The sequence below is a fragment of the Perissodus microlepis genome, chromosome 6 (genome assembly GCF_051167445.1).
Source record: "Perissodus microlepis isolate ML-2025 ecotype Zambia chromosome 6, ASM5116744v1, whole genome shotgun sequence".
Lineage (NCBI taxonomy): Eukaryota > Metazoa > Chordata > Actinopteri > Cichliformes > Cichlidae > Perissodus > Perissodus microlepis.
Window position 1 is genome coordinate 36,820,369 of NC_140466.1, and position 144,179 is coordinate 36,964,547.

Genomic DNA, 144,179 nt, shown 5'->3' on the forward strand with positions numbered 1-144,179 from the left:
CATCATTTATTTATTTATAGATTACTTTTAAAATGGGACAAATCCCTGTGGCACGAATTTGTCCAGTGAGATGGGCTTATTTAGACTACAAAGACTATAGACTTATTATCACTCGTCACAGGTTTATTATCTTCTTTCTTATGGTATAATTGTAGTTTTTTCTACAAGATATTTCTCCGCTCTCATTGGCTACTTGACAGGCTGCGTCAGTTTTCTGCTCCTTCCTATTGGTAGCTGAACTGATGCCTATTTCTTGCGTCCTGGTCCAGTTTGAGTGAAGGTGAACCCGGTTTGTCTCTAGAAATACCCATTCCTCATTTGCTCCTCTTGCACAACACCGGGATCATCGTCTACTTCATCCCGAGCCATGTCCCTGTTTAGCGACGTCCCCCAGGCTCCCCCGGTAGCCGTATTCAAACTGACCGCTGACTTCAGAGAGGACACCCATCCACAGAAGGTGAATCTGGGCGTCGGAGGTAAGAGATGCTAGATGTCAGCAAATGCTAAAGTTAGGTTGGCTTGCTCTCTCTTGTAGTGGCACTGTAAAGCATAAACATATCGCATCAGCTGTGTTTCCTGTCTTTTTGTAGCTTACATTGTTTGGTACATTCGGGCGATGGCGGTGGTATCATGTTCGCACACGTAAGCAGCTTTTGATATATGACCTTCGCTGCAAGTTGCTAGCGGCAAAGCTAGCATTAGCTTCTTCTCATGTTGACAAGTAAATTGCCCGAATTTTTTTCATTGTTAGTGCAAATGTTACACCTCTCACTGAAAGAATTGACAATTCCAGGAAGTAGGGCTTCATGTCGTACCACAAAACACTTCTCATTTAAAGACTTTAAAATCATAATGTTAAAACGCATAGCGGCTGTGACTTGTTTTACTTGTCCATCTGTCCTTGAACTCATCATTCTCCACTTAAACACTGACATCCTGTCAAAGCAGGAACTTACAGGCTGAAGTTTTCTTACGTAGTACCATCAAAGTAGTTTACTGTTTTTTAATATGTAATCTTACGAGTCCTGTTTGTTGCAACGTTGTCAATCATTGTGTGATACATAATTGGTAAGTCCTTGAAACTGTCATTAGTTTGCTTGGTTGGTTAGGAAAGTTTTGTAAGAAAATGCGTTCAGTTTTTAGAATGAATGCTAAAGCCGTGTCTCATTTGGAAGGTTTTGTGCTAGTTTGTGTCCCTTACTTAACGTGCACTGTAGAATATCTCTTTAGTGTTATTTTATCCTCATTCTGACTATTTATGCTAAACTGTAATAAACCAGCAGACAATCTTTAGTCATCTGTAATAGGTTAACAGGTTGACACTTGTATCCCAACAGTTTCAACATTAACCCCAATGTGCCAGAGCCTAGTCTATCCTGCTCCTAGCCCAATGCTTCTGGCTAAAGTGAACTAATACTTAGTTACTTCAGGTCAGCCAGAATAAGGCAAAACTCTGATGTAGCTGCTGTAGAATCTATTAACATATTCTGCCTTTAGGATGTAATGTAGAGCTAGCAGTTTGTCACCTTTTCATGTGCACAACCTGCATGTACACTTTATGGCAAGAGTCAAAATGCAAAATATGAGCAAAAGCTAATGGGCAGAATATGCTTTAACGATCAAAGTGCTCCCTACAGGATTATTAAAATTCACTTTCTCTGATGATTCATCGTGGACTGAGACAGTAGTTGCACTTTTTCCGGTCGTTGCCAAAACAAACCTGAGCACATAAAACCAGTTTGGCCTGGAGAAACCATCCCAGTAGTTTTATATTAACTCTATAATTTAGTGTCTCTCTCTGTGTGAAAATGGATCAGTTAATAATAATAATATGGATTGGATTTATATAGCGCTTTTCAAGGCACCCAAAGTGCTTTACAATGCCACTATTCATTCACTCTCACATTCACACACTGGTGGAGGCAAGCTACGGTTGTAGCTACAGCTGCCCTGGGGCAGACTGACAGAAGCGAGGCTGCCATATCGCGCCATCGGCCCCTCTGGCCAACACCAGTAGGCGGTAGGGTACAGTGTCTTGCCCAAGGACACAACGACCAGGATCGAACCGGCGAGCTTCCGGTTACAGATACACTTCCCAACCCCCTGAGCCACGGTCGCCCTAATATGTTAAATTATGTTGAAAGCGAGTCCACAAAAGCAACAGGAAGAGTTTTTTAGGTTCCAGATTTCTCCAGGCCTGTTTGCCACTTGATCTGCGTCTCAGGTAAAGTGATGTCAGATTGGGCTCTATTCAGATTTTGTACTGGCCACACACAGAATTATTTTGCATACCCCAAAGCCACCATAAGCATGTTTGACCTTTTAAGTGTGCTCGCCTTTGGGCCCTGAGTGACTATGTACCACTGCTGCCAAACCCTGATATGTGATACTGCTCTGCCCATGCTCCAGACCAGTATGAGGGAGCACAAGTTCCTAAGGAGTCAGATATGTGCTACACACATGTTTGCCGGTGACCTTCAAAGTTTATATGGCATCATATGAAGTTAAATGGCAGTTTATTCTTTCCTGTGTGCAATTTCTTCTATTCACTTTACTATTTGCAGACTGCAGTGCTGTGTTATTACCATTTTTATCTTTGAAGTATTATCTATAATTTTGTAATACTCGGTGATATGGCGCTATACACAGTGACACAAGCAGCAGAAACAAAGTGTTTGTATTTAGTTATCTAGTATATCAGTTGTAAATATTTATCAATGTCATACTAACCATAAAAAAGCTTTTTTGTGAAGTGCAGGCACGAGTAATAGTCTACACAACCTGCCCCTAAGAAGCAATACCTGTGCCGTCTGGATTAACATTTGCTTTGCTTTGTGTCCCCTCCAGCTTACCGTACTGATGACTGCCAGCCCTGGGTGCTGCCGGTGGTGAAAAAGGTGGAGCGGCTCATCGTGGAGGACGAGAGCCTGAACCACGAGTACCTGCCCATCCTCGGTTTGCCAGAGTTCCGCTCCGCTGCCTCAAAGGTCGCCCTGGGAGACGATAGCCCAGCCATCAAGGAGAACAGGGTGGGACATGCACACTGACACATGGAGGTTTTTGATCAGTTGGAGCAAATGTAATAAATGTTGTTTATTTTTGCAGTGAAATAAAAAGGAAATAAAAGCACATTGATTAAAAGTTGTTTCAATTTTAATCTGTACCTCAGCTTTCCATTGATTAATGGACATAACTGGATGAGTATCAGCTGATCAGGTTTGCCTGCGTCTTTAATCTCTTTTAAACATCCTTAGAAACCCTAATTTAAAGCTCCATGTTTTTATTTCTCAGACTCCAATAGTGGTGGTGTATTAGTTCTGAATACACTGAACCCCTCAGTTTATCGTCTTTCACACCCGAGCACCTTTATTTCCCCTCCTTTTAAGGCAGATTTCTTCTGATTGGCTGCCCCTTGCAAAGTTTGAACAGTAGGTGGGTGGAGCTGTTGTGCTTACGACCATAGCTGTGTGAAGGAGATGGCCTCTCATCTACATGCGGTCAAGGAAGAGTTGAACAAGCAATCTGAAGCCTGAGATTTTGACTCACAGGGAATTCTTGTCCCTGCAACCTCATTATTTAAAACTTAATTTATATTAAATATGAGCATTTACCACTGCAACAGTTTAGGTAGAACAGGGAAAAAAGTGAAAAACAAGACAATAAGGGCAGGAAAACCTGTGAAGGCAAGGTCTGAAAGACCAACAAGTCTTGGTGTATTAAGTTAGTGCATATTAACAGCAGTGTTCAGAAGCAGGCATGACCTGCAGCCTTATCACAAAATTCTCTGGCCGAACTGTGAAAAGCAACATGTATTTAATATCATACTTATATTTCTCTGATTGCGTTTCCCACTGCCCGCTTCCTCTCACAGGTTGGAGGAGTCCAGGCTCTGGGTGGGACAGGTGCGCTGAGGATTGGGGCAGAGTTCCTGCGGCGGTGGTACAACGGCGTCAACAACGCAGCCACGCCCATCTACGTCTCAGCACCCACCTGGGGTTAGTGAAAAGTTTTAGGATGCAGGAAATTGTAGTTGAGAAAGTTTGACTGTTTTTCGATAATGAAGTGAACGTCTCAGTGGGTATCAGAGCGGATTTAAGTGGTAAACACCTGCTGAACGTTTCCTCTTCCAGAGAACCACAACGGTGTATTTGCTGATGCTGGCTTCAAAGATATCCGCCCCTACCACTACTGGGATGCTGCCAACAGGGGCCTGGACCTCACTGGGTTCCTGGATGATTTAGAGGTGAGGATGGAACGATGACTCCTGTTTAGTTACAAGAACCCAACAGACAGTGACATGAAAACAAGAAGACTGGGAGCATTTCTTTTTTCATTTATTTTAAATATTTTTACTCATTATTTGTCTTCTCTGAGCAGAAAGCTCCAGAGTACTCCATCTTTGTCCTCCATGCCTGCGCACACAACCCCACTGGCACCGACCCGACCCAGGAGGAATGGAAGCAGATTGCAGAAGTGATGAAGGTACAAAGACATTATTTTACCATCATCTGATGGCCTTGGTGGTGTCTAACTCACCATAAATATCTTCTTCTTTTTTAAAATTGCTTTAATGTGTAATTAAAAAAGAAATGAACTGAATTTTAATGTATGTATTTCGCCTTTTCCTTCTCCAGAGGAGGAAGCTGTATGTGTTCTTTGACTCCGCCTACCAGGGCTTCGCCTCAGGCTCTCTGGAAAAAGACGCCTGGGCCATCCGCTTCTTTGTCTCCGAGGGCTTTGAGCTTTTTATAGCTCAGTCCTTCTCCAAAAACTTTGGCCTGTACAGTGAGTACTCACGGTCCACGTACATTCATGCATACTGTCTTGTGTGTTTTAGCCAAAAATAAGTTTATACTGTTTATACCTCTACTTACCCTCGATTAGTTTTATGTGAAGCCATATTTTATCTGTCTCTACTTACAGATGAGAGAGTGGGGAACCTGACAGTGGTTTCCAAGGACAACGAGAACCTAACCCGCGTTCTGTCCCAGATGGAGAAGATTGTCAGGACGACCTGGTCCAACCCACCTTCTCAGGGAGCACGCATTGTCAGCAAGACCCTCAACAGCCCTGAGCTGTTTGAAGAATGGTACGCTCCATCAGTCAGCGCTTTAATATTAGCATACTAGCTCCTGCTAACCCTTCATCTTTTACCTGATTATTCAAATAATATTAATAACTTACCTTCCTCGTCGGTGCATGCACATGCATGCTTGTTACCAAATGTGCATGCTAGCATGGTTTTGAAATTTTGGAAACACTTGGCCTTTCTCTCATGTGCTATTACTTTTAGAGGTTTATGGTCTTTGTCAGCTGACTTTTACTCTCATTTCCTGTCTTATGTCCTTTTTTAAATATCCCCACTTGTCTCCATCCCGCCTCCCCACTTTAGGAAGGGTAATGTGAAGACCATGGCAGACCGAGTTCTGTTGATGAGGGATCAGCTGAAGGCCAAGCTGCAAGCTCTGGGCACCCCGGGGACCTGGGACCACATCACTCAGCAGATTGGCATGTTCAGCTTCACCGGCCTAACTCGTGAGTGAAAACACACATACACGCACTAATGTAGAAGCACATCCTGCTTTTAACATACTGGGATTATCAGAGATAAGCATCACAATGGTGGAGGGACCTGCAAGATACCCAACACATCCTTAAAGGAGACCTATTAAACTTGATATTTCTGTTCTTGGACTCTGCTCTTCACAGTTAAAGTATCTTTATATGTCTTATACTTGGCTTCTGTGCAGCCCCTCAATTCATATTCTGTTTGAAACAAGCGGTCTTGGCTCACTTTATCTTCACATCATTTATGAAGTTCACTCACTCTGTTGCAATTTGTGCTACAGCCAAACAGGTGGAGTACATGATCAAAGAGAAGCACGTGTACCTGATGGCCAGCGGTCGCATCAACATGTGCGGCCTGACCAGCAAGAATATCGACTACGTCGCTCAGTCCATCCACGAGGCCGTCACCAAAGTCCAGTAAAGGCCATTTGTGCCCATCCACTTCCTGCCTCCTGTACGCCACAGGACGTTTCATCGTGTCTGTGCCCCTCTCTTTGCTTCCTGCGTCCTCACAATTTGCAGTTGAACCAACGGGAGGAAGGATGTGTTTTTGTTCTCACATGACGGCGTCATTTTATGGGAGGTACAGTGGTTTTTGGAAGAGCCAGGTATGATCGAACACGCAGACGTGACAACCCCATCATTTGTTTGAATTGTTGCCGCAAGCTTCTGTGCAGTCCAAATCATTCCACTCAAACTGGACACCAGAATGTGGACTGGGAAGATTTGCGATGAAATTATGCTTCCTACACAACAGTAGTACTGAACAAACTGCAGCACAGGAAAAGTCGTGTAAATAGATGTAATTACTGTTAGAGTCCTGCCATTTCATTTATAAGCACTGAGACCACAACAAATCACTTTCCTGTTTTTAGCCATTAGAATATAAAAGCTGGTACTGTAATCTTGATTTTATTTTGTTGTGTTAAAGTTCAACGGTCATCATCCCCATCATCATCATCTCAAAGGTAAAGCACATGCCTGATGCTGCGTTGCCTTGTTTTAGTCATACAGCAGAAGATAATTTGTTTAGCCACTAAGTCAACAAAATCACCCTCTGTGCCATCATTGAACAAAAGTCACCTTTTTCCTCTCTCTGTTACTTTGTTTCCACCCTGCAGTGCCCTTATGTTGTTACACAAAGCCGCTGTAAGAAGCCACTGATCAGACCTCAGAACCTGTTCTATGCCGCAGTCACATGTTAACTGGTGTTTGTAATGGCGTTCACACTAAATTAAATTATGAACTCTGTGTATGTGTTTTGTTTTTTCCCATATCTATCTTCTTGTGAGACAGTGCATTTAAAATATCTTCATATTTAAAAGCAAAAACAGACATCCAGATATGATATAATCAGCAGTTTAACACTGTACATTGTGTAGAAAGTGTGGAGATGTTGACGGTAGTGATGTGCGATACCACTGATTTCCTTTCCGATCTGATACCAAGTAAAATTCAGGGTGGTGTCAACGATATTGATCCCATACCGATACAAAAACTTAATGTTTCATTATATTTCATAATATAATATATAATTGCATTATGTAATTGTAACTGTAATAATAATATAGCTTCATAATAATTACAGGACAGAGTACTTGTTCTTATTACTTAATGATGCAGAATAATCATATAGAAATAAAAAAAGTTGTGCGCTATTTGACATGTTGCCTGCCTGCTCGCCCCAGCAGCACCTGTCCCTCTCTTCCTCTTCAGTTCGCCTCAACATACGCTCGTCATATTCTGTGATATGACTTACTCTGAGGTGTTTGAGGAGGTCAGTGGTGTTGCCACAACGCCTCACCGTCTTGCCACATGTATCACAAACCGCGTCTTGGCATTTCGTAGAGTAAAATACGTCCACACGTGACTCCGTTCATGCTCAGCCATTGTTGTGAGTGTGCACGCCATGGGCTGCGCCACATTTATACAGCTGTATTTCGCATATGACTATGAAAGGCGTACGAGAAAGTCGTTCCTTCCAATTTAGACGATCCGAATGATATAGTTTCTTTACAATGTGTTCCTGTTAATGCAAAACTACAAATTTATCCCAAAGTACTAAAATATCGATATTTTAATATGAGAATCGATTCTAGAACATAAATTACTGGTATCGGAAGAATTGATATTTCAATATCGATCCGCACACCGCCAGTTGACGGCACTGAGTGTGAAGTGAAGTCATCAGCTGTCACAAGTAATAGCTGTGCTGAACAGAGCAGGTGACTAAAGTGACTTTAAGCAGACTATTTCACAAACTGCTGATTTACAGATATCTCTATGGTTCATAAAAGAGAACTGTCCAGTGAGTGACTGCTTTAAGTTGATCTAAACTTGTCAATAAGGTCATGTTGGTTGGTTTGGTCTTGTGGGAAATGTTTAAAGCAAGAAAAATAAACCATAATATATCATCACCAGATTTGTCTTTAATATAAAATAAAGACATCAGACTGTTAAAATTTAATATTTTGTGGAACTCTGTATTTTTGTATATTCTGATACAAAAAACATCACATAGTTGCTTTTCTATTTTACAAGTATTAAACTCTCATATTTCCAAGGAAATGCTGTCTGTACATGTCTGCAGCTCGGCTCCTTCTGTTAGAAAATACAGTGAAAACAGCTGAAAACAAATTTGCACTGATCAGCTGACATTACCTTGTCTCATAGCAGAAATAGTGAATATACAGAACTGATCTCAGACATGTTATGAGCGCATCCTGATCTCCGAAGCTCAAATAGATGTACAGCAGGAAGCATGAACCGACCTAACAAATCAACAACGTCCTGCAGCAGAATCTGTTATTGTCTGGATTTGACCTCAAAGGATGCTGCTGATTGGCTGAGGCTGGTGCCCCAATGCAGCAAAATGACTCAGCAGGTTTCATGTATTGTACTCAGGAGGGATGTTTCTCTCTGCCTGGCCTCCTGTTACATTAACCAATGAGCAGAGTTGAAAAGCACCCCTCCCACTTGTTCCTAAATATGTGTTTGTACTGCTGGGCGAGGCTGTTTGATGCTAATGCTTCTCACTAATTTGTTGACTGTCTTTCAAAATTCACTTTAAACAAATCAAGGTCTTTAATCCTCCCCTCCAACCAATTATGCGAGTAGAGTTTTTAAGTGCAGATGACGCAGCACGATAACATTTTACAAAGTAATGCAGCAAAGTGGCTTCAGTCAGGAAACAAAACTGCATCGGTGAGTCAAATTTTAGGCCTTTAAGTGCATTTTCCTTCTTTTCACATTTCCTTCCTCCTCCTCCTCCTCCTGCTCCAGGTCTGTGCTGCAGTGGCACAAATCTGATCCTGAACCTCAGTGACAGTGCCACACCCTTCCATCCCATCCCTGCTGCACCATGCAGACAAACAGAAAGCGCAGGTTCAGAGGCAGCTCTTCACAGATCACCAAAAACCTGAATGATTTGGGCCTTCAGACAGTCAGCGGTAAACCTCCAGAGCCTCCATGCTATTATTACTGAATCATTTTCCTACACAATAAGAGTGGCAGGATATTATACTTCACAAAAGTGATCAAAAAAGTGACATGTCTCAACTATCAAAACCGAGAAGGAGCATGATTTCAAGCGATGATGTCATCCACAAACAGTTTGGAACTGGGAGTTTTCAGCACTGCTGTCATATAAACTGTAGGTGGATACATGAAGGAAAAAGAAAAACAAACAGAGCCCTTTAAAGACTGCACCACCACCTCCGCTAACAACGTTTAAGGAGAGTTATATAATCATTACATCCTCTTTGGCTCTGTGGCTCAGCAGCCACAGTTTCTCATACACTCAGCACTGCCTGCAGCACATGTAGCAAACATCAGAGCAGAACAATATTTCAATGCTGGATTATTTCCAAAAAACACTTTCCTGATATTCTCAGCCATGAGTTTAAAACATGACATCCATGAAACCCGCATAACCCCCAACAATGAGACTTCTCTAACAAATAGATGACATCATGGTGGCCATTTTTTGGCCATAGTGTCTACCAACTTTTTGAGTCTAAATGCTCACTAGCCCTTTGCTAACACCTCTGCGTGGGATGTTTTATTGTTACCACAACAAAACACAGATTTTAGCCGCTTAAAGCAAATTGCGCCAGACTCCAGGATTTAGGCCAAGCTAAGCTAATCGCTCTCAGCAAGACAGGGAATGACTTTGTGTTTGACATTCAACAGGAGATTTGTCTCCAGCCCACGTTTTACAGACACTTAAATGATTCTCAGACTCAGTGATGAATAAAATGAACAGGAGGTTTAGAGCTCCAATCGTAATACCCACATGCAGTTGAAAAATATGTTATCATAACCATATATTTGTCTTCATCTACTGATTCGATTCACCGCATGGGTAGAAACACGTGGGCATATCGAAAGGTTTACATTATATTCGTACATGGCATTCATCCCTATGGATGTGAATTCACTGCTGTAGTAGCCTACACCACACAAGCATCATTTCTTTCTTTCTTTCTTTCTTTCTTTCCTTCTTTGTGTTGGCACTTCTGGGCCTCCATACCATCAGGAATCGCTGTATGCTATTTCACTATTTCTCAGTGTGACCACATTTTGTGAGCGACTGGTGGAAAATGTGTGCATATTTCATATGCAGTATATAAAATGCAAGTGTTAACAAATAGAATGCAAATAGATAGTATTTCTGCACTGTAGGCTGAAACCCTAATTATTATTTAAAGGGTGCTAATCAGGCAGCCTTTAAAAGAACCTTTACTATAATTTCACTTGTGCATTTGGAGCAGTACGTACAAAACAGCAACATCTTTGGTGTCTTCCCTCTGTTTCCCGTGCAACATCAGTGTCTTTAGCTCCATTGAAGAAGTGGTCTTACATGAGTAAAAAAACCCTATTTTTCTATAAATCTTTTACATTCACAGTTTTTTCTTTACACATGTGCATCCACACAAGAACCTGGAGATGAGAAGCCATGGCATAGTGCTGAAGCTTGTGTTCTTTGATACAGTGAATCAAAGAGCGGAGGGTTTGGTGCATGTTGCTAAAGCTGCACCCCCGCTTTTTGTTAGGATGGTGTCTTCCACCCACAGGTTCTGTGCATTCCTGGAAACTGGCCCACTTTACGGTCTCCAACAGTGCGGGCTTTTGGAGTGTGTTTTCAGATAAAACTCTGAGAGCTGTAATTCAGCAGCCACATTTGTCTTTACAAACAGCTTAAAGAACCATCACATGATGGAATGTATTCAGGGCTGTTTCACACACACTCTGCTAGGTTTTCACCAGCGGCTGCTCTGAAATGTCCTCTGGTGTTTTTTCCCCTTCACGAGATTTTTTCCTCTTCTTGTGGCCTGAGGAAACAAAACACATTAACAGTTAAATGCAGAAGGACCGGTGTACCTGTCATACACCTACAAGAAACTACCATAGTGTTGTTAGATTTAAATTTATAGATAGCATTTATTTTGGCTTCTAACTAAGGTCACATCATATTATTGCCAGTTACTGGCATTGTAAGGCTTTGGATCTTAATTTAATGTATAATTTTTACTAGAAATACATTGAAATGTTTCTGTTTATCAGTCGCCTGTGTATGTCCAGACTTTCTGATAAATCAACATGGCTGAGGCTTTTGTTGTTGTTGTTTAAAATAAAATTCTTTTCTTTTCTTTTGGGTTTTTAAAATTGTTTTTAGTTTCTGGTAAAAAAGATAAAAACACATCATTGCGCTTGAGGATGAAGTATCATAAAGTAACAGGTCTCTATGAACCAAAAAGTAATTTTCTCAACAAAAAGAAGGAAACACTTTGATCTAAACAATCAGTGGAAACCAAAAACATCAATTCTTTGCAAACTGGAATAAAAATCAGTCAAATTTGTTTTATACACCAGATGGAGATTGTAGTTTTCACTCATATTAAGCATACATATGTGGAGCATTACATTTAGTTCTATTTTACAGTATCACTTTAAAAGTCCTTTACAGGCTTCTGTAAGCATGTGTTAAGCTGTATCCACACAGGCAGCAATCTGCTCATGGTGTATTGCTGTGAATGGTGAGTTCCAGGCTCCAGTTACTTAGGTAACAATCTAATGTATTTACTGCCCTGTGTCATGTCAATTACCCGTATCCTGTGATCTCATTGGAAATCGCCTCAATCGGTTGCCTTGAAGTTGAGAAAGGTTTATCTCAGGACTGATTCACTTCTCATTAACAGTGATTTTTCCACCTGTATTCACTTTAAATATTCACCTGAAGTTGTTGATTGTCTTTGACTTTGTATTGTCTCTAATTTCTGCAACGCTTTTAATCCTGCGTGCGCAAAGCTTTATTTCTTTGAGGTTTTCATTTCAGTTTGAAATGAAGAGAAGTACACAATTTGCATAGAAATACCCAAATCAACAAAACTCAAATGTCAAATGTCGCTGTTTGTGTATAGTTTTACTTTCATGAAGATTTGGTTTTCAAATTCAGCAGCAGCAGCAGCCTCCTGCACATCGATCTGACACAAAGAGCTGGAATCATCGTCCAGAAACAGCACGAGAATACAGAGCAGGCAAGTTCAAAGCACTAATGTATGTTTAAGTGTGTGTGTGTGTGTGCGTGTGTGTTTGAGTTTGCATGTGAATCAAATCCAAGTAGGAAGTGAGTGAAATGAATAGAAAGGGTTGGTGAATAGGTGGCTTGTGTGTGACTGACTTAGTTTGAGCAGCAGTTTCTTGCCCAGTGTGTCCTCTGAACCACTCAGCGACAGGCTGCTGATGAAAGGGGATGTGTCCGTTTCTATGGGAACAGAGGCCATGTCTGAGAGGGAGAGACAGAGAGAGAAAGAGAGAGAGAGAGATTATGACCTGTCAGTGATAAATAGCTTTGGTCTCTGCTAGAGGACAGACTAAAGTCCTGTGTGACTCTGTGCTAAGTTTGAGAGCCATGTGCTAAAAATATCTGTTATATTATGTTTGTGTTTGGAGTTTTCAAGCTTTTTTCAAGGATTCAAGCTGGTGGTAAACCTGCCTTACATGCATTAATGCAGAAAAAGATTTTCCGTGATGATGTGTACTGTGACGAGCGTGTTCTTTTGGAATATTTTAGTGTAGTATACGTTTCATGTCTGCTGTCACCGTTAAAGACATGGACGTGACTTCCTCTCTGTACCCGTGTCTATATTTTGTGTGGAAGCGTTTATTTTTTAACATAAACCGTTAGACTAACCAGGCTCACATCTGTCCTCTCTGATGTAGGGGATCTCATCCATCCTCAGAAACACCGAATCACTCGGACTCTTCTGGCCATCAGACTTGCTACCTGCAGCAGACGCAGCCACAGAAACATGTACATCAAAAAACACATGATGTAGTTTCTTTTACTGGATTTTTTACTGGATTTACTGGACATTTAAAAGATGTGAAATCTTTTACTGATTAGTGAATAAAACTGTTTTTCTTTTTTCTTTTTTTTAAAGCAGAAATAGCATGTTTTTCTTGGTTTGGGGTTTTGAAATGTTTGAATCCCATGTTAGACTCTGAGGAAATCACCTTTAAAAAACTGGATAACTTTACAGAGTAGATAATTTAATATACCAAATGTTGAACAATAAACTATACAACATAATTGTTTAGTATAATAATTATGAATGAAAATAAAATAGCAACCACTCACTGAAACTCTAGATTAGATAGTGACAATGGCTCTAACCTTTCAGTTTCCTGGTACAAAGTCTCTCCAATTTCCTGTTTGCTATATGCTAGTAGAGTTGATAAAGGTCACCAGTTAGCAAGTGAGTGAATCCTACAGACTTTAGGATTCACTAATCCTAAAGCTTTTTGAAGTATTTGAAGTAGTTTCCAGGGAAATACTTCAACCAAACTGAGTATTTCCAGCAATGACAGCAGGTCTGCAGTGGGTTAACTGTGGCTTTGTCCTACATGTGGAACAATGTCCTGATCCCCCAAACATTGACTAGAGTCCACTGGCGGCTCTATCACTACAGGTAGGTACCATCTACTCCTTGGGCAAGATACTAACACCATGTCTCTGATGCATCCATCGGACTATGAGTGTATGTGAAAGCACTGATGTAGAAAAAGCAGAGAAAAAGCACGTGTATCAATGGGTGAACGAGCCAAGATGTATAAAGTGCTTTGAGTGCTCAGGTAAAGTAGAAAAGCACTATATAAGAACCAGTCCATTTACCCATTCTAAAAAAAGCTTAGGTTAACTATCCTAATATTGGTTTTAACATGACTTCTTAATGGCTCAGTCACACTAGAGGAAAAAAATCAGTGGCTGATGTTTGCATTGAATGTTTTCACATTTGGAGCAAATTTAAAGTAGATGCAGTCACAACTTCAGTGCCCAGAAGTTCAGGGTGCAACGCCCCAAACTGCTGTGGTCTGAGCTGCACTGACAGCAATCGCCCTCAGGCAGTTTGGCAAAGGTAGGCTAATTTATAAATGCAGACAGATTTCCAACAGGCTTCAATCTGTCTAAGTCAGCATGCACCAAGGCATCTGTTTGCAGTAGGACACTCAACTCAGCTGGTTGTAATGTGGTTATATTCCTGTAAACCGCTGCAGAGCACCTGTGTCATTTTGCAGTTAAATTGTTATCCTGCAGCAACAGAATTTCTGTTGCTGTCCTACCAGGTGGGTAGCCTCTGAACGTAAGTAGTTAGTTTAATGTTCAAGTAGTTTAATATGAATTTCTGTGATTGAAGAATGCAGCACATCTGTACTTTTCACCAATTTATCTCAGTTATACTATCACAGCTCGCATGTAACTGTCAACCCATTCAATCTCAAACTGATAGCAGACTGATGACGTCCTATTGTTGTTTTATTGCTGTCTCGATGCACTAAAATCACTTTGAAGATGGCAGCTGACTGTGAGTGACTGCAGATCTGGTCCCAGCCTTCAAACTGACCATTTCAAAGGCAAAGAAAGTTCATTTTGGTCGAGCTGCAGTCTCCAACCAAGACTGTAGAGACTCGGTGTCAAAAACATTTGTCGCGACATGTCAACATACATTAAATAATAAGTCAAAAGAAGCGTTTACTTGAATAATAATGAAATTAAAAATTAGAACTGGAATAGTAAATGTGGCCAGTACATGTTTACCTTAATGTTTTACCTCATCTAACCAGAAATCCTTTAAACTTTGATTTGCCATCTAATGTTTAATTTTAATCCAAAAACCAGAAATTAATTACTTAAGGAAACTAATACTAACACAGCTCTCAGGGCTGACCCTACACTTAAACTTTTTCTCAAGTAGAAAAAACGAAGAAACCCACACATCTCATGTCATTAATATTGTCTTTATCATTTCACTCTGTGGTTTTATCTCTCACTCACTTGTTTTTAAACATGCTGTTTTAGGGAGTTCAGGGTATTAATATTACATTAATATTACACCCTTATCGATTTAGGAAAAAACTCATTTGCAGGAGTGGCATGGCTTTCTACCTCTGATGGCTCAAATAATCTCTTACTGACATCACTGTGACATGAAATCTGCTTCAAGTCATCCCTGTTGTCACGGCATGACTCCATGTCTCTGGAGTCGAGGATACTTACGGACAATGCGGTTCTTCTCATTCAGCAGGGAGGTGCTGTGCGGCACACTGGACTGCTGTCCCCGGGTTCGGGCTGAACTGGGCCGACTTGGCTCCCTGGGTGGGGGCATAAGGGTGGCAGTAGTGTGGTCTGGGGGCATCAGTGTGGTGGTGGTGGGCTCTGGTGCTGGAGGCCCGGGGGTCGGGGAGTTGCTTTCTGTCAGACGGGTGTCAGCATCAGGGGTCTGAGGGGAGCTGTCCATCCGGGTAGCTGTTACGGCATTCTGGTAGTGACTCCGGGTGATCTGATACATAGAAGCAGAGGATTATGGGTATTATTAAGAGTTGAACGTGAACCTATTCTTTTCTAAAAGATTTTTTGTAATTAGTTTTTATTACACCCTGTTATATCTAATAATTAATAGTGTAAAAATCTCTTATTTTTGTCCATTTTTGACTAAATGTTTTTTCCTTATTCAGTGTGATGTAAGAGCCCATCATATCAGACGTGTCTTTACTTGTCATGGTCAACTTTCTATTTGTCTTTTGCTACAAGTGAGATGAAATCAAGGACAATGTTAATGAGGACGGTAACGTGTGCTGCTTAGTTCAAGAGATCTCATTAAATATTCATTGTCTCAAGATCATTTGTGTCATTGTTAATGATTCTCAGGCCTTTTGTGTTGCACTATCGTCACAGTATAGCTTCCTTTCAACACTGCGAGAAGTCGTCTGCAACACTGAAATTCATCACTAGTACCCCGTCCACTCAGACACCGATGCCCTCTAACCACGGCCAGGAAAGGCAATCATTAAGTTACTGTTTAAAAAAAACTGAAGCTTTAAGGACAAGCTCGCTTTAGCACTCAGTGGTGATGTTAAATTTAGGAGTAAGTGATTTGGTTATACAATAATGTCAGTGAATGTTCTCCATCTGATATTTGATATCCAAACAAATATGGCTGTGAGTGTGTGTGTACACTGTAATATCACTGTACTCCTGCCGAGGTTGAAGGCGACTGGATGATTGTGATGATTGAGATATGTCCCTGAGTCTGTCCCAGTAACATTTGTTGTATACTGTGGGAGTGGATTTAATTTTTGTTTTTTGCGGGCAATCTTGTGTTACACTTTCCCCCGTCTGTCTTTTATCTGATTTCATTTTGTTCTGATAGCTGACGCCTAAGTGACCAGAGTTTTTTCAGTCCGAATTTCAGTCAGGGAAACATTTCTTCCAAGGAACTATGAGCAAAAGATTTTGGGAATGTCAGACTTCCTCCAAACATGCTCGTCATTACTACAGTTCTTCAGCAAACTCAGAGCAGTCACAAAAGCCTAAGAACAAACCAGAAAACTAAATATTTGTTCCTTGTCTAATGTGATGCAAGAGCCCATCATACCAGAATGTATTAATCTAATGTTATATTATGAATGCGATGGATCACAGATGCTGGCAGCACAGTTTTTATTTACTTATGTATTATGGTAGATCTACAATAAGCTTTCAGACATTTCAGTAATTCTGTAATTTTATATAATAATCCCGTTATGAAGTTCAGTCTCTGGTTTGGTGCCGATAATGGTCCTTCAACGAAATCCCCAAATTAAATGAAGTAAGAAAAATCCAGCATGTAGCCTCATATTTAGTCTCAGCAAAAAGTTGCTAAATGTAATGAACTTTTTTCAGTCATGGTTATACCGTCTCCCTCTCCATTCAAGTCAGAGTACATGTGCATTTTAAAGCATGTCGTCTTTCCAAATGAAAAGAACGCTTTCAGACACCATGTGAGTTTCAGGTTTTACCTTGATGAGCTGAAGGTGAGTGAGCTGCCTTACAGAGTAGTCTGGCAGGTAGACATTCCCCCCTCCATTCAGCTGGCTCATACTTCCCCCATAGAGCATCGACTCAGAGCGGTCCAAACTGCTGCTACGAGAGGGCGATCTGTGGACTGCAAAGGACGATATGATATCAAATATGTATCTTTTAACAAGGACAGAAAAATGGTAGAGGAGTGTCAGTCAAATCATGAAAGATCTCAAGGATGTCACTGCAGCTGAAAGGAGTGCTGCATTCAAGTGCATGGCAGTTAAAAGACTCAGAAGTGTTCACATTACGCCCTGTTATATCTACTATTTAATACTGTTAGACCTCCTTACCACACGAATCTTACAATAATATTTAAATATTTAAATGCTGCCACTCAGAGCATTTTCACAAATACACTATGTGTTTGCACAATTTCACTCAAGCAGTATATTATGCATGTTTAGGGAACTAGTGTTCATTCACTACACAGTGTTTGCTTCATGGTGGAGTCACTAGGGGACACATGCAAATGGCAGATCTCACATTTTACATTTAACCTGATATTTAAATACAACGCTTTCCAAATTATTATGCAAATTATATTTTTCTCTGATTTTTCTAAATAGTTGGTCAAGTGACAGTCAGCATAATTTTCGAGTCATCAACCATTAGAGTATAATTCAAATGTTACTCAACAAAACTGCCAATAAAAACAGTATGTTTTTCAAAAATAAAAAAGTTAAAATGCACTGTTCCAAATTATTACGCACACAGAGTTTCAAAACATTTTATAGGTTGTAGAGAATTGAAAATGGTCATTTGTTGAATTTGCAGCATTAGGAGATCAATTTTACTGAAATCAAAAGCTATTTCAATCAAAAACATCTTAACAGGTCAAGTTACATATGAACATAGGACCCTTATTTGATAGCAGTTTTACAATTCTTGCATCCATGGAACTTGTGAGTTTTCGGAAAGTTTCTACTTGAATGTCTTTGCAGGATGTCAGAATAGCCTCGCAGAGCTGCTGTTTGGATCTGAACTGCCTCCCACCCTCATATTTTTTTTTGCTTGAGGATGCTCCAAAGGTTCCCAATAGGATTGAGGCCAGGGAAGAATGAGGACCACACCCTGAGTTTCTCTCCTTTTATGCCGATAGCAGCCAATGATGCCGAGGTATTCCTTGCAGGAGATGGTTCATTGTCTTGCATGAAGATGGTTTTGTTGCAGAAGGCACAATTCTTCTCTTTTTACCATGGAAGAAAGTGGTCAGTCAGAAAGTCCACATACTTTGCAGATGTCATTTTCACACCTTCAGGGACCCTAAAGAGGCCAACCAGCTCTCTCCCCGTGATTCCGGCTCAAAACATGACTCCACCACCTTCTTGCTGACGTTGCAGCCTTGTTGAGACATGGTGGCTGTCCACCAACCATCCACCACTGCATCCATCTGGACCATCCAGGGTTGCAATGCACTCATCAGGGAACATGACTGTTTGAAAATTAGTCTTCTTGTAGTTCTGGGCCGACTGCAGGCATTTCTGCTTGTCAGCATTGGTTAGGGGTGGCCGAATAGAAAGTTTATGCACAACTGCGAGTCTCTGGAGGATCCTACACCTTGATGTTCGCAGGGCTCCAGAGGCACCAGCAGCTTCAAATATCCGTTTGCTGCTTTGCTTTGGCCTTTTAGCAGCTGCTCTCTTAATCTCATGTATTTGTCTGGCATTGTGCCTTTATCTGAACGAACCTGTGTGTGCTCTGATTCAGCCACAAATATCTTTAAATTATGATGGTCACGCTTAAGTTTTCGTGAAATATCAAAGGTTTTCATTACGTGTCCAAGGCATTCAACTATTTCACGCTTTTCAGCAGCAGAGAGATGATTTTTCCTTCCTATATTGCTTGAAAATGATGGTCTGCTTAATAATGTGGAACATTCTTCTTTAGTGGTTTTCCTTTAATTGGGCTCATCTAGCAAACTAATTATCACAGGTGTGATAATTAGCCCTGAGACACAATTCCATCCATGGGTTTAATTGGAAAAACAACTTATTTAATCTTTATGACACAATTTGCATAATAATTTGGAACAAGGTGTATGTTTTATTCATTTAAAATGAAACAAAAATCTGTGCCTTTAACTTTATGTGTGCAAGCAACTGCACAACTGAAAACATTCTGTCATAATCTTTAATGAATAAACTGTGAATTATCACTATACTCTTCAAAGCAGACAAATACAATAAAATACAAATTTTCTTATTATCAGTCTTCTTGTTGCTTTTTAAAAAACATTCATCAGCAAACTACTTAAAAACATGCCAAGATGTTTAGAGTTTCAACTAGAACGAAATCTTTCAAATTTTTTGATTTTAAAATACATCCTTTTTAAAATCCTCTCACTGATCAAGGAAAGGTTTGATATCTGGCGACTCATTTGTTTATTTCTGATAGAAAGTGCGTTACAGTCTAGGGTGGAGGTTTTACAGCTTCTGTATACTCTTTTTGGTGTGTCATGATGAATTTGCAGTACCATATATAATGAGTAAGATGTGCAGCTTCTTTTATTGTTTTCTTTGGATCTGGTGTGAATCTGTATTCACTTTGATGGATGCACTTTATAAATGGTGAAGCTGTTTCATAGAGTATGTGGAGTTCTGGCTTCATGCTCGTTGGTTTATAAACTCATTTTTAGTTATTCTGTGAATTTGTGATGGTTTTTGCTTCTGTCATTTTGACAGCAGATACTAAAGGTTAATAATCAGGCCACAAACAGTGCTTAACAAGTTTATTAAATCACCTGTGATACAAAAAACAAACCAAACAAGACAAATGTTTTAGAAACTTAAAAATGAAGTTTCTTAAATTGATTTGACTGAATTCATATTTTATACCCATAATTTTATGTTATTATGAGGGTAAGTAAGTCATGTAAGACATGATAATAAAAAAGTGCTTTACTATTTTATTTCTGCTTTTTCTAAAATAGTAAGTTTAATAGACACTAACTATGTTTTAGCATTAAAGAGCGTGGGCATACTAGTATATTAACCATTATAGAAACATAAAAAATGATGTTGCAAATTAACAATAATGTTAATCTAAGACTGCTGTGGTATAAACCTTACATTTGGTGGTGGTCTAATATATTTGTAAGTTCAATGATGTTTGGGAAAGTCTTTTGTACCTGCTGGCATGATGGCCGGGACCCCGAAATAAGAAAACGCTCCATTCTCGAACTTCAGTGCCTCCTTACCAAACTCTACTTCAACTCGACCCTGCAAAATAATATTGGAGAAATATAACGTGATCTGACTGCACACAGGATATCATAGCCATAGCTAATTACTGCCATGGCGGAAGGTCAAATTCTTACAGGTACCTGTAGCACTAGGATGAAATAGTCCACTGGTTTGTTGCGCTGGAACAGGAAGTGCTGAGAGGCTCGTTTGTTCTTCTCATCAAACTTGAGTTCTTGAACCACACTGGGGTGTTTGATGAGCCTCAATAAGATCTTCTCTGAGATGTGTGTTGGTTTGAAGGGCTCCACCTCTGAAAAAAAGCAAAAAGATACAGGATTGGGTGAAGACAAACGCTGCAAATATTCTTGTTACAGTTGCTAAAACACTGATGTTCTTGTTGCATATTATGCAGAAATGTAAGCGCTCTGAGAGACAGAGAGGCGATTTGATTGGCTGCTACCTGTGGAGAGGAAACGATGTGTTGCCAGGAGAAGCTGCGGGGAAATCTTCACTTTCATCTCATTTTCTGACAGTTTGAAGATGGAGAAGTCCTGCTGCTTTCGCTCATGATGAGAAACACGACGCTTTGTGCGATTATCAGCTTAGACACATAAAAACAGCCTGATTAACTCTTACATTTCCATGTATTTTGACCACGTACGTACATTTGAGCTTATGTACGTGTGTTTGCACACATACTGTAGAGATCTGTCTCATCCAAGATCTCTGACTTGATGATTTCCTCAATGACATCCTCCAGGGTCACGATGCCCATCACCTCGTAGAAAGGGTCACCCTCACCCTCGTTGTTAACACGCTGCACGATGGCGAGGTGGGACTTCCCTGCATGCACAGTGAGTTTCTCATCAGTGTCACTTTTCACTCAAAGCCATTTACAGTATGTAGATAGGAGGGATAAATACAAGGAAATCTATTCAGATTACCCAGCTGTAAATATAACCATTTTTAATATTTAAAACAATATGCAATATGGTCCTGTTTAACTTTTACACAGCTTCACAAATATCACTAATGGAAAAGAAATTTCAACAGCAGCGTGCAAAGTCATTAACTTTGACTGAACTATTATCAGAGTGATAGTAGCTTCTATCCCCAGTGTTTCGTTTTTTATATGGATGTTCTCCAGTAAGATCCATGACTGGTTGTCACAGTAAACTGTGTGGAGTGTGGTGATTGTTAGTGGACCCAAATGCAGAACACAGGTGGAATTTAACATATGCATTTAATGCTGGAGCATTCAAAAAAAGCACAGTCTAAAAACAAAAAATAAAATCCAAGAGCTATGAGGAATTACTACACTGGGGTACACAGCAATGTGGGACAACTCGATAAAGGCAAGGGGAGACTGAGACAATAAATACCAAAGGTACTGAGGCTTGAAAAAGCAGGTGGGAAACACAGCAGAAACAAATCATGGACAACAAGACAAGGGAAGCAGAACTCAATGTAAAGCACCAGTGACAAAAGACTACCAAAGTAAAAGAGGAAATACACAATCAGTTGACAACAGACTCAAACATATAAACTTTACACAGCGGGGCACAAGGGGGAGATGAAGAAAATAACAGTAGAATATAACAAAATAAACCTAAGGCAGAAAGTTCATGAAAATAACTAGAAAAAAAGGGAAACACAGAACTAGAAGTCAGTGAAGTCAAATGTGACAAACAAGAATACACAATAATGAACAAACAGAGAACCAACAGAACATTAAAGAGCACTTCCCCCTCAAGGGCAACAACTTACAACTTTGCTTTGTTTTTATTACATTTTCTTTTTATTACAACATGCTGACGTCAGTCTTTTTTTAAAAATGACGATACGATGAAGTCAGCCTGTTATGGCTCCATACATCGTGGAGTGTCGGATTGAAAAAATAAAAAGCATGTTATATATGGTATAATCCTTGATATGGTTTCTTGAAATTTGTTTTCAGGTTTAATTTTGACCTTGATGCCAGTTATGAAGGTCAAGGTCAAATGCTTAGCCAAACTAGGTGTTCATGCAGCCAAAGGCTTTGTGAACTGTTGGACAATTGTTCAGACAAATCAGCTGAAAATTTGTTGGTAATAGTTTTCAGTGTCTTTGTTGTGACCTTGACCTGATTTTCGCCTAAATTTAATCAGCTAAAGCTGTCAATGTTATCTTCCATCACACAAAATTTGAAAATGATTTCTTGAAAACTGTGGACACTAGACAAACAAACAAACACAACTTCATAATATGGTCATCTCATTCACACTTCTCTGCCTCTAAGCACAGAAGCCCCGTCCACCTGCCGATTAACTCTGTAATGTTTATGAGGAACAGCCAATCAGAACAAAGTAAAGGCAGAAGGAGAGGGGAAGCTCCTAAAAACCCATAGTGAAGGGAATTATGGGATGCACAAAGACTCAGTATAAGATAAATAAGGATTATTTTGAAGTACAAGTCATGCAAAGCTACCCTAGTACAGACCCTTAAAATTGAGGCAATCGATTGCTGGAAACAATTTTATAAAATGGTGATTGAGTTTGTTTAACTTGACTTACTAACAGTAGCCCTTTTGATTCTTGAGATGTGAAACTTGGAATACAGTTATCCTGTAAAGTGTTGGTGTGTCAAATAAGATGATTAGATTTCATATTTAGCCTCTGGATTAGATTTAAGTAATGCTCCTTCCCTTTCCACTGCACAGTATGAGACATAATGACTGAGTGGAGCTGTGCTGTCTGATGTTCAGTAAGTGGAGCGCCAGTGGGAGCTGAATGGAGTGGGTGTAACAGCAGATGGGATTTAATACAAAGGGCGCTCTGGATGCAAAAACACAATCCATCATATGAAAGTCTGCCGTGCTCCTGCTGTGTTTACTTCCAGGCTGATGAGTGTGCGCTTTTGGAGGTAACATCTTGTGGCGTTCCCAAAGATAAATGGCATAATTAATAATCCATGCACTGCTGGATGAAAATCTTGTTTGGGAGCATATTTTACAAAGGAGAAAAACAAAACAAAATGATGAAGTGCTTAGTCAGGCTGACAGGATTGTCTTTTGATCTTATTTCATTTGAGATGTGTAGGAAACATAATGGAAGAGCGAGTTCACCGAGTAAAGAGTGAGCCCTTGTTTGTAGCCCCTCCTATTCTCAGCAGCCTGGCTTCAAATCAACTTCCTCGCTCTCTGCTCTTACACTCTTTGCCTGCCAAATACTACCTCGCACACACTGATGCACAAACACAGACTAACACAAATGCACACGATTCTGGATTCTGGCAGTGTTTCTTGTAGCTAAATAGGTCAGGCGTACATCCAAAGTGGACTGAGAGAGGCTCATGTGCAGTGCGCTCTCTCACAGTATTCTGTTTTTTAAAGATTCTTTTAAGATTTAACAACGGCAGCTATGTCTCAGTGTCTTTCCTTGCACAATTACATCTTTCATTTATTCAAGTATTTTGGAATTTAACATTTATATTCTTGACTTTTAACAGCTATATTGTAAAGGCATCAATCATATCATTAAAAACGAGCAAAGTGTTATTTCAGGCCAGCCTCAAAACAAAGCTCAACTGCCATCCTGGTGAATAAAAAAAAGAACGAAAGAAAATGGCTGCCTTCATTTCACTTGGGGAGATGGCACGCGTTGGGTTAGCTTCCTCCGTAAGGTCTCAGGGCAAACTAAAGTAGCTTTAACTGGTCTACATAAGTCAAAATATAGACATATAAAGCATCTTTATACCATATAAAGCATCATAAAAGATAAAACAATAATTTATTGACAATAGAACAGAAACACAGTTGACCTGCAATTATTGTGTTCTTCTTTTGTCTTTTCTTTTCTTCCTCCTATTATTATTATTATTATTATTATTATTATTATTATTATTATTATTATTATTATTAGTTGTTGGGTTTTAGTTGTAATAGTAGTAGTAGTAGAAGTGTATGTGATAATTAAGTACATTTTAAATAAATCAATTTTTAAACATACTTTACTAATTAATTTATTAATTATTTATTTATTTATTTATTGTCTATAGCCTTGCAACTTTTTTTAAACAAACTAATCTTATCAAAAGTTTAGGATTCCTTTAAACTTTCAACTCCTGGAAACAATGTCTCCTAGCACCAGCTGTTTTAAACTATGTCTTCTTATGGCAGCTGCCATGTCTGAACTGAGCTCATCCTACAGGTTTCATTCCTGTAAAGAGGGACTGGACTACAAAACCAAGACACAAGAAACGATGCTTTCATAGGATTCATAAGGTTCAATTCTTCAGATCTGAAGAAGCCTCATGGATGACAGGTGAAATGTCCTCATGTAACTTAAAGTCCAGTTGCTTTTCTTCCCAAGCCACTTATGGGGAAGTTCAACATAAGATCAAAATTACAAGTTTTACATCTGGCTCCTAGCGTTATTTATGTTAGATTTCCCCCGTTTGGAGATATTGGCTGTAGAGATGTCTGCCTAACAAAAAGGCACTCCCCTTGAGAGGATCAAATTGCCAAAAATATGTATTTATTAAACATCTAAGGCTCTTTCCTGAAACCATTACTCTGTTGTTATTTTTTTTAAATCCACAAATGTGGCTGAACAGATTTATGTAGGCACTATTTTCTTTCTGTTTAACTACATTTTCAATCCGAAAAAAAACAAAACAAAACCCTGTGCTGCTAGCTAATGTTACAGTTCAGCCATATCAATAACATGAGCCTCTCCTCACAGAAAGATGCACTCGTCTCTCTGCACAGTTTATGGTTGGAGCATTATAGCGCTGTGAATAAATATTTATCCCCTTCCTGATTTTGTAGCTGTTTTTGCATCTTTGTCACCATCAAATCTTTCAAATCACCAAAGAAATGTCCAGTTTTATTATGCTGTTTTTAAATATAGCTTACTTTTAAAAAAAAAATAGCAAAAAGCAGAGAAAGGGAAGAATTATATAGTTAATTTCCTCCTATTAAAGTTGATTTATAAACGTGAGCCTCACTCAGAGGTGGACGTTGCTATTGTGTTTCACATGATCGTCCTGCCACATAACTCAAGCACTCTTGAGCTTCAACTCACTAACTGACGTCCGGACGTTTTCCATTAGGATTTTCTGGTAGACAGCAGAATTCATGATTCCATCAATTACAGCAAGTCATCCAGCAACAAAGTCCCAGGCTACCTACCACCGCCATGCTTGACTTTTGGTATGAAGTTCTTTTTATGAAGCACTGAACTAGTTTTATACTCGATGTAACAATACAATACAATACAATACAACTTTATTTGTATAGCACATTTAAAAGACCAGTGGTACACCAAAGTGCTTTACAATAAAAACAGGAAAATTAAGACAATAAATAAAAGACTATTAACAAAGTACCACATATGTCATCAGGTTAAGGGCACTAATTATACAGCAATAAAAGGGAATATAAGAACAAAGTTACTAAGAACAGATATAGCTAAAAGATAAAGTACATAAATAAGAAATTGAACCAAATATAAAATAGGGACACTAACTAGATGGAAAAGCTATGTTGAATAAATGAGTTTTTAAATGGGATGTAAGCCTTTCACAAAGGTCTGCTTTTGTCTCGTCAGTCCATAAAATATTCTCCCAAAAGACTTGGAGGGCGTCAAGATGTTTTTTTGGCAAATCTAAGATGAGCCTCTGTTTTCTCTTGGTCGACAGTGGTTTTCTCTCCCACGGATGCCATTTTTGTTCACTCACGTTCTCACTGTTGAATTGTAAGCACTGACCTTAACTGAGGCGAGTGTTCTTTTGAGTTCTCTGAGTTCTCGATGTGCTCTTAGAGTAGTGTTGGTAGGCCAGCCACTGTTCCAGATTTTCTCCATTTATGTATAGTTCACTGTAGTCCACAGCTAGTCAATGAAAGTAATGAAATCTGACTTTCATTGACAAACTCCTTTCCTAGTTTCAGTTCTCTGTTAAACACACTTTGATCAAGCTTTCTGTGCAGGGCTCTTATTCAGCTTCCCACCTGTTTAAAAAACCCTATGCCTGGCAAACTAAAGGTCCCCTGTACTGGTGCTGCCGTTGTACACAACAGGAAATGTGTTACTTGGCTGCTTTCATTTGTGCCAGACACACTGCTTAGCATTCAGGCCAAAGAATCCCTGTGCAGTCTCACCAGACCAGCAGACTCTCTGCTGCAGCTCTGACCTGCCTTCAGATGCAGTCACATCAATGTTTTACTTACTTTCAATCAATTATCACCTCTGCTAACCAGCCCTCCTGTTACTCTGTTCTGCACTGCAGCTAATGTGCTGCAGTTCTGCACTGCAGCTAATGCGTTCTCTCTCATTAAGCACTGGTTAACTATTTTCCCTGTTATAGTCAGAATTTAGGTCTGAAGTGTCATTTTAGCAATAATTACAATGTTTTAAATGCACTCGAAAGAAAAGGTTGGATGTAAACTGACCTTTCAGCCAGAGCTGAGGTTTAATGTCAACATCTTTTTCGACCAGGCTCTAGCTCCGCTCATATTCATCTTTGGTAACTTCAGTACTTCTACTACTCCTCACAACTGAAAACACAAAAGTAACCGTGAGTGTGTATCTAGAGCTTTATGGCATCTCCTGCTAAAACATTAGAATTACCCAATGATATAATGTATATACCTCTGAAAATGGTCACTGCAAGCATATTAGATACTTTAAGTATATTTTGGTACTAAAACTACTAAAACAGTGCCTTTTACTTCTTTTTTAAAAGAATACATAATACTCAAAAAAGCCAACATAAATCTGGCTCTTATGAAATCCTGCTCTACATATGATACCATCTGCATGACGACAAGGCGGCAAATAAGCAAGAAAATTGTACAAAAGGTTTTCTACACCAGATTTCAACACTGACCTTATTGCTTTGTACTTATTGCTGAACAAATATGCCTGTGGCCTGCAGACTGCTCTGTTTAATCATCTAAATGCTATGCAAATAAATATGGTATGATCATGCTTTAAGGCTAAAGTGCAAAACTGTGTTTGCATAAAAGATAATCAGCCCTTTATTTGTAGTTATTCCTCAGAATTTCATTTCCCTAGTTTTATGTTCCTTTTTCTTGATGATTCAAAGAGCTGTGGCTCAAATCAACCCACAAAGCCAGCAGGCATATGTGGAGCAACCACTGATGCATTATACAGTACTGTGCAAAAAGACTTGAGGCACTGCTTATTTCTTAGTATTTTGTATTTTTCACTCATTTTCAGTTCGGTCTTTGTACCTAACCGTTTTCAGAGGGATGTTTTTGTTTTTTCCAAGGATGAACCAGGGTGGTGTCTACACAGAACAAATCAATTAATAAAGAACCAGTTTTGAGTTGTACCTTTAGACACTTTGTTACTACCAACCTGCCACAAAAACACATCATTTTCTCCCATGTTTTAATGGGATCGATAGAAATGCCAAAAACAGCACAGTTTAACAGCCATAAAATAGTATATTTAAATCAACAAGTTGATTCCCAAAGAGTTATTAGCCAAACACACGTCATATCTCATATCCATAGATCACCCTGCAGCTGTGTGTTTCCTGCAGCTCTCTTTGTGAGCACCAGCTACTGCAGGAGTCTCACTGAAATGAATAAAAGGGCCTGAGTTTTTCTGCTGCAGTGCCTACACAGAGACATGGAGGCACAGGGAGACACACACGCGTGCGCACACACACACACACACACACACACACACACACACACACACACACACACACACACACACACCGAGGACAGACCTTGTTTATAATCCTTTGACTGTGTAGATTATCTCATCCAGATCCCTTTGTTGCAGAGCGACACAAGAATTATATTTGTGTTCATCCTGCAGCTCTGGTGGCATCTGGCTTCATACAGTACAAGCTACTACATAATCCAAATATATGCAGCTCCTTTTAAATCCACACACAGGTCTTGCTTGTCTGTTACAGGATGTGTAAGACAAGACAAACTTTTTGTGCTTAAAGCTAAAGAGTCAAACAGCTTACATTTCTGGAAAATTCTACCATTACCAAGTTTATAAAATGTTTCCAAAAGCATTTCACTACAACACGCTAAAAAAGATGTTCAGAATAAATAGAAACCCCTCTGTGACATTTGGCAGTGAAAGCTTTTCTCTGTTTTGTGCCAAAACAGACAGAAATACAAACGTCTCCAGCAAAACAGAGTCTGCCTGGGCCAAGGTGTCCTCTATTTATCTTCCTCTCCTCACCACAAACACAGCAGAAAAAAGTGCTGACTATGCAGGGTCCCTGAGAATGCAGGAAGGCAGTGATAAGCAGCAAGGTCTGTGATTGGCCAATTCGAACCCCACCCATTTAAAACTCTAGAGTAAGATGGAACAGCCTCCTGCTTGCATGCAGGGTGGAAGACTGCTTCGAATCTGCAGGGGAAGCTGTGCACACTGCAAAAACAAAAGAGAGGGGGAAAGAACAGCTCCTTTCAGCTTCAGATTGCAACAGTGCATATTTGCATTCCCTGGAGTGTCACAACTGTTTAATGCTGAGAAGACCATCTGGAGATGAAAGAGGTTTAAGCACTGCTGCTAAAAGATAGGTCAGCTGTCTCAGCTGCAACTTTCAGGGCCCATATCATTCTCGTATTTAAAGGTGGCAGAAAACAAATTATGTCAGTACACAAGTTGTTAAGTTCATACATTAAATACTAGTTTATTAGAGGGTTTGATTTCCCTGTGTGCATGCCACAAGTGCCGCTATATGCCCCACAGTGAGACATTGAGTCCTTCCTGCTCCCTTTCTCAACTGTAGCACTTCAAAGCGCCGGAAAACATCTGCAAAGTATCACAAGTATGATGAACTGCAGAAAAAACGTTCTTGTTAAAAACACGACTCATGAGTGCAAAGATAAATCAAGTTCAAGTACACAACAGGAATGTTTCGGGGTTGTTTTTTTGTTGTTGTTGTTGTTTGTTTTTTTGTTTGTTTTTTGTTTGTTTGTTTGTTTGTTTGTTTGTTTGTTTGTTTGTTTGTTTGTTTGTTTGTTTGTTTGTTTGTTTGTTTGTTTGTTTGTTTGTTTGCCACCTCTCACCTGCTTTTCTCACCCAGGTTACTTACAGAGTCTGTTACAGCTTAAGTTATAAACTTGAAGCATGCCACACCCACTCCCTTCTAACACCCTTCTCACCTTTCTTGAACTCCTCCAGCATGGCGTCCAGTTTAGTGTCGTTAAAGACGCAGTGCAACGGGTGTTTGTAGAACTGGGTGATGGTCTTCAGGGGGGTGCAGTCGTCCGGGTCCACAAACGCCAGGTCCTTCACAAACAGAATGTCCACGATATTGGATCTCTCGTTCTCAAATACCGGAATCCTCGTGTATCCGCTCTGCATGATCTCGGACATGGTGTTGAAGTCCAGCACCGCGTCCGAGGCCAGCATGAAGCAGTCGGTCAGCGGAGTCAGGACGTCCTCCACAGTTTTGGTGCGCAGTTCTAGTGCTCCCTGTATGATGTTGAGCTCTTCTTTTACCAAGTCATGGTACGGGTCGGTGACTCGCAACATTTCCAAGAGTTTCTCTCTGGTGTAGAAGTTGGAGATCTCCTGGTTTAAGATGAGGTCCAGCAGCTTGCTGATGGGGTATGAGATGGGGAAGGAGAGCACCATGAGCAGCCGTGTCACCCAGATGGTTTTGGATGCGATGGCCAGGCCGTGGCGCGATGCGACCGAGTGTGGAAGAATCTCCCCGATGAAGAAGATCCCGAAGGCGCAAATGACCGTGGAGAGCCAGGTCATGCCCAGGATCTGGCACATCCACACGGCGAGCGAGGCGTTGATGATCGCGTTCCCCAGCAGTAGAGTGCACAGGACGTAGTTACCATGCCGACGCACAGACTCGATTTTCCGCGCGTAGTTCTGTTCGGTGTCGGTGCCGCTGTTCTGGAGGACCTGTAGCTCCACTGGATCGAGCGCCAGCAGGCTCAAGTTCAGCCCGCTGAACAGAGCTGACAGCCCGAGCAGGAGGATGGAGACCAGCACTTGCAGCCAGAGCTCCGGCACTGCTGAGCGCTCCTTCACGGCCACCCAAAAATCTTTAGTCCGGTAGTGTTCCCATTTGGATCCGTCAAAGGCGCACATGGAATAATATTTAATCTTCTCCCCTCTCCGCAGGTCTTTGGCCAGCAGCTCCACCAGCACCGAGTTCTGACTGGAAGCAGACTTGAAAGAGCCCAAAACCTCGATGTCGGAGGTGCTGGCGTTCTTGTCCATGCACATGTTTCGCTTCGGGTGAACTTGCCCCTCTCTACCGGGAGTTGGCTCTTCGATGAAGGCGATCCAGGGCGCGGCGTTGTTGGCACGAGCACGATTGAGCTTCTGCGAGGAGGTGGAATAGTAGACCCGAAGTATGAAGCGAGTCCCCTCGGTGGCTTTCAGCACCCCGTCCTCCACGGACAGCTCCGCCCCGGTCTCCTCTGGTCGAAAGCCGAGCAAGCCGAGCGCCGGGGCTGGCAGCAGCGAGCAGGCGCAGAGGAGCAGAAGCAGCCGGCTCAGAGAGAGCGGAGCCCCGTAGCAGAGCAGGGAGACGGCTCGGTATCGCGCGGCCGCATTGGATGCAGCCATGATGCGGTGTGAGAAGCTCTCTCAGTCCACGGTCTCCGGGTCACGTGCCGCGCGGTTCCGGTCCATGTGGAAGAAGGAGGGACCATCAGCGCTCCGCTGACTGCGGTGCTGATAATGATGTTCGCCTGCACACACACACACAGAGGCGGGGGGGGGGGGGGCTCGCCACCTTGCCCTGACGCAACTTTCTAATAATAGCGTCGTGGATTTCACTGTGGAGTTTACATTACATATGTTGCGCTCAGCAAGAATGGGTGAATGGGTGGATGACTGGTTGTATAAAGCGCTTTGGGGTCCTTAGGGACTAGTAAAGCGCTATACAAATACAGGCCATTTTACCATTTATTATCCTCAGCAACATCACTGGGTATAAAACGAGCATCTCAGACAGGAAGAGTTTCTCAGAAGTCAAAATGGGTCGAGATTCACCAATAAGTAAAAGAACAAAAAAAAGAAAGAAGGAAAAAACACATTAACAAATTGTGGAACAATTCAAAAACAATATTCATGTAAAAATGTGTAAAACTGCAAACACTTTGAATATCTCATATTACCAGAAGATTCAGAGAAATCTCAAGAGATCTCTGTGCAAAGGAAAAGACTGAAAATCAGTATTCATTGGCTGTGATCTTCGGGTCATAAGACAGCACTGCTTTAAAAATGGACATGGTTCTGTCATGGAAGTCGCTGAAATGACTCTCTGTGGACACAGTTCGTTGTGCTATTCACAAATGCAGCCTAAAGCTCCAAGAAGCCATATGTGGACATGATTCAGAAACCCAGAAACTCAGTGATTCCAAAAAGACTGAGCTAAATTGTAAAACTGTTCTGTGGTCTGACATATTGAAATTTGAAATTCCTTTTGTTTGGAAAACATGGATACTCTGCAAGCAGAGAGGGACCATTTCTGATACTATGGGAATGCATTCATGTCTGGAAATGGCTGGAATTCACAGCTTGCACACCTGGAGATGACTGCTAAAAGACTTCAACAAGTTGTAGAGCAACATTTTCTCCAATCCGGATGATGTCATTTGCAGGTGAGGCCGTACATATTTCAGCAAGACAATATTGAACCTTCTGTAATGAAATGAAAAATATAAAGAATACTCAGGACTGTTGAGCAAGCAGAAGCCCATATCATGCACCTTGACTCTGTGTTAGCTAGTTCCCTGATTCCTGAAATAATAAAGATTACTCCCTAAATTCCTGCCTTAAAACAAGCCCATTGTCTGCACTATCACTGCGTGCTGTAGAATCACCTGAAAATAATAATTTTCAGTGAAAATAATGGGATCAAACAGCAAAACAGAACATCACAGCAAAAGAACAAGAACACACCCAAGTTTCAGTGTTTAGTCTATTATAAAACAAACAACCTTTTTAGTTTGTTTGTTTTGGGTGAGCGTTAGAGTAATGATCAGCAGTGATGATGACAGACCTCACGGGCTAAAAGGTGCTAACAAAAGTTGGTTCAACAGCTTTCAGCGTGGGCCGATTTTGGGGCACTGCTATTATTGCTTATTATTTTATTAATTGTAGTTTCTACATGGAAATAAAAACAACAATAGATGACAAAAAAATACCAAAAGTAATCAGATTTTATCAGTCTGTCACATTACTGTGGGGGAATTTAGGCCCACTCGAGGTTTGGACTTTGACTAGTCCATTGCAACAGCTTGATTCTTTCCTTTTTTTGCCTGTTCTGTTGTAGATTTGCTGCTGTGCTTGAGATCATTGTCCTGTTGTAGACCAAATTTGGGCCAAGCCTTAGCTTTTGGTGTCATGTTGAGCCGTGTGGCAGGCAGAGGTTGGACCCAAACACAGGACTCCAAGACAAAAACTTGACTGAAAGCAGCAGCTTTATTTGGAAAAACAAACTAACAACAAAGTACACAAACATAAGAAGAAACAAACAAAAGAACAAACAGACGAAGACTGAAGACTTAAATACACAAGCAGGACAAGCAGGGGATGGGAAACAGGCGGGGACTAATTAGACATAACAAGACAGAGAGGATGCAAAACTGAATACCCTGAATACAGGACAAATGACTATCAAAATAAAACAGGAAACAAGAGACATGACAGGGAAACAGATGAATGGACACGTGAGGTTGAAGGCAAACAGAAACACACTAAACATGATGAAAGAACGACTAAGAAGCTAACAGAAACTAAATGATCAAATGAGAACACAAAAGTACAAGAAAACCAAACATAAACCACTCAGAGAGTATAACCCAACTTAGAATATAATCCCACCTGATAAAAACAGTCCATAACATAAACCCTGAGTCAGAGACGCAGAGCCATGACAGTTGGACAGATGGCCTCACATATGACTCTAGAATACTTTGACATAAGGAGGAGTTCATAGTCAACTCAGTGACTGCAAGGTCCCCACGTCCTGTGGCTTCAAAACAAGCCAAATCATCAACCTTCCTCCATTGTGCTTGACTGTAGATATGTTGTGTGTGTTTGTGCCTTATAGTGAAAAATCTCCATTTTAGTCTCAGTGGTCCAAAAGCACATTGTTCCACTAGTCTAGTGGTTTGTTCAAACCTAAACTGAGTGATGTTCTATTTAGAGAGACAAGACCTCTCTTTCAAACAAGCCAAACTAATTCAGTCTCTTTACGTGTAATGTCATGAACTTTAATATTAAACATGATAAGTGAGAAATCCAGAGTAAACAATGCAGTTATTTTGTTGTTGTTGTAATTTCTCTGACCACTGCATGGTCTGACACTGGGGTCAGTTTGCAGGCACATCCCATCCTGTTTTTAGTGTTTGAATAACCTCTCTCACTATAGAATGATGGACTTCAAATTGGTTGGATGACCTTCTGAGATTGAATGGCGGCAACAACTGGTTGTCTAATCATTGCTAATGTCTTTCCTCCCAGACATCACGTTAACACATAGCTGAATGAACCTTCTGCACCTGGCTGATACTTATTCTCTTTCTTTCCATGGAAGCAGTAAGGGCTTACACAGATTTTCTCGCACTGTGTCTGCATTTTGGCTTCATTTTTTCTTTCTTTTTCATTTTAAAGGGGGTCCTTTTTGTCCACTCCAAGATTCACTCTGTAGTTTCAGTTAACTGGGAGCATCTATACAGCATGTTTATACCATCTGGTATAAATCAAAGGTAATTAATGGAAAGAACCGCAGAGAATGTTATGATTTGGTCAATTTTGTAAATTGAACGTAATAAGTTGTTTTTTCCACAAGGTGGCAGAAGTGTAAAGGCTATCAGAATCTGGGGGTATTCGTCACATCCACCAGCACAGACAGTAACGTGTCGGATCTGCGTCGCTCAAAGCTGAATCAGACCACTTTGAGTGGCATGTCATATAAGCTTTGCTATAGCGATTAATATACAGTCCATAAAAATGCCCCAATGGTTCCTCTTGTTACTTCTTATTTGTCTGTTGTGTGACGTTTGCTGACTGAAAATGTTCAACAATAGAAGAGCCAATGTCAGGATCAGTCTTATTACAGTTTTGTATTTCCGCTTCTCTTTATTATTTCATTTCGACTTTTTGTTTTTAATTCTGTTTAGTTTCAGTTCGTTTCCAGAGTGGATTTCCCTTTATGTTTTCATGTGTTTCATTTTCATTGTAGTTCGTTTTTTATTACATACATCGGTGGCAATAATTGTGAAAATCAGTACAGGTATTACAATAAAAACAAATAACTTGCTGAAGGCAGCTGACTCACAGAGTCTCGTAGAAACCCGGAATCTCAATAAGCACGCCCACCAAAGCGTCTTGAGGCAAGTTCTAAATAAACCAAATTTAACTGACAGATTGCAACGAAGAATATTTCCTCTGTATTTTGATTTTATTTTAGTTAGTTTTCCTTTTAATTGTTTTTAGGAGTTTTTTTAAATGATTTTTTTTATTGTTTTTTTATTTTGTTTTTTTCCACTTCCAGTTTTAGTTTTGAATTTAGTTTTAGTGAACTATAATGACCTCAGTCGAGATGTGCTTATTTTTATGATTGCTTAATTAATACATCAAGCAGTGATTTTGGAGAGAGGAGAAACTGGATTTGAGTCTATTGTGCTTTTTTGTTCATTTATGATTATTAAACGATTGTCAGTTTTAACCAGTTAATGTTTGACAAAAACATCTAAATCCCAGTTTCGGTAAAAGTATCAAATAAGCATCTTTCTGTAAGCATGTTTATGTTTTCCCTCTTATGCATCATACTAAAGGGATTACACAGGCCACAACTGTCTCAGCCTTCCACAAGAAATATTGAAATAAAAGTTTAAAAGACTAGTATTATTATTATTTTTTTTAAATTTACTTTAATTTATTTGTTTATTTATTTTCTTGGCCACAACATGATCGGTCGTAATAACCCTTTTGCGTTTATTTCAAAACTTGCTTGTGGTTGATGATCCCTTATTGATCCTGGGCTGAGCTGTGGGTCAGTGGCTGTGTATTGAACTTCCGCGAGAGTCCATGTAAATCGTGTTACCATTCTTTTAAAACTGATTCTAAAGTAGTTAATAGTTTCAGTTATGTGGACGTTGTTGTAAAATTATCACAAAACCGTTTTACGCAATTTAGGTGTCCCACTGTTGTGAGATAGAGGTTAAACACCTCTATCTCACAACAGTGGGACACCTAAATTGCGTAAGCTTCTCCTCTGTTGAGATTGAGGATTTAGAAATTACGTATTTGTGGTCAATATTTGAAGAAGCAGGTTAGTGATTAACTGTTCTCGGTTGCAGCAGCTGCACAGAGTCCCAGCACACCGCCAGCGAGCACCCCAGTCACTCTGTGTCCGAATTACAATGCAGTGCGTCCGGGCTTGGAGAAGTCTGAACTACCTGTTCAGGGTAGCTCACCACAGAGCGTGGAAACGATCCCAGAGCCACACAGCAGCTGCCAGGCTGGACCTCAGCGGGATTTATCCGCCTATTGCCACCCCGTTCACCGCCAAGGAGGACTTAGACTATCAGAAACTGGAGGAAAACCTGCAGAAATACGCCAAGATCCCATTTAAAGGTCAGGCCCGAGGCACGCAAAAGTCAAAGTTATCAAAAACAGTTGTGTGAATAACAAAGAGGTCATTGATGCGCATAAGGTCGATTTTATTTACACAGCTCAGAACATTATGAAGCTATAGTTGAGCTTGGAGCGTAAAACACCAGCAGCATACTGTTTGCACTGCTGCATGCGCGCAGTCTGACGTCCATGGATAATGTCTGTATTTGCTTAGGGACGAGACACACGGGACAAAGTTCAGCACTGAGGCAAAAACGTAAAGTAACGGTAGGGCCTGATTTGGATTTGTCGCCCCCTGGTGCTCGTTACCTGCTCCTGAGTTTTACTTTCCGTCCACAGCAGGAAATATTTGCACTTCTGCTTCCACAACATGTTACTGTTGTTCACTAAACGATCGTTCTACATGATTATTCTTCATTGACCAGAACATTTCTTTTATCAATAATTAAATGATAATTAATTATAATAAAATTGGCAAATAGCAAACCTACACATAATACTGATATTATGTTTTTTATATAATATAATATATAATATAATATAATACTGATATTATGTCTGACAGACAGAAGCCGAGAGCTTCTCTATCTGCCCTACATGTCAGTTATTACTTGGGCAGTAAGAGAAGAGGCTGCTCGCTCTAATGTTGGCACAGAGGAAAGAGAGGATACAACCCTAATTCCAGAAAAAAGTTGGAATAGTTTGTAAAATGTAAATAATAGCTGAATGATTTTCTTAATAAAATAAATAAACTTATATTTTATTGACATACAACACAGAAAACAAAGTGTTTAAACTGAGAAAATATACAATTTTAAGAAAAATATGAACTCATCTTGAATTTGATGGCAGCAACACATCTAAAAAAAGTGGGCACGTGGCCATGTTTACCGCTGCGTAGCATCCACTCTGCTTTTAACTACTGTCTGTAGATGTCGGCCAGCTGAGGAGAGCAGCTGCTCAACTTTTGCAGGTGAATGTTGTCACATTCTTGGCTGATAGAAGATTCTGGCAGAACAACAGTCCGGGGTCTTCTTGCATGACATGCCAAATGTTTTCAATCGGTGGAAAGTGTGGACTGCAGGCAGGGCACTTCAGCACCCAGACTGCTCTTTCGGCTCCGAACCGTCTCTTCGGGTTGTTTTGTTGCTTTAATTAATTTATTATTAACAACAATATAAAATTATGCACAAAAGGAATTACTAATGTAAAAAAAGTGGTTTCATTTATATATGTTTATATATAAATATATGCTGTGGCCCCTTGAGACAAAACACGTACAAAAGCATATGTGTATTGTTTGTGTATTTATACACAAGCACTCATATATATATATATATATATATATATATATAATTATTTATTTTTTTTCAAATAATTAAAAAAAAAAGAAAGTTCATTTACCTGTTATTACCACACACCAAATCCGGTCGTTGGTACTTGCTGGCTTGTGTAGCCACTAAGTAACAAAAGCTCAACACTGCGCCCTAGCATCCTGGAGCACTTCTGTTGTCTTTTGTACGTGCTTTGTCTGTAGGGGCCACCATAAATATACTTTTATTTATTCACTCCACATAAAATGTAATAAATAAATCATATAATACAAAAAAACAACTATTCACATTTCAACTTTTAACTATTTAAATTTTCAGCTTTTTCCTTTTAAACAAATTTAAAATGAAACAACACAAAACACTGCAAACCACAACAATTAAATATAAATTATTTGAAAACAAAAAGAACATGCACATTCTCTGTCATATAGGCCTGCATGAATAAACTTTCTGTATCCTTTATCATCCACAACTGAAAATAGTTGTGGATGATTACTATACCTTTCTAATGTGACGTTGTTGTCCCTGGCTCCCTTTCTCTGTCTCTCCCTCCCTCCCGCTCTGTTCCTGTGCTACTGCCAGTGTAACTACCGTCCCTCCCCCCTCTGCCCAGCGCAAAGCACAAGGCTCGTGTGCGGAGTGAAGCGGAAAAAAAGTGGAGAGAGAGGGTGAGAGAAAGGAGGGAAAAAAAACAAAACCCACGGCTCGCATCGTTCACGTCAAAGATTCGGCTCTAAGAGCCATTTCGTTCACGACCGACACATCACTATCACATATGGGTTCTTCTTTGCATGATTGAGCTTTAATCTCCATTTGTGGATGGAACAGCAAACTGTGCACGCGTGATTTCTGGAAGTGTTCCTGGGCCCGTGCAGTGACTTCTATGACAGAATGTTTTTAATGCAGTGCCGCCTGAGGCCCCAGAGATCACGGGGTCTAGTATTCATTTTCAGTGTTGTCCCAGACATTTCTCAACATTCCCGAAGTGTTTTTATAATAATATGTTTGGAGATGACGAGGTACTCAAAATTGTCCCAGTTTTACATCAGGGAACATAATTCTGAAACTGTTTAAAAACACAGTTCTGTGTGGATTAGTGAACTTAGGAGAAAAGAGGAACTTTTCTGTTATTTAAAGGAATATTAACAACAGTTTATTTTTTATTTTTTTACTTTGTTGAAGTATGCAAGATTTCAAATGTCTTTGTAAATGAGAAGGGTGTAAAATCTGACAAAAACAGTTAAAAGTCTGACATTTTTAGGGGTTTTTAGGGAGCTGTGGGTCATCTAGAAATGGCTGATACATTTTGAGATCATATAAGCTTCTTTACAGAGCTAACCCCTTCCCCCAAAAAACACCTCAAGTATAAAAAAATCATGTGTTTTATTGTTACAGGCCTGGTGGTTCAGGGCTCCAATGGTGAGTATCCTTATCTGACGGTGGAGGAGCGGGTGGAGGTGGTGAGGATGGTCAAACAATCACTGCCGGCGGGAAGGCTGCTGATAGCCGGATCAGGCTGTGAATGTAAGTCTCTCAGCTCCTTTGAGCTCAGGCTTTAACTTTACAGTGGAGGGTTCAGTGATAAACAATATTAAGTAAAGACAATAATTAGCCAGCTTCATGTTTTGTTAAAATAATTCACAATTCAGTTAAAAGAAGTTTCATTTTTAGAAAACAATTAGTGACACTGAACTGAAGCTCATTACAGAGAATCATCACACTGTGTTGTTTTCTTCTCCAAACTTTGCTTATACGGTGAACAAAGCCCCTCAAATGCATCGCGACCACTGAAATGGAAAATTGTAGCATTTATAATGGAAACCATTAAAAAATTAGTTAAACTAGTTAAACTCTGACCTCTTCTAAGTGAACATTTAATTATTTTTGCAGAAAACGCTCTTTGTGAAAGGCACAAAATGATAAAAAAAACATTTTGAAAATTTTTTTTGTTAATCAAGTGTAATTTCATTCTGATCTGCGCACGTTCGGGGAGAAAAAACGGTACAAGTGAAATATTTTGTGAATAATACAGAGTTTTGTACGAGTGCTAAAACTTTAAATTGACTCATTATGTTTTCCATTCTGGATTTTAATGACTGCGATTCGAAGCTTATTATAGAGGCAGCAGTGTCACCGGTCTTGATGGACTGATAATTGGAGTCAAATGGAGTCTGTAACAGTTTGATAGGCTGTTCATTCTGTAACGTATAATAAACACTCAGAGAGACGAGAGTCTGCATTAACTTCTACTTCCATAGCCTTCCTCCGTTCACCGCTTGTGTAAAAACTTCCTGGTTTCTTTTTTCCATCACTTACTTCACATGTGATCAGCCACAACATTAAACAATGTAACATGCAAACATAACAACATTAAAGCTGGGGTTACTGTACGATGGGCTGGGATAGTTTGCTCAGGAGTGACTCAAGGAACCCTGCAACCCACAGGACCCAAAGCATGCGCAGGATCCAAGTGCCTCGGGACATCCTCAGAGATCTCACGTTCATACCTTCACTGGTTTGGTGCCAAGAGGGGTAAACTAAACGATATTTGGCAGGTGGTTTGTCAGCTGTGGCTAATCAGTGTTTACATCAGATGTTACAGTTACACTCTGCAGGCACATTTACTACATGAACTGTCCCAGTCAAGCTTCTATAAAATACTGCAAACAAAGACAAAAATGCGTTATTCCAGTGCTCCCCAAGCTTTTTGTGTCATGGACCAGTTTTGTGCCAGACAATTATTCTGTGGACTGAGGGGTGGGGTAATATAATGTAAATTTAACTATTGCAGAGCACAGAGGAGGTTCATGAATCTAGCGATTCTGCTTGATTAAATTAGTCAAAAGTGAAAGTCTGTGTTGAAGTTGTTTCCTTTCCTCCTTTTCCTGTTCAGCCACCAGAGCCACGATCCAGCTCACGCAGAAGATGGCAGCAGCCGGAGCCGACGCTGTGCTTGTGGTAACACCCTGCTTCTACAAGGGGAAGATGGACAGCCGGGCACTGATCCGTCACTTCACAAAGGTTAGCGCAAACGCACGAAAACAGAGTGCCACGCAAATTTGGGGTTAGGCCTTGATTTGGTGTTTAAAAAAAAAAAAAAAAAAAGGATGAACAATCAGTGCTTCCCAAAGCGAGGTGCTGCAGCACTCTCAGAGGAGGGTAAAAGATGCAACAGAAATGAATACAAAAACAAAAATTCATTATATTTCCATGTGATCATGTGTGTCAAAACAACTATATAAATGTGTGTGCTTATTAATTCTGAAAATTATGCAGATTTCCATTGAAGAGTTACTCTAAGAATTCTCTATGAGGAGCTTCTGTGTTTAAAAAAATCTATTAGAATAATATTTCTCCACTTCTCAAGTAAAGCATGTCTGTTTATTACAACAAAGCAGTACGGCCCTTTGGGTTTAAATATTGCATTATATATATATTATCTACGCTTTGCTGAGCTCGACGTCAGTTCAATTTACGAGTACAAAGTGTTTTTAGAAGATAATGAAAGAAGAAGATTAAATGAGCACCACGTGGGAGGAAGTTTTAGTGTGAGTGTTCTTTCATTTTTCTGCTAGTCCAACCGGAGTTTGATAACAAGGAATAAAGTGTCTTTGTTTTTCACCTGGCTCACCCTCAGACTTGTGATCGGACCTGTGCTGATTATCATAGAATAATTAGAGCCAGCTGTTTTAATTTTCAGGAATCTTTCCATGCATGCAAACATGGCAGAAGCTGTATCAACGCTGCACTCCAGACAATGTTTAATTGATTATGTGTGTTGATGGTCTGCAGTTCTGACTGCAGTACCTGCTCACTGTTGCTTCCACGATTCGCGATCATTATTTGCCCATCGCAGTTTTAATAGTCGCACATAGTTGAATGTCAGCCGGCCAGGCCACCAGGAATTGTCTTCTTATAGTCTGAGCCTGATCCGAGTTAGTAAATTCACTGTAAATGAAGAAAAGACAGGGAAAGTTTGGGAACCTTCAACAGGTGTTTTATTTGAGGTCTCACCTCTGTTTTTTCTCTATTGCAGCTGGCGGACAGCAGCCCGGTGCCGGTGGTTCTCTACAGCGTGCCGGCAAACACGGGACTGGAGCTGCCACTGGACGCTGTGGTGGAGCTTTCTCAGCACCCAAACATCCTAGGTGTTAAAGACAGTGGGGGAGATGTAAGAAACACTTAAACTTAAGCTTTTCTTCTTTTTTTCTCTCAATGTAGTCTGTGAGTCATGAAGAAATCGATCAGCGCAATGCAAGTGAAACAGTATCTCTGCGTTTGTCAAGCAGCCACTCCAACGCTGCTTGATCTAGCAGAGCCACAGATCTCCATGTAATTTGATTTGAATTCCTTTTACAAGATTATACTTGATAATAAACTGACGGATCCAGACAACATCTCATGAGATGAGATTCTGAAAAGTCGGGAATAAAATTGATTTAGCCAGGCCACGTTTTACCTGGCCAGGAAAGTGAGTGAAACCGACGAGGAGAAAAGCTTCTTTCAAGAACTAGCGTCGTGATTTCCAGTCGAAAAGGATGTAAGCCACACCACCTAAACCCCAGTGACCTCACCAGCACTAATCTGACTTTTGTTTTTCTTTTCCGTCCTCTGCATTTTATCTGGACAGAAAAATCAAACAAAGCGGAAAAAAGTTTGCATTTTGTGCAGCTATGCAATCAGACAGCGCACAGTGTTCCTGTTGTTTTTCAGTAATCTAACTGCTGCAAAGAGAAGAGAAAAGAGTGGAGACTCCTGAAGAACCTAAAACTAAAGCGTGTGTAGTTTTATCCTGCAGGGTTGATTGCAGGGTTAGGCGTCTGGGAAAAAAAAAGGACAGTTTGCTCTTGTCGAGCTCTTAATACCGTTTTGTCTGTGTGGGAAGTGTTTGCAAGAAGTTGCAAATGGATTTCTGATTTGGGAAATAACATGTTTGTCCACTCGCTGGGAGACTGGAGTGTGGGTGTAGTTCAAGTACAGAGCAGCCCTGCTCAGTTGTAGGCGTGATGAGGACAAACACAGAAAACAAGGGGTGATGGGTCAGATTCAGGGAAGCAGACAAGTTGGAGAAAGATTTTTTAGAACTTGAGAGACAAACACATTTGCTGGCATGAGCCAGCTCTTGTTATTTGGCACAGATTGTTTCAGATCATTAAACCTCTGTATTTTGTGTTCAAAGAGAATTTGACCAGGGTTTACGGGGAGGGGACAGTTTCTCCCAACCCCCCCTTAAAAGGTGTGTCCACTTGACTGATATGGAGGGATTTACAATGGAAATTTGAGTCACTGCACAATCATCTCTGATGGGTCTAAAATTGCCCGTATATAATTCTGTCATTACCTGCCTTAAAACTTATGCAGGACAATATCTGGCTGAAACATTTTTACCCACCTAAATGTTAAGTTGTGTGCAATCTAACTTTATCATTGCATAAGACGCCTGCAAGTAAATTGCAACATTTACGTCGTAGCTGCACTGAAAAAGGTCAAGTCAACATCCAAGATGAGATGCTGCTATAAATAAATTATTAAATAAAATATATATATTTGTCTAAAAAGCCACAGTAAGTGTCATAAGTCAGTTTTCAGAAGCTACATCTGACAAATTTTTTGATTTAAAGTGAAATACACAGAGGTCTCTTGGTTGTTCCTTGAAAATGAAAAATGACTGAAACTATGGAATTATTAAGCTGCATAAACTAACAGGTGTGAAGTGTATATATCACAAGTCTGTGAATGAAAACCAGGGTTGATTAGAGCCTGACTGATAAAGCATTTCTAACATCACTGCCTGACATTTGCCTATTTAAAAATCTCATATTCTGATATAATGTCCAGTACTCCTTTTTCTTTCAGACACATAAAAGTTAAACAAACATTTGTTATGTTTAGTTATTTAATGCTTTGCTTGATTCTGCTAACCTCAGCTGACTGTTATGTTTGGTATGTTTTGAAACACGTGTCTAGCTAACAAGAATGTTGCAGAGTGCCCTCTTGTGGGCAAAATATGCAGTATCGGTATCTCTGAAAGTGTGTTTCCCATGTCTGCTCTTTAGTTTTTCAATTTAAATGCATGAGGCATTTAAAAGATTTATACTGATATTAGCTGATACTAGCTTGGCAGACGGCTAATATGAGCCATGCCAATGCATCATACTGACTTTATGGTATGTTTCACATCAAAAATTTTAACCTGCAAACTAAATGGTAACTAAAGCGACCAGCTTAAAGGAACCTCATTGCATTTTTTTTATAGAAAATCAAAATGATGCTATTTCTATTCATTGACACTCAGCCAAGCAAAGAAGAAGTATCCAAACCCCCAAACAGTTTACATCTTTTTATTACAGCTTTATTTCCCTGCAGTCTTCTCTTCCCACATTGCTGTGTATCATTTGATGTAGTGACCACCTGCAGATTAGAAGATAACTGTGAAACCGTTGGCAAGAATGTTTATTGTGTCACTAGTGTGTGTGTGTGTGTGTGTGTGTGTGTGTGTGTGTGTGCGTGACACTGTCCTCGTGGGTATAAACAAGATTAACAGGAATGCACTCATCACAGCAAAACACATACATCATGTAGCTGAGTGAAATATACAATATTTTGCTTTGAAATATAACAGAAATTGTTCAGTTAGATCCCTTTTATTTATATAGCACCACTTCACAAAAACAATTAACTTTGCAAATGGTGCAAACTAGAGGAGAAAGTACACATAAGTTGATGGCATGCAGTAGTGGCACATATACACATGGGGAGTAAATAGAGGAGAGGGGAGGAGAGGTGCTCAGGGCATAATCCCAGCAGTCTGAGCCTATAGCAGGATAACTACAGAGTGGTTCAGGGTTAAAGTACCATACCATAGCACTTTATTTATAAGGCACTTTTAAAACAATAACAGGGCTGACCAATGTGCTGTACAATAACACAAAATATAAAAGACAAACACATGACAGAAGGTAAAAGATATAGAAAAACAAAAGAGCTGTTGAAGTTAAACAAGAAACGAGTACATAAAAGTAACATAGACATCTCACACTGGGTCGAAGGCCAGGGAGTAAAAGTGTGTATTTAAATGAGATTTCAAAAACAGTGAGCAAAGGAGCATGCTTCACATGCAGTGGGAAATCATTCCACAATTTTGGAGCCACAACTGCAAAAACCCTGTCACCTCTGAGTTTACGTTCCGTCTTTGGAATAAGCAAAAGCATCTGGTCTGCTGACCTGAGAGAACGAGGTGGGACGTTAAGGTGCTCCAGCTCGGACAGATCAAATGGGGCACAACCATTAAGAGACTTAAAGACAAATAAAAGGATTTTAAAATGAATTCATAAACGAATTGGAATCTAGTGAAGGGACGCTAAAATTGGAGTGATGCTCTCACTTGCTTGTGCCAGATAAAAATTTAGCGGTGATGTTTTTTGCACCAGCTGATTACGATGAAAGGTGCATGATAGTAATCGAGACGAGAAGTTATAAACTCACGTATTAATGTTTCAAGGTTGAGTTTGGCTAGAAGAGACTTGACCTTTGACAGTTGCCTCAGTTGGAAAAAGCAGGATTTTACCACTGCATTCACATGAGGATTGAGAAGTAATAAATGCATGAACTAGTTTTTCAGTGTCACTCTGAGACAGGATTGACAGAATTTCAGAGTTATTGCACAAATGGAAGAAAGCAGTCCTATATATTTGTTATAACAATAGTGTATGCTAGTGTAAGTAGCAGAAACTCGAAACTATGTAAACTAAGTAAATGAAGCACAAGTACAAATGAAGCACAAGTATCCAAGATTTCTACATAAACGTACTGGCAGTAAGTGTTTCGTAACACAAACAAACCTTTAGAGTGAAGGCGCTCTTAGACTTGGCCTGGAGATGTCGTTAGTGAATAAAATCATTGCTCTTTAATTACTTTCTTTCAGTTCTATTTTAGAAGCAGCTTGATTGCAGCAATTGCATTTTCAAGCAGATGTAGTGATGCTGATGACTGACAGCAGATCTGAGAAGAATGGAACAAAATAAATACAATATGTTGAAGGTAAAAACTGAGGTTTGAGTACATCTAGTAGTTTAGTAGCTTGTTTGTTCAGTCACAGTGCCCATTTCAATCCTGCTTAAGACACTTCACAGTCTTTCTTGATTGCCAATCTGAAATCTGATTTAAATGTTTGAAAAGGCACTCGACTCTTTCGAAGAGATTCTGTTATTCTTGTCATGTACTTAAGTTATTTACTGCTTTCACATATCCCCTCACTGGCATTATTAAGGTTTCATTTCATCTTACTTCATCTTCTTTAATCTGATTCCTTCTGCCTACACAGTGGGTGTTTTACTAAAAGTCTGTGTGTCTCCTGTGCACGCAAAATGTGTGAATCTACTGAGCTGTATGATGTCATTGCTATCTTGGCACGACAAACCTGTCTGCGCAGTCCAAACAATTATCTCCTCTAAGTGGAGTAATTAAAACAACAATATTATTATTTATCGCAGTAAGAGAGAGTTGGAGGCAATTAAAGTCACTTCTTAAGAAGCCATGAACACTCAAATAAGACATAATGAGACGTAACAAATCTTTTCATCTGTAGTTATAAAAACGTTTAATGGATTGAAATGGAATCTTGCCATGCTGTCACTGAAATTCAAACTATGTACTGTCAGAAAAGTAACAACTGGATGTGATGAGGGTTTAATGTTTTTTTTAATACATTTAAGATAGAACCGTCAACAGCTTTAACTTTAAAGCTGATGATAGTCACAAAGTTTCTACATTAAAATTCAATCAAAGTTGCTTGAGTCCTTGTGACCATGTGATCGCTGATAAATCAAAGGGGGTGCACTTCGGGATAGGAAGTAGCTTCTTAGCTTGAGATGAATCTGATACCGTTAAAGAAAGAAAAAAAGAGTAAAAATGTAAATTTTAAAAAAAGCTCTTCTTTGTTTAAATGTATATAACTGACGCAGATAAGCATTTGAAAGAAGTACAGTGGAACCCCATTTAACGAAAAATTCAAGTTACGAAGGGACTTAACGGCAATATTTCTGCCCGTGTTACGGCAAAATGCCCGTGTAACGAAATCCGCTGGCTCTGATTGGCTGAGCCCAGAATGCCTACAATGCCCAGAATGCCTTCCGAATCATGTGACAACCCCCTTGGCTTTCATACTTGCGCTTCGCTGTTCCACTTGAACGACGTATTGTTGCTGCAGTTAGAAATTAGCAATAGCCTATCGTTCACTCAAAAGGCACAATGGGTGCTTCAGCTTACGAAAATTTTCAACTTACGAAAGACCCTCGGGAACGAATTAATTTCATAAGTCGGGGTTCCACTGTATCCATGATTGTGTTCTCCGTTTACATGAGTATTTTCAGTATTTTCTATTTGTTCTACATCCTTCTTGCTGCACATGGGCGCATCACTTGGTGTGCTCAACTTTTATACTCTTTCTTTTGGAAACAAAATTTAGACATCAGTATTTGATTGTGGCTGTTTCTTCTTTATTTTGTTAGACCACCAATTATTTTCAGGCTATGACAAGTACCTATCAATGGTTAGCAACATGGCTAATGCTAGCAGTATTTTCTCTCACCCCAACTGGTCCCAGCAGATGGCCCCGCCCCTCCCTGAGCCTGGTTCTGCCTGAGGTTTCTTCCTGTTAAAAGGGAGTTTTTCCTTCCCACTGTCGCTTGCTAATAGGGGGTCATTTGATTGTTGGGTTTCTCCCTGTATGTATTATTGTAGGGTCTACCTTATGATATAAAGTGCCTTGAGGTGACTGTTGTTGTGATTTGGTGCTGTATAAAAAAAAAAATGAATTGAATTGAATTTCTATTTTATAAACCAATGCAAAATTGAAAGATTGCAAAATTGCTGTGGCTGTATGATGATGCTAAGTTGGTTAACAAGCAGATAAGTCTTACTGATGGAGTAAACATAAAGCTAGCTGTCTGTTTTGAAGCCCCTTTAAGCCTAAAGATCTCTTCACTGAGTATGTACTTGTACCAGATTAACCCTTGCTCTGTCCTAACTCCTATTACTCTCTTTTCTTTCTTTTTCTCTTTCTTCTGATAAAGCGGCTTTTTGCATCTGCCATGCCAGGTAATCAAAGATATCAATCAGGCTCTCTGACATTAAAACTACACACATATATATATATATAGGCTATATCTATATATAGTTTTTTTTATACCCATTATAAAGAAGAAACATAATTAATTTCATAATAAAAGGTTAAATCAAAAATGCTATAAAATGAGCTGTAAAGTAGCCCAATGTTTGCAATATACCCATATCAAAATAAATTGAAAACATTTTTATACATAAAGTACATAAGTACATCCTAGTACATTAGTTTATTAGATTTTTTTACATAACTGACCAAGAACATATTTGATTGTGTTTAAAAAATGTCTTCCTATAAAGCTGATATACAATATATGACCTCATATTTCATAGTCATTTCCATGTTGATAAAAAAAACAGAAAAAGTAAGGACGCTTTTATAACACCTGTAAATCCATTCAGTGAGAATCACAGGTACGAGATTAAGAGCCAAGTGTTAATCGGCACAGGGTATGGGGTGAGCTGCTTTATTCAAAGATCTGACATGTGTGATCTTGACTTTGTTATTGAAAGCTGTTCTGTCATCATGTTCAGATCTTATGAGAGCTCAAAGGCCTTCAGAATAAAAGGCTATGGATATTTTTTAGTCTGACCCAGGTTTAAAAGATTTCTGAATGATCTGAAATAAAGCATAAAATTATCTACAATTGACATAATTTTCAGATGAAATCAGCGGCAAAGTCAGCCCAAGAGTAGAGTGTTTGATGCAAAAATAAAAAATAAAAAATCTCCTGAAACCTTCACATTGTGTTACGGAGTCTGCAGGCAACAACTGGAAGAGATGTCAAAGTTCATATATCTGCAATCAGAAAGAGACTGCACAAGTTTGACCTGCGTGTGAAGCATACCAGAAAAAGTCTTTGCTATCCAAAAAGAACATCAGAGCAAAGCTCTGCTAGTCTGAGGCTTTTTCAAGCAATATGCTTTGAATGGACTGTTAAAGATAGAACTGTTTAATCGACAGGAACAGATTTTATGAGGATGAGAAGAAACTCGTGCCAGCTTGTAGCCACTGATTTAAGCATATATTATGCATTCTGTCAAAGACGCTTACTAAAATGTGAAGTTATCTGTGTGAAAGTTGAAGTCGAACCAGAAGTCACTCTTTCAACCACATAACGATCCTGAGCACAATAGAAACACCACCAAGGAATGGCTCAAAGCAAGTAAATTGAGGGTTATGGAATGGCTGATTCGAAGCCCAGATTCAAAGCAGACTGAAACATTGAAGAAAGCAGTGCGTGCATGAAAACTCTCAAACATTTTGCTAGTGAAAGTATTTGCCCTTTTGAACAGCTAAAAGAAGCCATTTATGCTGTCGGCATGACTAATAGCTTGTGAACACAGTTTTTTTTCCCTCAGAAGAACATCTGAAAATCTCTACATGTTGATATTTCTATCAAATAAAATATAGAAAAAGCATGACTATTTTGACTATATTAAAGAGACTTTTTTCTGTTATTTTAAATCAGATTCATGGATATGAACCCAAACAACATTGAGCTCTGCACCACATTTAATAAGTTCCCCAGCAAAACGAGCTGAATAAACAATGAACAGTTGTTAAGCTAGGGGAAAACAAACAAAGTGACAGGCATAGAGATTTCTGACATTAATAAGGTAAGACCTGAACCTTTAACAAAAGCTCCAGCAGACCAGCCACCTGTACAGCTCATACTGCAGAGGGTTATCTCCCCATGCCCTCGTGTTAGATCATAGGCTAATGACAATAATAAGAAGGTTTAAAAGAAAAGAAAAGAAAATGACTGTGTTTTAGGGCAGACTGCAGCCTTGCAGCAATTTTGCTTTTCCATTGAGGACCTGCCTCTAAATAGCCAGAGTGCCCGAGCCTTCAGGAGGCCAGCAGGGGCTCCTGCAGCCTGTCTGACTGACTGATCAACTGCAGTCCTCTTGTTTGAAATTAATAATATGGGGAAACTGATTGACAGTCTCTGGTTAAAAATAGAAGCTCCTTGGTAACACGGATGGAGGGTGTGGGTTTTCCCTGTGGAGTGTTCAGCTTCATGCACAGAGCAACCACAGAGTTGTCTAATGCTCCCTTTGAACACTTCAGGTTATTTGGATTCTGCACTTCATATCTGGATTGACAAAAGAGAATTAAAAGAGGCGAAACAAAATGGGGAGCTCATCAGTTATTCATGAGCTTTTCCCATCCTCCGCCTCCTTCTGCTTCCCATCTTTTGAAGTTGATTCCTCTTTTTTAGTTCTCACTTGGGACTTGTCTGTTTCCCTCTCTCTCCTTCTCCTCCCCCTTCTGTTTTGGATCTTCAGCGATCCCCTCCTCTAAAAACCTCGACCATGTGTAGAGACTGTGCTTCTCTCAATTCAAGCGATTTGTTTACCCCTGTGAGATGTTGGGTTTGTCGTCTCTTGTGACAGCGTCCCCTGGGATTAAGAAACTATAACAGATATTAGTCCTGATGCAAAAAGAGGAGTGATAACAATGAAACCATTCTGATTTTTACTTCCTCTTCCCCTTCTGTTTATTTTTTTTAACTTGTTCTGCAGATCACACGGATCGGCCTGATTGTCCATAAAACCAAGGCGCAGGATTTCCAGGTTTTAGCGGGCTCGGCTGGGTTTTTAATGGCAGCCTATTGTGTGGGTAAGAAATCTAATACAAGGACTGCTGTTCCTCACAGAGATGCACTGGCACCATTTACTTGTTAAAGTGAAAATATAGGAAAAAAGTGGATTTTAGGTTCCTTTTTCCACAAGAACAAGTGTAAAAACACTAATAATAATAATCATTTATAAATATTTGTTTCTGATAAAAGATCATCTCTGCTTTCTGGCAGGATTTGACTACATCTCAGGCCACTTAGACTTACTCTATATGTGTTTTTTTTTCTTTTTAGGACTGTTGCTATATCAGATTATTGGTATGTCGGTAAAAGTATCCATTTCTGAGATTTTGTTACAGCATATGAAATAATATTGTGTTACATAGGATGGTAGCATGTGTTAAGAAAGTGGTAGGAAAGATTTTTAGAAAATGAATTAAAAATGATTGAAGAGATGTGCGAAAAAGAACATTTCTCATCGTTTTATCTGTTTTTAACACATTTCACGTTTTTTTTTAAACCAGAATTATCTTCTCTACGACATCGTGACTCTTCTGTGGATGAAATTTGCCCATTGTGTTTTTCTGGGAAGAAAGTAATTTATATTTGTGAAAGACATACAAACCTGTCTCAGTCAGAGTTTTCTAGGTTTGTATAGGCGTAACATCAAAAACACTGATAGATAGAACTTTATTAATCCCACAAGGGAAATTGTGCATCAATTAGACCACACGCTAATACAACGGGAGACAAATACAAAACAGTTAACCTATCCTTTTTAATAAGAATGAGCAAACACAAACAGACACTGAAAATACACAGAAGCTGCAACAATACAAAATCACTTGTGCATATTTTAGCTAGTACTTCAGTATTTAGCAGTAGCTCTTTTTCATTTTGTCTGTCGCATCCATCTTCCCTTTGACCGTGCATTACTCCAGGGACTTGTCTAACATATTGTGCAGAGAGGCAGGTAGGTACTGGATGCCTTGCAGAGTGAGCGGGAGAGAGGGCTATCAGCAGCATGCTGTACAAGTGTCTTTGAGGTGCACACTTACCCGCTACGGATGAGAGCATGAAGTCTACTACATCATCAGATTAATGACTGATGTGTGGATTCTCAGAGGTCCTTCCACTCATTCCTGCTTTTTAGAAATATGCTGCTCAAATTCAAGACCGATCAAAGGGAGCTCGCCCAGTCTCCCTGATTGTCCTGGAATTACAGTGCCGACGCCATACGTCCTAAACATGCTCATACAATAAATTCCTAAATCACACAGTAATGGCTTAAAATGGGATGTCCTTATTATTTGTCCTTATTTAACACTTGTTATTGATTTCTAATTGATTTATTCTACCTTCCAGCTAGTACAGCTGCACTTTTCTGTCCTCCCTCAGCATACAGCTGCACAGCCACACAGAATTTGAATAGTTTGTGTCGATTACAACACAGGAAGACGTTTAAAACTGTTGTAAATCACCATAAATAAGTGGTCAATAATGATTACGGCAAATCACAAAAATAAGATGAGATGCCATATGTGGAGCAACTTCCAGCTGCTGATAAGCAGGTCTGAGGCACACAAGCTCCTTACTACCACAGACCTGGAAAGAGGACGGACAAACACAAATACACAACCATTCAAGCCCACAGAGAAAAGGAGGCTATCGCACAAAGGAAAGGGAGAGGAATGAGAGGCGAAGCTAGGTCTCTTAGAGCATCTGGATGCAACACATCTGACAGGCAGGGGAGAAAGGCTACATGATTCCTTATACAGTGGCTTGCAAAAGTATTCGGCCCCCTTGAACTTTTCCACATTACAGGCACAAACATGAATCAATTTTATTGGAATTCCACGTGAAAGACCAACACAAAGTGGTGCACATGTGAGAAGTGGAACGAATATCATACATGATTCCAAACATTTTTTACAAATAAATAACTGAAAAGTGGGGTGTGCATAATTATTCAGCCCCCTGAGTCAATACTTTGTAGAACCACCTTTTGCTGCAATTACAGCTGCCAGTCTTTTAGGGTTTGTCTCTACCAGCTTTGCACATCTAGAGACTGAAATCCTTGCCCATTCTTCTTTGCAAAACAGCTCCAGCTCAGTCAGATTAGATGGACAGCGTTTGTGAACAGCAGTTTTCAGATCTTGCCACAGATTCTCGATTGGATTTAGATCTGGACTTTGACTGGGCCAGTCTAACACATGGATATGTTTTGTTTTAAACCATTCCATTGGTGCCCTGGCTTTATGTTTAGGGTCGTTGTCCTGCTGGAAGGTGAACCTCCGCCCCAGTCTCAAGTCTTTTGCAGACTCCAAGAGGTTTTCTTCCAGGATTGCCCTGTATTTGGCTCCATCCATCGTCCCATCAACTCTGACCAGCTTCCCTGTCCCTGCTGAAGAGAAGCACCCCCAGAGCATGATGCTGCCACCACCATATTTGACAGTGGGGATGGTGTGTTTAGAGTGATGTGCAGTGTTAGTTTTCCGCCACACATAGCGTTTTGCATTTTGGCCAAAAAGTTCCATTTTGGTCTCATCTGACCAGAGCACCTTCTTCCACATGTTTGCTGTGTCCCCCACATGGCTTGTGGCAAACTGCAAACGGGACTTCTTATGGTTTTCTGTTAACAATGGCTTTCTTCTTGCCACTCTTCCATAAAGGCCAACTTTGTGCAGTGCACGACTAATAGTTGTCCTATGGACAGATTCCCCCACCTGAGCTGTAGATCTCTGCAGCTCGTCCAGAGTCACCATGGGCCTCTTGGCTGCATTTCTGATCAGCGCTCTCCTTGTTCAGCCTGTGAGTTTAGGTGGACGGCCTTGTCTTGGTAGGTTTACAGTTGTGCCATACTCCTTCCATTTCTGAATGATCGCTTGAACAGTGCTCCGTGGGATGTTCAAGGCTTGGGAAATCTTTTTGTAGCCTAAGCCTCCTTTAAATTTCTCAGTAACTTTATCCCTGACCTGTCTGGTGTGTTCTTTGGACTTCATGGTGTTGTTGCTCCCTATATTCTCTTAGACAACCTCTGAGGCCGTCACAGAGCAGCTGTATTTGTACTGACATTAGATTACACACAGGTGCTCTCTATTTAGTCATTGGCACTCATCAGGCAATGTCTATGGGCAACTGACTGCACTCAGACCAAAGGGGGCTGAATAATTACGCACACCCCACTTTGCAGTTATTTATTTGTAAAAAATGTTTGGAATCATGTATGATTTTTGTTCCACTTCTCACGTGTACACCACTTTGTGTTGGTGTTTCACGTGGAATTCCAATAAAATTGATTCATGTTTGTGGCTGTAATGTGACAAAATGTGGGAAGATTCAAGGGGGCCGAATACTTTTGCAAGCCACTGTATATTTAACAGTTAACACAGCTGCAAATTACAGATAGTTAATATAATCAATAATATTGTATTGTAACACTTTGGCTTAAAGCAGATGGTAGCAATGAACTAAAACACTGAATTCATACAGAAACACAAAACAACTGTGAGAAATGTCGCTTGTCAGTGTTGCTTTTCTAACCGTTCTCACCAAATGATGGATGTAACAGCTGCTTTGTGTGTAGTACGTACACAGTAAAATGCCCACCATTTTATTGTGTGTCCAGATTCTAAGTGTTCCAAATCTACTTTCACAAACATTCGACAATGGGCCCCAGAGGCATTCGCTACCTTCTGCTTAATAGCCCACAGTATGTTTTAGAGCTGTGAAAATTACAGTTGTTTCACTAATAACACAAAATGACAAATTGCCCCTAGAAAACAGTAAAAGGCACAGGCTTGTGTATTTGACTCGTAAGCTGCGTTTCACATGAACCAACCAATCAGGACTCGAGTAACTGTGCCATTGTTAGCAAGAGTAGGAACAAATCAGCTGGAATCTGATTGGATCATCAGAGGCAGAAGGTCTCTGGCTCATCCCTGTTATAGGATTTAAAGATTTCAGATATTTAAAAACTGAAATAATTGAAATTGAAAATGTCCTATTGTTACACTGTCCAGTAGGGGACACGGTGTTTCTATGTAAAGCCACATTGAGATGAGTTTTTATTTTATGCTTCAGCTTTCACGTTAAACTTTATATCTGACTTTCATGACTCTCACCTTTCCCTCCGTGTAAGGCTGCTCAAAGCCAGTTTCTGAAAAATAAACCTGGACAGCACAGCAAGCAAACACAGGAAACTCAAGGAACCATACAATCATGTCTATATTTCTCACAAGTTGTTGAGCCTAAATCCATATTTCTTCAGGATCAAAGAGCCTGAAAGCACAGAAGGGTTATCTGCATCCAACATTCAAGACACCAGCCCTGTGGTATCTTCTTATTTATATCTTAGCTGTGTGCAAAAAAACAACAACGTTACTAGTTACTCTCTTCCCCATCAGTTTTTTGACACAACTATTTAAAAAAAATCAGTTTGGTGTTTTCTCACCCAGTGGAGAGGCACATAAGCGTCACTAAATTGTAAAGCAGCAGCAATATCAAGTAAAGTACCTTCTACCTTTTTCATATGCTGGCCACGTACAGTGTACTATAAGCTCGGATTAGATAACACACCTGGGAATAGGCATCAGTATGATGCTCAAGATGCTCAAGAACCTAATGAGTCATGTTCTCCCACTACCAGCCCCGTCAAACACACTAATACACAGACACACACACACTCCCTCTCTCCAACGGTTCTCTGATCTGTGGTCCTTGACATGTTGTCATATATACAGAATTTGTCTTGTGAGTAAACGTGTGCGTGAAAGTGATGAAGGCAACACAGAACGAGTTATATCAGGAAGTCTCCGCACAATTTATTTTTTTTTGTCCAAATGAATTCTGTCAGTAACCCTAACAAAGAAGCACGTCGGTCTGTTTTAAACTTTAAAGAGACAGGACTGCTCACATCTAAATCCTCCATGCACGGGTTGCATGCAAACATATTATATGCTCTGCTGGCCATAGTTTCTAATTCTGCTGACTTTTAGCTATAGAGATATAAAGTGAAACCATTACATTGTTCAACTGAGTTTGAATCCTCATTAAAAATATTACCTTAGCACAAGTAATAAAAAAAAGGATCCAGCTCCAATTATGAAGATTTAACCTTCTTTTTTAGCTTCAGCAAACACTTTTCCCACCATCTAGCCTTGACTGCTGAACCCTCTCTAGCTTGATAGAGCGCCGCGCTAAAGAATGGAGAGCACTAAGGTGGAAGAGCTTTTTAGATTTACAGGTCAAAAATCATTAAAGGATAATCTGCATGAATAAGAAAAACACTGTTCTTACAATTTAATACAGTATATGTATTTAAACATTAATTGAAATGGTGACTTTATTATAGTAAATTTTAATTAGTGTGAAACGCACATTTCATTGTGGATCGTTTTCACTGTGACTTAGTCTGCATCAGTTTAGCCTTCAGTCCTTCTGTGGAGAAGCTTCCCCTCGCAGGCCTGCTTGCCTGTCTGTCAGCAGCCAACAGCGATACTAGACACACAGTTGTTGCCTGGGTTATCTATGTGGAAAAAAAACAACTAATGAAAACAGAAAAGTCAGACAACCATCTCTAAAGTGATCATTGCCTTGTACTGACATACAATTGGAATGGAAAATCAGGACAGCTATACAATCAGGACAGTGATATATTAAAGTTGATATACTGAATGTTGGGTTTGTTCAATTCCATTTCTTTGAACACTAAATTCTACCCACAGATGCTATATTTAATATTTAAAACCCTCTGAAGGGGAAACAGAAAGAGACACGCGGCAATGTGGTGATGGAGAACACTGGCTCACAACTGATTGGGTGCTAAATATTTATTAGAGCTTTACCTTCACAGTCAGAGCCCAGACTGTCCAGTAGCCATCAGCCATCAGCCGTGAGCAACACGGAGACGAGCGAATTGCTTTATATGCGGACTAAACGCTGCACCAAGTGACTCCACACATAAAACGTGTCAAACCTCTGCCTTAAACATAGTTTAACAACAAGCTGTCAGCATACCATCTCACTCCTACATCAGGTTAGTTTGCAGAAATCTGAAGTGCCTATTGTTGACAACCTTTAAGGATTATGCTTGCAGCTAAAGACATCATTATGGCCTTAGTGTTTTCTGAGGTCTGAACTAGCGCCCCCCCCAAAAAAATGTTGCTTCTAGACTATTAATGAAAAAATGGTTGCAGTGAAAGTATCAAGTAGTCAAAGAGAAAAAGAGGGAAATATCTAAAAAATATCAATTCCGTGTTGGAGATTATTTTTTCTCCCTTCTAATAATCCTGTCACACTTCAGACTTTACTCTGTAACTACTGCAAAAAAAGGTCTGATATGATAAAACTAGTTGGCAGATCTGCTTTTCTTTGATTTTTGTCATAATTGCAAACAGGAAGTTGTATCTGGCAAAAACTATTCTGGTTTCTTCCCTCTTTATAGATGAGGATTTTACAAACTAAGAATATTTAAACTCAAAGGGTTAAAAATATATCTCCTTGCATAACAGTTCCTAAAAAAAGAGATGAATGGAAAAGGGAAGAAAAAAAAATATACATATATATACATTTATGCCTTTTCCAGTGAAACTTGAACTCTCATCGGTCTTTGATTTGTGTCTCTAGGTGCTATCGGTGGAGTGTGTGCGCTGGCTAATGTGCTGGGCCAGGAGCTATGTGAGTTGGAGCGTCTGTGTGTGTCCGGGCGTTGGGAGGAAGCCAGAGTCCTGCAGCAGCGCCTTATCGAGCCCAATGCCGCTGTGAGTACCATCTGCTGCTCATTGCACGCTTTTATCCACCGCAGACATGAACTCCCACAAATGGTGCCAGACTGGAGGTTTAGTCACATTTCTTAGAGGTAAAACTGTTCTGCCTGAAATACTCTTACTGATTGCACTCTGGGCCAAGAAGACAAACCTGATTTTTTTTTCTCTGCTGTATTTATAGATAATCTGATGTTAAACTCAACACAAATGTTACTTCCTCTATGAACTATTCATGCAAAGTCCAGTGCACTCAGAAAAAAGCCAGCTTCCTTCTCAGACACAAATGATTCTTTTGTTTTTTGTTTTTTTTTTATAAACAACAGACACTGACGGCATAAGCTGCTTAAAGTTAACCTTAGCCTTACCTTTGGTTCGTCTTACGCCTGTTAGCACACAGGGCAGCTTATGATCGCCAACAAATACGGTCATTCAAAGCCAGCTGATGCCAACAATGTTCAGATCGTCAGTGAACATCCACCTCAAATGATCTTTTGGTTGGCCTTTCTTATGTCTACCCATTCATGGAGTCCAGGTCATGGTGGTCTTTGCAAATTGTTCAGGAGATGCAGTGGCTTGCAAAAGTATTCGGCCCCCTTGAACTTTCCCACATTTTGTCACATTACAGCCACAAATATGAATCAATTTTATTGAATTCCACATGAAAGACCAACACAAAGTGGTGTAAACGTGAGAAGTGGAACGAAAATCATACATGATTCCAAACATTTTTTACAAATAAATAACTGAAAAGTGGGGTGTGCGTAATTATTCAGCCCCCTGAGTCAATACTTTGTAGAACCACCTTTTGCTGCAATTACAGCTGCCAGTCTTTTAGGGTTTGTCTCTACCAGCTTTGCACATCTAGAGACTGAAATCCTTGCCCATTCTTCTTTGCAAAACAGCTCCAGCTCAGTCAGATTAGATGGACAGCGTTTGTGAACAGCAGTTTTCAGATCTTGCCACAGATTCTCGATTGGATTTAGATCTGGACTTTGACTGGGCCAGTCTAACACATGGATATGTTTTGTTTTAAACCATTCCATTGTTGCCCTGGCTTTATGTTTAGGGTCGTTGTCCTGCTGGAAGGGGAACCTCCGCCCCAGTTTCAAGTCTTTTGCAGACTCCAAGAGGTTTTCTTCCAAGATTGCCCTGTATTTGGCTCCATCCATCTTCCCCCACATGGCTTGTGGCAAACTGCAAACGGGACTTCTTATGGTTTTCTGTTAACAATGGCTTTCTTCTTGCCACTCTTCCATAAAGGCCAACGTTGTGCAGTGCACGACTAATAGTTGTCCTATGGACAGATTCCCCCACCTGAGCTGTAGATCTCTGCAGCTCGTCCAGAGTCACCATGGGCCTCTTGGCTGCATTTCTGATCAGCGCTCTCCTTGTTCGGCCTGTGAGTTTAGGTGGACGGCCTTGTCTTGGTAGGTTTACAGTTGTGCCATACTCCTTCCATTTCTGAATGATCGCTTGAACAGTGCTCTGTGGGATGTTCAAGGCTTGGGAAATCTTTTTGTAGCCCAAGCCTGATTTAAATTTCTCAATAACTTTAGCCCTGACCTGTCTGGTGTGTTCTTTGGACTTCATGGTGTTGTTGCTCCCAATATTCTCTTAGACAACCTCTGAGGCTGTCACAGAGCAGCTGTATTTGTACTGACATTAGATTACACACAGGTGCACTCTATTTAGTCATTAGCACTCATCAGGCAATGTCTATGGGCAACTGACTGCACTCAGACCAAAGGGGGCTGAATAATTACGCACACCCCACTTTGCAGTTATTTATTTGTAAAAAATGTTTGGAATCATGTATGATTTTTGTTCCACTTCTCACGTGTACACCACTTTGTATTGGTGTTTCACGTGGAATTCCAATAAAATTGATTCATGTTTGTGGCTGTAATGTGACAAAATGTGGGAAGATTCAAGGGGGGCGAATACTTTTGCAAGCCACTGTAGGTGAAGGATGTGTCCTCCTAATTGAAATCACTAAGTAATGGTGTCAGTGTAGTAACTCAGTCCGAGTAAGAGATCTTAAAAATCCTTTGCAGGCTGTGTTGTTGCAGTTTGTTGAGGTTTTGGGAAATGTTTTCCATTGCTCTCTCCATATTTTTGTAGCTGAGTTTAGAGAGGCAGATGCACAGATCAGTTCCAGTCATTATAGTATACTTAAGGCTTTGTCCACCTAGCTGATGACAGTCCAGTCAACCATACTATCAGCAGTGAATAGATTCCAGAGTACTAGAACTTGTTCACCTCTTCTACCTGCCTTTGGTTGATATGAATGAGAATCTGTATATGCACTACCCAGTCTGTAGTCCTCTGATCTGGTTGAGGTTTACAACATGTTTAGCTTCTCTACAAAGCAATCCAACAGTTGACTCACCTACTTATAACAAAATCAGTAGTGAAGAGGAATAGAAAAGGTGAGAAACACAACCCTGTGGTATTCCAGTTTCAATCTTGTGGAAATCTGTTGTGGCATTTTCCGTGCAGATGCAGCAGCAAGAGCAATGGTAAAGAGAGCCTTGTGCTCTTGTAATTCAAGGTTTTGTTTGATGATCATTCGCAGGGTAAAGATCTGTTTAGTGCATTAACTGCTTCTGCAAAAGCCAGCTTGTACCTCTTGTAATCGCTGTTATAACTGGACATGATGGAATAAAAAAATGATGAGGATTTTTCCAGGGACACAAATGGTACAGCTAACTTAACTAGCTGGCTAACCTTAGCTTGCTACTCTTCTTGCCAGAAAAATGATATCTGAACAGAAACACTGGCTGGCTTACATAAGCCATGAAAGTATTTCAGTCAGTAAAGTAGCAAATGATTTTGTGCAAGAATAAGTGATGTAATTGCCACAAAACACAGGAATTATTAACCATCGTGTTCTGTAATAACCTGCTAGCCGTGACTCCAGGCAGGTACACTTAGCTTTAACTTGGCTTTGCGCCATGTATATTTATATACATATATATCTTTGTAGCATCAGGTTAAATGTCAGTTTTGCACTGTATGTCACTCTGATTTGTTCTGAATTGAAGGCAGGTGCTGTTGAGCATGTCTCAGGCTCTGTAAGTGTGCATTAAGGTAAATGTGGTGGTAAATGTCACTGCTCTACAGTCTAAATCATAAAACTCCATCTTCACTACAGTATGAAGTGGCATGTGGTACAGGTGGATTTCAGCTGTCAAATATAAATCACAAATAGGGAAAATGTCTAAGTTTAAAGCTTTGCAAAGCACAACATCATCCATATGGGATATACAGTCAGGTCCATAAATATTGGGACATCGACACAATTCTAACATTTTTGGCTATATACACCACCACAATGGATTCCAAATGAAAAGAACGACATGTGCTTTAACTGCAGACTGTCAGCTTTTATTTGAGGGTATTTACATCAATCAGGTGAACGGTGTAGGAGTTACAACAGTTTGCATATGTGCCTCCCACTTCTTAAGGGACCAAAAGTAATGGGACAGAATAAGAACCATAAATCAAACTTTCATTTTTTAATACTTAGTTGCAAATCCTTTGCAGTCAATCACAGCCTGAAGTGTGGAACACATAGACATCACCAAATGCTGGGTTTCATCCCTGGTGATACTCTGCCAGAACTCTACTGCAACCGTCTTCAGTTCCTTCTTATTCTTGGGGCATTTTCCCTTCAGTTTTGTCTTCAGCAAGTGAAATGCTTGCTCAATCGGATTCAGGTCAGGTGATTGACTTGGCCATTGCAAAACAGTCCACTTCTTTCCCTTCAAAAACTTTTTGGTTGCTTTTGCAGTATGCTTTGGGTAGTTGTCCATCTGCACTGTGAAGCGCCGTCCAATGAGTTTTGAAGCATTTGGCTGAATATGAGCAGATAATATTGCCCGAAACACTTCAGAATTCGTCGTGCTGCTTTTGTCAGCAGTCACATCATCAATAAATATAAGAGGACCAGTTCCACTGGCAGCCATACATGCCCACGCCATGACACTTCCAGCACTATGCTTCACTGATGAGGTGATATGCTTAGGATCATGAGCACTTCCTTTCCTTCTCCATACTCTTCTCTTCCCATCACTCTGGTACGTTGATCTTGGTCTCGTCTGTCCATAGGATGTTGTTCCAGAACTGTGAAGGCTTTTTAGATGTCGTTTGGCAAACTCTAATCTGGAATTCCTGTTTTTGGGGCTCACCAAAGGTTTACATCTTGTGGTGAACCCTCTGTATTCACACTGGTGGAGTCTTCTCTTGATTGTTGACTTTGACACACATACACCAACCTCCTGGAGAGTGTTCTTGATCTGGCCAACTGTTGTGAAGGGTGTTTTCTTCACCAGGGAAAGGATTCTTCGGTCATCCACCACAGTTGTTTTCCGTGGTCTTCCGGGTCTTTTGGTGTTGCTGAGCTCACCGGTGCGTTCCTTCTTTTTGAAAATGTTCCAAACAGTTGTTTTGGCCACGCCTAATGTTTTTGTTATCTCTCTGATGGGTTTGTTTTGTTTTCTCAGCCTAATGATGGCTTGCTTCACTGATAGTGACAGCTCTTTGGATCTCATCATAGCAGTTGACAGCAACAGGTTCCAAATGCAAACAGCACACTTAAAATTAACTCTGGACCTTTTTTCTGCTCATTGTAATTGGGGAATAACACACACCTGGCCATGGAACAGCTGAGAAGCCAATTGTCCCATTACTTTTGGTCCCTTAAGAAGTGGGAGGCGCATTTGCAAACTGTTGTAATTGTCACTGTCCACCGTTCACCTGATTTGGATGTAAATACCCTCAAATAAAAGCTGACAGTCTACAGTTAAAGCAAATCTCGTTCGTTTCATTTGGAATCCATTGTGGTGGTGTATAGAGCCAAAAATGTTAGAATTGTGTCAATGTCCCAATATTTAGGGACCTGACTGTATATGAAGACTGATTAAAGCTCTGTGTTGCTAGGTGACTAGGAAGCTGGGAGTTCCCGCTCTGAAGCAGGCGATGGAGTGGTTTGGTTTCCATGGTGGCTCCTGTCGATCACCTCTTCAGCCGCTCACAGAGGCCGAGAGTCAGCAACTGAGGCGAGACTTCTCCTCCAATGGGTGGCTGTAAAGTGACCTAGGCGGAGCGAGAGTGCATGTGTGAGCGAGGTCACTATGTGTGGACCTATTAGCTGTTGGTGTAATTATATCATGAAGGGAAAACACAGCTGCCCATGAAAATAAATAAATAAATAAATAAATATTCAGTTCTGTCTACTGTTGATATTTATTGAGCCAAATCCAAAAACCTGCAAAAAAACTCCCCCAAAACATTAAAATAAATGTGTAAATAAATGAATCCAACTTCAAAGTTCTATTTGGTTTTTGTTCTTCTTTTTCTTTGACCTGGACTGACAGAAATTTTCTTGGCCAATTCCAATTTTTCTCCAAGTGCTCTGCGACCAGTACTGCGACTGATTAACTGAAAACGAGTTGCTGTACACCCGCGTGTCCCTGACATATTTTAACTTTCCACGTAATAGCAGGTGCAGAATATATTGTATAACAAAACAATTTTTCAATTATTTCGACTATTTTGGGCCATTACTAATACTGAGGCTGCTAGCTTCTGGCTGATACTGAGCTTTGTTAGCTTCTCTAAAATGTTCAACTGGCTGAGGTTGATTTAAGTGTCTACTTAGGTTTGTTGTAACAAACATTGTCATGGTGGTCCCCCCGTGGTTTACTTTGCCAGACTTTGTGTACATATATATGTACACAATGTTATATATTCTTTAAATCTACACCATAAAACATGTAGCAGCTGACATTACAGGTAATGGATCAAGCCAGCAGAAGCCAATCAGACTCAGGAAGAAAAGTGCCTCTGGCAGTGCAAGCCACCACTTTAGGTGTTTATACATTAAAACACTACAAGTATGACAATGTACACAAACCAGAATAAGAAGCCAGTGACAGGCAATTAGCTGCTGATCTTTCCTGTTGTTTTTATCATGTGATGAGTTATTTATTTTCATATTTTGTTCCACTAAAGCAAGAGGACAAGTGGACGTAATAAGAGATTCCAAACTAGGGACACTTTTTATCAAGTGCTTCTTAACCTCAGCCTTACACAGGGAAAAACAATACCCTCATATTTTAGCCTGTAACTGTTATTTTTCTTCTTTCAAGGAGGTTTTGTGATTACTCTGTCTGATTTGTTTTTTGTCCATTTGTTAGAGTTGTTGCACAAAAAATATTTCCATGAAAATCCTGCCAGGGGTCGCTCGATGCAACTTAAGGATCCAGTTTTGAATTCAGGAATTCCGTTAAACTCCCTTCAAATCTTTACGTATTAAATTGAAATAGGAAATATGTCAGCCATTGTATTAATGTTCCCAAGATACCAATAACTAACCTGGATTGGTTCATAGCGAGGAGTGACTTTTCAGCCTAGTGTAAAAAGTAGATTTGTGTATAACTGGCGTGTAATGCATTTGGCAGATCATGACCTGTTTGACTTAAGCTTTGAAATGTGGGACTTGGACCTGGAACTCTTTAGTCAGGACTCATGTGTAACTTAGGAAACAATTACTTTGTCTAATCGTTAGTGGATGTGTAAAAATACAGAATTTGTAGTCTCACAGCAGTAGACAGTAAATGGAAATCACCCGACAGTGGAGTAAATATGAGTTATTTAATCACAGTATTGTCTGTTTTGTCATTAGAAATACGGTGGTCTCACAGGGCATGCATTTTATACTTTGGACATTTGCACCTACTGCAATGGCAGAAAGTCATTTGTATGCATCAGCCTCATTAGTTTAAGATGCCCTGTAACCTAAAGGTAATTGTCATGTAATTACAGCACAGCTTTGGCATGCTTTGACCTCAGGAGATGTCTTATTATTCAGAATACCTCAGTAGAGCTATTGTATGGAAACTAAAAGTACAGCCAGGCCACTTGTAACCTCAGGCTGAATAACACTGAAGCCTCCCAAGGTCTTTGAAAAATAAAAAATTTGGAACAGAAAAACTATCACATCATTTTACTCTTATTTAAATCAGTCATGTATGTTCAGTGTGTGTGTGTGTGTGTTGGTGTATAAAATATCTCACTGGGGAATGATGCCCATACTGTTTTTTCACTCATTTTCTGTGCTGATATTTATCTAATATTAGAAAAAACAAACAGGCGTTCTAGAGCAAATGTGCCCCGTGCCCTTCTTTGGCCAGACAGCCCTGAATGATGTGTTCATGCATGTCTGAGATTAGGTCTGGCCACCAAAAAGCCAAAGAAAAGTTCCTCATCTCAAATATAGATTTGATAAATGTTTTCAGAAAGACCTGAGATCAGCTAGAGTTCAGTGGGAGGCAGAGCTGCAGGTCATGGTCACAGTTTGCTGCAGAATACCAGAGCGCTCTTTGATGTGAAAAAGTTAAAACCATAATTACTGTAATTAAAGCCAAGTGTAGCAGGTAGCCATGGCAATGAGAGCCTTTGGCTTTTTCACATAGCACTTTTTTGCTTTTATCTTACCATGAGTCCAATTAGCACCTTTCTTAGCAGGAGATATTTTCAGAAATACTTACAGGATCATAAAAAAAGGAGGATATGTTGTGTTTTCTTCTGTTCCTGTGCGACAAGGACACAGTACAGATGGAAAGCTCTGAGCATAAACAGTTTTGATTAAATCACCTGCCACTCAGTTTTAAGGACATCTGTCTTACAAGCACAGTTGTAGTTTATAAGTAATGTTTAACCCTTGGTCTGAAAATTTTCACTGTTTGAGAAACTTTGAAATTGTTTTTTTTTGAAAATACACTGCTTCACCATGACAGACCTTTGTTACTGTGATTATTTGGCTTTGTCAAATATTGGAAGCATTCAGAGCTATTGAAGACACCGAGTCCTTTATTTGGGAGAATGTCTCTGCATAATGACATGTGACATTTTTTTGTGTAATAAGAGAATGTTCAGTGACTACGTGTGCCTTGTCTGTAAGACTGCAGAAAGTAATTTCCTTTAGAGTACATGGCCTTATAACAAATTCTTTCTTTGTGGCAGGAGTGAAAGATAAAAATCCAGATTTTGTGAATAAAAGTGCACTTTAGTGTCACCTTGGTTTTCAGGGGCCTGCTTTCTTTGCTGCAATACACGCTTTTTTGTGTCAATTTTACATTCAATTATAAGACCTTTAGTCACTTTTAAACAAAGTATTCAAGGACTTGTGTAAAAAGTGAGTTACTGAGCACCGCGTCTCTGAAAAGTCACTGTGATTTGAAGCTGTGAGGGATAGTTGGCCTCTGCCTAAACTTTTCCTCACCTGCTTGTTTGATCCGGAGGATGAAGGGGAAATATAATATAAGCCAGTGCAACTACATACTTTTGGAGGCAAAGCTTCTGCAATCTGATACCCAGACATGCATCCCCACCCTTGATATTGCTCTGCTAGGTACCAAGATAAGTGCAGTTTTATATGAGGTCACATTTCCTTGAAAAACAAGTTTATAAGTTTATATCTTCTGTCTCCAGTACATGGACCATGTACCGAAGACAGAAGAGGAGTTTGATATATAATACAAAGAACCCCAAGTTTCTCCCGATGACAAGCCAGCACCTTGCCATACATATGAGGGTGTATGAGTTTTTGTGAGTCAGTGGGTGAATAACAAACACACTATAAAACTCTTTAAGAACTGCCAAAGTTTAAAGAAATGATTTCCTCTGTAAGTGCACATCATTTCCCCTTCACCAGAGACAGCGCTGCAATCAAAGCCCAGCATTATCACAGTAACAGGAAATAAGTTATCCTTTTAAAAGTGTCATGATGATAACGATAACTGATATTTTGAAATGAATAAAGATGAAGCAAAGCTACAGCATCAGTAGCGATAATATTATGCAACTGTTCTTTTTTGTGTGCTTCTTTTTGCAGCCATGGTTACCTCCAGGTGCTTGTATTTTTTTACTCTAATTACCCAAAACCAAGACACACACACAATTATGAATTTGACTGATACTGTCATTGCTTTTATTTTTCTCTCATTTTCTTTTTGCGAAGTAAAAATCAGATGTTATATCACTTGAATACTAATTAATTAGCACTCATATCCAGAAACTGTGCTTAAATGATTAATAACCATAATAGATGGTGTTAGAGAAAATAACATGGGAATACACTGTTAGTGCAAGTTTTACAAATGTGCTGTCAACATGTTGCGCTGTGCCAATTACTAAGTGTTTCCTTATTAGTTTATCGCAGCTTTTAAGCTGAACTCTGCTGCCCAGTGCTGCAGTCAAAGTTGATGAGAGCACAGCGAAGCCTGAACCGCGCTCCACAGAAACAACAGTGTGAGCTAAAAGAGACAAAAACGTCAGCAGAGCTACAGAGTTGATAATAATCTTTTGTTTTTGCTACTATGAGTGACCTCTTTTCATCCAGCTAATGGAACCAGCCTGAAACACAAAAATCGCAGTAATAATAATAATAATAATAATACAGTAGTTAGTGGGGCTTTTACATGGTAAGTTAATAGTGGCCTTCTATAAAATAAGGTCTATTCAAAACACAAGTCAACAGTTTTTTTGGGTGTGTTTTTTTAAGTTCATGAAAGCGATTTAAGGCTCTGATCCAGCAGAGTTTGAAAAACATTCAACTAATGAGTTCATATTAATAAATCTGCTCAAGGATTTCTGATAATATGAGGTTTCTTCTTTTTATTTCATCTGTGTTTAACCTCTTTCCAAGGGCGGTCTTGTTACTGAAGATTTTTGCCAAAGAACTAAATAACGGAAAATCTTCAATAGGATCCTTAAATACTTATTCTTGTATGTCTCTTGTCGCTGTGGTACCTTTCAGTCCTTTCAGACACCAGAGGAAAAGTGTCCTAATGTTTGATCAGCTGTGTTCTTAACTGTTGACCCCTGAGGTCTGAAGCCTCGGTATAATTTAAGCATGCACGCTAAGTGTCATCATAACATTTTGAAGTGTTGTCTTCACTTATTTCAAAAACCTTTTGGTAATTGGTTTCCTTTATCATTCTGTGAGGTGCAGTGGCTCTAAGTGACCACATGGAGGCGACACGCCCCACCGCTGCTTCTGCACTGTCAAGGGCATCCCTTTGATATGGTTCGGGTAATTTCTGTGCTCCCGGTGGGCAAACAGTAGGAGGGGGGACTGGCCTCTATCTCACTCCTGCTCCTGGGGTGAGCAAGTGGCGAGTCAGCAAAAGAGGCACAGCATCACCCGGAGGAGCGTGACGATGACACGGCGAGGTCATCGCAACGAAATCTCCCAACAAATACGCTCTCTCTCCCCCCGCTGCCTTCTCTGCACATCATCATCCCTCCACACCTGACGATCTGTCATCTGTCTCCCCCTCCTTTCCCCTCTCCACCCTGCCCTCACTTTTCTTTCTCTTCCCTCTCTCCTCTCTGCATCCCAGCCCCCCCAGACAGTGTGGTGACCTCTCTGCATAGTGTTGCATGTACAGCCCAATCCCTCTCTCCTTCTGTGCTCCTTTCCTTCTCCATTATCCCCCATCCTGGTCGTGCCACAGATTAAAACCAAACTTAAAAGATTCCCTGATCCCTCCCATCCCCTTTTTTTTTTCCTTTCCCATCTTTCTCTCCTCCCCCATCCTCTCTTCTTCCTTCCCCTGTGATTAGCTACTGCCTGACTCACGCAGCTCTCCCTCCTTCTCGAGAGCGTAGCACAGTTAAGATGGCTAAATATGAAATATCTTTTGCTCTTAATTTTGGCCTTCCACACCGTTGTGTGAGCTTCGTTGTGTAAGAGGAAAAACTCAGTTACAGCCTACCGCCATGGTTAATTACAGTGGTTTGCAAAAGTATTTGGCCCCCTTGAACTTTTCCACATTTTGTCACATTACAGCCACAAACATGAATCAATTTTATTGGAATTCCACGTGAAAGACCAACACAAAGTGGTGTAAACGTGAGAAGTGGAACGAAAATCAAACATGATTCCAAACATTTTTTACAAATAAATAACTGCAAAGTGGGGTGTGCATAATTATTCAGCCCCCTTTGGTCTGAGTGCAGTCAGTTGCCCATAGACATTGCCTGATGAGTGCTAATGACTAAATAGAGAGCACCTGTGTGTAATCTAATGTCAGTACAAATACAGCTGCTCTGTGACGGCCTCAGAGGTTGTCTAAGAGAATATTGGGAGCAACAACACCATGAAGTCCAAAGAACACACCAGACAGGTCAGGGATAATAGGGCTGGGTATCGTCACTGATTTCTAGAATCGATTCGATTCTGATTCACAAGGTCCCGAATCGATTTGATCCACGATTTGATTCAATTCGATTGGATTCAATTTGAATCTGGGAAATTTTGCCTCAGACAGTCAGAAATATTATAATTCAGATAATTTACATATTTTTATATCTATAAAAAGAAAGCTGACACTTGCGAGACTTTATCAAAGGTGTGAGCATCACAGCAGATGCCTTTGTGTCAAAGTAGCTGAAGATAAAACACAGAAAAACATGAAGGTGATTTTCCTGGCCTGGGATTTTATAAAAATATTCCACAGTACATCAAAAACGAAAGAAAACCATTAATCAACTTATGAACATTACCTCTGAAGTTACAGCGGTTTTATTAGAGACACAGCTGAGCGTTTTGCATTTAGCATAATTTTAAAAAGTTTAAATTTGTTCAGTATTGAACCGCAGAAATGAGGCTTTGTTTTCGGAAGTAAAAGGAAAAAAAAAAACATCGGCCGACAGCGCTGTAAACAACGGTAGACTTTTGCGTAACAAGCTAGTACAGAGAGAGAGAGAGCTGTGCATGACGTGTGATTTCATCGTGTTGGAAGCAAAACAGCAAAAGTCAGAGGGAGTCCATGACGATGTTTATGTGAAGCTTAGTTTGGATCTTCTTTTGCTGCTGGTTCAGTCAATATTGTTTGGAGAGAGATCAAACTAACAGCTTAAGAATCAGCGCAAAAAGGACGTAAACACAAAGCGCGAACCCACCGAAACATCAGAATCAGCGAGCTGCCGGCTTTCAGCCCCGACCGTGTCCGTGCCGTCGGGTGAGAAAGGCGACATCTCACTGATTCTGATCCGTCGGCGGGTCTGCGCTTTGTGTTTACGTCTTTGTGCAGAATCCGTGTTCCTGCTCTCATTTACTGTTTTAGCTGTTTGGTGGTTGTTGAAATTTTGTGAGGTTTAACCTGAGATTCTGGCATTTTGGGCAAAATAAATTTATATTAAAAAATCGATTCAGGATTTTAATGAATCGATATCACGTTATACAAGCCAGAATCGATTTTAATCGATAAATCGATTATCAAAACCCACCCCTAAGGGATAAGGTTATTGAGAAATTTAAAGCAGGTTTAGGCTACAGAAAACCTCTTGGAGTCTGCAAAAGACTTGAGACTGGGGCGGAGGTTCACCTTCCAGCAGGACAACGACCCTAAACATAAAGCCAGGGTAACAATGGAATGGTTTAAAACAAAACATATCCATGTGTTAGACTGGCCCAGTCAAAGTCCAGATCTAAATCCAATCGAGAATCTGTGGCAAGACCTGAAAACTGCTGTTCACAAACGCTGTCCATCTAATCTGACTGAGCTGGAGCTGTTTTGCAAAGAAGAATGGGCGAGAATTTCAGTCTCTAGATGTGCAAAGCCGGTAGAGACAAACCCTAAAAGACTGGCAGCTGTAATTGCAGCAAAAGGTGGTTCTACAAGGTATTGACTCAGGGGGCTGAATAATTACACACAGCCCACTTTGCTGTTATTTATTTATAAAACATGTTTGGAATCATGTATGATTTTCGTTCCACTTCTCACGTGTGCACCACTTTGTGTTGGTCTTTCATGTGGAATTCCAATAAAATTGATTCATGTTTGTGCCTGTAATGTGACAAAATGTGGAAAAGTTCAAGGGGGCCGAATACTTTTGCAAGCCACTGTATATCAGCGCACAATATATAGGCAAAGAAGCTCAACGTGTATTTGTCTGGTTAACAAGTAGCGTTTATGTAGTCACAGTTTTTCTGCCCCATGAAATTTCCGATCTTACTATTTTTCGTACTCTCTGGATAACCACAGAGCTTCATTCATGTACAGAGGCTTTTAAAAAACACCAGTGAGCCCGTTTCTTCACTGTAGTAGTTGATTTTCATTCATGCAGCATTCTGCAACTGTAATATTCTTGAAAGGGCCCAGTGCTGATTGATCCTGCCACTAAATCCCATCCCCAACGATTGCACTATTTGATCCTGTTTGAATCATTTTTGTCAGCTCATCGAGGAATATAAAGAACTTTTGTATTTTATCTTCATTTTAAAGAGTCTCACAGAGCAGGTAGCATTAAAAGAATAATGAATTTTTACTTTTGAAGAGAGCTTTTTGACAAATAAAGAACGGCTGTTTAAACCAGCAGAGACTCTGCAGGGTGGCATTACAGTGTGCCTCGCTTCTAACCAGAATAAAAATAAAAAGCTGGTCTGTCGTGAACTTTGCAGGAATTATCAATTAAATGTGTGAGACATTAATTGCTACATGCAATGTTCTATAATTTGTGTCTAAATTGGACAAAAGTAAACGTGGCTCTTCTTGTGTTAGTTAAGATCAAGAAGTGACTTTGTATTAATTGTAGTCTACCTTACTAATTATAAGGTGTCTGACATCAATGTGAGAGTTTTAGATCAAACCAAAGTTACAAATGGGGCCCCTAGAGCTCGTTTAAGGTTTTTTTTATGCTCAGTATCTTTTAGAATTGGAACATGAAGCACACAGTCAGGAATTATCTAAAGTTGAAGTATAAATCTCTGAACATTTTTATAATGAGGTCCCAGCTCACCACTCTTTGACTCCCTGTTTCTGAGCCACATCACTACTACACAAAAAAAGGACGAAAGGAAGGGCAGCATGAGGGGGAAGATGAGAGAAAGAGACAGAGAAGTGGGGGGGAATTTGTGAACCAGATGGATGGAGCTCAAAGATTACGAGCATGTGAAGGTCCAGACAAAAGGTACAGAGTGGAACAAATGGAAAGGTAATGGTTGACATGCCTGGTAATAAGTAGAAATAGTATTTAAAGTCACAAAGATTTAAAAACAAAAAAATAAGTTTGATTAGTCTGACAAAGATATACATAGCTGGTTTCACAGTGAGATTTCAGTCCTAATTGGGATTGGCAGCTGGAGGTTGGTACAATAAGGGAGCTTCAGAGAGTGACAAAGGTAGCGACAACCTGATTAATAACTAGTTAAACTGGGCGTTGTAGATCTAAAATTAAGCATAATTGAGCAGCTGCATGACCTATTTCTTTGCCTCAAATGGAGACCGTCCTCAGCAGAGGAACAAAAAAGCAGCACTGATTGCTCGAAAGCTTTGAACAGCCAGCATTTTTGTGGCAAGATTATGAATTAACCTCATTAAAAAGCAAAACTGGAACTTTTTTTTGATGTGCTATAAAAAATAAAATAAAAGTTAAAACTTCTGCTTACCTGTAAACTTAACTAATGAAGTTTTATTTTATGGACAATGTTGTACAGCTTTGATTCACACATACATTCATGCATACATTTTGGAACAAAATGTGATGAACACTATTATCTGTACAGTGGGCTTTAGAAGCCTGCTCTCCAGCAGGCTTTGTAAACATGGTGGAAGTAACTGTTTGGCAAGTACAGGGGCAATATTCCTTCAGGAGTTAGTACAGACCATAAACTCTATATAAAAGTAAGACTGTCCTTAGTTTCTAGGCTATCGTACTACCATTTGGTTTTGGGGGTTTTCTGGATTACCGGGCACGAGCTATCGGCTAACGCTTGCCTGGCTTGCTAGCTTCATTACCAACTAACATCCGTAATTCACTGCTATATAAAATGGGATGCTAACATTTCCAGTGAAAATCAGGCTTCAAAGAAAATGTACTCACTGGAACAGTCTCTTTAAGCCCCCCAGTCACAAAAGCATAGAGATGGTTTGCAACCATGTTGTAACCACCAGTCACTATGTCAAAATGAATATTCCCCAACCAGCTGGCGAGGTTGGTTGTTGGAGGTTGCTGGCAGAGACTGTGGAATAAATTGCTAATGACCCATTCACTCAGGCTTAAAGACTGGTGCAACCATCGGTCGCTGACAGTCGGTCCTGGCTTTAGTCACTATCAGGATTCTGTGAGCAGTAGTTTGCATGGAACCTGTTGATTTGTTTGCAAACAAACTACTCTCTAAGCAATAGTGTGAAAAACTGTGAAAAGGGTACCACAGTAGAACACATCTGCCTTCGAAGTAAAAGTGATGCCTTTTGAAGCATGTTGGTTTCACAGGTAATGGTACAACTTCGACTTAGATGAACATTCTCTGTTTCCTGTTTCTGTCGCACTTTTTCAAGTTTCACAAACCCCTGGGTGGTTGGTCAGTGTTTCAAGACAAGTTGGTGTCTTTCATGCAGATTACTAGAGACTGCAGCAATCTGCTCATAACCAAAGCAATCACAAGGAGGTTTCTGGTGCAGCCAGCAATATCCATCAATCACATGCCAGCCAGTCAGTGAATACACATTTTTCCAAACTCATTTGAACTTGCCAGGAGATTGTCAGCAGGTCTGTAATGATGTGTAACTGGGTTCTTAGTCCAATCAAAAAGGGAAAAGGATAAATCAGCACCTTCTTGTCTATGTGACCATGTCCTTAACATTGCTTTAAGCTTTGAAACAGTATAAACCAGTAGGTTAATTGATTTAAGTGAGCACTGACCAACTCACAATTCTGTTTGTCCCCAGCTAAGAGGATGCCACTTGGTAGAGATGGAAAACAAGCAAGTGGACAGTATATTTGCTGGGCTGACATTTACCAGGTAGTCTTAAATCCAACTTTTTAAATATACATAAATGAATAATCAATTTATATTATGTAAAAAAAAAGATTGTTTGATCATAAGAGCTCTGGCCCTCCCTATTATTGAATTTGATACATATTGTAGGCTACAGGAGCTATATGAACAGCTGGTTCATATTAGCAATTAACATTGTGTTGCAATTGTTTGATTAGAAAGCAACTTCTTTATGTGAATATGCAACCTGATCATTACCAGAATTAATGTGCATTGATGTGATTTCAGCCTGACTCGGTAACTTTTACTAGGCAACAGTGGTGATAACAACATGATCCTAGTTTTTTCTTAAAGTATGCTTTTACTGTTGGTTTGAATGAGGAACCTCTAGCAGCAGAAATCTTATTCTGCACAGTTCGTTTTTAAGTGCGGAGTCAAAAATGACTTCACCAGGACTTCTACTATTGAACCATGTTTTTATATTGATTTATGCTGCTTTAAGACTTAACCTACTTCAGTGATTATATTCATGTGAAATGCATATTTCAGCATTTGTGGAGTTTAAAACAAGCTTTAAGTTAACCATTGGCGGCTAAAAATAGCATGTAATCTGTAGAAAGTAGATTGGAGTGGGACCAGTGGCATACAGGATAGCATCATGAGCGTAAAAACAGAAATTCCAGAAATCAGAATTCAAAGCAGCAATAGTGTGTGTTGGAATTTTAATTCATTGGAACAGCACTCACCTTCTGGAGAGGATAGGCTCTGCTGTCTCTCCCTATCAATCTCCACCTACACTGTGCATTTAGTCTGAATGCCCAAGTTCAAGCACCTTCTTCAGGACTGAAAAAAACAAAACAAAAAGGCTATTTACTGCTAGAACCTACTAGAGATGGATTACATCTATCTGACCATCAGTGTATGGATTTTTTTCCTTGATGGATGTTGAATATGTATATCATGTCTTCATGTCCCTTGGTACTCCCACCCCCTACATCCTCTCCTCTCCTCTGGTGTTTTAGCTAAGCCCAAGTGTTATTCCTCCTCTCCAGCATTTACACATGCAACTCCATCCCTCTCACCCTACTGCAATCTGCTCCACTCCGGTTTTTCTTGTTTCTTGTGCCTGAAGCACCTGCAGGGAGAAGGCGGCGGCATGTTGAATGTGAAAATATCACCATAAAATTAATGTGTCCTGGTCTTAAAATCAAGACGTGCTGTGATGACTAGCCTGAGGGGGAACTGTAATAAAGACTTGATTTCATCATGTAGGGAATGAAATGAATGTGAGGCTCAGACTCTTTGAATTTGGGGGAATTTTAATGTACAGTACTTGTAGAATACTTCTGCACAAAAGCCCAGTATGTGTGTTTCTTTGCACATTTTGTAATGTTAATGTCAAAAATCTTACAACATCTTGTTGCCCTTTGCATACAAAGTATGCTCATCATCAGCGTTAAGGCATGTACTACTTTTTACACCATACTGGAAAATAAAAATACAGAAGGTCCATTTGTTGTCAGTAGACATCTATGCAACACTCACAGACTGTATATAAAACATCAGCATAGCTTCTGGGTGTGAAAAAGGAAGCCGAGGCTTATACTACAGTCAGACTAGGGAAAGCAGTTGGTAGAAACTGCAGAACGAATAAAAGTCTTGCAACCACGTGCAATGAAGTTGTGATCTTGTTGCCTTTCAAATGGTTACTTCAAAGACCCGTACCAGGTTTGCAAACACTTTTCCATCTTCAAAGTGACCTTGTTGTGTCAACACAGCGATAAAACTGAATGACGAAGACATTTTGCCATTAGTTTGTGATTGAATGGGTGCAACTGGGTTTCTAGTTACAAGGAGTCTTATTTTTCCTCCTGAGTCATTGACCCACAAAATCATGCATTTTTTCTACTGCCCAGTAGAGCAGGGGTCTCAAACTCAAATGAGCCGCGGGCCACTTCTGGCACCGTCATCTCATTGGAGGCCACTTTAGTGTCCAAGTAGTACAAAAAAACAAACACAAAAACACCCACTAATATTTCCTAAAATGTAGTGTTTTGTTTGTTTTATTTAATTCCAAATATTGTGTAACAAGGCAAAATTGCAAACATGAACGCAATTTTTTTCTCACTCTCAACTATCTGAAGCCTTTCAGTTTCAGTTTCATTTGTCAACATTACAATGAAATGTATTTGACGAGCAGAAGACAGCAGTATAGTACAGTAGTTTCATTCAACTACCAAATAAACAGCTCTTTCTGGCCAGACACGTGGCAGCACTTTTGCTACAATTTTGTTTGTCCATCCATCCATCTTCATCCGCTTTATCCGAGGCCGGGTCGCGGGGGCAGCAGCCTAAGCAGAGAGGCCCAGACCTCCCTCTCCCCAGCCACCTCCTCCAGCTTATCCGGGGGAACACCAAGGCGTTCCCAGGCCAGCCGAGAGATATAATCTCTCCAGCGTGTCCTGGGTCTGCCCCAGGGCCTCCTCCCGGTGGGACATGCCCGGAACACCTCACCCAGGAGGCATCCTTGTCAGATGTCCGAACCACCTCAGCTGGCTCCTTTCGATGTGGAGCAGCAGTGGCTCTACTCTGAGCCCCTCCCGGATGGCCGACACTTCTCACCCTATCTCTAAGGGAGAGGCCAGCCACCCTTCGGAGGAAGCTCATTTCTGCCGCTTGTATCCGCGATCTCGTTCTTTCGGTCACTACCCACAGCTCGTGGCCATAGGTGAGGGTAGGGACGTATAATAATTATAATAAAAAAAAAATTGTATATAATACAATTTTGTTTGTATTTAACAAAATAAAAATGCAGGCATAAGTGTACACATTAGCTTTTGACTGTAAGTGAAAACTGTTTTCTTTCCAAATAAATCTCTCACTGAACTAACACAGCCAACCCCTCAACATGTTTGCACTCTCTTGTTACCTCGGCCAGGTCCGCGGCTCTGAACCGTGGTAAGGAGACGTCTGGCTAATAATTTGGGTTCCGTGTCGGGCTCGTAGCCGGGAACTAGCTTTACTGTCTGGGTCAACTTTGCTAGCGACAGACAGAAAGAGGCATTGAAAGGCTGCTCCAGCAGAACTTTATTGTTTCGGAGGAAAACACGAACACAGTGTACAGTCGAGTCTTAATAGCTTACTTACAACTGGGCTTGTCAGGCTCTCTGTTTGGCTGCAGTGGTTATTTTTATATTTACATGCTTCCATCTCCCGTTTCTGCTCGGTAGCACCTCGTACTTTTCTCCTTTTCTCCCTCCCTCACGCTCACACACACACAGCGGGAGGGGCGGTCCCACACGTTCTCCCTGCAGCAAGGACTACACCGCCCATGAGGCTACAGTCTTAAAGGGCCATGCCTGTAACACTCTGCCGTCGTATTAAATAATTTTTCATATAATAATAATTAAAAAAATATTTCTTCACATCAATATGCGGGCCGCAACTAGAGGTGACATGGGCCGCAAATGGCCCGCGGGCCGCGAGTTTGAGACCCCTGCAGTAGAGGGTGACTCTTGCATCTAATTGTATAGTTTGATAAAAATGACTTGTTGGTTCACGTGATCTGTGACCTCACAACCCTTTTCTGAAGAGTTCATGATCCGTGTCCCTAGTTTGAAATCTTACTGAGTAAAACACGACGCTGGTTTTGTAGGTTATGGTTGCTGTTAAGGTGAAAAAGGAGGCTAAACCAGGAGATGCTACCATGCGGCTGACAAGTCATTAGCCTGTGAGCATACAGCATTACCACTCACAACAGGACAGTAATAACAAAAATGATAAGCCCGAGGCTTCACAGTGGGTTTTCCGTGGCTACGTCCATCGTTTATATACAGGCTATAGCAACACTGAGAGTTAATAGACTCAAACTGATTCTCACAGACTCTAAGTGTATTTGAAAAGCATGGGCATGCAGGTTGATGCAGTGACTTTTTAATAAAAGCTCCTGGGGCCAACATTCTCGCAGTCAGTGACTTAATTTACCATGTGTGGTAAAGCAAAGTATCCAGAGAATAAAGTGATATTTTGAATATTATTCAACTTTTTTTTGTTTTTTGGGATTAAACATAGTCGAGTTGAATGATTACGGGGTTTTGTGTTTTTCGCAAGGACGTTTTATTTTGACATCAAATGCTGTTCATGAACGTGATGACAAATGGGAAACAGCCCCAGAGGCCCCCCCTGATAAATACAGGGAGTGCAGAATTATTAGGCAAGTTGTATTTTTGAGGAATAATTTTATTATTGAACAACAACCATGTTCTCAATGAACCCAAAAAACTCATTAATATCAAAGCTGAATGTTTTTGGAAGTAGTTTTTAGTTTGTTTTTAGTTTTAGCTATTTTAGGGGGATATCTGTGTGTGCAGGTGACTATTACTGTGCATAATTATTAGGCAACTTAACAAAAAACAAATATATACCCATTTCAATTATTGATTTTTACCAGTGAAACCAATATAACATCTCCACATTCACAAATATACATTTCTGACATTCAAAAACAAATCAGCGACCAATATAGCCACCTTTCTTTGCAAGGACACTCAAAAGCCTGCCATCCATGGATTCTGTCAGTGTTTTGATCTGTTCACCATCAACATTGCGTGCAGCAGCAACCACAGCCTCCCAGACACTGTTCAGAGAGGTGTACTGTTTTCCCTCCTTGTAAATCTCACATTTGATGATGGACCACAGGTTCTCAATGGGGTTCAGATCAGGTGAACAAGGTGGCCATGTCATTAGTTTTTCTTCTTTTATACCCTTTCTTGCCAGCCACGCTGTGGAGTACTTGGACGCGTGTGATGGAGCATTGTCCTGCATGAAAATCATGTTTTTCTTGAAGGATGCAGACTTCTTCCTGTACCACTGCTTGAAGAAGGTGTCTTCCAGAAACTGGCAGTAGGACTGGGAGTTGAGCTTGACTCCATCCTCAACCCGAAAAGGCCCCACAAGCTCATCTTTGATGATACCAGCCCAAACCAGTACTCCACCTCCACCTTGCTGGCGTCTGAGTCGGACTGGAGCTCTCTGCCCTTTACCAATCCAGCCACGGGCCCATCCATCTGGCCCATCAAGACTCACTCTCATTTCATCAGTCCATAAAACCTTAGAAAAATCAGTCTTGAGATATTTCTTGGCCCAGTCTTGACGTTTCAGCTTGTGTGTCTTGTTCAGTGGTGGTCGTCTTTCAGCCTTTCTTACCTTGGCCATGTCTCTGAGTATTGCACACCTTGTGCTTTTGGGCACTCCAGTGATGTTGCAGCTCTGAAATATGGCCAAACTGGTGGCAAGTGGCATCTTGGCAGCTGCACGCTTGACTTTTCTCAGTTCATGGGCAGTTATTTTGCACCTTGGTTTTTCCACACGCTTCTTGCGACCCTGTTGACTATTTTGAATGAAACGCTTGATTGTTCGATGATCACGCTTCAGAAGCTTTGCAATTTTGAGACTGCTGCATCCCTCTGCAAGATATCTCACTATTTTTGACTTTTCTGAGCCCGTCAAGTCCTTCTTTTGACCCATTTTGCCAAAGGAAAGGAAGTTGCCTAATAATTATGCACACCTGATATAGGGTGTTGATGTCATTAGACCACACCCCTTCTCATTACAGAGATGCACATCACCTAATATGCTTAATTGGTAGTAGGCTTTCAAGCCTATACAGCTTGGAGTAAGACAACATGCATGAAGAGGATGATGTGGACAAAATACTCATTTGCCTAATAATTCTGCACTCCCTGTATATACCCTCAGTGTATTTAAGAGTTTCCTGCCCTATCTATTTCATTTGAATACCCTGCGGTTGCTTTTGCAATGACAAGATCACACTGGACTCTCTCCTGGTAAAGCTCTAATGTAAGCCTTCCACCCAACAATACATTTAGTATCTTCAGGTTTCATCATTTAATTCCAAAAATGGACAAATGTCTGTGTGAATTCGGTTCCTCTCAGACTCGTGTTTTCTCTCCTGGCTGGCAGGTCTTAGAATCAGCTGATTTGAATAAGAAGCAGCCAGTATCGGGGTGATGTTTATGTCTAACCTTTCTGCCTATATCGTCTCATCCTTGAGCTGCAGCTTATAGCGGAAGAGTGATGGCTGCTGAAATTTTTATTTAGCAGATGAATATACCTATTATATAACTCCCCCAGCGCACTCAGGCATCCATGCATTGACTCAAACACACATACACAAACTCCCAAAAGTGCCATTGTAGAGCAATTAAAACAGGCAAAATCCACGCTTTGTGTATCTGTGCCCCCCTCTTTCTTCATACACCATTTTTTTTTTAATTTCTCACAGCTATATGTGCAGTGACAGGCCTCTCTTATCAGTATGCTGCGCGCACTTCCTCTCTAAACATGGCCAAAGCTTTTGGGAGCCGTGAAGCTTCACTGATAAGATAAGAGACAAAGCCCCCTCTCTTTAAGGAAAGCATGAAATAGAAAACAGGAGATCCCTCCCTGTGGAATTAGAGGGATAGAAAGGAAGAAGAGAAGCGATGATGTTTGGAAAATGAAATTTAAAAACCACGTCAGATGTGATCCACGAGGTTGGGGGGGGGGTCACTTTTAGGAACAAAAGAAATGCACACAAACACGCATGTACATCTTCCACTGGTGGTGTGTTACATGAAGATGATCTGCAGAGCATATTTAAATACTTTGCCATGGAAACAGGCTCCATGATTAGGGGCAAATAGGCAAAACTGCTGCAGCACTTGGGATTGAGATGATACAAATTAAGGGAACTCTGGATGGTTGCCAAGGAGACGAAACAGGCGGAGGGGTTAAAGTCCAACCTAAACACACCTTAAAGCTATTTTAGTGACAGCAGAGCAGAGAGTGGGTGGGGGGAAGGGAGGATGAAGCAGGGGGAGGGGTGGAGGTGGGCTTCCGACAGCCGAGCTCCACGAATAATCGTTAAACCTGCCGAGATGTGTGATCAGAGTTCAGAATCCTTCCATATGTCTCCGCATGTGTATGCGTGTTGACTTGTGGTTGTGTGCACCTTTCGTTGTTGTGCCGTTTCATGTCTCCCGGCGGCCCTCGCACCACAAACACAAAAGGCTCACAATCTGGTTCGGTTTCATGCATTTTCTTTATTGTTTTGTCTGTGGATTCACTTCCATCTAAAATACCAAACACTATTCATCTTTTGTTTCCATGACATCATCATCTTAACAACAAATTCATCGGAAACAACAACACAAAGTGACTTTATGGCTTCGTGACATCAGCGAGTCTCAGTTTCCAAATGTTTTTGCAGTGTTTAAAGGTGCTAAAACGGGGACGTGGCCCCACGTGAGACGACATAAAACATGCATCTGTGAAACTTCTGAAAAAGAATTTAAAAAAAGCCCAGTTACTGAGTTTTTATTTACAGAGATAAGTTTTGGTTATCAGTTGTCAACTTTGTCTGCAAGTTTAGTTTTAGTCAACAATAGCTTTTGTTTATTTTTCATCAAAATGAATATTTGAGCTCACGACTGAACTTGGACAAATGATTAAATGCCAAAAACGTTAAATTTTTCTCCTTCGGTTTTCATAAAAGACTGAAATGCTGCTCATGTGTAGCATGTGTAAATGTGTACAGTATGGCACCTGAAAAGAGACGTGATTAAAGCCTCTGAGAAGCCACAAGTTGACCTTTGATCTGTTTTGAAAACGTAGTTTCACAATAAAAAACGCTCTGTATTAGGAAAACTAAATTCAATTATGATACAAGAAAAATAAATGCATTATGCAGACTTGTATCTCCTGATAAAGATCATGGGGAGTGTTTACAATTAGAAAAACCACTGAATGGACCTAAAAGGGGACCAATTTTAACCTCTGCATTGTGATTGGACTATTATTAGCCTGAGCTTTTGGCTTACAAGAATTTTGTGCACATACTTAATAATGTGAAACTTTAAACAGCATAATAGTTGATACATGGGGAACAACATGCTAGGTCGCCTTCGAGATTGTATTTTTGCTTAAAAAGGAAAGGAACCCTGACTATGAAAACATGTATAGATTAAACACTGCAGATTAGTCTGACCTTCAGTTTTACTTCCATAAAATACTTCAATTAGTCATATTGGTCAGTGACCAATGTGCAAGGTTTACTGGCACCTTCAGTCGTCCTTTAATAACCAGTAATATTTCTGAGCACTTTTTGCTTCAAGTGCAAAAAGAGATAGGTTCCTATAACCTAATTGCAGGTCTTTTGCAGAGTGTCTTTTTCCTACCCCCTTCCTCCTCTCCAACAGGAAAGCTGTAAAGCCTTCACTGTTTTTTTAACTGGAAATTGCAAACAAAAGCAGCACACTGTGACAATTTTTAAACCTCTGGTTTGTTAGAAATTTGGACCGACTCAGTTTTTAAATCAATAAAAGCAAACTATGTGTTTTGACAGCGTGCTTTAGAAACAGCGGCCACAAGCTGAATTAGTCAGGGTTCTTTTTAACAAGGCTGGTAATCATATTTTAGTGCAACTATTTTCAGTTGACAAAACCTTAAAGAGTAAATGTCATTTACTTTGTGTTGATTGGCTTCTTTGACCAAACAGTCCTGAAAAAACTCTAATCTGCCTCTAATCTGTGGAGCTTTCCTTTGGCTGAATTAGCAGACGTGCTCTCATCAGGCTGTCAGCACACAGAACTGAGAGACGTTCAGTCTTTTTAATGGCTCAACAATTATTCCCTCTAAAGGGGTACTGCAGCAATTTCATATTCCACTTAAATGGGTGAAATTCAGTCAGCAGAGGCTGACATATCCTGACTTTAAACTATGTCAACACAGGAGGCATAACATAAGCAGCACAATAGCTGCTCTACACAGTATGGAGGTGCTGGCTTCACTCAGAGCCTCATTCACAATGATTTTATTTATGTGCGTGAAATGGAAGAAAATACACTAAAAGTACAAACACACCTTTCTGGCCACCAAAATGTGCAATACAAATGAAACACAAACTGCCTTCTAAGCAGAAAGCTGAACTGATTAAAACAGAAGCATGTCTGTTCCATCGGAGATCAGATAGACGACTGAAAACCATGCATGAAATATTTCTCTGCAGAACAGCCATGCATCCCTAGTCTGGATCACGCCCAAATGCCGAATCCTAAATTTCCCATTATGCAGCTTGATAGGCTTTTCTATAACATAAAGCAAGTTCTGCTTATTTCAAACAAAATTGCCAGAGACCCCCTTAAAGACACCAGTTTTACTCCAACAAAAGCTATTGTTGTATATATTCATGGCGTATTTCAGGATAAAATCTCGACAGCAAGATAATGTAAGACCTGAGCCATTTTTTTCCCTTTGTTGCTGAAAACTTAAAAAAAAATCCAAAAAATCTCTAAAATCCAGATATTTTGAAAACCCTTGTGTAATGTTTCAGTTTCCATCTCTCAAGTATTTAAAATACCCAAAACAAATATGAAGGCATACTGTGAGTGAAGGCAGTGAGTTGGTTGTTACTCATCAGGCAATCATCTCACCAGTGTGATAAACTGGTAAACCTTCAACCCCACACTCATGTTTTCCCTTTATTAAGCACAAACACAAAAACACACAAAAAGACAAAAAGATTTAAGAGAAAGTAATAAGAGTAAGTAAAACAGTCAGCCGGTATTCAAAGCACAGTAGAAGAAGGTTTTTGTTCAGGCACTCGATTAAGTAACTGTGTCTCATTTTTCATAAGCAGTGTTGATTCTCTCACTTGTTGAACAACTGTTAAAGAGCCCTGGATTGCTCTCGCCCTATTTTCTCATTATAGTGGTGATTATGGTAATGGGCTTGTTTGTGTTTGTGCCGTACATAAGGACAGTCTAAGCGCAAGTGTGTGCGTGTTTGTGTGAAAGAGTGTGAGAAGTAAATACTGTAGAACTAATGAAATTATAGACACTGATTATGTCTCCATTCCTCACACATGTGTGTGAATTAAGTGTCCGTTTCTCTCTATACAGACTCAGGCAATGCCTCTTGAAAGAGAGAGAAAATATTAAAATGTACATGCAGCTCAAGACACCAAGAATAACAACAACAATGGATTCCTGGTGTAAATGAAACAGTCAGAGAGCCTCAGTAAAAAAGAAAGAAAGAAAGAAAACTGTCCTCAAAAATGGCATTTCACTGTTAAAATAACCCATTTAAAAGGCATCGAGTCCTCAGACTATTAGAAATCCCACCTAAAACGGAATTCACGTTATTTCATTCCATCCTTTTGCATAAAAAATTAACTGTCTGAATTTTGCTGATGTTCTTTGTCTTTATGTTTACATTTTGATGAATGATCCTTTTAAGAATATAATAAATAAACCACAGCACTCCCAATTTATAGCTACCACTTGAAGTGAGACTCATGGTGGATTGATGTGTGTGACGTAACTACTAATAGATTATAATTAAAGGTTAATCATAGGCTATTAATTTTAATATTCAGTAATTATTTTATTTAATTGATCATAATTTGGGGTTTAATAAGAGAAAGTGCTGCTGAAGCTGTGGAAGGAAAAGAATTAACCATTAAAGACACAATAGTCTCTAGTAAGGACTAATCAGACACAATGTGCTGTTTACACTGCTGACAAAAATAACTGAAGAAAATGAATAAATGTGACTTTGGACATTTTGACATCTTTGATGCAGCTGTGTTTGCAAACAAGCCTAAAGGAAAGACTTCTTAAACAGCTGGAAGCAACTTATATATCAGCTGCAGTTCAAGGTGACTCTTGTTCATTTAACCTGTTACAGTGTTTTTTAAATGCAGTCACTTTTCAGTTTCTACCTAATAATTTTAAGATTAATCAATGCGGAAAAGCCTAACATGCAAGAAAAGAAAAGGAGAACCTTGTTTGAAATGATGCTGAAATGTGCAGAAAGTCATATTTCTAGCCTCTCTCCTGTGTACAGAATGTGTACACAAAATATATTTTTTTAGGGTTTGAATTATTTCAATCACTATTTTAAACTGAAGAAGAGTCAAATTTGATTAGTAAGACTAATTTCCTAGTGTTAGCGTATCTTTGCACAAAGTCGGGGAATAACATGAAAGAGCAGAATAGCTTTGTCTATAAAATATCAAACTTTCAGTTAAATAAAATTTATGCGGTAATCATAAAGAATTATATGAGAACTTAAGAATCACTCACTGCCCACTGGAAATTAGCTTAGCCAATAATAATAATAATAATAATAAGTCAATTAAGCTACTTAGCTTAATCTGGCTTTAGCATCATACTTGGCACAGATGTGGACATGGCACCAAAACGTAAAACTATTTCTTAGCGTATTATTATTTATTTTAGTGATCTTAGATAATCTAGTGAGAATTAAGAGTTGAAATGCTTTGTTTTTAAATCAAACAAATAAAAAAAAACCCCCCAAAGAAAACAGTTTAATGTTCCTGTGACTATTAATTTTAATTCAAGACCTCACATTCTCCTTTTATAATGTTCCAACCAGCTCTAAAAGCTATGGCAGATAGCATGTAACCTGATTCTCTCTTTAAGTCCATAAACTGTCTCAAAGCTCCATTATTAGAGATCGTTTGACTTTTTCTGAAATATGTGAATTCTGTTTTAGGGTGGATTTAGATGGCACCCTCATTAATAATTAATACTCATCACAGTGAACCAATGATTTCAGTCATACCCACATTAGAAAGCGTAACTTTGCTAATGCTGAGAGACAGTCATTCGTGTTAATATCACATGGCAACTTTTAAAGTTGAGGTTTTAAGGTGCATTTTAAAGGGTTTCATTATCCTCTTTGTTTTCTAAGACTGTGAAGGAACATGGGATCATTCAGTTAAATACAATACACGACAAAGTTAAAAGATTCTCTATGAACATAGTCACAACATTTTTGTCTGAAATAATACAGTGAATAAGACTGAAGATTATTCCAGTGGAAACCCAGCCCACGTCATCCCCTAATAACCGCATATGTTTGACAGTTTCTGTTTGGATCCCAAAGCCAATTAAAAGGTGTAAGATGCCTCCATCACTTCAGCTCTTTTAGATGTCGCTGTCAAACTGGTCAGCAGGGAAGACATCGGCCCCCAAACCACATCCCAAATTAATTGCACACTGGAACATTCACGTAACTGACACTTAACTCCATTACACGTTGAATACCCCAACCCCCACCCACAACAGTACGACTACATTCACACACACATATATATAGCACATCTACACCACCAGTCTGATTACATAGATGGCCACTGATTCCCAGCAGGTATGATACACATAAAGTATGTGCTACTTACTTTTTTCGTTTGTTGGGGGGGTAGGATACACAAACTGTAAACATCAGATGAGACTCCAAAGTGACATCAATAATTAAGGGTTGTGAAGAGTAAAAAAGAAAAGTGCATAAAGCACATTACAATATGTTTTACCTTGCTGGAAAACCTTGGCCTATGTGAAGATTTGCACTGCAAAAATACACAATGTTTTTGGTTCATGGATTTTGACATAAATTTAAATTACATTTTGACATTTAAAAAAAGAGGCATAATCTTAATGCTGTTTCTTAGAAAATGGCTCAAATTTCACGCAGAAAAAGGTCCACATAGTTCTCCCACGAAACCCTTCAAGTCATTTGAGCCTCCTTCATCAGATGGCCCTCCCTTTCACCTACAAAGCCTTTCTTTCCTGACAGAGCAGGAAGCTCCTCAACTCCAAATATAAAAGCCGGTGGAAGGAAAATCTTGCTTTCAAACAGAAATTGCATGCTATTATCAAATTGCACCTCCAAAACAGAAATTGCACTCATTATTGCAGCCTGTGACAATGCAGGCACTCCCATTCTCCTCACTATTAATCCCCATCCTCCACCCTCCCAGCTTCCTCTCTGATAATAAGCCACTGATTCGGGATCAGCTGCAGCCGCTTGGCACTGTGTGTTTGGCACTGAGGAAGATGTTCCTGCTGTTCTGTAATCAGACTGAGCTGTAACGGCACTGAGTGAAAAGGACCACCAAACGCTGCTCACATCGTCTCTAACCAAGGCCCTCCTGACATCTCTCTGACTCAAACTGAACAATCTATTCACCTTAGAGCACCAATAAGAGGTCAGAAAAAAAACACGCATTTTAAAGGGAAGGTAGGAAACCCAGAAAGTACTGATCTGGTGAGCTGATGTTCAAAACAAGTGCTGATATGAAAATAAACATTCCTTTCATTGATTTATTTCAGATTTAGTGGTAAGTAAGAATGAAGCCTGTTGGCACCTTTTTGAATAGTTTTCCCTTATATTTAATTTGACTAAAAACAGGCAATCCATTGTTGTGTAAGTTTCCTTAGAGCTGACCTATGTGGACAGCTCTCAAGCAGTAACTCATTTCTCTTTGTAATTGTAAATTTCATTTATACAAACAGTATCTGAAACTGTAAGCTTTGTTTATATTTTTGCAGTGTCAGCTGACCTCTGCTACACTGTCTCAAGCAATTAAGTAAATAACAGCGTTCCACTTATTCATGGTCTGTATTTTGACTCTAATTAGAATCACATGGCAGAATTCTTTGAAACTGCTCATTAGAATCTGAGACCTATAAAATAAAGTTTTTAGACATTTTGTTCTAAACGTATATGAATTACTTCATTTCCATGTGAAAGCATGTCAGTGCTGCTGAAACACTAATTCAAGTGACTAGAATTGAGTACTGAATCTACTGTGGCTTTTGTTCCTGGTTGGCAAAATATGAGAAGTCACTTTTAAATGAATAATCTCTTATTAAATCAAATATGTTTGTATTTTTTATGTTAGTAATGAAAATGTGCCTGTCCCCTGTTTGTTGGTTGTCTGCTGTGTAATGCAATAAAGTTACTTTTTACCACATTTACGTCCTTTGTCATAGCCATGGTCTGTAGTGCTCTGCTGAATATTTGAAGACAAAACAGCTCTAACACAAGTTTTACATCAATAAATTTGAATAAAACTGTGATTAAAAGTTAAAAATGTAATCTTTGGTTTTAAACCAGTTATGACTTTTATATTTGTTAGGCTCGAGAATTCACCAGTAAAAATAAACATTAAATCAAATCAGATTCATTTGTTTTACTTTTGTTTATCTACTATTTGTTAATAGTTAATTTATTCAGAAATATAAAGTCTCACTATTTTTTTTGTGCACTTTCACTTTGAAACATAAAAATTGACTTCTTTATTAAACTCAATTTAGGTCACTTTAAACCCACATGTCAGATATTCTTTTGACATGAAACTCACCAAATCAGTGTTTACTGGAAAACGTCCACATGCACTTCTGTGTTTTGTCAGATTAACTGACCCTGAAACAGATTTAGCACCAGTGTGTGAACTGAACATTAAATCTGCGTTTGGCTCAGCAGATCCTGATTCAGTGGCTGTGTTGACAAAACTTAAGGGAGCCATTCATTTCTTCTCTGCGCATACTGCATGTTACGTGAATGAGAGATAGAACAGACGTATAAGAATAAAATCCTAAAAACTAACTTACCAGTCCAACAAAAAGTGGATGAGAAGGAACCAAAGAGTAATAAAATTAAAGGAAAAATTAAACAGCTCAAACCAAGGGGGAAGTGTTGGGAGGATGATTCTGGTACTGGGGCACTGTGGGTGATGTAGTCCACGTCACATGGCCAGAGCTCGGGCCTTGGCAGCTGCCGCCTGCGCCCTCTGCACAGCTCCCTGGCTGTTCTCTCTCTTCATCAGCTGGCTGGTCTCAAACAGACCCTCGTGGGTGCCTCCTCCTCCTCCGGGGCCTCCGTCCACAAACGCCAGCACTCCTGCACCACACAAAATTCTCATCATGCATTTTATCAAAGCAAACAGGTACGGAGGAAACTGACTAACAGCCATACTCGAGACACAACTCACTTCATCAAACAAGTGACACATGGCCAGAAGTGTCAGATCTGGCTGCCTTTATGGACTGTTTTGAATTTTCTGTCTCTGAAAATAACTGTCTGCTTTAGCAGGAAATGTAATTGCTGCCTGGATTAATGTTCACTGGCAGCGTGTCATGTTCTTATGCTTCACAGAAGTCAGAAGGAGGGGGTTCAGGGGGTGGATGGTCCATGTACACAGCACAGACTTTGACTCTGAAGGCTGCTTTCGCATCTTTGGGACAAGTTGCCTGGCAACTACTGGGGAGTCCAGCAGGTTATTTGTAGCCTGTCACATAACAGCCCCTAAAATGACAGACTGTCATCTTTACTCTTGAGCTTTGTACAGATTTAACAAACAAGAAACAAAGTGTTAGCTTTGGCTTGAAATAATGTGGTAGAAAGTTGTTTTTTTGTTACCTTTGCACGAGGCCAGGAGAGCAGTGTTTATGCTAAGCTAAGCTAACCAACTACTGGCTTCATCCAACGAGCAAGAGATTAAATCAGTTTAGTTCCCAACATGTTAAAATATTGCCTCAGTGTTTAGGAGATCACATGACAAAAACAACAAAAGTGGATACGATACCAAAAAATTGCTAACAAAATTTAAAACAGCAAAGAAAACGCATTAAAAGCACAAATAAGTTAATACACAAAGGGGTATAAAAATGCCAGGTGACACAGGATGCTGATCAAATGAATTTATTCAAGAAATGTCCGCTTTCCCTCCTTCTTCATATTTTAAATGTTCTTCCTTACATTACTTGTGCCTGACTAAAATAAAACAATCACACCAACACAATAATTTTGAAAAAAAAAATGAAAACTTGTATATCATTTGTATTGTAGTTCATTCATTCAAAAGTCTTTAAATTTGCTTAGTAAGCATGTTCATTTAACTGTTATACAACCTTACATCTGTTCAGCTTCTCGTTAACGCAAACATCGAATCAGCCTATCACTGAGCATCAGACACCGAGCGACAGAATGGGGAAGAAATGTGATTAAAGTGACTTTGAATGTGGCACAGTTGTTGATGACACAAAGAATTAAAGGAGTTCTGAAGGCAAAAAGGGTTCCAATTGGCAAGGTGTACCTAATAACATATCCAGTGAATGTATATCATGTAGTCAAAATATCTAAACTTTATTCTCAACCCTTTTTTTTTTGCCAGTGTTGGGGGGTGGGGGGTGTTCAGGGTAGCTGAAGACCTTTTGTATTGTGGCAGAGCACCCCACCCACCCATATGGAAAAGATATATATAAATCTTATAAAGTTTGTATCTGTCTTGTGTGAAACTTGTATGAAAAGCATATAAGAGTGAAAACGGATATAAGATCCCTTGAAAAATTATATAATGAAACTTGTATGTTTTGGATACTTACTAAAACAATATATGAAAGTAATGAGAAAGTGGCCACTTTCATGAGTAAATCATGTAAGCCTTATATGATTTACTCATGAAAGTGGCCACTTTCATGAGTAATCACATATAAGTTTTTACTATTTCTTTTCCATATGGGCAAGTATCTGATGTATCATGTTAAGCTGTTAGAACTCAGCAGTGTAGCCAGGAGTTTGAGCAGTCACATGACCTTTGCTCTTTGAATTGGTTTAAGGCTGGTTAGGAACAGGAAAATATGTGACACTGATGTTTGGTGTGCTACTTACACCAAACACAGTATAGAACTGCTACTCAGACTCACAACAACTAAGTTCTGGTCCTAAATGTGGCTATAAGAAACCATGGCAATAACTTCAAGTTAATTTTACATTAACTTTTAAATTTTAAGTTAATTTCTTCATTTGAAAAAATACATCATCACCTCAGCTGAGAGTTGGGAACTCGGGATAATAACAATCAACAAAAAAATTACATTTAAACCACCGCTCGAACCAGCTCTGATTTCTGGTCTTCAACTGTCAGGAAACTGAAGGAATCTTTATGTTCCATCTCTTTTTTTACAAGCACAAAGAAATCACCACTTGTCACACTGACACACTGATCCGCCCTCTCCACACAACAGCCTTCAAATAAAAAAATGTGTTGATTACCTACAGAGACTCTGTGCCCAGACACACGGTAGCTTCAGACCAGACAATTAGCACGTTTCACTGTTTAATATAATTAAAAACACTTGAAGTAGTTGGAATCACAGACAGATAAACCACTGAGACTGGAGGGTTAGTTGAAAACATACATCTGAATTACTACCTTAATTTAATAACTTAAACAATTAAAAAAAAGCATAAACATTAAAGTCCAGCAAGCAACACAAGCCAAAGGTTTCCAAATTTAGATACTTTTAAGCTTTTCAAAAATTTTTTTTCATAGACAGCATTGCAATAAAGCAGGCTTCCCTTTTAACTCACATAACACTGAATAATTCCTCCAAATGAAATCCAAATTACCTGATACATCATATTTAAAGGTAATAATAGAGTATGCAAAAACTAAGATGCTGGCAATGTCAATCTCATCCAAAATCTCTAAATAATCTAATAGTGAGTATCAGAATATAAGGTCTTACCATAGCCATCCACACAGCCACTTTTAAATTCGCCCTCAAACTTCATGCCATCAAAGCGAGTGAAGACGCCGACACCTTGAAACTTCCCCTGCACAAATTCTCCTTCATACCTAAAAAACATTCACATAAAAATGCATTTACATGAAAGACAGGGGCAAATTCCAGGACTGCAATAACAGCACTGCAGAAGAGAAAAGGAACAAGTAGGTGAGTAAGGAAGGACATTTTTTTTAAAGTATGATTTTAAACTTACAAAAAATACAAAAGCTTTATTGACTCACTAATTCTGTCCTTGAACATTTAAATTATGAGTGGTACAAAAGCACAAAAAGCTTTTGGACTAAAATGTAAAGCTGCACTAAAGTACTAAAGCTTTCCGTAAGCCTGCCATCTAAAGTTCATAGAGGCAGCGGAAAAATGTCGTTTTTCAGGGTTTCTTTTAAGAATTTAAAATATGAAATGTTTTTTTTTTGTGGTTTTTAAAAAACCAAATGTTGGAATCTCAACATTTCTTCCTATGGCAAAAAGAATGTTTTGATTAGAAATTACAACCAAAATAACTCCAGAGAAAAGAAATATGTGAAAGAACACAACAAAATCATGTAGGAAGCAATATGGATCTGTCACTATTGCCTGATGGTGTTGGGTGTAAGGCATTGGAAAGTGATTAGGGATAAGGAGACAGCATTAAATGCTTTTTAAAAAATAAAAAACTATAATATGTAACATAAAGGATTAGTTTTACATTTCAGGTAATCAGTTATTCATGCAGTAACCTTTTTCCAATAGGCAGCTTGTTACTTCATTTCTCTTTGCCTTTTGCTGTTATGAAAAAATAAATAAATAAATACAAAGATAAATCAAGACTTTTGCTTTTGTCTCTGTTTATCTCCTTGGTACACAGCTAGCTAGCAAGAGCAGAAAGTACAGCTAAAAAGAAAGCTAGTTTATTTTTCCCTATAGATTGAAGTAAATTCAATAATGTACAGCAATCTACACACTCATTTCTCTCTATGGGAAATAGAACTAACACGAACAAGCCAAATGCAGTTGCTACATAATGTAATCTGAAGACATGTGAAAGACTTCAAAATTAATGGTTGAATATACGACACCCCGAGGCAGCTGCTGTTGTCATTTGGCGCTATATAAATAAAAATGAACTGACTTCAATGACAAATTATACCATAACACAGACACAACCACCAAAATGTGAAAATATATATATTAGTGCTGTCGAAATTAACGCGTTAACGAAAATTAATCCGACATCAAGGTCAGCACGATTAAAATTTTTAACGCAATTAACGCATCTGCAGAATGACTCAGAATCCCCAAAAAGTTTCTGTCAATGCATTTCGGGCAGTTTGTCCAAGTAAAGTTGCCTTCGCACATGTGGAAATGGGCAGTTGATCTGGTAGTGACGGGCAGCTGAACCAATGAACTCAATATGGAAGATGATAAACGCACATTTGCCCTCTCGATGGGAAATTTGAGTATTAAAAAAGTAACAAGATGGAACAGTCGACCCACATAAAGTATTACGCACATTGTGCAAGAAGGAATTTTGTTTTCCCTGAGGCACTTCCAGGTTAAAATATCACATTGACACAAAGCTTACGTTAGTCGGGAATGCTGCTAGGACTTTGGCTAATGCGTCGCCCAGCTTGCGACAAACCACTCACGTAGCATCGGGGACTCAATAAATCTAGAGTTTTTTGTTTTTTAGTCTCATAAACAGACCAAGCGAAGTGTGATGTGGAGGACCCAAATGAGACAGATTAATCTTAATGAAAGGTGATTCGTTTATTAGGCTGATAATCCACCACCATAAAAGCTAAAAAAAAAAAAAACTAAAAACATCGAATTACATGAACTAATCCTGGAATGACAATAGGAGGTACAAGAAACTGGGAAATACACACAGGAGGGTGATCAGGGAGTGGAAACAGCTGGGAAACACAGCAGGGAAAAATCAGGCATAACAGGACAGGGAAGGCAATGCTGAACATGAAGCACAGGAGCCACGGGATTATCAAAGGAAACGAGGAAGCACAAACACTGAGAGACTAAGACACATGAGCTTGACACAGACAAAATATAACCTAAAATGGAGACACGACAGACTTGACATGGAAGATACTAAAAGACAAAATAGTAAGTAGACAGGAGGGGGACGATAAAGGGAACTAATAACATGGAAAACAATATGGGAATGAGAACAGCTCATAGACACAGCCAAACCAAAGCATATAAATAGAACCTAGGAACATAAACCATTTCTCATAACTCAAAACAATGAATAATTAACAATCCCAAAACTTGAAAACACGAAACACTGTGTCAAAGAACCAGAATCATGACATCTAACATCTAAAAACATCTTATTGAAATGAAAATGGTTGGTGAAATCAAATTGCCCTTACAAAAGCCCTGCTGACACAAACTAATAATGATATTGGTTATAATTTACATACATATATATTGAAGATGCAAACAAAGCGAAAACAAGTAAGGCTTGACAATTACGATTTAACTGCAGTTTTTATGTTAGATGTCAGATATTTTTCATCTTTTTTTAATAACTGATTGCAAACCTTTTTACGACATATAGTCTGTTACTACTAACCCAGCCTGTTTAACTAAACCAGACAGTATTTCAGTGAAGGAGCCAGAATCAGATCCATGCTGTATTGTAGTCACTGCTGTACAATAAGCTTAGCATGAATCTAAGTGCAGAGTGTCAGCCTTTTTAACACACAGCATGAACACAATTACTTCAGTGTCAAACAGGCACAAATTAACAAAAGGCTGAACTGTGAGAGAGCAAAGTAGGGTTAAAAAAATCAGCAGGATAAGAGGGATGACAATAAAAAGCTGCATGTGAAATCCGTCTCTAACAGTCTCTTGAGCGTTTTTCCTCTGCATTGTTTCTTTAAAGTAATTGCAACGTAGTGCGCAAAACACTGGCAGTGCAACAGGAGATTTGCTCCTTTTTCAAACAACACTGGGCTTCTAATTAAACTTATTGTAGCTTCTGTGAATTCAAGCTGAGTACAAAGTTCATCTGAACTAAAAGGCTTCTCAGAACTCGACAGGCAGTAACTGAAAAGATATATGTTCTCTTTATTATTCACGTAACCTTTAAATATTATTCACTTAGCCTGAAATACATGTTTTAGTGTTTCCAAAGAACTTTGAAGGATTAATCAGTTGTTTTTTGTCCAAACAAAAATACAACAGATGGCATTGAACAGGCAATACTTTGCTTCTTTATCCTATGCCGTGCTCTACTTGAACACTTCACCTTCTCTTGAATTAACTGAATCTTTATTGGGCTGACATCTTTTTTTATAAATATCTTGGGTGACAAAGCCAACAGAGAGATACAGATAAAATTCATGTATGAGGAATAAATAAAAGGAAGCAGCCAACAATAAAATACTCAACATATTGAGGCCATGAAAGCACTCAAGGTATTCTGAGGTTAAAAACTTTTTTCTTTCTGGTTTTTCTTTTTCAACTGCACAGGTCATTGTGCTACAGTCTGCTTTGTATTTTTTTTCTCCGCTTATTTCTCTTTTTTTCGAGACTGGGAAACTAAATGTTCAAATTGTGCACTGACTTATTTCATTGTATGTAAGGACACAAAAAAGACTGACCCCTTCAGCATTAATTTTAGTGTCTGAATTTTACAATTTGTGTTGGTGATAAAAGGTATGTGAAGGATAATTTGCAAACAGTCCACAGATCCTTATTAATAAAAAAACACCTCCTTACATACTCTAATTTTAGATGAATTGTTATTCAATCTGCAGTAATTTATATTATTCAGTATATATATATACTGAATAATATAAAAAAAATATATATATATATATACTTTTTCCACACTAAACTGTTCTACAAGGTGTGTGAATGTACAGCAAACGTAGGGGAGGTCCCAGTTGTATCAATAGATTTAATTTGGCAATACAATGTTTGTAATGAAAATAAACAATGCGTGTAGGGCGGGTGTGCTTGACTCAGTGGCGTGCCAAGATGAACGATCTCCTCACTTTGTTATGTCTGCCTTTGGGCCTTCTTCAAAGAAAGAAAAATAAATATCTTTGTTGTTTATTGTACCCATGTCCTGTAACTGACTTTTGAAAACTCCTAAAACAACACAAATGTTTGCAGATTTCTTGATATTGTCCTCTGTAGGATGGAGAGCGAGACAGGTAACATAGTACAGAGTAGGTCTGCACTAGAATATCTTCTCATTGATTTTTCACCTCAGCTTTTGTGTGTGACAGTCGTTTCCTCACAGCAGTGGTCATCATGCTTCATTTAGCTGCATTGTTCTCGATGTCTTTATGATTGGATATTTTTAATCAACAGAAGCAGAGAGAGAAACAAAATCTATCCTTCTTTCAGCTCTGTGCAGAAGCTTTTTCAGTCACATGTACCACCAAAGTTAGACTGTTGAGATACTGTTGTACTCTTCTACTGTTGTATAACTTTCTCACATTGATTATTTCGTATGGAAATAAAGCTGAAAACCAGCACAAGCATTATGTACATTATTTACATGACAGAAGCAATGAAGGAACAAATCAGACACGTTTCATTCAGGAGGAGGCTGGGGTTGTATCTCCTGTATGACATACTTATTTGCAGGTTTAAAATTTTCAGGTGCAGAGTTTCAAGGTTTAACAACCAGAGTGTGCAAAAAGTGACTGACAAACCTGGAGCCGTCAGGAAAGACCAGCACCCCACAACCATTGAAGAGGCCATTTTCAAACTGTCCAGTGTAGCACGTCCCATCGCTGAAGGTCAACTGACCCAGGCCATGACGGAGACCTGCAAGAGGATAAAAATCACCTCACCAATCAATTCCAGAAAAATAAAAATCTAAGACACGAGCAGAGAGGTTTTTGGGTTTTTTTTTGTTTTTTTTTACAAAATCACATAAACCACACAAAAAAACCTCCAAACAAAAAAAAATCAACAGCTAAAAGTATTTGAAATGCCCACTGATTACTACACACTTTTGCACACATTTCCCCCCTTACATCTCCTACTTGAAGTTAAATATACTAATAAGACGCTCTCAGGATTAACTCTTTGCACCACCAGGAGGCTCATGGTCATGAGCTATGGTATTAGCTTTGTTGAAAAAGAACCAAACAGGGCTCATGGATGCCCTCTTCCAACCTCACAACTAAAATGCATTTAGGAAGGCTTCACTAAGCATCTATGAATTAAAACAGAATGGAAAACTGAAAGCTTTTTCATAAACGAGTGAGTTTGTTGGTCTTCTAAGAGCTTCCGATTTATTTATGAATGAATGCTACAATGTATGAAATGGCATACAAACCTTCAGGCCATGCTTCCTTCCTCAAGGATAGAAAACAAAATCGGTGTGAAAGGATGTTACTAAGAGGTCACAGACACAGATATTGAAAGGTCCTTTTATCCCTGAAAACAGGACAATTAAGGGCTCATACCACCTATATGAGCTGATTGTATCGCGTGTGTTTATATCATCCTGAATTCTCTCTTATAATTGAGAGAAGATGACATTTCTTTAACTAAAGAAATGAATAAGTGGAACCATGACAGACAGGATTAAAGGAAAAGCATGACCATGAACTTTCACCGTGGAACAAAAAAAGCATAGTTTCACTCATATCTTCACAGTTCTGGCTGTTAAACATAGTGGCCTTAACAGGATATTGGTTCATTTGTAAAACACTGGTCTGCACAGATATAAGCTTGACTTCTGCACATGAAGACCCAGGTCAAGACGAATGTTTTGTTTCCTCTAAAGAAAGACCTAAATTAAATTTCATATTTTCAAATGAGTAGACATAGATATTTAACATTTTCTATCACACATTCCACAATAATCTGTTCTTGAATGAAAATAAGCGGTGATGGGAAATGGGGGACCTCATGACCTGGCACATGGATGCTGTCCTGATACCTGTAGCTAGAATTTCTCAGTGTTGTGTTTGTCTGCTCAAATATTGTTCAAATATTGTTGCAAAGAATCCATATCAAACTTCAAAAATTGCTGCCCTAATGTAATATGGTTTTATGCATATCCTTATGTATGAATTTTAAATATAAGATTTATATAAGATTTTTACATTTACACCTGCTTCAAATTTCTTTTTTAAATGCAAAAACATTTTGTGGCGATCGTGGCTCAAGAGTTGGGAGTTCGTCTTGTAATCGGAAGGTTGCCGGTTCGAGCCCCGGCTCCGACAGTCTCGGTCGTTGTGTCCTTGGGCAAGACACTTCACCCGTTGCCTACTGGTGGTGGTCAGAGGGCCCGGTGGCGCCAGTGTTCAGCAGCCTCGCCTCTGTCAGTGCGCCCCAGGGTGGCTGTGGCTACAATGTAGCTGCCATCACCAGTGTGTGAATGGGTGGATGACTGGATGTGTAAAGCACTTTGGGGTCCTTAGGGACTAGTAAAGCGCTATACAAATACAGGCCATTTACCATTCACTGATTTTCTCTGCTGTGTGTAAAAAGAGGAAGATTTTGGAAGGTTAAACATCATTGCCTTGTTGCACATAGTTAATCTCATCCAAATATGGTCACTTCTCAAAGAAAAAAAAAAAACAAAAAAACAAAAAAATGCCCCAAATGCACTGAACCTTGAAAAGAGAGTCCAGAAACCAAATGGTAATCTCATAGTGGCTGTGCCCATCTTTTAGATCTATGGCATTTACTTTAAATCCAAAAGTTAATGAAAGAAATTAGATTGATAGTCATGTCTAATAACTGTCTGTCTATACACTAATCAAAACACTATGTATCCAATTTGTTTAAATAAATGCAACAACAAAAATGTACTTCATTTTTTTTCCTAAATTAAAATGCTGAGGCAGCATCTCAGCAAATAGTACTGCATTTGTTCACAACTACTGTTTTAAAACTGTTTATAGAATAACATGAAACTCCTCTGATTTTTTGGCACAGTCGCTGCTTTATATTCACTGTTTTCTTTAATTATTTATGCACTTGGTCTGAATTATCTTACACAAAACAAAAATATGTATTAAAAGCATTCAGACCCTTTGCACTATGCAACACTGAAAACTCAAAACCTGACTGGTACCTGTATAGTTTTCAGTAGAAGTCACTGAGTGAAGAAAAGAGAGAGAGAGAGCGAGAGAGATGGCAGATGTGTTATTATACTTTAATTAGATTTTGGAGTTAGCAGATTGGGAGATTCATAATTGGTGCGAGCAGACAAAAAGGTGAGCTGCTAGCTTTCATTTTTCACCTCTTAAAATGTTCCCTGAGAGGTGAGACCCAATTTTCCCTCTAATTCTCAGACTAATTTCCAGCATCAGGAGGATGGCAGTCGATGAAGAAATGGAGGGAAAAGGAGTGAGCATTTCTCCCTGCCAACCTCTATTAGCAAGCCCAGCGGGAATTAGCAGAATAACTGGATGTGAGGCACAGTTGGACACGGGCAGAGGAGGTCCCGGTATGCTCATGGCAGAGGAAGAGGATTTAATGGGAGCTCAAGTGGCAAGAAACTGGTGGAGTGGAGAGAAGAGTGGAAGATTGGGGGCTTCATATATTGAAGGGGAAACGAACTGTTGGCAGGGGTGGGGCTAGTGAGTGTTGTCCCTTACTCACAGCTCATGGGTAAATTAGGCAGTCCATCTGTCAGGCCTGCTTAAAGTGCTGCTCTCTGCCTAATCTTAGTAGGGTTTTCATGGGAGATTTGGCGGAAACTAAATCTGGAGCTCTGCATTCGATTTTCAAAGTCGCTCCAAAAGATCCAGAATCCATATATATATGCTGGTGTGTGTGTGCGTGTATTAGCTGGAGATCATAAAGCAAACAGTATGAATACAGAAGACGGCCAGCAGCAGTTTAAATCCAACTCTTCAGCCTCCATGAACCTTGACAAGCGAGTGAGACCCTGAGGCAGAAATTTCACAGACTAGCCGCTGAAATATAACAATCTGTTAGGTGTCAAAGAGGCTGCGGTGTGCCAACAGCAGCATCTCCCACCAAGAATTTCAACAGCTGTGTTATAGAATGAAATTGAGTGGTAGCAGTGTCAGTGTTTTGCTGACCACTATGAAGGTTTCTTTTCTTTTTCTTTTTTTTTAAATGAAGGTACAGATTATCAGCTGTGGCAAGGGACAGTAATTTCCTCTGTCTCCTCCAATTTGATCCCTCCAGACTCTAATCTGCTGTTCAGCTTCTTTGTAACGCCTTTCTCCAATCTTATGTTGGGTCATGGTCTCCAGCTAATTACGGTTTAGCTGAATTTGTCCGGCTTTTATGTCAATCAATAGCGGTAATGCATAGATGTTAAATGACCACATGGGCAAAGTACAGTAGTAAATGGCTTCTGGCTGTGCCTTGGCTGTTGTGTTGTGGATGCACCCAACCTACTTCCTGTAACCTGATAGCTCCCGGGCCTATGTTCAACCAGCGCACTGCTGAATTATTCATGTGACACCGTAGACCTCTGTCTGACACACACCTACATGTTTGTGTGCAAACAGTGACTTTGCATGCATGGACGCAGAGACAGGATGCGCAACGTGCATCAGTCTGTGTTTATGACAACACGGCGATCAAAACCCAATTGCATCCTATTGCACCAATTCAGCAGGGTTAATAGAAATTTTCGAGTTAAAATAAATAGAATGTGCAAAGTGTATATGAAGTGTGTTTATGTAACATTGGTAAAGGTACTATCTTCATCTGGCTTATGCTGAAGATAAGAACGAGATGCTTTGGGTATAGTAGAAATATCAATAAAAACAAGGTGCAAGGTAATATTTTACTACAGATAAGGGGTCGAAAGGTCAAGGGTGACCATTCCTGTTATATTTTGCAATATGTTTTTGAATCTGAAGCTAAAAAAGAATGTGGACCTTGTGACCATGACTACATGATTTTCATCACAATCTGTGTTGTAAATATTAACTTTAATATTAACTATGTTTTTAAAAGTGACCAGAAACTGAAGTGATTTAACACTCGAGAAGTTCTAAGAAGAACAAACTAGCTTGGGCAAAAATTAAATATTTTTTCAATTCTTGCCTTCCAGTAGAGTAGATTTTCAGGATTTACAGCTCAGATAATCCTTATTTATCCTATACTGGGCCTTGGTGCAGCCCTACATTTCATTCACTGTCTATTTATCTAAGCTGTTTTAGCTCCTCCCATTTAGACAACTTTATTCGCATTGGCTGGCACTCACAGATAGAAAGTTTCAACAGCAGCTAGATGGCCCTCCTGTGCTTACAGTTTGAGCTGAGTTGACCATATTAGGAATATCCTCTCTGTGACATCATATATATTAAATAGTAGAAAAAAATGTCTGAAATTGTAGTGTTTTTAGTTGTCTGGAGCCTGAGCTTTGGGCTCACACATTAATTATGGATGCAACTTTCTATAATGCAGTAATGTAACATATTGCTATACTAAATTCAGTAATTACATTACTACTTGCATTATAATGGTTCTTCAATTATCTGCACATTAGACAAATAGAAAAAAAGTCATAACACGTGCCTTTTTTCCCCTGCATGCTGGCGCTACAATCAACTAAATTTAGTTTCTGTGGTGGAAGAAGGAAAATTCATCTACAACGTATATAATCTCAAAAATGGACACCTGAATTTGTGTTACATGAAAAGACAAATGAAATGTGATAATAAAGAGCAAACTGCGCCCAGGACAGCTGCTAATAACAGGTCAGTTGCATAGACTGTGTGCCAAACCAGTGATTTTAAAGCTGAGTGGATGCTGACACCGGCCAAGGAGCCAGAGCCTGATCTTCAACAGGTAACCAAAGCAGAGCTGGCTTGTAGAATTGTAATCCTACAAACCTGTTTCCACAGTAGAAACAGCGATCTCTATGTTGATCTCTGCAGAAAGCTTTGCTTTCAACTTTGTGTTTGTACTTAAACATTAAAAGGAAGCTCTCGTTGATGTGTTACTCACTAGGATAGGGACATTTCTTCAAAGAAAGGAAAAATAATGTGTAATACATTAACTTATTTTGGTAACAAACCCCAAACCGTAGAAGAAGTAGAACTTTTTTTTTTCTTTTTGTTTTACAGAATCAGCTGCTGCTGCCCTCTTTTTGAAGATTCATATTGAATATATACTTAGATATACATGTAAATAAAATGTCTGGAAGAAATCCGAGCAGTTCTTGCCAACGCAGCGCTCTGTCTATTAGTGAACTAATTTTTTCTCACTTTGAAATGTCTGAGCTAAAAAAAAATTTTAATCCACCCCTGCTGTTTACTAAAACCCGAGCATATCAGTGCATCACAGCCAAAACCAGTTTAACAGTTTTTTGCTAATCATACGGAGAACATATGTTTCCTCCCGCAGCCTCATGCACACTTCAGTGCCAAACTTTTGTTCTTTGTTTAACCTTGCCCTAAAGGTTGTCTGACTGTTTTTGTTATAGTACAAGTGCTGGTTTAGGTAGTGTGATATCCTGTCTCAGCAGGCTCACTGGCACCAGATGGTCCATATGTGCATATGTGTGTAGATTACTTACTGACTTTAGCTTGACACCTTTTTCTGTGTTTTTTCCCCTATTAGATACAATCTGTTTGGGTGAGAGTGCAGGTTCATTTCAAAAGTACTTTTGCTGTTGTGACTCACTTACAGTACACCCACTTCTTTCCAGACTCTCCATTCTGACATGAAATCCCACATTAATTAAAAGCTGCTGGAGTTAACTTTCTTTTATCATATTTTACTGACATCCCTATTATCCATTTAAGCTAATAGGTATTCTCAGGGGGGGATTCAAACTGAAAACAACAATGCATTAGAACAACACATGGGGCTGTGGTGGTGGCGGTGGGGTGTTGTTTAAGAAGCCAGTGAGACGATAAAATGCAATCCAGGAAATCCAGCAGGAGTAACAGATTAATGCATTTATGAGCTTATTGAACACCCAAACTCAAGAAACACCTGCTCTGTAGCTACAAGTTTCATTTCTTCATCCATTACTGTAATGACTGTAAGGTAGTAGTACCCATTCTGGCGGGGCGATCGTGGCTCAAGAGTTGGCAGCTCGTCTTGTAATCGGAAGGTTGCCGGTTCGAGCCCCTGGTCGTTGTGTCCTTGGGCAAGACACTTCACCCGTTGCCTACTGGTGGTGGTCAGAGGGCCCGGTGGCGCCGGTAATCGGCTCTGTCAGTGCGCCTCAGGGCAGCCGTGGCTACAATGTAGCTTGCTGTCACCAGTGTGTGAATGTGTGGATGACTGAATGTAGTGTAAAGTGCTTTGGGGTCCTTAGGGACTAAGTAAATACAAATACAGGCCATTTACCATTCTGTGTTTATGTCACACTGGGAACTTTTTAGATGGACAGCTAGGGTGGTAGCCCAGATCAGCGAAGAGCAGATTATTTAGGATACAAGCCTGGAAAGGGAGTTTTTCTTTAAATAAGATACTCACGGGGCCTAGGTATGACTAAACTCAAATATGTGAGGAAAGGCATAAACAATTATGACACCTGAACTTGAAGCAGTTTCAGAAGAATCGGGGGTTGGATATTGTCTACTTTGCTCTTTTTCCCATGTAGCACACAGCATGAGATGGTTCACTTCAGTCGTGTTCTTGCTACTGAAAATACTGTTTTGACCAGGGGCGTGCGAGAGGCCTGACATATGATGCCCACTCAGAGGCTAAGAATTTACCTGAAAGCTATCTGGGCTTACTGTCACATGGCTATAAATCATGTGGACTTTGTATTAGGAGCATTCCAGGTACAAGTTTTGGGCTGCAGTTCATATGTGAACACACTTATACAGTACTGTAACTACGAAGGTAACACTATAAGGTTCAAAGTGCTGTAAGATTTTTAAACAAAAATTCAAAACTGAATATTTGATTTTAAAAACTTGCCACATTTGTAGATGCTGAAATATCACTGCAGATACTTAGCATGCTTGTAAACCATAAAAGTTGTGTTAACAGCATAATGCATTTCTTTCAGTTCTGGGTGCAGTTTTAACTTTACCATCAAGCTCTCGTACTTTTGTGCAATAAAAATAAAAATTATGTTCATATAGGTGGTGTAGACTGCACCAGCATTTTCCTCCTCTGGCACACGAACTAAAATCAGCTGATTGTAGAGCAAGTGCAAGTGGAACCGATAAACAAGATCGATAGGCAAGCAGACCAACAATTCCAAAGGAACTGAACTGGTTCTTTACAAGAACCAGTACTCATTCCCCATTCCTACCAGCATGGTGGTGGAGAGATGATGATTTGAGTTTGTTTTGCAGCTACACGACTTTTCAGTTGTTGACTCAAAATCCACACAATGATGTGACAGCCTCATAAAGTTATACAGAAAATGATTACCTCAAGTTATTGGTGGTAAGGGGAGTTCTATAAGCTACTGAATCATGGAGCGTACCTAAGGTTTCCTACACTGCTTCTGCATTATGGCTTAGTTTTTTACAGAAATGGTGTCACAGTAAAATATGGCATGTTTTGTAGTTCATTCACCTAAGAACCAGATGACTTTTATTATGTCCTGATATGTAAAATCTTAGAAATGAAAGAGGGGGTACTTTCTTTTTACCATGACTATAAATATCTAAAGAGGCTTAAACCTTTGTGCAGCACTGTGCCTCCACAGGACATCACTTAGACGGTAAAATGCTTCACAGTGGTAAGGCACAGGGGTTGGAAAGTTGCCCTGAACTGCTGAAGGCTCTGGATATTGTTGGGTTGTCATGGTTTCTTTGATGGTGCAGTGCTTTACAGTTTAAAAAGTGAACTGGAGGGAGTGCTCGATTATTTGGATGTCACACTGTTCAGCCTTTCTACAAGCACATGAATGCTGGAGTGGAGGCTCCAACTGATTATCAAACTAGAGACACATTTTCTTTCTTTCTTTCTTTCTTTCTTTCTTTCTTTCTTTCTTTCTTTCTTTCTTTCTTTCTGTTTTTTCTGTTTCCTTACCACCACAAGATTTTCACTTTTAAGTCGTGTGCTACTTTTTTCAACACGCTAGTTCTATAATTTACTTTTTTTTCTTGAATTACTATATTTTGAATTCTGTTCTTGTATTCTACCAACAAAATAAAGTTTCTATACATCCCACGGAAGTACTTTTGTAGCTTGCCATCACCAGTGTGTGAATGTGTGTGTGAATGGGTGGATGACTGGACATGTAAAGCGCTTTGGGGTCCTTAGGGACTAGTAAAGCGCTATATAAATACAGGCCATTTACCATTTACCATTTACTTTTGATGCTATTGTATATAAATATAATGTGATTTAACAAATAACACATGCATTTTAAGTTATTACCATAATTTTGATTTAGAAAATAGCATAGCATTCACATTAAAAAAATAATTACATTCATACCTTTATCATACATTGAGATGCATAAAATTTGCATCAGCCAATGTTAACAACCTCCTTAGGGACAGACAAGTGAAACCTGTGTAATTTAAACTTCTTGCATCTTCAGCCTGCTGTTCCCTTTGACATTCAGAAAAAAGGGTGTGAATGCATTTTTTAAAAACTGCTCTAAATTAAATAAATTCCGCTGTAAGAAAAATATGCTGTGAATCCTATAGAAATGGTGTGTGTGTGTGTGTGTGTGTGTGTGTGTGTGTGTGTGTGTGTGGGGGGGGGGGGGGGGGGGTGAAACAGGCAGTGCATGCAATAAAAGCCTCAAGCATCTTGCAACTGAAGGAATTTTACACTGAAGAATGGTCAAATATTTCAGCAAGCTGATGTCAGAGACTGATGTGCTATTATGCAAAACGCCTACAAGAAGTTATTTCTGCTAAAGGGAGCCAGATAAGCTTCTGAGGCTATAGGTGTACTTACTTTCCCCACAGAAGCATGTAACATCTGTTAATATTTTTATTGATTACAGTTTTTCTCAAATGTTAAAACACAAAAGCCAATCCTGTAACCCAAATGACCAGTAGTCTAAACACATTTACTAAATGTAGCCACCATATTCCAGTACCATAAACACATGTCACATGAAGACACAATTCACAAAACACAACCCTCTGTACTCATAAATCTAAACACATTTTTCCTTGCTAAAACACATGTTGCAAAACAACTCTGCTCATATTCTCAAATGAAAGCCCATGTGATGCAAAATGCTTGCCACAGTCACCAATCTTTGAACACAGGGAACACACCTGGCGTCAGTCACTACACACAACGACTCAAAATTGAAGACACCTGTTGCTAATGATGTGACCCCACCTATAAAAGCATAGTTTGGTGAAGATGCCAAACAATCACAATGGATGAAGGCATTCAAGCGTGCGGAAGGAGAAGAGCTGCAGGCCAAAGAGGAAGAGGGGTTGAGATCAGAGGAGGAAGAGGGGTTGAGATCAGAGGAGGAAGAGGTGAAGGCCTAATAAGAAGAGGAGTTCGGAGTAGAGGAGGAAGAGAAGGAGGCCAACAAGAGAGAGGAGAAGGTCCAGGTGGGAGAAGAAGACAACCTCGCACCATCATAACAGATGATATGCGAGCAACAGTAATTGATCATGTCATTGGTCATGGCATGACAATGGCTGAAGCGGGACGAAGAGTACATCCAAACCTGAGTAGGTTCACCGTGGCCACCATTATCAAGGCATTTAGACAACACAACAGGTATAGTACGCTATTGCTTTCTTTGTCACACTACAGTTTTACAGGCCTGTGAAAGTGGTCTGTTACTTTACATGTAGTTTTACATATAAATCAGTCAATTGACAACACATGTTTCTTTCTTTAGAGCTGAAAGGATGCCACATAGAGGTGGGAGGGTTGCCATATTCACAGCGGCACAAGAAACCCTCATTGCAGATATGGTCTGTGAGAACAACTGCATTAGACTCCGAGAGATCAGAGACAAAGTCATTGCAGATAATGTAAACTTTGAGAACATTGATGCTGTCAGTGTGTCCACAATAGACCGAGTTCTCCGGCGCCAACAGATGAGGATGAAACAGGTCTACAGGGTTCCCTTTGAGCGCAACTCTGCGCGACACATAGAACAACGTTACGAGTATGTGCAAGTACGTATACATCCATGTCCACAGTACAGTTAGTGGACATACTGTGTTGCTTAGTGGCCTACATTACTTCTGGACAATACTGTGCTACCTGATTGACCGTTCTGAACACCTGTACGCTTTTCCATGTTCACAGAGGATAATGCAGTTGGACGCGATGGCCAGACCCCATGAGTACCTCTTCCTGGATGAGGCTGGCTTCAACCTCTAGAAACGAAGGCGAAGAGGCCGTAACATCATTGGCCAAAGAGCCATCACTGAGGTTCCTGGCCAACGGGGGGGTAATATTACTCTTTGTGCAGCTATGGGTACGGAGGGGCTTGTCCACCGGCATGCTGTCCTTGGGTCTTACAACACCCAACGTCTCCTCACCTTCCTAGAGGAGCTAAAAGACATCCTCCTGGACCGTCAACAACACCATCCTAGGCTAGCACATCACATGTATGTGATCATTTGGGACAACGTCCGCTTCCACAAAACACACCAAATCAGAGTGGTTCACCACCAACAGTGACCACTTTTTAAACGTCTGTCTGCCACCCTACTCCCCTTTCCTGAACCCTATAGAGGAGTTCTTCTCATCATGGAGATGGAAGGTGTATGACAGACAGCCATACACAAGAGAGAACCTCGTACGGGCAATGGAGCTGGCCTGTGCTGACATCCCAGCGGAGGCCTTCCAGGGATGGATTCGCCATTCCAGGGCGTTTTTCCCGCGGTGCCTAGCAAGGGACAATATAGCCTGTGATGTGGATGAGGTGATGTGGCCCAATGCAGCTCGGCGACATGATGCCGCACAGTGACTGTGTGTAATACTGTAAAAAGACCGTGTAGACAATAAAAAAGACTTCACACCCTGATCATGTTTCCGAGAGTACTGTTGTGTGCGATAGATTCTGTTTTTGCATTGAGTTGTGTTACAGTAGTGTACGTACATGCAGGATGTTTTTATAGATTTATAGTCTTCATGTGAAACTCACAAATCTAAATGCCTAATCCTCTGCAGGGTTCTATGACGATCCGTTACTGTACAGTTTATAAAAATATGCATTGGCAGTTATGAACCAAAGAACCTTCTCACAAATTGAGCATTGTGTTTTCAATTGTTTTGCTGTAGTGTGTAATGCTGTGTATAGTGTTTACAGTTTTGACAGCTTCGAGCTGCTCTCTTGGTGTGGGAGTTTGAGTTTTGCAGTGGGAAGGTGTGGTTGTGTTTATGTAGCTTTAGAGAAGGGTGTTGTGTTTGGACATTGGGGGACCTGGTGGTAACGTTTGTGACATGTGTTTTAGCATTTGAGAAAAACTGTAAATGATTGAAAAAGGTAATGTTCCTCCTTTACCTGACAGCAGTGTTTCACTTAGAAACAAAAGCTAGCAATTTCCAAGGGATGTTTTCAAGATATCCACACATGGGAAAATTGGTCCCCTTGATTTTGGACTCTCTTAAAATTGATGGTAGTGATATCACTGTACAACTGTACAGTGTCTCGAATCAAGAAATGTCCCTGTGCTGGTAAGATGTCAGAATAGATGTCTGTTATTCTGAATAGGGCATAAGTCAAGCACGCCACATATGTTACTGCAGATTATGTATATAATTATTACGAGCATTATCATATTATTATTTGGTTCTTCCCCTGCCTGAGCATCAGTCTTAATCACATTATAACAACACTTGTGCTGTTCATGAAATGTAGTCAGTGGTGGAGGATGGGTGGGTGACTGAGCAGGTGGGTCTTGCCTTCTTTCCATTCCCCGTGGTACTCCTCGCCGTTGGAGTAAGTAAAGGATCCTCGTGTCAGGGTCATGGGTCCTGCTGCCACACATGACACAAAGAAACATTATCAGGAGCTTTGCAGCTGTAGTTTTGGCATTCTGATACACACTGAGCTGGGAGTTTATTAAATAATACTACCACCTCTCAGTCTATCATGGGTTAATTGCTAGCATTTGAATACTGCAGCCAGCCTGCAGGGCAATCAAACTCAGATTATGCAGGCAGGAAAACTACACATGCACAACTGCCCCCACTATTAGAAACCTGCTCAATGCTCAATCACTGCTGGCTAAAAATCTGTGGAAACCTTAACTTTACACTCCTATGTAAACCACCCGTATTAATCTGCTACCATAAGAGCCTTTCTTATTCTGGCATCATGTTTTCCATCAGACTTTGGAATTTGATTACAGGATTTACAGAAGTTAATTAGTTTTACTAAAATCTCACATTCTTTGAATGTCACGTATATCTTATATAGTTTCTAAAGTTGAGGCTGGGGTAAACCAGACCATCTTTTCTACACCATGTTTCTCTTTTTGGGACACACAGCTGTTTGAAAGCAGACAGTTTCTGCATGTTTTTCTTCAATCTATAACAACAAAAAAATATTTCTTGCACTTACCTGCCTTAAGGTTTTATAAGAAACAATGGTTGCAACTGGTTTTATAAGATCATACATGCCACAAGTGTTTTTCTCTCTATACATTATAAATATTTGGGGGTCAGGTGGTCACCATGTGGAAAGAGGTGTCCACTGTCTTCATCTCAAACAACTTGGTACAGGATGTTTCCTTAAATATGAGATTTCCGTGTGAGATGACAAAAGTGTTATTTTTGCTAAACATGTTTGATACATTAACTCACACTGCACATTTTGTGGCTTCTCTGCTTACACTGTGTGGGTCAACTGATGGTTACCGCTTAGAGATCTAAACTAAATGTAAGTTCCGAAATCCTGAACAAGACTATAGTTGTACAGTAGGCTAATTTGCTGTTAAAAGTGACCGGTTATATCACCTGTTATATTTTTGGATTTCTTTGCTGTGATAAGAGGTATTATTTGTCTACTGGTAGTGTTTAATATAGCTATATTATTATAACTCTAATTTTACTCAAACACTACTACACGGCTGTGTTTATTGTGGTTCTCAGTGGCATGCTATCTTCTTTTTGCTGCTTCAAAATGAGTATGTAGACAAACGGCCGCTGAAAGGAGCATCAAAGAAACATTTGGGCGACTCCATAAAAGAGAAAGCACCCAAGGTCCGTTTATTAAGCAAAACAGGCTAATTGTTCAATGCCAACAGGCAGCTGTCAGCAGACGGGAGGAGGTGTGCGTATCCCTCCATCTAATGTTGCCACAGTAACGGCGCCCTAATCCCTTTCATCCTGCCGGCATGACGCTGTCAGCCTCCAAAACACACACGCATTCACACGGTGAGCGGGCCTGGAGACAAAAAAAATAACATTTTTACCTGTTTTATTTAAGAGCAGCTCAGCCTCTTTTCTCTACATCGCTGAAAACAAGAGAGCAGTAGGAGGATAGCGACTATTTAGCCTTTTTTTCGTAGCTGTTTGTTTCCTGGTAGAGCTGCCTCAGCGTCGCTCTAAAGCACCGCTATACGATTGGCTACCTTTGTGTCACCTCGACTCAACGTGTCCTTTTATTGGTTGCTCTTCTGCTCCGGCCAGCCCTCAGCAGGAGACATCTTTGTCGAGGGCAACGGGTTCAACGACTTAATTAGCCGGAGTGCTGCTCCGTTAAAGCATTTGCCCTTGTCGGTTTTTTATGTGCTGCCCAGCGTCTCTGTAGGATTATAAAACGGCAGCGGGGTTCTCCTTAATGATACCCTGTCATTTCATGTTTCAATTTGGTTATTAGACCCGCGTTTTGGCAAGTTTTATGGGACTTGATTTATTGTTTTCTTTATGCCTTAAAACAGCTGCGCTAGGTGACGAGGGTTTGCTAAATGAGGTGATGTAGATTCAAAGCTAATAAGCCTTTAACTCAGTAAAAAGCTAAGAAGAAGAAAAGAAAAACAATCAAGGTGACCCAAATGAAGCAAAACTCCGCTAACCTCATTTTCGTTTCCCTGAGGGGAAACCGGGGATAGGATTAACCCGCTATTGAATATTAATTAGTCATGGCCAACAATGAAGCACGTGTGATTAGAAACTGATTATCATTTATCAATATTAGCCTAATAGAATAAAGAATACAATTATCAAGCCTTCAAACTCTAGACAAATAATGTAGAGCCAAACATGTGTTTTGGGTATATGAAGCTGTTATGGTGCTATAGAAGGGAAATGGAAGAGCCCAATTTATATTCTGCACAAAGTATGAGATGAAATTTGTTCTGAAATTTTGGTCAATTTCTGCACAATTTAGACAAGTTAGAGAGACAGGGCAATCGACCTGCCTTAATCTCAGAAGCATGAAGTACACAGTGCCTGTTAAGATACAGACTAATTCAAACTGTGCATAAACAAGGTGCACACTTATATCTTATTTGCATTAATAGGATACCATGTATTTAATATAGTTAACCTGACCGTGAATTTTTTAAATTCCCTTCACTGACCACTTACTGGTTTTCTGACATTATAAATTTAATACATTACATTCTTTTTTTCTTCAGAGTGACACAAAAAGTGGTGGACAAGATTTTAGAATCTTCTGCTATTTCTATCAGCTTTTGTTTTGGAGATGAATACAGGCGTTAAGTGTCTAAGTTAGAGAAATAAATGATGTGAGTGAAAAATGAATGCATTTGTCATAAGGACAACAAGATAGAAAGCGTAATGAGCCTGTGGAAAATTACATAAATGCTTGAATCAAATTGTGCCTTGAAAAAAAAAGATCATATTAACTTTGGATCATTGACTCAGCTCTTACAAATTCAGCAAGAAAGACTGAGCATGGCCAAGTGTTTGGCAGTATGTGTATGGTTTGTATTTTGTGTGTTTTTTCCCCTGTCATACAGCATCAGTCCAAAATACAGCTAACAAAGCGATATTTTGACTCATTTTTGCCTCTGAGCTCGGGTGTTTTGGTGGGAAATAAGCTTTCATTTAAATGAGATTAGTCAGATTTTCAAAATAGTACTGATATCAACATTTTAATACATGTAACTTTCTAATATCCCACAGTTCTTTGCATAATTTACTGCAGTCCGGTAGTTGTCAATTTTTTGGGGCCCAGGGAACTTTTAGACTCATTAGTAGATCTGAAGTCTTTGCTCCATCTTACAGAGAACATGAAAAAGGCGCTCAAGTTGCAGTAGATGGGTAGGAATAGGCTAATGGTTGAGCCTTTATTAATTTAAGACCACTTAGTAGACTAACAAAAGGCAATACTATCCTTTAAAAGAGAAGTTATAGTAATGAATTAATTAGCTGTATCCTATGAACGTTTAATGTGTAACCTCAATGTTTGACTTGGCGCTGGATGGCCTGAAAGTTCCTTACAGGCACCTTACGGTCTCGTCCCACCAATGCGCTTATAGATGCCTTCAAAAAATAATACTGTATAAGTTTGTTTTTTCCTAAATAACTTCTCTTCTTACCCGTGATAACCCCGTTCCCCGTGTACCGGGGCAGCTGTACGTGTCTCACATCTGTTGATTGAAACAATGCGCATTTTTAAACCCTTTGACACAAGTCGCTGTAAGCTATGGCAAATTTGGAGCGCAGGCGCCATGTGCTATAGGCTACTCCACACAACATTTCATTAAACGGCCAGTGCCAGCAGCACACCCTCGCGCAGAGAGATGCTGGGAGGGATGGGAGGGGGCGCTTTTGGTGGGTGGGACATATGAGCGCTATAGAAAGGGGGATGCTGCAGCCCCGTCCCCCTCATATCGCTCTCCACCCAGCCCTAGAATAAAAACCACCGGTGACGTGCGCGCAGGGAAGCACCCAGCAGTATGTGCGCGCCCACGGGAGGGGCCGATAGAAAATGGCGAGTCTGTGCAAAAGGCAGCAATGCACGATAGAGAGGCGCGGCTTTCGGCAGGAACTTGACTCTTGGAGGCACAAACTCATTCACTGTGTAGGTAAGCTCGCTTGGCATTGTGTGTGTGCGTGTGTGTGCCGCGGTCCGGACGCCCGGCGGGTGCCGGTAACTGTATGTTTTCGTTTTGGCTGAAGTGTGAGGAGCAAAGTGCCGGGTATGTAGGGCCTAATGTCCACTAGTAAGCCTATAGGGTCTCCATGAAGCTGTCATTTTTTTTCTTTGCGCACGGCTGTTGCCTGGCGCTGCCCGCCTCCCACCGGACATATCCAAAAACGATTCAGCTCCAACTTTGAGCCGTGTTGTGGGGCCCTCTGTTCCACCTGCAAACTTGTGTGTGCGGATACTTTGCCTGTTATGAGTCTCTTTAACCGGGCTGTGAGCGCTCCGGGGCCATTTGGAGTCGTTTGAAGTATTATTCTATAGCTGTTTATTTATTGTAAGCAGAAGAAGTCACGTGCGCAGATGGAGCTGCTCTTCGGCCAATCGGCTGCCCCGCTATAGGTTGGCCCGTGCCCGAGTGCGCGGCGCCGGATGAGCTTTTTAATAGGGGAGGGTGGCGCGCGCCCTCAGCCTTCAAACATGACACTCCCCCCACCCCCACCCCCTCAACTGCCCTGGAAATCGGCTTTTGGGAGCGCGCTTTGCTGCATTGAGGGAAATGTCAGTGGGCATAATTTTGTTTTTAGGGGGGAGGAAATCTATAGGCGGGGGGGTCGACAGGGACAAACGTCTTAGTGTCCGCCTGTAAATTGGGTTTGAGACTTGTTGAAACGGCGCTCCTGGATGTGGTGGTGGTGGAAAAAGCTCTGTGCTTCAGGTTCGCTGTTTACATTAATAGTTACATTAACATTTTTTTAATCGTATGATCGCATGTTGTCGCTCCTGCTGGGACAGCGGAAAAATTCAGATCTTATCTTATTGAAGAGCCGATAAAAATCAGTTTGAACCTCTTCCCTTCTTTGACTTCGTTTCTTCTTTTATTTTGGATTTCATCGTCTATACATCTCTCCCACCCACCATCCCCTCTCCTGCCCCAGTCGTCCATTTGTGGTGTATTTCATTAGCTCGGTTTAATCCGGTTACATCAACCTTTCCCGATGTTACGGCAAGATTATCATCCCCCTCTTCGCCTCTGATCTTCTAACCTCCACGGGTTTCCTCGAGTCTCTCTCTGGTTCCCAATCCGGCTTTTATTGGCGATTTATTAAAAAAAAAAAAAAAAAGAAGAAGAAGAATAAGCATCACGCACAGCGGCAGCGGAGGAGTCGGGGTGTTGCTGGATGCGTTTCGGTGTCCAGATGTTGAGCGTTGACCTGTCACCTACTTACCCGTTCGAGCGCTTTTTAATAGCCTGGCCTGATTCCGAGCCGGCTCTTGGTGCCTTTTAGTGAGAAAAGGTCAAACCGAAGGAGTGCAGCTAGCGGTAAATTAAAAGGCTGGCTAATCTCTGACCTTCAGCTGATGTGTTCGGCGTAAAGCCATAAAGTATCACAGTAAACAGCAGGAAAGAAAAAGCAGAAACAAGACTTGGTTTGCTTTCCATTTGAACTTGGATTTCTCACTGACTTCATGTGTAGCTTTTACTCACAAACTGACTTTCAAAGTTCACACAGTAGGACTGGATTTTATTTATTTGGTTTTGGTGGCCCTTTTACTTTGTATAATGTATAACATTACTGGTTCTGTGGGTTTGGGGATGGTTTTGTCCCCTCCCCACTAAGTGTAACACAGTTTGGGGGGGGGGGGGGGGGGGGTGCTTGCAGTTACTCATAATGAAAAGGAGATTCGTGTAACCTATAAAAAAACAGAAAAAAGGCAGAGCAGATAATTCAGTAAGGATTATATAAGGCGCCGTAGAAATTCTGTAATGATACTACATTTGATAGGGATACCTTAAGTATGATAAACACCCTGCAAGCTCCTGTGCATCCAGAATCTGTGTAGTAATATCACAGTGATACCACAGGGGACACAGATACCACAAAGCTCAATAATGAACTCACAGCTGGATATTACAGCATGCTTTAGCTCTGTATGGGGTGCTGTATGTGTGTGCATGTAAGTTCCATATTTCTTCATTTCTGCTTGTTGACATTCACTGGTTTGCAGTGCGTGGTGAGTCGTAGGGCTGGGCCGAGAGGCAGCAGCGGCTTCTCAGCGCTCACATTGAAATCTGCCATGTTCTTATCCATTGTTGAACTATGAGAGGTTGAGAATTAGTTTCAGAAAGATGTGTAAAAGAAAAAAAATTAAATCGGGCTACTTTAAATTTATAGCTCGTTAACATTTGGGAGTTGGCACTGTTATTATATTGTGTTTGGATATTAAAATGTTACAGAAAGTGTGAGGTTTTCACACTTTCTGTTTGTCTTAGCAACAGTAAAACTGAAAGGTGGCGAACACTAAATGAAAAGCAGTGACTTTAGTGACTTAAGGCAGGGTTTTCCAGCACAGAGGAATGTGCTGCTAGAAACAGAAGAAAAAAAATCAGTAGTGTTGTAATAAAAGTCGTTAAACTTGAGTTTCATGTACCCAAGCGTAATCATCAGAAACAACAAGACAAATGCCCAGATTCATAATGTAACACACACTCACTGACTTTACTGTACAACGAACTGCCATGCTTATTGTCATTAAGCCTCTAAGGTGTCATTCTGAACCTGAAAACAAAATCCCGGCTTAAAGGAAACTCAGAACTCTCAACTTGACACCTGAGAAGCCTCCAGGCGTCAGCCTTGTTATAAGGAAGGTTTTCCGGCATGAGAATTTGTACCTTTACGAGGCAGCCTTATTATTAACATATTGTTAACGGTGGCGGGGACATTTGGTTGAAGAAGGTCAGCCAAGAAAGATGGACACCTTACAGTTTATTACATTGCACTGCGACGTGCATGGATGCAACTTGACGACACAACGAGCCTCATCTTTTTACCCTGTGCTGCACTGATAATAAATTAGGGCCTATATGCCATAGAAAGGTTAACATTATGAGTTGGGAGCAAATATAGCCCAACTGCTGATTCCTTTGACACATATTCTGGGGAAGGGAGTGTAGCTAATTTGATTGCTGAAAGGTTGTGCCAGTGCTGGAGAGAGACAGACTGTGTCGGAGATAGAGAGAGAGGTGTGAGTGTGAGTGGCAGATTGCTTTTTTCCCCCTTAAATCTTCCAACATTTCTAAGCGCGGTACTGATGGCAGCAGAGCAGTTAGTCAGCATAGTTGGTAGTGGTGTACCGATTGTGCCGTTCTGAGCCATTACTGAGGTTCCAAATAACAATTTGGCCAGCACTATTTTTTTGTGGTAATTTTTGATGTAATGTTTTTTCTATATCCTCCTTTCTAATCTACCGATATTGATAATTGATTGCTTTCTTAATTGCTCATACTGATATCAGTCATCAGGGCCAATATTTGTGCATCACTAATATCTAATATTTGGTGAAAGTTTTCAAACAGTGGCCATCAAAGTAAAAAAAGAATGAGTGATTTCAGACAGGCTTACAACAGGCTTACAGATATACTGTATAAGGAGCACACTTCAGTGAGAGAGTTAGCCTCCTCATATGAACTTTATCAATGCAAAATGTAAGAAAAACTCAAAAAGAGTAAGAGACAACCCAAGGTTGATGTCTGTGTAACCTTTTTTTAACCAAGTAAAACCCAATCAAGAGAGGATTGCAGTATAAAACACAAGGCAATCCAAAAGAAACAAGACCAAAAATATTGGTAAAGTATGGAGTAATGTTTGGCAATTTTAAGCTCAAAACAGAAATATTGACAATATTAAGGAAACAAAAAGCGACAGTTCAGCTTTTCCTTTAGGTGAAACCATTGCTGGTTAACATTCTGTGGGTATCTCAGTAGTTCACAGGTCTTTTCCACCTTTAAGTGCTAACTCTGTCACATGATTTGTAGTCCTTTGAGCTGAGTGTTTCCAGGTAATTTCCTTTTGTTTACTGCTGATTAATGAATGAGTTTGAGGTGAATCGTGCTGATTTTGCAAGAGGATTTGGCAGCATGTGCTATAAAGACAGCAAATGTCTCCTGCAATTACAGTTAAATTGTGATGGGAAAGTTTATCCGTTTTGGTTTAGTGTGTCGATACATGAATAAATCCCAGTGATTTCTATTTATCTGTCCATCTTTCTATCACTCTATCTCTCTGCCTTTCCCTTGATTACCCACTGCGCTCCATCCTTGTCTTATCAAGTCAACAAAATCCCTCTATCCCTCAATCACGCCTCCTTCTTCGACTGGACAGCTTTTATTTCAGTAATGGACAGATGGACGCCCCAAGAGATCTGCCTGCTACTTTCTCATCTTGCTAATTCTTTTCATGGGCTTCCTGAAAAGGAAAACAAAACATGGCACATTTATCCAGAGCTGTTGGGGGAGAGTGGCAGCGGTCCACACGTTTGACCGGACCGGATGCCAACACTGTAAATCTCTACATGCACTCTTCATTATACATGCGTGCGCGCACGCACACACACACACACACACACACACACACACACACACACACACACACACACACACACACACCCTCTGCCGCTGTAGTATATATGTGGAGCTGCCTTAGGGGCTGATCCATGCCAATCAGGAGCCCCGTGGGAGGAGGGCTGCTCTCTTTGGTGGGGGGTTGCCATCGGTGAAAAAGCAAAATGCACCACTGGCGCTAAAGAGAGTGTCGACAGAAGGTGCGTATGTGCGTGAGAACCTTTATTTATCCAGAAAACGGTTCAGCGAGCGACGCGCTCTTTTTACAGCGGCGTCCTGCCTCTCGTTCATACACGCCGAACTACCTGAAAGATCCCAGCCACCATCCTTTCTCTTACACGCCTGCGTCTTTTATCCCAGTTTGAATTTGTTTCCAAGCACCAAAAGTATTTCATCTTGTTGTTGCAGTCTGTTGGAAAGTATGGCAGCTTTCAAGGACAAATTCATTTCACTTCTCAAGACAGGAGGATGGCAGGTGACTTCCTAAAAAAAAGCCATTTTGCATGGCTGTTGTTGTTGTTGTTATTCTGGTTTTTTTTTAGTCACTTCTTTGTTGTTTTCCTCCCCTGGGATCTTTGGCACAGAAACATAAAGCGATGGGGAGAGACTAATTATTATCTGTGAGTACTGGACCATCTTCAACAGAAGTGTTGGTTACTTTGAAAACCACATAAGAGACTGGGATGCTTGTTATTGTAGTCTGTAAGCAGGGCTGGGCACTCTGAGCAATTAGATAAAGCTACTGAGGCCATCATATGAACTTTATTTTATTCAGAGCGGTCCTGGTTACATTTAGAGGTTAAACAGTCAATTAATACATAAAGTGAATTTAGCTAATAGTTTAAGCAATGTTTCAATTAAGAAAACAAAACAAATTACCTGCTTTATGCATCTAAACTGTTGTTATGCTAGTTGTTACATCTAGTTCAAGCTGTTTCTTCTTGGTCATGTTAGCCTTCATCCATGGGTGATTAAATGTAGATACTTTTTTCTTTTGTTGTTTCATTATGGAAAAACTGAGCCTGCTGCGGGTTCGGGAGGTTTACACTTATGAACCTCTCTGGAGTTCTAAATATGCTTGAGTCATTAAACAGTTTATATCTGAAGCCTCTCAAAAGCACGTTTTCTTATATTGTCTGCCCTTAATTATATATTGTTTTACTTTCTTAATTTCTTCAAGCTTGCAGATGAAGGTCAGTGTGACAATCCTAAGCTGGAGAGAAAGGAAGCAGCAATTTTGTTCTCCGTCTTTCTCTCTCTTTGTTTTTTCTTCCCTTTCCATCTTAGCACAGGCCAAAGTCCTCTGCTTCCTTAAACTTTGTACATGGCGTTCGTTACTCAATCCAAAAATTTATGTAAGTGTTCCATTGTGTGTGTTAATGCATGTGAGTTTGTCTTATGTGAACTACCTGACCTCCCTGGTACAGTTCTTTGGATCTCCATGTGGGCTCATGCACTGTTTGGAGCTTGTGTTTGGAATACACACACACACACACACACACACACACACACACACACACACACACACACACACACACACACACACACACACACAGAGCGCTGGCGAGAGGTGCTGAGGCTTTAAAGCAGCAGGAATGTTTACTCGGACCCGCCTTTAGTGAATTCCTTCTAGTGCTTCAATAGTGGCTGCTTTTGTGCGGAAGGTCATATTTGAGCAATGTGTTTTTCAGAGTATTTGATTAATGGTGCGGAGTAGCTTAGGTGTGTGTGCTGTACTTCTGCCTTTGTAAAGGCAACTAAAGACCTTAAAATTGAGGCTATATTTGGAAATTGAGGACATTCTGTTTGTTTCTCACCTCTAAGAAGTGTGTGAGAGTTAAAAACCTGCGCTAAATCATACAACTGTGATGATTAACCTTAAGAAATACTTTAATTGTTTTAAATCTCCTCTTCTTTGTAGGAATTCAGCATTAATGGAATAGAAGTGTGTGCCATTCAGACTGTCATTAACAATTAATTAATACAAAGTAGCACCTTGGTATTCCGGAACAAGAGGAACCAGCTAATGAGCTAATAAGTGGGGTGAACAGTCGGTTAAGCAGTAGTAAGCTGCCATGGTTCACAGTTAAAGGGACAGTGCACAGGCAGCTGCACGTGCAAGAAAAATCTGCACTTTTTGTCATTTCATTCACAGACTAATATGAAAGAAGATCTTTGTCAAAACCCCTCCAGCAGCAGCAGGATGTCATGTTTATATAATCAACAGTAGAAGGTATTTACAGTAAAAAGAAGTGTTAACTCACTTTATGAAGGTTTTTTTAAGTACAGGAAGTTTACGTTTGTTATGGCCCATTAATAAAGGTGACACCACAATCTACAAACCTTAGAGATTATCACTTATTTTATTTGTCAGTGACATTGAAATGTACAGCACCTAATGATCAAGTATATTAATCAGTAACCGCGGTAAAGTGATAACATATAACGTGGTCTTTTTTTGCCACATACATTTTTATTGTTAAAAAATTATTTACCTGCTGTACTAACTGAAATACTGCAAAATGAAAGCAAAAGGAGTCCTCCACCTTTACATTTGTGCAGTCACCGCTAAGAACTGTAATCAGCTGCTGTCTGTTGCACGTCACCATGTACCACTATGTACTTTGTGTCACTTTCAGTGTGACGAAGCCAACGTTTTCTGCATAAGTGGATAAAATGGTGGAGGCAACAGTCAGTCTTCAAACGGCCCTGTTTCAGAATTGTTGAATATATAAATAAAAGCCCTAATGTCTATGATTTGGGACTCAAATTAGCACAGAGACAAAACATCCGACACGGGGAGGTACGGCAGTTTAGCATGCAAACTATTCTACAAACATGGCGTTTTGTTTTTTAATGTATAGTTTTGCATTTTCTTCGAGGAAAAAAACAAGATAGTTTTCCATTTGCTTCTGTTTATCTTAAACAAGGTCATACACAGGCAAGGTGGCTGACAAAACAACCAAGAATACATTTTAGTATTTAGTAGAGGTTAGCTGTAGCCCCTCTATAAATTATCTGCTACATGAAATAGTCGGCTACAACAATGTTTTCTTTTTAAAAGACATTGTTAAAAGTATATATCTTTCTTTCTTTTTCTTTTTTTGTTTGTTTTTGGAATACTTTAATTTAGAACATAGGTGTCAAACTCTGGCCCGCGGGCCAAATTTGGCCCGCAGCCTAATTACATTTGGCCCGCGAAGCCAATACTAAATTATTATTAGAGCTGGCCTACTGGTATTATACAGCTAATATATATATTGTTTAGTATTAAGCTTTGCTTGTTCCATATTCAGTTTTTCAGCAAAACTTGTTTGAGTCCATAAGAAGAGATTCATTCTTAAATCTGGAGGAAGATTTTTTTTTTCAGTAAATATTAATGTTAGCCCGCGACCTTGTTCCAGTTTTGAATTTTGGCCCACTGTGTATTTGAGTTTGACACCCCTGATTTAGAATGTAATTGTAAAGCCAGTATTGTCAATATGTATTTATTTATTTTCCTTTACCTTGTAATTTTAGTAATTTAATCTTAAAATGTTTATTTTTATTTTTGCTGGTCTAATACCTTCTGCTCTTAAATGTTTTTGAGATGTAAATTCTTTGCCTTTTTTCATTTTTTTAAAGCACAAGTCTATACCTGTATTTATGTAATGTCCTATATAAATATTGCCTCATACAACATCCAACTGTAGCTTATTAGACAGTGATACTGTTATTGCAACTTCTAGTACTGCTAACAATATGAAGATAATAATGGTAGCATGATCGAACAAATCCTGATTTAAGGAAACATTGTAACATTTTTCTGTATGATAATGTTAAAGTAATTGTTATAATAAATAATAGTTATTAAATATTACATTATATTATATTGTTGGCTTAAGTGAGCAATAATGCATTTTACAACTTAAAAAGTTTTAATTAGGAAAAAGTTGGAACGGGTACAGAAAGATTTCATCACTGCAAACTGAAAAGATGATCATTTGAACTGAACTGCTTCTTGTATGTTTGCTTTCTATACATTGCTTTTAGTACATTGAAGTCAGCACACTGTGTGTGTGGTGTGTGTTTGTTGGGTTTAATCTTGCATGTTTGTTTAAAGACTCTTTACCCACCAGGCATGGCAGCATGCCCAGTGAGGAGAGTGTGCCGCTGCCGTGCACGGTTGCATCCTGGGAAATGTAGTTCTTGGTAGAGAGAACAAATGGGAGAGTACGAGAGACACTGAGGGAGAAGGTATGCAGAGGGAGTGTTGCTATGCTATGTTGCTTTTATACAACAAATCCTAGGAGGAGACATGATGGATGAGGTTTGCACAGCAAATGACACAGAAACAATGAGCAGTTATTTGCAATTCAAAGACTGAAAAGGACTTCATTATGATTTTGCGTTGGACATGAGATTGGTCATGGAGACACAGGAAAATCTTCCACTCCTGATTCACAGGGAAAAAAGAAACTGTTGAAGCACAGGGTTTCTTTTCAGGACATCCTCATGAATATGAATCAAAGTGATGTAATCATTCTTAACTTAAACATAAATTTATGCTGTGAACATGCTTAGGATGAGCACCGTTTGGCATTTGGTAGTACTGATATAATAAATAACCTTAGATTTTCACAAAAAAGGCACTCTTTTTATTCTTTTTCAACTTTGACAAAAAAAACAAGTCAAATTTAATCAAAATTACATTTTAAAAAAGTTTGATTTGGACAGTTTAAACAAAAACAGCTAAATTTCTACACTTGTGTGCATTCCTCGACCAAAACTAACATGCTGGACAACAAAACTGCTTCATTAATATTAGTTGCTTTGTGTTTGATACAAATGATTAACACGCAGTCTCTCACCTCAGAACAAAGAAACATTTACAAAGAAAGTTAAGATACACCATTTAAAAATATATGGATTGAATTCGACATGCAACAATTAGTGAGCAGGGACTGAAATAAGCCAGTTTCCAACGCTATATGCAGATATGTGCTGGTTTGTTTCATGCATGTTCAACACGTGCATGGTTGTGCATGGAAATAGTGGCACGCACTCGCACACAGACACACACGCCAACATGTCATTAGCGTGGAAGCTTTTTGATTTTAGATTGAAAGAAAAAAATTCACTCAGTGGTAGGGATGGGTATTGATAAGATTTCCACGATTCCGATTCCATTTTCGATTCTGTTTAACGATTCGATTCTTTATCGATTCTCTTATCGATTCTTTTTAAAAAAAGGAGAACACTAAGGTCGATTAGCTTAGAACTTTGTTTTATATCTTCTCTTCGAACAAGATAGAAATTTAGGAGTAACATGGCCTTACAAACCCGACAGTGAGATCTTAAGAGATCCAGCCTACGGCTCTTCAATGGGATGTCACAGGGTCCCCAGGAAAAAAATTTGTAAATGTAAAATAATAAAATAAATATTCTTCTGTAGCAATAACAAAGTATAATATAAATTATTCTGTAGCAATTACACAAGAATATCCAGTAATGTCCCTGCCTACAATTAAACACATTCACTTACCGAAAATCGGGGGCATCTGCTGCGGCAAATGGGTGCAAGCCTTTACCACAAACTTAGTCACTGCTCGGTGACATTCGTCTATCCTGGCCTGAAAGGAGACGCTACCAGTAGACTGCAGCGACAACTGCCAGCATCTGAGCCAGCCAGACTCTGTCTGTCTCTCTCATCATGGTCACCTAAATGCACAGTAATGGCAGGTTTTGTGATAAGGCAGATCGCGCAAACATAATATGCACTGTTGTTGATTATTTACCTGCCGCATTAACGGGAGAGGACGTGCAAACGTTACCGCTGCTGCTGGGTTGAGATTCACGAGTCCGGAGCGGAATTAAAAACACGACATTCATTTAAGGTTATCGGGTGTTTTTTGCATATTCGTAGTGTTTCCTCCCTTAAATGAAATATCGACTTTGCAAGTATTGCAAGCTGCCCCGTTGTCATCCGTTCTCGTAAAGTATAACCAAACTTTTGAGCGTTTGAGCCGCTTACGCTCTGTGTTTCCTGCCAGGTAAATGACGCTCCGAAACGTGGTGACGTCATTCGGGGCGACTGGAATCGATAAGGGAATCGTTTGCAAAAATGGCAAACAATTCCAAGGAATTGAAACAGTGGGAACCGGTTCTCAACAAGAACCGGGTTTCGATACCCATCCCTACTCAGTGGAGAAATAAGAACTAAAAGTGAAACAAAATAGCATTATTGTAACTTTATGGACACACGCATGCTTCTGTAACACACAAGTCACATGCTGGACTCTGAGATGGTGCGTTTGTGTGCTAGTGAGCTCAGCTCCTGCTCAGAGTGTCTGTGAACAACAGAGAATGTCTCAGAGTGTAAAATCAAAACAATGTGTGACAGGAAGGAACGATCTGAGCTCGCATGCTCAACATAACTGCTTCCATGTGCTTTTGTTACTGTAATACTTTTGTGGGAGTGTGTTTTTGTCAAGACAAACATGGGGGACAAAGGCTGGAGAAAAAGTGACTAAACCAATCAGAAGCCGCGGTGCCACTCTTATTTTTGAACTCTTTTTTTTGTCTGCATAGCTCACCATTTTTATTCTTACTTAATTGCCGATGCTAATAGGCTTAACCTTTGTGCCGTAATCAAGTGATGACACAGTCCCTGTGTCCTCATTTTCAGAGCTGTCGTTGACCACTTTCATCAACCGTGGATGGAGTCTTGGCAATGTCATCGTCATTAAAAGTACATACCAGTCATTGTATGTAACGCTGAACAGAGGGTCATCCCCTGCAATGGCATCTGAAGCCATGGGGTTTTAGGGTCTGACTCACATTGCTCAAGGAAGTCTGACCTCACTGTCATTCTGTCACACAAAGTGGTAATAGCTGAAGCTTCTTGTACAGGTGACCTTCTGTTTGGAACAAGGCATTTGGTGTTCTTGTGGAAGTGTCTGTTGAGCTAACGATGTCAAAGATGAAATGAGATTGTTCTTTGTCCTAAGGGGATTCATTCTGTTTTTGTTTTGTTTTTTTTGTTTTTTTTGGGGGGGGGGGTCCAGATCTTTCTTATCCATAATGTCAAAACGTACATTTATAAAGAAGATATCAGATCTCGAGCCATATTAAATGTTAAATGGCTTAGCCCACTTCCATGTGCTCTCACTTCATTGTAGTACTCAACACAACCCACGACCCTGTATGCAGCTCAAACATTTTCTTAAAGTTTAATTTAAAATAAAAATATTTGTAGGAAATTACTTACTCACTAATATCACTATTAATACTAATATTCTTTGGCTTCAAAATTTCTAAACAGCACCTTATTCTTAATAAACTAATACACTGTTACACTAAAGTACACAATAGCATTATAACTACCTAACTCTTTCCTTTTATTTAGTGTCTATAACAATAGGAATGAGCTCTGTGTAGTTTAGATTTATGCATGTTTGTTAAATGTATTGTTTGAGCCTTTAGACCTACGTGATAATTTTGTGAGGATTTTATTGGATAATAAGATTACTTTATAAGCACATTCATAATGTTTAGGGCTGTAGAGCAGTTTGAAATAAAAAAACAAAAAACATGACCTTTCACATATTTAAAGAAACTTGAGATATTTAGTCCATTTTTAGCCTGTTGCTAAGGAAAGTTAAAGTATTTTCTTTGTTCTGTCAATAGTCTCTGTGCTGTCAGTTGTAATGAGCATTTCAGCCTCTCTCTACAAACCACTTGTGGGGCCTTTTTTTAAACCATAATTATTATTTTTAATTTTATTTATTTATTTTTTAATTTGAAGCTCACAGTTTTGATGATCATGGTCAGACATGTCTGGGAATCTGAAGGTTCAGAGATTCATTGGGAAACAAACAAAATACTGATAAAGCTATGTTAAAGCTTTATTGCGATAGTTAAGAAAAAACTAAAATATTGGTTGGAAAAAGAAGAAGACACAACAACAAACAACAAAACACATCAATTTAAAAAAAAACCCACAAAAAGCAAAACAGTGTCTCCACAGCCTGAAGGAATCTGTCAGCATCATATAAAATAATGTAAGTCTACCAGGAATACAGATGTGGGAGTAATGTTATGTACATGTGGAAGCTTGTCAGCAGTTTCTGACAGTATGACAAAATTTACATTTTTGTGGCCCAGATGCGAGTTATGAAGAAACAACAAAGCAATGTTATTATTCAAAGGTCAGACTGGTGCTAGTCTATTTTTTATCCAATACTTTGAATAGTAAATCACTGTTAAATCACCAGAACCAACAACACATTAACTGTCTTTCAGTACAGTCTGTCTCCCTGATGCTCCAAGACCATTGGTTCCCAATTTTTAATCTTAAACAATGCAAAAACATTTTTTAAGACTCAGTAATCCCACGAAAACATTTGGACATTGGATTTTTCTGAGCAAATATTACTCGGACAGGAGGAAATGGTGCATTTATTTGGGATTATTTCAGTGGTGGATTAATCCACATTTGGTGCTTTAGTAAGTCTTTTTACAAGCAGCATCTTGTATGTTGGTGTTGTTTATGGAAAGAAAAATAATGTAACCCAATGCAACAGTGTGGAACAATAGTGTGAATAATACAAGGCTATATTCGATATTTGACTTACAGTACCTGTTTTGTAGCTTAAGGTATCTTTAAAAAACTAATCAGATTTGTTGTTGTTGTTGTTGTTTAAAGCTCGGTCTAGGAATGTATTTGCTCTGTAAATTCTTAACCTGTTCCTAAACTACTCAGATCACTTATTATCTTTCTGGTTAGTTATTGATTACGTGGACTCTACAAAATCTGCGAGTTGTAAAAGTACGTTTTAAAGCTTCATTGCAGGGAGCAGATAATCTTTCCTGTGAATTGATGAGCCACTACGCTGATTTTCTGAGACTTGAGCCATTTCTTCAGCAGTGCCTTAACGCTCACTTTTGTTTGTCTATAGTTTACAGTAACTCGCCCAGTTTTCCCTCCTCTGTTCTCACGTGGAGGTGTGCTCTCATGTATGTTTCTTGTTGTTTTTCAGACATGGTGACATATGGGATGTATTGAGTTATTCATTTCTTAGTGATATTTTCTGGTCAACTGAAAAAAACATGTAGGGTCGGGGAATATCTTGGCTAAAACAGTTACAATAACACCTTGGACAGTAGCCAATAACAGATTTTTCTAATGTTTATTTTGTTGTTCTTCTATGCCAGCGACACAATAGAATCAACAGAAAGAAGAAGACTTTGCTTTTTTGCCTTTTTGCTGTAAAAAGCAGGAAGAATAGAAAGAGAAATGAATTAAGTGCTGTTTATATGGTATTATAAATGGCACTGCTTAATTTAGCTTTATTTGAGTTCTATGTAGCATGTCTAGTGGTTAAGTCGAGGACACAGATTATTCTCAGGAACTGCTAATGGCTGTTTTGGGGGGACTGGGGTTCAGCAGAAGAGCATAAGTATAAGCAGTGTTAGTTAATAGCCTGGAAGTGGGAAATGTATTATAAAAGTGTTACTGCTTCAGCCACCAATGTGTGAAAAGCATGAATGCATGCAGTCTGTGTTTTAAGCTGTGTAAAAACACAGAAAAATATGAGTTCAACAGGCTTAATTAGCATTAGCAGGTTAATGTAAAAGCAGATGAAAAATACGGAGATGCGTTTTGTTTTTCTAAAATCAAGTTGTTTTCAAGAATATTGAGTTCTGGCTCTAAAAAGGTTTATTATGTCTTCCCATCACTTTTTCCATTTTTCATATCGAGTTCCACAAAGATAGAAATGGTCGATTATTAGATTTAGATTATTATCGCCTCCAAAAAAAAGCATCTTGCAGGTTTAAGTAAAAATATGTAATTCTTTCATGAAAAAAACTTGTGTTTGGTATTTGCTCTCTGATACTATTTGTCACATAACGCCCATTCATTCATGCATTAATTGCATCCGTTTGGTTGTCTTTACTAAACAAGTAATCCTAATATATTAATTTAGAATTACAATAAAAGTTGCAGTGAATTATTATTGTACGCCAGTCTACCTGCTTAGGTAGTCTAACTAACAACCTATTCAGATAACACTCAGTTGGAAAGCTTTCATATGAATCCATGAATTGAGTGCTCATAATTTATGAAATGATATTAAACCACAGTCCATGTTGCAAGTTCTGATGCTTTGCATAATGATCAGTGTTAAAGCTGCCATCTCAGCTAAAAGTTTAAAAAGATGTCATAGCTTCCCTTCTTGCTTGAACTCCAGCAGCAGCCAGCCTAGTAACCCTGGCTGAAAATGTACAGACACTGTTTCTTTATGGTTACAGATTACAGTGGGAGAGCAAAAAATCATTTTGTGCACCTTAAAGCGCACAAGCTTTTTCATCTGGCTTTTACTCAGCACTGTACCGGACACACTGACACACAGCCACAGTGTTACTGTACACGTGAACTTGGAGCCTGGCAGGATAAGTGAAAGTGACAGAGCCAGCTGTGCCGTGGGACGACCGGGCAGGCTTGGAGAACTGGGGGCTGTAAGCTCCCCTCTGTGTGACCGTGTCACCCTCAGTTAGGCGTCGAGCCCACCAGGCTGCATAAACACACACACACACACACACACACACACACACACACTCCAATAAAGCTGAAGGTCAGGCAAAGAACACCACCGCCGTCGCTCCCGTCACCGTCAAGAGAAATGTCACTTGTATTTTTATCTGCTGCTCTCTCTGCATCATCAGCATCATCTCCTCTTTCTCACCACTCAGTACATTTTTGCTTTTGCTCCTTAACTCACATGGTTACTTTGTTTTCTTCTGCTTTGTTCATAGATGTTTTTTTCCTCTGCTTCTCTTCAGGCATCATAGCGTACCAGCTTCTCTCTCCTTGCTTTATCTGTCTTTTCAGCTCCTTCCTTCTCTGCATCAGTCTCATTTTCTTTCTCACAATCACTCCTTTGCATTTTCAAACATGTTTTCCCAAGTCTAGCCTGATTTTTATTCTGCCTTCAGTATTTTGACATTTTATCAAGATTATGTCACAAACTGTTGCTACAGGCTGCGCTTTTTCAGAGGTGGGAATAAAGAAATCAGTCATCCATCTGTGCGTCTGCAGCTAGCTGAAGGAGCTCTCATATTCTTTTTTTTTTTTTTTCATTTCTGCCAAGAGGCACTTATATTCAGCAACTTTTTATTCTGGTGGATTTTCTGACACCCACCCTCAGAATGAGTGCGTGTCTAGACAAACAGTATTAATTGAGGCGTAGGCAGGTGGGGTTTTTTTTCCCTGCATATTTCTTCTTTGTTGGTGTATCTTTTAATGTATCGACGTTATTTTTTCTAATGATGTTTTACTTCTTATTACACGTACACACGGATATCATGGCACTGTGGTCCGTTCATGTAAATGTTTAGATCTCTGTAATATAAATGGAACTGAAGGCTACGCGCTGTTATAAATGTGCACAGAGACGCTCCACAAACATGTGGTTTCATTAGCTAGATGTAAAGTTGCACAATAGAGACAAAAAAAAGTGCAATTTCTTTGCATTTTATATTCTGCTTGGGAGATAAATTGTCATCCGTGTGGAAAAAGTATTTCCAAAGTAATCGCATTTTCATCGCTTAAAAAAAGATACAGAATCTGTTGTGATCAGATTTGAAGCACATGAATGAAGTGAATCTATTTTTTTTTTTCACCGTGATTCTAATTTGTGGTTATTTTGCATGCTTTACTCAAATGACTGCATAAAACATATTTCGCTCTGGTTAATTAACTGTGCAGGCTCATTAGATTTCAGCTGCCAGTGTCGCAGTTTTTGACACAACAATAAAAGCGCTGTGACGTGCATCGCTGAGAAACCCAAAGTAATATAGTAATGAATGTGAGGGTCAAAACCAGAAGGACACATTCCTTTCAAAGTTCATCTAAGAGAAAAATGGGGTAGGGGAAGGTGGGATTGTCACAGCCTTTTGCAGCGTAGGCTACGGTTTATCTGCCTTTTTCTTTTTTTTTCATAAAGAACTGTGTTCCCCAATAAGAAACTGAGGCCTGTATAATTGGTGTAAGAGATCAAAACCACAAGGACAAACTCAGGTGAATCATATGAAAAGAAAAATGTTTATAAAAAGAGGATGCGATTAGTACCTATGGACTAGTTCTTGTCTGTGACTTTGTGAAGTCTTGAATTTCACTATCTTCTCCTTGGAGAATTAAACTATCAGCAACAAAAGAAAATACGTGTATTTAATTAAATTACTCTGTTAGCTATTCAGTGGAATAGATAAGCCAATAAAACTTAGGTTATGCAAGAATATGAAAGAATGATGTGATTTCTGATATTTGTAAAATCCATTTGGGTGAAATCACTTCTGCAAGTTTAGAAGATACAACAAATTCCGCTGCAAATATCTTGAGACTGTTTTAACAGAAAAGCTTTGTGTGAGAAGAAAAAAAGAAATGAAGGCAAGTTAAAAGTATTTGTAATAGTTTTCTGGTGCTTTTCAGTTTGTGCTGGTTGGGGGGAGAAAAACAGCCTGTTCAGATAAGTGAACTTTATCTCGGTCACATTGTTTTGCAATGTGCCAGTTTTGGATATGGTTAATGAGTCGTGAACATTTTTAAACTAAGGTGTGTCGCAGCGTATCAGCAGCTCTTTGGACTGTCCACGTTTAGACTGCGAGTGTAAATTGGGCAAAAAGCTCTTTAAGGAACAGTTCAAGGATAGATATGGCTATAAAACCGTGACAAGGATAACTTCCTGTGTGTCTGTGTGTATGACTTTGTGTGTGTTGATATTACTCATGTTATTAGGACCTGAATTGATTCACACAGTCAAGATATGGAGACCTGTCCTTTCTTTAAAGGGATAAAAAACAAAACAAAGTCGGTCAGGACAGATAAGGGTAAGGGGTAACCGTGGTTATGATTACGGGACGTTACAACACATTATATGTAAGTCAGTGTTATATTCTCTGAAGTCATGGAAACATGAAATCGAGAGGAAGTGTGTGTGTGTGTGTGTGTGTGTGTGTGTGTGTGCTGTATGTAGAGCAAAAGAAGACAACATTCCTCCATATTAGAGATAATATCATCTAATATTAATGTGAGGAGGCTCCATTGCTGCTGTGTCAATATTGAACTGCTGCTCCCCTCTCCTCTCCCTCTTTTCTCTGACTGTGTCACTTACAATCTTACACACACACACACACACACACACACACACACACACACACACACACACACACACACACACACACACACACACACACACAGGCAAACTAACAGAGTCCACCAGACCTTTGATTTGCAAAAAGGGAAATATTTATGGCCAGTTGTTAAAGCCCTCCTGGGTACAGCGATGTGTGTGTGTGTGTGTGTGTGTGCTCAATGTGCGCCAGCAGTGACATACGCATATTTCCATATGCGTCTGTCACTTCGGCGCACTCACAAATGGTAAAATCTCTGTATCTCTGTGCGACAAGTCGACTTAAAAGCAGACATATGGTCATATCGGTGTATGTGTGCATTGAAAAGTCGATACGTATGTGTGTCAGCAATTATGTGTGTGCGCGTCACGTGGTCGCCCCCTATTAAACTCACTATAGCACTTAGCATCGGCTCCAAATGGCTGCAGTTATCAAGCTCTCAACACGGGGTGCTCCTGTAATGATGGTGTGTGTGTGTGTGTGTGTGTGTGTTTGTGTGTGTGTGTGTGTGCATGTAGGCAGTGCAGGTGAGGAGTTTTAGCTCTTGCTGTCTGTCTCTCGCTCTGTCTTTCAGAGGAAATAATGTTTTTGCTTGGCTGCTCTCTCAGGTCTGTTGTGCTTTCAGCTTGCAAAGCCTCGATGAGAGCAAATTAAAACTGTTGTACTCACAGCAGTGCTCCATGTATGTTATGGAAAAATGGACCTTTCTTTTTATCGGCAAAGGGCGAGTGATTTTGCTAAGTGACAATATTTTGAAAAACGCTTTTTTTTTCACACATTGAAACTTACTGCATATCACACTTTTGACTTGTGCAAATGTCAAATTCTTAATAAATGCTTCTCACGTGGAAACAAATAGGAGGAAAAAAAACATGCAATCTGAACCACTCTGAAGTGAAATTGAAGATGACAATTTAGGCTTTAACATAATGCGTCACTTTCAAAACTAGAAGTTTACGGTTGACCTGTTTGCGTGCCTGCCGATGTTGACTGGATCATGTGAAGCATTGAGGTACAAAAAATGTGATTTCATGCCCCAGGCTTGACCTGTGTATGCAGCCAAACATGCATTAGTAGTTTTGAGCCTGCCAAAAAGGGTTCAGCTTTCCTATTGTTACAATTTACATAAATGAAAACTCCAACTGTAGCAGTGATCTTTTTTCATTTAAAGTGTAATGTAATACGACGCTGAGCAGCTGGGTGTGGTCCAAAGCATTTCTGTTGCACCTGTAGCCACACCAAGCAGTGATATCACAGTGCGCTGAGACAGGTATGCTTTGGGGAGACTTCTGACTTTGAAAACATGCTGTTCAAACAGAAACCCTCTAAACTTACAAACCAAGTTGCTCCTTTGTTTGCATGTTTTTTGATACTCAAGCAGATGGTTGATCTTTGGTATTTTAGAAAGGCTAATTATGACAGCAGACAACTGTCTTTGTGCGTGCGTGTGTGCGTGTGTGCATTTAGGGGAATTTCCTCTAATAAATGCAGACATTTTCCTTTATTTGTCCTCCTGTCTGTGAATTCTTTCCTTTATCTGTAAGACTGTAAGCATCTCAATGTCATGTGAAAATATAACAAGAAGCCCACACACAACATAGACCACAGACACACAGTTAGCTGTAACAGTTTTTTGTAGTTCCATCAGTTTAATCAGATTTCAGTCACATCTGGCCAAAGTTGAAGTCTTTATTTTTGTGTGTGGGTGTGTGTTTGCAGGCAGCCGAATGCTTGTTCGTGAGGAAACAGCTGTTGTTTGCTATAAATCCATTGATTTTTGCATTGCTGAAATTGAATGCTTGAAGGTGTTACTCGACCGTGCACCTGAGCACATCTGTGTTTTGCTGTAGGTTTAGTAGTTGCGTGCTTCAGCTCAACTTTGAAGCTTAATGATGTTCAGATGAACTGATACATTAAACTCCAGATTATTATCAAGGTGGTGCTTTTCTGTCAAATTAGCAAATTTCAACATGTCTCAGAAATAATTTTCGTTCCGCTTTCATGAAATTTCCCTCAGCATCATTTTTTTTATTGAGAAAATAGCAATTTCTTTGTAACACATGGATGGTAACACATTTGTTCCTGCTTTATTTTGTCCCGGTGTTACTTCCAGTTGTATCTAGTTATTTTCCCAGTTTTAAGAGGTTCAGTATTAAAATAATTATACCTTTGATAAAGAAAGGAATAAACAGTTTCACAATAATTTAATGTACCCCCCAAAATGTGTGTGCTAATTCTAGACATTTCTTATGCCCTGGGTAAGATTAGGATGTAGTGACCCCTCCACTGTCTGCAGCTGGGGGCGGTTTTAGTTATTTAGTTTAATTGGATGTTAAACATTAGAGAAGGTAACATACTGCAAATCATTTACACAGGTCTGCAACCAAAAAACCTGCATAGGATTTTTTGACTGTTTCTAATAGATTTTACTCACTGAAACCGGGAAAGATATTTTAAAAATTCCATCTCGTCAGGTTTTCTTGCAAAACTCATGTTTTTAGTTTAATGAAGCGTACAATTTCCCTTTTTAAACTGAAATCTGGTATCCTATACTTGAGTCAAAAAGCCATATCCAATAATGAATTCTTACATGAATTTAATATTTCTACGAGCAAGAAAATGCGAGTAATTGAGGGGGGTCAGTGGGGGGGGGGTGAGGAGCTGAGGTGATCATGTTATTTTGTTCATAGTGAAAGGTAGGTAATCTCAGAAGAATTATACATAGTTAATTGTAATAAAATATAGATTTTTTTCATCGCTGTTGTGCTTTTTTTAATGTAAACTTCTCATGTTTTACGTGATGGAGGGAAATGGAGATCATTTTTGGATTCAGCACCCTAAAAAACATCAAATTAACCAAAAATATCTCATGCAGCTGAAAAATCTTTTCTTTGCAGACCTGTGTAATTATTGTCCCACTAGTATCATCAATATTGTTCACAAAATCCTTTCATTGGGTTGTTTAAAGTTTCAGAAACGCTTCAGAATCATTATGTTTGGTGACCAGTTATTTAATAAGAGGAACAATAAAACAATATGTTGCCAATTATTTCATTGTATTTCAGTACAGTGACCATTGCTTGCAAACACTGACACTGAATTTAAGCAGAAAACTGAAGAAAATGAAATCAAATTTACTATCCTAGTTCCAGACTGGGGCTCATTTTTCATTTTTAGTTAATCTGTCCTCTTCCTCTTTTGATTTTCTTCTGATTGTCTATTTCAGTGGCTCATTTGACTAATTGTTAACTGTAGAGAAGCTGGTAGATGGTGCATGCCTTGAAGAGACGGGCATATGCACCATGTACTCGTGCACTGGGGACACTGCTGATGTGTGGAACCTGTCAGCCCATTTCTGTTTGCTATATTACTCTTTTCATCGTGGGTGCTCCCGACGGGCAGTCTGCCACTTCTGACAATACAATAAAAATGTCCTGACAGTTGTGATTGACTTCCTGACTTTTATTGCAAACCTGTAACTGTGTTTGATAATTCAGTGTCAGACGTGCAGAGAAATAGACACAGTTATATAAGAATATAACCAGTATCGTGTCTTAATGCGGGGAGTAATTAGTAGTTTTAATTATTGACAGTGCTGCCACACAGCTCTGTTATGCTGGACGTGACGCGACAGGTGTTTGATAAACTCTGCACACAAGCAGCAAACAAAACTTTATGTCCCTGCACAGTTTATTGAGGCCCAGATTACAGTAATTACATTTAACAGTGTGTTGCATTAACAGATTATCAGATAGGTCTTTGCCTTCACTGCACCGACGTCTCGTGTGCCGGGGTTGCTATTTCTGAGTATTCCTGAAAAACTGCTGGGTGGGGCTTGATGCAAATTTGTGAAACCCGATAAGTTCCAGCAATAAAAATTATTATTATACGCAAGACCAATAGCAGCCACTCGAAGAGAAGGAGCAGTCGAGATACGCGCACACATACACACTCATCAGCTTCTTCCTGTTGACTGATCGTAAAGTACAATTCATATTCAGCCTTCTCGTCTACTGTGAAATGCTGTTGATAAAAGGCTCAGATAAAGGTGTAATTGAAGCCATTAGAATCTTTTTCTTGTATCCATAAAAGAGCTCACACAGTGTCATGGGATCAGTTCTTGGGGCTGACAGGGCCGCTGCTTTCCAGTTGAGTCAAGCTGCTGTAAAGTGTTTGGGTCTGACCTCGGCGCTGCGTTAAAGTCAAGGACGATTTCCGTACAAACGAGGAGCTCTTTGTTAGATCTGTGCGCAGCATAGTGGTTTTATTTCCTCCTAGTGTTTATGTGTTCATGCACAAGTCCAGTGTTTGGCTTTTAAAAAGCTAAACAGTAACTGTGAACATGAAACAGCACCTGCATGATGTTGTTCCGACCAACACCAAACAGGGTCGGGGGCAGAATTTCTATCAATGAGATGATGATGTCGTTTTCAATATGAAATCTTACTATAAAAATGTTTTTTTGTTTTCCTTTAATGTTTCATGTTCTCTTCACCTGCATACATTCTTGTTCAGGCAAGCTTAACATCGCTACTTAAATACATAAAGACCTTAAATAAGATTTAGAGTTGCGCAAAGAGTGTACATAAAGCCAGAGTCGGAGATCTGATTCTGTCTATTGAATCACTGCGGCCTGTGAGCTGTAACGACTCAGTAATAAACTACTGTTTCATATGTGATTATCTCAGACTTTCTAATCTGATTAATTTATTTCCACTTAAGTTATGAAACCTTTATGTGTCAAAAAACATTACTGCATATAGAGTTACATCCAAGAACTCCAGAACTCAGTTTATTTTCTTTTCATGTGAGAGACTCAGTCACCATCAGAAAATCAACAGATAACTGCAGAACTCCATGTTTTGTTTCTTCTCTTTTTGGCATTAAAAAAACTATACAAGGGATTATATAATGACGTTTATTTTAAGATTTCATTATTTAAGATTGTAATACTGTTGTAGACATTGCATTAGGTTAAAAAAAATCAAATAAAATGAAAAAAAAAAAGATAATTTTAACAAAATTGGGGGGGGGGGCAGAAAAGAGGGTTTGTAAATGTAAATGTTAAGCTGGGCAACTGTGGTGTATTTTTAATGTATCGATCTTTGAAAATTATAGAATACACAAAAACGCAAGTATAAAAATGTTAGAAATTATTTAAAGCCAGCAAAGTTCTTTTTTTTTTTAAGTCCAAGATATAATCTGTGAGTCTGGATTACAGAATCTCACAAAATGATTAATTTAAGTGGATCTGAATTCTGTTAAGGACTTTGCTCTGTTTATTACAATTAGAGCAATTATGCTCTAATTAATATTGAATTCATGTGAATCACTGGTTATTTTACCTTCGTCTGATAAAAAGGGTTTTTGCTCGTAGCATGTGCAACAACTTTATTCTGTGTGGCACAGCTTCAAGTTTTGTTTTCTCTTTAAAACATGAAATGATTTTAATGCTTAAAGTGCTCAATTTTTGCTAAAATTGTAAACAATTGTTTATTTTTTAATACATAAAAATAGGGCTTTTTTCCCCTCCATCTGCAATTATACACAATTATAGTCATGTAGCTGATCATGTGGCTGTTTATGTTAGAAATATTAATCTAATCTCTTGTTCAGGTGGGTTTGTTTTTAAAAGAGAAATACCTGGTTTGTTTTTATTTTGAAATCAAAGTCAAGGGCATGTGCTGCTTAGACTTGTAGCTGGCAAATGTCTGAACTCGTCTTTTCAGCTTTTTGGGTGGAAGGGCATCTTTTACGTAGCGTTAGCTTAGTGGGACATGGATGACTGCATTAATCAGCCTCTTTGTAGGTTGGGCAAGTTTTTAAGATTTAACTCCATAATGGCTTCTGTGAGTTCCGCTCTTATCCCGGTCCGTCAATAGAGGCACATAAAAATAGAGATAGTCAATCAGCCAGTCAGCATGAGCCCCCAGTAAAAGGCTCCACTGTGTGTTTATGGCGAGCGGGGGAGGAGACCTCGCAGCGGGCAGCTTTTCTCTCTCTCTGTGTCTCGTTCCCTCTAGGCTCATGGAGGATCGCTGCTGCTCCGCCAGATCCTTTGTGTCTTATTAAAGAAAGAAGGCTTCTTTTCGCAAATATGTAATGAAATAATTGAATTCGCACTTACCTTATTAAACTGTGAATGTGAAACATGCAGCCGATTGTGTGACTAGAAGCTCGGACTCCATGGACTCTGAGCTCATAGACTATTACGCCATAGGTTTCCACCATAAGTAGCCGTTCCACGTTGGTATTTCAGCAGCAGTTTATTCTGTCACCCAGAGGAGACGAGCAAGACGGCGCTTAAGACTGAAGAAAATATCCTGACATTTATGTTGTGACAGTGTAGGTATAAAGAGTGGCTTTTAACAGAATTTTCACAAGGTCATCTTTACTCTACCTGAGCTTCCTCTATCTCTTCACCACAAATGAATGCCTTTGTTAAAATTTTATTTATGTTTACAAATGTTCTTATATTACTTTGAGCTGTGTTATCATTCTTTGTTAACATTATTTTTTTAGAGCTTAAGCAATTACATAGTTCATTATTATTCGTAGTAAAAGTAGTAATATTAATTATTGCCATACATGGTTCGCATCTGTGCAGGTTTTCAAAATTACAATCTTATACTTTAACAATAGAAATTGTAATGTGAAACAGAATGAAGTGAAATATAAACCAAAACTTTAAGAATGTATTTTAAGAAAACTTAACAAAGGAAAAAAAAATCATCCTGTGGAGCGATTCGTCCACACTGTCAGAGACAACAAAGACACGATCACATCTCATCTTTGGTCAGCTAACAGGAACAAGAGGCCTCAGCCAGACGATCTCGTGGTGCTCATAAAACATAGAGCCTCTTTCTCTGTCTTTGGGAATCCCCACGAGGCGCTTTATAAGTAATCAATAACATTCTCACTCTACAAAATTTCAGTCAGCGTTGTTTTAGTTGTCAAACATTTTATGGCCTAAATTTGTTCATTTTTGTAATATATATTGTAATTCATTCATTGTTTTTGCGCAAAGCAAATGTTAAACACCTACATTGAGAGCTTGAGATGAGCTGTTCTGTTATAAAAAAATTATTTTTAATTTGATTAAAAAATATGTGGAGGAGAATAAAAGTGTCAAGCATAGCAGAGAAAGAAGGCAAAAGTTAAAGAACTTCAAATAAATGACGAATATTAAAGCTAAAAGCAGTGTCTGGGAGAAAACTGCACGTTCCCACTTCTTAGTTTTAGTTTGTCAGTCTTGTGGATTTTGTACTGAACTGAATTTTGGATCACTGGTTCAGACATTTTATTGAGCAAATATTATGATTACATTAAGGATGAAAAGAAATTGTTATCAGTCTCATTTATTTATTTTTTGTTACTTAAAGAAGCTCTGCACCCTGCTCATCCCTCTCAGCTCTCAGATTCTCACCCCCTGTGTGTGCGTGGCCTTTGTGTGAGCTAAGTAGGTGTATTGTTGGAGGCAGAATGTCTTGTCTAGTCTCTCATGGCAGATAGAAGAACCAGGGACTCTACAACATGAATAATGAAGGACAGGAGAAACACGAACAACTGTTTTATTGGAGAGAGCGAAGAAATAATGAGGGAATAAAATGAGTAAAACCTTTAAGTGAGGGATTAAAACTTACGGCAAAAGGTGTGGACGTCTGAAGTGAGGGCTAAAAATGAATAAAGGTTTATTTAGGTTGAAGGTTGTCAAGAAACTGAACAGGAAGCAGGAGGGATGCAACGAAAGAAAATAAATAAATTGAAATAAAGATGAAATTGTGCAAGAGAAGATGAATTCTTTTTTTTTTTAAATGAAGCGAGATTAAACCAGACTGGAAATAGAAAATGAGAACAAAACCAGCTTAAAAAAATGTAATGGAATGAATTGGAATAAAAAGGTGAGGGACACAGACAGTAAACTAATTATAAAGAAGAATAGAAAATATGAGTAAATCGAAGGAAAAAGAAACGAGAACATGTTTTTCTCCACTTGAGTTATTGTCCATGTTTTGGGGCCTTTGCTGTCTCCAGCTGAAGGTCGCGTTCAATCCATCCCCCTCAGTTTTATTGTCTGTGTAAGACTCACACATAGTCAACAAAAATAACACTCCAGTGATCACATAAGCCCCGTGTTAGAGCGTGTGTATGTGTGGCCCTCTCGATTTCTTTTCTCTCATTCAATCTTTAAATCTCATAAGGAATTTACCCACGTGCCCCAGTGGGTCAAGAGGAGAGGGCAGGGGTTGGGGCTGCCTAAAGAAATTTAGTCAAACCCAGCAGAAAGTGGGGCAAAAATGTTTTAAAGCCACGGGAAATTTGAAAAAAAAAAAGGTTTCTTGGGCTGTGGATTTTTTTCTCTTTTTAAATAAAGAAAGAGTAGAGAAAACAGAAACGAGGCATCCCGATGGCTCAGCAGGCAAACGCTGGCCACACACTACACAGTAAGACAATACAATAGGCGATGGGGCACTGTAGTAGTGTTAAACAATGACGCACACACAGGAAGGGTGGGTTCACTCATTAAGATTCACCGCTCTGTTTGGCTTTAAGGACTGTTGATACCCCGCTGTGTTACCAAAACAAACTGTAAGGACTTTTTGTTTCCCTAGCTTTTATTTTGGCGAGTTTCCTTCACTATAAGAAATTAAGTGAAAAACACTTTTTGGTGTTTTTCACTTCTGAAAATGGTGATTGCAAAAGCAAGCAAAGGCTAAAGAAATAAGAAGATCTCAGATTATACAGCTTTATTTATACAGTCCTTTCAAAAGTTCACGTGTTAAATATTATCCTTTTGTTTAAATATAAGTGCATAGATAAAGATAAGATTTAAAAAACGTAAAATGATTTGGCTCTATAGGACACCCAATATGTTCTTTTTCAGCTCTGAGTTTTTAGATTTGGATTCTGCTAGAGTAGTTTTGCATAACACAAAGTTCAAAATAATCCTCTTTTCATACAGGGCCTTGGAACTTAGTGCTCACAGCTGGAGCTATGTGCCTGAGATGACCATATTAGGAACATCCTCTCTCACCAGCATCATACGGAGTTCACAAAACTGTCTGAAAATGAGCATTTGGACTACTTGCTTATATGCTCATACTTATATATATATATTTATACACCTATACTGAATTCATTATTTGAAACTTTGGTCATGTTCTAGACCAGTGTGCACAATTGCAATATGAGAAAACATGAGAAAAGTCTTCTTTAATGCATGAACTAGTAAAGGTACGACTAAATTAAATGCATTAAAATTAAATTATATGGTGCCAATACTGCCAGGGATCAATAAAGTTTAATTGTAGCCACTGATAATACACCATCATTTATTTGTTGATTATACTTTGTGTTAGTAATCCAAAGCTGAAAAATAATTGGTATGTTACTCCCTTGTATTGTAGTTAAATAAGTGGATCTTGTTATACTTCACTACGTTTAGCAGCAGTGTGTGCATACAAGTCTAGGCATGCATTGTACAGTAGATTTTGTCATGTTGTCTGTACTGTTAAAAGACTAGGTGAACAAAAGCACCACACATCAGCAGCAACGACAGATACTTCTATTTTTGATCACATCCTTGTCTTGTTTCTTTTGAGTTTTGAGAGGACAAAAGCCAGAAGAATGTAATCTTTTTTACTGAAAAAAAACGTGTATAGGGAGAAAAAAAGGCTTTAGCTTTACTAAAACACAGAAGCTGGTACAAAAGAAGATTTTGTATAATAAACACTGCTGGGGAAAAAACAGTTATTGGAAAGAATGAGTAATTATTGCTGCGGGTACCTGACCTGGTGCAGGGGAATGATAAACGCATATTTTGTTTTTCATTGGCAGAAAGCATGTCAGTTTAAGCTTTCCGTCAGTGTAGCCTTGGGCACAGTTTTCAGACAGCTTCTGGTCTCAGCAGTCAGACAGGTCCGAGCATTCCCTGGAAGGAGTGAACGCTCCAAAGATGCTTTGTCCAATTGGGAGTGAATAATTCAAGCCGCCCATTAATATGAGGTATAAACAGGTTTGTGCTGTTTACACTGCGCTTTACCACTATAGTTTTTTTTGTTTGTTTTTAATAGAACCCAACCAGTATAAGAACAGAGACACATTTCTATGGCGTTTGTTATGTGTAGTTTTTTATTTACTCGTTTCTAATCCACCCAACTCATCCCGGATCAGCTGGTAGTTGTGCTTGTGACGTTCCAACTCCTCAGTTCCTCCCGTCTCGTCTCTTCTCTACACTTTTTAAATTTTCATCTATCATCCGTTATTAATGCTGATACCAATCAATAGCTGACATCAGCTAAAAATATCAGCCCGCTGATAAATTGTGCAGATGCTCTTTAGCACCACTGTTCAATAATCACACCATTTAAAGTGCAGTAACAATAATACCCTTACCCATTCTGATGTACCCGCAGAAGCACAAAAATAAATAAATAAGTGGAGTAACTTATTTGATTAAAAGACCCCACAGGGGCTCCACACTGTAATAGTTTTCTACCAGATCTCAATGAAACTTTCCGGGCAGCAAGAGCAGCTTGAAGTCAAGCTGAGTGTTCAGGATCTGTGAAACCAAAGTGGGTTTGATGCTGCCTTTTCTGGGGGCTTTGTTTCATCCTCAACAATGTATGACGTAGAACAAATGTTATATAAAATTATTCAACATGTTTAGGAGGACACCAGCACTAAGTTGCATTCAGCAGAGATTAAACATGATGACAGCTGCTCCCCGCATCTGTCCCCTCATCTACGCTCTGCCTTAAAAAGAAAAATCCACACATTGATTTGGTGCTTAGTAAGGAACCTCAAACCTTGCCTCTGGCTTTAATCACTAGTATTAACAGCTTTTAAAATAAATAAATATATCTAACCCGCCCCTCTACTGCTGTGTTTGGATAACGAAGGTGGAGAGGGGGGAGGGTCAGGGCTGAAAAGCCCCCTCGGTGTGTTCGGTGGCTGAGGTGCTGCCTGCACAAATGGGATTTTCTGCTCTCCAGTAGCTCAGCTGTTCACTAAGCATGATGTCACTCCAAATCTGCCCGTCTTTCTCCCTTTCTCTCTTTCACCCCCCCCACCCCCACCCGATCGTCCTGCCTCAGGTCAGAATGAGTTTTAATTCAAGTGAAATGCGGGTCAAGTGGGAACCAGATGAGATTATTTAACATCCTTTTGCTGCACAAAAAAAGAGAGAAATCAAAACAAATAGTATTTAACGCAGCTTGTGTACCCATTTGAGCGCGTGTGTGCTCGTGTGTGGCATGCTTGTGCGTTGAAGTGGAGCTTCTTTACTCTGTTGCGTGCCATGGTACAGTGAGTCACCGAATCTCATTAGAGATCTCTGCGTGAGTGAGTCTGTGTCACAGTTACAGTACAGTGAACGTCGGTTAAAATTATGAGGTTTTCATGAATGTTTTAAAACGAAACTCAAATTTTTTCTCTGATTTTTTTTAAAGTATTTACTGAAAAATGAGATCAGTTGTTTAACCTGTGCACTGCCCAGCATTAAAGGAGAATGTCCCTTTCCGTCTATTACTGGTTCTGAAACCACTGGATCGTTGTGTAATGAGAAAAAGGTGTGTAGGCTTTAGAGCTTAGTGCAACCTGTTCATATGACATGGTACATGTTGCCTTTTATTTGGCTTTGTAGAAACCTGCTCTGTGTTTGTTTTGTTTTCACCAGTGGAGGAGACTTTATGTTACTTTGGAAACATAAAAATCCATGACAACATATCCTGGGACTGTAGCATGTGGTGAAAATGAATTTGCCTGTGTCCATTCTGGGTATTGGATTAGTTACTGGCGTATAGCGTGAGCGTGGAAGACTTGTGACCAGAATATGTTCTGCATTGCTGATTTGAAATTCCGAGGAAAATCTGAGTGGGAAGACTCAAAAAGATGAACTTTTCCAGCTCCCTCGGAAGAATGTTTATGAGGAAGAAAAGGTGAGTGATGCATGTACTGAAAAAACGAAATCTTGTGGAACACTAAACTCAATATTTTTGGGTTCTGGAATGTTTTCAAACATTGATGGCATTTACTAAATTTCGAGAAAAATGTGATTTTCTTTTTTTTTCTCTTCAAATGACGTTTTTTATGAGGAGTTTTAAGATTTAAGATTTGTGGAACAACAACATCTTTACATTTATATCCTTGGCCAGCACCTCTAGCATGGCTACTGCTTTTAGATCCAGAAAGTGGGTGAAGTTGCAGGCAAATCTGACAGGATGGGTGGGAAGCTAAGAAAGATGGGGTTGGTGTAGCCTAAAAAGCTCCTGCCTTTTCAGTGCTCTGTGAGCAGCTCACAGTGGGAAGCTTCACAAATATTTCCCCTCAGACACGGCAGGATCTTACAGTGGAACTTGCCGCTGCCAGGCCAACCCTGGGGGATGACTTCCCAGTGCAAAAAAAATGGGACACGGGCTCTTGGTTCTGTTTCTTCAGGCTTAGGCACTGCTGACTATTTCAGGATAAAAACTGCTGTTAACTCTCGGGGTCATAGCTAAAGAGCCAGCACTGTCACACTGATGATGCTCTTAAGAGTCAGCTCAGTTTGACACAACAATGAACAGATGAGAAGATTGTCCAGATTTAAGTAAGCTTGTTTTTGGTGCTTTCTCTTCTAATTTATCTGTTTCCACTTTCATTACTGGTAGCTTTGAACAAAAGCACTCCTGAGAAGCTCAAACCAGTGAACCTGTAGGTGATTATGTTTGTTCTGCTGGTCCTGCTAGCCCCAAAAAGTGTCTCATCTGTGAGAAGCTGGTGACAGATGTCATAATGAGGCTGAAGTTATGAATGCTGCAGGACACAGCAGCACACATGGCCAACTACAGCACAGCTAACAAGATTAGATGTCACCCTTGTTTGCTTTCCATTTGAGGCCGGATGTTTCTCATTTGGTAGAACGACTCATTTGTGCTGTTTCTTTTTTTAAAAATTATTATTATTTTTTGTTACACAGCTGAGCTATTACGCTTTTCTCTCTGGAAGAAAAAAAAACATCAAATCACCACCTCCCTTTGCAAAGAACTTGATAGTAATTACCAGTGGAAGATTGGGCTCAGAGGCTTCGTACAAGGAGATAATGAAGCAGACAAAGACCTCAGTTTCACAGCTCTTTGATGCTAACGAGGAGGCACAGCATGTGATTGTTGACTCGTGTGCCACAGCGACAGAACTTTCCCACAGTGCTGCTTTCAGTGCTGAAACTTTGCCACGTGCCAGAACAAACACTTCTCAAACAAAGCTTACGGACCGTCTGCCAAGCTGCCTGAAACCATCGTCTCATCTGCTCTTAGGCTAAAAACCCTTCTGTGACCTACTCCCAGAGCATTAGTGCCAGCATATCTCTGTGAAACTGATGCATACGGTATAAGACATTAAAACACGTGCTTGTTAGAAGCACCAGCGATATTTGTTTTCATGCTTAGTTTTAGATTAAATTTTAGTTTTGTTTGTTCCAAAGATTTGAGTTGAGGGTAATCCAACCTGATCCAAAGCATGAAGAGTCAACATGAATAGCGACACCAACTTGGTGCTTCGCCAATTAACAGGATGGTGCAAAAAGAAAAGTAGGAACACATCATTTTTCCTGCACTTTAAAGGCCACATAGTGATAATAAAGCACCATTTTATCAGAGCTGTCAGTCAGCTGCTTGCTCGCATCCTTTCATTTATAGACAAACTGACACACATGTAAAGCACGTCATATCAAATCTCTGCAAATCACATCTGCAAGGAAATTCCCTTTGCATCTTTTTTAATAGCTAAAAAGAAGAAAAATCACAAAGAAGATGAAATTAAACCTTCCATGGTTGGCATTAATTATAAAGTAAGCAAGTATGTTGTCCTTTGGTTGGACCAATCAGGTTTTAAAAAACAGTAAATCAAATAAAAATAGAGGAAATGTCCCTGTCTTGAAAAGGTTTTAGCTAATAGGTCCTCTCTACATCACTGTTCACTGGACTGTGCTGACCCATATAAAAAATTATACACCAAGCAGTAAATGTCACCAATTAAGCCAAATTACCAAAGGTATAATTATTTTCGGTTGCTGTTGGTTGAGGCTGGTCTCCAGCTCATGGGGGGAAATAATTAGTCAACTTTATTTCTTTGTACAAGTTCTTGTTTTTTGTTTGTTTGTTTTTTTTCTTTGCGATGGAAAAGAAAGTCCAGCTCAAGACAGTTACTGAATACCAACGTATATCTTCAAAATGGGGCTCGACTCATAAATAGGCTGATTTTAGTTTTATACATTTCTTATGGCCCATAAATGAAAATGAACAAAGTAACGAAGAAACAGCCAATTTACGTCTAGTATTGGATGGTTTGTCCATCAGAGGGCAATTTCCCAACCCAATGAAAACAACTAGACTGATCCAAGCAGTCGGCCAAAGCCTAAACAAGCAGCCCCTCTCAAACAAATGTCGAGGAATTCTGTATTTTTAAATCACAAAATGTTGATCTTAAAAATGAAGTTAATAACAGTAGCTTTTGATAATAATGTCATATAGCATATATAAAGCCCCTTTTAAAATACACAAGTATAAAGGTCTTCACAGTGTACACTTTTATACATGTAAATAGGAACAAACATGTAGTCTTTTATTCCTGCATAGACACTGTTATACACGCATATTGGAGAAAGAAAAGGCTGCAGATAACGGGCGAAAACTAACCTTTAGAAATACTGGTCCTGCTCTATTTCAGAGAGGTGATAGAATATAGGAATAGACCAATATAAAGGGTCTTTGGGAGGAATTGGGCCCCTACTTGCAGCCTTAGTAGCTTCAGTGCCTCTTAGCATTGATTTTTCAAGTCTCTGTTTCTCATTTGGTTGAATGGCTCATTTGTGCTGTTGTTGTTGCTTTTTTGTTTTCAGCTGTTATGCTTTGCTGTCCTGGAAGGGGGAAAAATATCATTTAGATCATCAAATCCCAGAAACACCAGTCTTCCAAAAAATGCCATTCAGATTTTTTCATTTGCTCCTTTTATGTTGAGAGTGAAGAGCAAACTAACGGGGTCCCAAAATCTCCCAGTAGGTTGGATTCAGATCTGGTGACAGTAAAGGTCGTATCATATGAAATTCGTTTTTTAGGAAGTTTTGCATAGATATATAATAGTGGTGTTAATTGTTCAAATTCTAAAATGTAAATGATCAGAAATATTAAAAAGTCACACCTTCCTGTTCGGCATCAGTCGACTCTGTTTTTCCTGAGTCCACTCATCTTCTCCTCCTTCACACCCTCCACAGCATGCAAAACACTCACTGAGCTGTCTTATTTAGCTTTGCGGTCTTCTTTTCCGTGCCGGCGTCTTCCTCTGCTGAGATCTTCGCTTCTGTTCCTGCCTTCCTTCTGGGCCTCGGCACATCACTGATATAGAGGGAGTGATTACTCCAGGCTACAGGTGTGCCACTCATCTCACCTGGGACTAGCCCCCGAGACCATCCAGCCCCATCTCTCCTGTCTGCAGCCGAGGAAAGGTCACATCCCACCACCACCGTCGCTCTCTTCTGTTTCCAGCTGATTACTAATAGCTGTCATTTGGAAATTATTTTGAGCACTTGTTTGGGGGCTTTGAGATGACCTTTAAAGGCAAGGTCTCTGTCTCAGTAACAGTTGGAAACATTCTTGTTTCTTCGTCATTCTTTTCCCCAACCAGCTGCAAGCTAACAAATTAGATTCTTTTCATTTCTGCTGTAAATAATTGCTCTGAGAGAGGTTGATAAGCAAGAAAACTGTTACCCATCTCTCCATGCATCACAAAACTAGCTGCATTTCATTTATTTTTATTTTTTTTTATTGTAGCCACTCTGTGACATTCATTTTCCGTTAGCCCCCCACCTATTCTTTTATGCGACCTTGTACTGTAATGAAAGATACAGTTATATGAAGAGGAACAT

The 144,179-nt window shown here is 39.6% G+C and overlaps 5 protein-coding genes across 7 annotated transcripts in view; 3 read left to right on the forward strand and 2 right to left on the reverse strand.

Moving 5' to 3' along the window:
- The first annotated feature begins 236 nt into the window (after nucleotides 1-236).
- Nucleotides 237-6,819, forward strand: LOC146386132 (aspartate aminotransferase, cytoplasmic-like). Its single transcript, XM_084932176.1, has 9 exons — nucleotides 237-476; nucleotides 2,848-3,029; nucleotides 3,872-3,995; nucleotides 4,131-4,243; nucleotides 4,378-4,482; nucleotides 4,635-4,785; nucleotides 4,924-5,089; nucleotides 5,393-5,535; nucleotides 5,850-6,819. The coding sequence occupies exons 1-9, from the start codon at nucleotides 368-370 to the stop codon at nucleotides 5,987-5,989; spliced, it is 1,233 nt and encodes a 410-aa protein (XP_084788302.1). The 5' UTR covers nucleotides 237-367; the 3' UTR covers nucleotides 5,990-6,819.
- LOC146386133 (metal transporter CNNM1-like) lies at nucleotides 250-30,825 on the reverse strand. Its single transcript, XM_084932175.1, has 10 exons — nucleotides 29,300-30,825; nucleotides 20,854-20,997; nucleotides 20,615-20,755; nucleotides 20,295-20,464; nucleotides 20,100-20,190; nucleotides 16,909-17,054; nucleotides 15,128-15,410; nucleotides 12,764-12,856; nucleotides 12,251-12,355; nucleotides 250-10,901 (listed from the first exon to the last, which is right to left on the reverse strand). Exons 1-10 carry the CDS (start codon nucleotides 30,726-30,728, stop codon nucleotides 10,822-10,824), a joined length of 2,682 nt encoding a protein of 893 aa, XP_084788301.1. The 5' UTR covers nucleotides 30,729-30,825; the 3' UTR covers nucleotides 250-10,821.
- Nucleotides 30,826-35,153: 4,328 nt separating this feature from the next.
- hoga1 (4-hydroxy-2-oxoglutarate aldolase 1) lies at nucleotides 35,154-61,892 on the forward strand. 2 transcript variants are annotated; one of them, XM_084932178.1, is made up of 8 exons: nucleotides 35,154-35,206; nucleotides 35,477-35,753; nucleotides 38,483-38,611; nucleotides 39,981-40,108; nucleotides 41,124-41,258; nucleotides 49,739-49,835; nucleotides 56,422-56,555; nucleotides 61,503-61,892. In XM_084932178.1, the coding sequence occupies exons 2-8, from the start codon at nucleotides 35,540-35,542 to the stop codon at nucleotides 61,650-61,652; spliced, it is 987 nt and encodes a 328-aa protein (XP_084788304.1). In that variant the 5' UTR covers nucleotides 35,154-35,206; nucleotides 35,477-35,539; the 3' UTR covers nucleotides 61,653-61,892. The 2 variants fall into 2 exon arrangements, with proteins under 2 accessions (XP_084788304.1, XP_084788305.1); XM_084932179.1 differs by having other exon boundaries at nucleotides 35,191-35,206; nucleotides 35,480-35,753.
- An 18,963-nt stretch (nucleotides 61,893-80,855) lies between these two features.
- LOC146386135 (MORN repeat-containing protein 4-like) lies at nucleotides 80,856-108,206 on the reverse strand. 2 transcript variants are annotated; one of them, XM_084932181.1, is made up of 5 exons: nucleotides 108,062-108,206; nucleotides 106,548-106,619; nucleotides 94,481-94,595; nucleotides 89,754-89,863; nucleotides 80,856-87,123 (listed from the first exon to the last, which is right to left on the reverse strand). In XM_084932181.1, the coding sequence occupies exons 2-5, from the start codon at nucleotides 106,612-106,614 to the stop codon at nucleotides 86,969-86,971; spliced, it is 447 nt and encodes a 148-aa protein (XP_084788307.1). In that variant the 5' UTR covers nucleotides 106,615-106,619; nucleotides 108,062-108,206; the 3' UTR covers nucleotides 80,856-86,968. The 2 variants fall into 2 exon arrangements, with proteins under 2 accessions (XP_084788307.1, XP_084788306.1); XM_084932180.1 differs by having other exon boundaries at nucleotides 106,548-106,622.
- A 2,209-nt stretch (nucleotides 108,207-110,415) lies between these two features.
- lcor (ligand dependent nuclear receptor corepressor) overlaps nucleotides 110,416-144,179 on the forward strand; it is a 93,170-nt gene continuing 59,406 nt past the window's right edge. Inside the window, exon 1 of the mRNA XM_084932182.1 lies at nucleotides 110,416-110,644. Coding sequence (XP_084788308.1) covers nucleotides 110,548-110,644 — 97 coding nt within the window. The 5' untranslated portion in view covers nucleotides 110,416-110,547. The remainder of the gene's footprint in view (nucleotides 110,645-144,179) is intronic.

Coding starts and splice junctions, on each gene's coding strand:
- LOC146386132 (XM_084932176.1), top strand. CDS start 368: ATGTCCCTGTTTAGCGACGTCCCCCAGGCTCCCCCGGTAGCCGTATTC. Junction 4,244..4,377: donor GGTTCCTGGATGATTTAGAG/GTGAGGATGGAA, acceptor TTCTCTGAGCAG/AAAGCTCCAGAGTACTCCAT. Junction 5,536..5,849: donor CAGCTTCACCGGCCTAACTC/GTGAGTGAAAAC, acceptor TTTGTGCTACAG/CCAAACAGGTGGAGTACATG.
- LOC146386133 (XM_084932175.1), bottom strand. CDS start 30,728: ATGGCTGCATCCAATGCGGCCGCGCGATACCGAGCCGTCTCCCTGCTC. Junction 20,465..20,614: donor ACATCGTTTCCTCTCCACAG/GTAGCAGCCAAT, acceptor GCTTTTTTTCAG/AGGTGGAGCCCTTCAAACCA. Junction 12,857..15,127: donor TGAGAAGAACCGCATTGTCC/GTAAGTATCCTC, acceptor CGTCTGCTGCAG/GTAGCAAGTCTGATGGCCAG.
- hoga1 (XM_084932178.1), top strand. CDS start 35,540: ATGCAGTGCGTCCGGGCTTGGAGAAGTCTGAACTACCTGTTCAGGGTA. Junction 40,109..41,123: donor TGATCCGTCACTTCACAAAG/GTTAGCGCAAAC, acceptor TCTCTATTGCAG/CTGGCGGACAGCAGCCCGGT. Junction 56,556..61,502: donor TTATCGAGCCCAATGCCGCT/GTGAGTACCATC, acceptor CTGTGTTGCTAG/GTGACTAGGAAGCTGGGAGT.
- LOC146386135 (XM_084932181.1), bottom strand. CDS start 106,614: ATGACCCTGACACGAGGATCCTTTACTTACTCCAACGGCGAGGAGTAC. Junction 89,864..94,480: donor GTCTTTCCTGACGGCTCCAG/GTTTGTCAGTCA, acceptor AATGTTTTTTAG/GTATGAAGGAGAATTTGTGC. Junction 87,124..89,753: donor TGGCTGTGTGGATGGCTATG/GTAAGACCTTAT, acceptor TGTGTGGTGCAG/GAGTGCTGGCGTTTGTGGAC.